The following is a 142,949-nucleotide window of genomic DNA, read 5'->3' as shown; positions in this document are numbered from 1 at the left end:
TTGATAGAATGAGTAACACACATTTGGATTTTTTTTTTCTTAGTTGAAAAAATGAAACTTATTGGCAAAATCCATAATGTAACACTGTCAGAAAATTAAGCACTTCCAGGGGCTGTTTCTGATTGTAATGATTTCAGGTTTTTCTAATTATTCTGCCCCAAACGTTCATCTTTGTCTTTTGCTCTGGTGTGAAGACGCTCTGTTTATAAAACAACATGAGGTAAAATGACTTTAGGGGCAGGTCCATCACTCCTTGGTAACTGAGACAATTAACACACATCAATATTAAACTTTTACGTGTACGAATTCTATATCATTAGCGAAACATTAGCCTGCTTGGCTGGACACAAAATCTCTTTTTCCTCCTCCCTGATGAAGGAATGTTTTTATTTGGAAAGCCTAACAGAGGCATGAAAACAAAACCACATGCAGTTTTGTGTATCACAAACTCTCTGCTGAAAGGAACAAAGTTGAGAACATCCCTGGTGCTAGGGGTTACGAAGGCTACACGCATCACGAGTGCAGAGTGGCATTTATTTTTTGAACAAACAAATGACTTTTTGTACTCTCAATCAATAAAAAAAATCTGAATATTTACTTACGCTAATCTGATGAGTTAATCCTCCACAGCTTCAAAATCCCCATTTGAATACAATAATTTGTCAAGCCCAGAGCTCCCTCCACACACTCTTTTGTTCCACAAATATTTGAATATCTACTAAATGTGTGTGTTGGTGGCTCAGAAGTGAAGAATTTGCTTGCTGACACGGTTGGATCCCTGGGTCGGGAAGATCCCCTGAAGGAGGAAATGGCAACCTACTCCAGTATTCTTGCCTGGAGAATCCTTTGGACAGAGGAGCCTGGCGGGCTATAGTCTAAGGGGTCTCAAAGAGGCGGACAAAACTTAGTAGCTAAACAACAGCCACAGTGTGTGTGTCTGGAGGTATACACAGCAGAGGAAGTCCCTGCAGTGGGCGGGAGACCTGATATTCTGGTGGAGGAGAAAGAAGAACAGAGAAGCTAACTGCATTGTTACTGAGTCCAGACAACAGGCTAATAAATTGGGGAATGAGTTGGGCAAGGAGTAATGACTTTATTAGGAAAGCCAGCAGATTGAGAAGACGGCAATCTAGTGTCTCAAAGAAACATCTTACCGCAGTCAGAACTCAGGCTTCCTTTATACTAAAAAGAGAAGGTGGGGTGTGTGTGTGTGTGTGTGTTGTGTGCGTGTGTGTGTGTGTGTGTGGTGGGGGCGGGGGGGGGGGGCGGTGGTGATTGGTGGCTGCAAACTTCTCGGAGCAGAAATCCTTCCTTTTGCAGCTGCCCACAGAGGTCAGCTTGCAGATGCTCCTGTAAACCTCCAAGGAGACAGATGTTCTTCTGTATTCTGCAACTTTCTATCTCCATATGAATGGAAGAGCCTTACACTCCTAAAGGCCGGAGCCTTGAGAATAGGCTGTCTTGTGTGATTCAGGCTGTAGCAAATTCTTCTACAGAAGAGCCAGCATGACTACCTGCTGGCAACAGAGCACAGGGTTGAAGTAAAAGGAACAGATGTAACAGAGTCGGGTTGGTTCTTCCTTATCACAGCATCAGGAAGACACTTGGTGATAGTGCGAGTTCCTCCAAGGTTAACATGCTGGCAATGGGGATGGGGGCTCCCTCCTATGGGGGTGGTGATCTCACTCACTATGGTTACACCGTGGGCTACTCCCAGGCAGCGACCGAGCAGGGGAGTCCTGACCCAGGCCCCTTCCTGCAGCGGAGGGGCGCGCTCTCCAGTGGAGACTTTGGCTCTCGGAAGTCTCGATGGCCTGGGTGAAACTTTCCTGAGGCTGCGGTGGACTCGGAGACTCTTGCATCCTCTTCTCCTTTCGCAGGTGTCAGACCGGCATCCCGCCTACAGGCTGGCCCCGCCCCCACTGCCCTTCCCCTGTCCTCCTGCACAGGGTCCCCCCGTGACTCCTGCACGTCAAATCTCTTCTTAGCCTCAGCTTCTTAATAGGACCGAACCCATGAAGCCTGTTGGAATAAAATATGAGTATTGAAAACGTGTGCTGTGGCAGGAACATAAAGACGACCCTTGGCTGGAAACATCTGGCCCTATCCGTGTCCAAGGTTGCTCAAGGCTGCTTGTGTGTTGTATCTTATTGCCAAGCTGCCGCCGTGACAGAATTTCTTTCCCTCCTTCCCTCCATCCTTCCTTTCTCCCTCCCTCTTTCTTCCTGCAGAGAACAGGGTCCTGGCCACGCTTGCCTCTCTGTGATTTCCTATTGCGCTTTCTCAGAGGGTCCCCAGGCTCTGCCCAACCCCTGAATAGCTTTGTTCCATTTCCATGGCCTCTGAAACATTGTAACAACCCAGCCTGAAGGAACATGTGTGGAAATCTTAGCTGGAGAATCAGAACTGGGTGTTGCTCAGAATGTGGAAAAAATGCAGAGTGTTTCCTCTGCTAAGCATTTGATCCACACGGTGGTCTGTCCCGCAGCACAGCTGAGGCCCTGGCCAGGGAAGGTGCTGGAAGACCCACGCAGGATCTGCCCACCCTACCTCTTGACCTCAGTTGTGGGTCACCCCACGCTTCCCTTGGAATGACACCAATGCCCCAAACCAGAGCACCCCCTTCTGGGGGGCTGCTGTGTCCAATGCCGGGTTATGGAGCCAAGAAGTCCTCCCCTCCTCGGGGTCCACAGCTTCTTCCACCAACAGCACAGACTTTTCTCGGAGAAGGAAGAAAGCCCTGGCTGAAGGTGCTGGCCTGTGATGTGCTGGGTCTGTGGGAGGGTGAACCCGATGGGCCACAGCCGAGCCTGCAATGGTGCTAGGAAACACTGCCCTCCTGAATGCAGTCATGGATCTGGTGGTGCTCCCCAAATGGCAGCTGAAGTCTCACTTCCTGTGATGGAATGAACTCTATGCTGTATAACTATGCATATAATTAAACACAAATTTCAGAATTTAGAAAAGCCCTTTCAAGCCTGGCATAAAAAGTCTGATGCTTTGAACTTCTAATGTGTGTGCACCTTACCTGCCCAGACTGACCGTGGGCCCTGTGGGGGGAGGGTCAGTGGGATGGAAGACGGTGCCAAGGGTGGGTGTCTCTGACCCCATTGGTCTGTTCTCCCAGGCTTTGCGTCCAAGTGGGTTTTGAGGCGTCTCCTGGACACTGTTCCGTCCTCCAGTGGCACAACCCCCTCTTCTGGATGCTGGTCACTTGTCTTCGCTGCACGCCTCTGGCTAGAGACCTGTAGGAGTCAGAGCAGTTCTGATGTGTCTGGCGTCCTCGAGGTGCCCCGGCCAAGCTACCTTTCCGGGACAAGTGCGATGATGCTGGCTTTTGTGTTTACACATGGTCAGTGGATGACCAGCTGCTGAGCCACGGGGTGTGGTGACCTGGCTGGAGGCAAGCCCTGAGGTGGGGATGGTCTAGAGGGAACCCACAAAGACAGGGTGTCCAGGAGACCCCAGAAAGGCCCTGCAGAGGGGTCAGGCTGAGCCACTGCTTCAGGGAGTTTCATGGAGATGTGACTTCTTCGCTGAGCAGTTTGGAGAGACATGGTGGCGACTGTCGCTGCTGCGGAGTCTCTTTGGATGGGACTGTGTGTGAAATGGGATGCATGGCCTCCCTCCCCACCAGTCTCTGCAGCTGACCTTCCCACTCCCCAAATGAGCTCTCGTCCTCACTGGGCAAGGGAGCCAGAGAGACCCCTTCCAAGGGCAGCTCCCTTTATTGATTTCCTGTGGCTGCTGCAACAAGTCATCACAAACTTGGTGGCTTCAAACAACAGAAACTGATTTCCTTGCAGTTCTAGAGGTCAGAATCTGCCTGCAATGCAGGAGACCTGGGATCGATCCCTGGGTTGGGAAGATCCCCTGGAGAAGGGAATGGCAACCCATTCCAGTATTCTGGCCTGGAGAATCCCATGAGCAGAGGAGCCTGGTGGGCTACAGTCTATGGGGTCGCAAAGAGTTGGACATGACTGAGTGACTTCCGCTTTCACTTTCCACTTTCTAGAGGCCAGAAGACCCAAATCCAGGGGTTGGCAGGGCTGCGCTCCTTCCAGAGGCTCTAGGCGGGGAGATGTCCTCCTTTCTTACAGCTTCTGGGGATCCCAGGCGATCCTTTGTTTGTGGTCATGTCACCCGTCCTCTGCACCATTCTCTCCCCCTTGGCCTCTCTCTCTTTAGTCTATTATAAGGGCGCTGCTCATGGCATTTAGGGCCCATGCAGGAAATCCAGGATGTTATCCTTGTGAAACCCTTAATTACATCTGCAAAGACCTTTTTCCAAATAAGGTCAAATTCTGAGGTCCCCGGGGGTTAGGATAGATCTTCTGGGGGAGCTGCCAGTCAATCTGGGCTTCTCTGGTGGCTCAGTGGTAAAGAATCCTCCTGCCAATCAGGAGACATAGGAGAATGTGGGTTTGCTCCCTGGGTCAGGGAGATCCCCTGAAGGAGGAAATGGCAACCCACTCCAGTATTCTCTCCTGGAAAATCCCATGGACAGAAGAGCCTGGTGGGCTACAGTCCATGGGATTACAAAGAGTTAGACATGACTGAGTAACTGAACACACACACACACACACACCATTCAAAACACAGTAACTAAACATCCAACACATCCCTTTTTCCAGGCTTCATCCCTATAAGACTCTGCAGAGTCTTACCAGAAGAAGACAAAGGACACAGCTACGTGTTGGCTCTCCAGGGGGCCTCTCTGCTATGTGGCACTAAATGGTGTGAAGGAGAGACGTCTTTTAATTCCTATTTGTTTAGTGAGTGTTTACATTCTGTGTGGTGCAGAGCAGGTAGAGGGGCAGACCAGCTTCTCCTGGATATACAGCTACTGCTCCTTTGTGTGATGCTGGTGCCTGACTCCTTCTCCAGGCTCGCAGACCCTGTCAAGGCTAGACCTTAACATTGGCCTTGCTCCCTCCTGGGCTGGCCTTCCTCTGGGGTTGACCAGTTGTTTGGCCTTGATATCCCCATGGGTCACTCCCTAAACACCCAGACCCCAGTGAGGAAGCATGGGTTCACTGCGGCTCCAAGGGGGGGCATTTCAAGAGCAGAGCCTTCCTCCAGAGAAGGGGCTCCGTTCATTCCAGTTCAGTTCAGTCGCTCAGTCGTGTCCGACTCTTTGTGACTGCATGGACTGCAGCAAGCCAGGCTTCTCTGTCCATCACCAGTTCCTGGAGTTTACTCAAACTCATGTCCATTGAGTCGGAGATGCCATCTAACCATCTCATCCTCTGAGAAGGGGCTAACATGATAATTTTAGGCTGGGTAGTATGTCACAAAGAGTCCTTTTAAGGAGGTAAGTACTCTTCAAATTATAGTAATAAATACATACCTGAACGTTTAAAAGGAATGGTAGAAATAAAAGAGCAGAAACAGGATAAAGAGAAGGAGTGGGTGAGAGTGGACCAGAAACACTGCATTATTCCTCAGAAGTGCTGACACTTTCTGTTTGGGGCCTGTTGCTTAGTGAAATTCCACAACTGGGGCGTCATTCCTACTGGATTCAGGCTTGTTCAGAAACCTCATGAGACCAACGGCTTCTACTATTTTAATATATGGGTCAGTGGAAAACGGTTGGAAATCTGGTAGCTGGTTAAAATTTTACAGGCCCGCCCTGTTTGAATAGACACATTTATACTTGAGTTGATGCTCAAATAAATTACACTGAGAAGTGGTAGAAAGTTTGTCAGAAAAAAGTTTTGGAGGGTGGGAGGAGTGGAAGTCTCAGAGACATGGAGCTGGGTGGGGGGCCGCTAGAAGACCACCAGCCCTGCGCTCCCTCCCCCGCCTCAGGTCTCAGGACCCCCGCTATCTCCCTGCTGTGACAGAGGTCATGACCTAAGCCCTGCAGCGTGTGTTTTGTTTCCAAGAAAACTTGCCCCCAGCTCGAAAAATCCAGATGGACGCAGGGTGAGATCTCCAGCTTGTCTTGAAGAGCCAGAAGTCCTGGCCACTAGGGGCTGGCGTGCTTGCAGGGCAGAGGCTCCTCTGGCCCCCGGTTCCCACCTCGCCTAAACCACACGGGACTGTAGAAATGGGTGTGAGAGGGCATTCTGGAGAAGGGCAGTGTCAGAAGGGGGGCGGCATCTAGGAATCGCAGACTGGTCTCTGAGAGGTCTGTGCATGGAGGTGGGCATTCATACGGACAGACGAGCATATGCACACACACCTGTATATGTGTTCACGTTTATGTGTGTGTGTGTGTGATTCTATCACTGGTCTGTCTATCTGTCCATCTATCCCACAGGTATAACTGATATACCTGGAGCCGGCCTGGGAGCCTGGGCTCTGGTGTGTGGCCCCCTTCAGGGAAGCAGAGCAGAGACTGATATCCTTAACCCGCTGGTGGGCCAGATGGAACCTCTGGGGAAGGGAGGACAGGGCCAGTCCCCAGCAGCTGGGCCTTGGCCTGAAATCCTTCAGGGTTCCAGAGAGCCATGGAGTCCTTCATCAGCACCTCCAGAGGGGAAACAGCCCAGTAAAGATTCTACAGAACTGGCTTCTGAGAACTATGCAGTATGTTTAATTAAACAGTAAGTTGATTAACACAATATATAATATATTTAAATATATTTAGCTGTATAGTATAATTAGGTTATATATATTCTATTGTGTGTTAATGTGTATAATACATCAGATCAGATCAGATCAGATCAGTCGCTCAGTCGTGTCCGACTGTTTTCGACCCCATGAATCGCAGCACGCCAGGCCTCCCTGTCCATCACCAACTCCCGGAGTTCACTCAGACTCACGTCCATCGAGTCAGTGATGCCATCCAGCCGTCTTATCCTCTGTCGTCCCCTTCTCCTCCTGCCCCCAATCCCTCCCAGCATCAGAGTCTTTTCCAATGAGTCAACTCTTCGCATGAGGTGACCAAAGTACTGGAGTTTCAGCTTTAGCATCATTCCTTCCAAAGAAATCCCAGGGCTGATCTCCTTCAGAATGGACTGGTTAGATCTCCTTGCAGTCCAAGGGACTCTCAAGAGTCTTCTCCAACACCATAGTTCAAAAGCATCAATTCTTCGGTGCTCAGCCTTCTTCACAGTCCAACTCTCACATCCATACATGACCACAGGAAAAACCATAGCCTTGACTAGACGAACCTTTGTTGGCAAAGTAATGTCTCTGCTTTTGAACATGCTATCTAGGTTGGTCATAACTTTCCTTCCAAGCATAATATAATCATCAATCACTTATATTCTGATTTTTCCCAAAAGATATTGAGAGGGTATTCCTTACTATGCACACACATACCCTTTTATAGAAAGTATATAAAATAAGAGAAAAGGCCAGATCAGCTGGAAAAAGGGGTTATAAGATAAATATTGGGAGAGGTAAATTTCTTTTCAAAATTAGTTATAGAAGGAAGTGACTGCATAGCTTCTGAGACAAAATTCTTGAAGTGTCAGTCTGTAGCAAAGGGTCTCAGTGATGCCTTTTTTTGTAGCTGGGCTCTGAAGATGCTGAGAACATGGTAAAGAAGGGTTTCTGTGGGGCCAGGCTGATGGAGTTCAGGAAGGTGGCTTCTGCCCCTTGGATTTGAGGTGATGGTGGGCTTCAGACTGGAGCTGCTGCTGCTGCCAAGTCGCTTCAGTCGTGTCCGACTCTGTGTGACCCTGAGGACGGCAGCCCACCAGGCTCCCCTGTCCCTGGAATTCTCCAGGCAAGAACACTGGAGTGGGTTACCATTTCCTTCTCCAATGCATGAAAGTGAAAAGTGAAAGTGAAGCTGCTCAGTTGTGTCTGACTCTAAGCGACCCCATGGACTGCAGCCTACCAGGCTCCTCTGTCCATGGGATTTTCCAGGTAAGAGTACTGGAGTGGGGTGCCATTGCCTTCTCCTCAGACTGGAGAGGGAACCACATTTCTATCACCCCTCAGAGAAAGTGAAACTGAAAGTGTTAGTTGTTCAGTCCTGTCTGACTCTTTGCGACCCCATGGACTGTAGCCCACCAGGCTCCTCTGTCCATGGGATTCTCCAGGCAAGAAAACTGATGTGGGTAGCCATGCCCTTCTCCAGGGGTTGAACGTGAGTCTCCTGCATTGCAGGCAGATTCTTTATTGTCTGAGTCACCAAGGAAGCCCACCCCTCAGAGGGGACCTCTGAAATCATCTACTCTCAGGTAGCTTGCAAAATCAAAGAGGAAATAGCTTATTCAGATCATCAGATAAGATCAGTCGCTCAGTCGTGTCCGACTGTTTTCGACCCCATGAATCGCAGCACGCCAGGCCTCCCTGTCCATCACCAACTCCCGGAGTTCACTGAGACTCATGTCCATCGAGTCAGCGATGCCATCCAGCCATCTCATCCTCTGTCGTCCCCTTCTCCTCCTGCCCCCAATCCCTCCCAGCATCAGAGTCTTTTCCAATGAGTCAACTCTTCGCATGAGGTGGCCAAAGTACTGGAGTTTCAGCTTTAGCATCATTCCTTCCAAAGAAATCCCAGGGCTGATCTCCTTCAGAATGGACTGATTGGATCTCCCTGCAGTCCAAGGGACTCTCAAGAGTCTTCTCCAACACCACAGTTCAAAAGCATCAACTCTTCGGTGCTCAGCCTTCTTCACAGTCCAACTCTCACATCCATACATGACCACAGGAAAAACCATAGCCTTGACTAGACGAACCTTTGTTGGCAAAGTAATGTCTCTGCTTTTGAACATGCTATCTAGGTTGGTCATAACTTTCCTTCCAAGGAGTAAGCGTCTTTTAATTTCATGGCTGCAACCACCATCTGTAGTGATTTTGGAGCCCAGAAAAATAAAGTCTGACACTGTGTCCACTGTTTCCCCATCTATTTTCCATGAAGTGGTGGGACCGGATGCCATGATCTTCGTTTTCTGAATGTTGAGCTTTAAGCCAACTTTTTCACTCTCCACTTTCACTTTCATCAAGAGGCTTTTGAGTTCCTCTTCACTTTCTGCCATAAGGGTGGTGTCATCTGCATATCTGAGGTTATTGATATTTCTCCCGGCAATCTTGATTCCAGTTTGTGTTTCTTCCAGTCCAGCGTTTCTCATGATGTACTCTGCATATAAGTTAAATAAACAGGGTGACAATATACAGCCTTGACGTCCTCCTTTTCCTATTTGGAACCAGTCTGTTGTTCCATGTCCAGTTCTAACTGTTGCTTCCTGACCTGCATACAAATTTCTCAAGAGGCAGGTCAGGTGGTCTGGTATTCCCATCTCTTGAAGAATTTTCCACAGTTTATTGTGATCCACACAGTCAAAGGCTTTGGCATAGTCAATAAAGCAGAAATAGCTTATTACGACACTGTAAATTCCTTTTATCAATTGGATACTGAAAGTGAGTTTTAAAGACTTGTATACATTTCATCTCATTTTGCCATAACTCACAGCAGAGTTAATGGAATAACATATGCTAAGGTTCCACCATTGACCTTGTTCAGTTTGGATCCCATAACTCTTCAGTGGACATGAGTTTGAACAAACTCTGGGAAATAGTGAAGGACGGGGAAGGCTGGTGTGCTGCAGTCCCTGGGGTCGCAGAGAGTCAGACATGACCTAGCAACTGAACAGCAGCAGCATACCTCTTTCTGATGATTTTGGCAAAACAGCTTACAGAAAAAATCTTCTCTTCCTAGTAGAACTGACAAGAAGGTGGATCATTTCATAAAGGAAGAGCTGCGAGCTTTTGAGGAGGTGAGCTCTCTGTACCACGGGGACTGTAATGAGGAGGAGGTCCTCAATCAGCAGAATGGAAGACGCCGAAAGTGATTCTTGAAGTGTGAAAGTTCTTTCTTCTGCGGGATGTCCGGCTCCTCTCTGACCAAGGGCGAGGGCAGCCCCAGGTGGGGGTGCAGAAGGGCTCTGCCTGGATGAGGGCTTCTCACCTCCTCTCTTCTTTCCTCTTCTCTCCCTTTTCTAAGGCTGCTGTGGTATTTTTATTTAAATATCACCATTACAGGTCCAAAGTGTTTCATCATGCAGATCAATTCTAATCACATCCCTAACCTAAAGCAGAAATGTGTGACAGAAATAACCCAACTTATAGATTCGTTTTTGGGGTCTCTTCCTGTGTTTTGCTGTACATTAAGTTCTGCCAGGGCTGGAGTGTGTCATCAGCTCCTAGCATCTGCTGTCAGATAGGAAATACCTGGTAAATGCTTAAGGATTAACAATGCAGCGTTCAGATGCACCCGCCTGAAATTCCTGCTTTCTGGGATTCCTTCTGTGGATGATCTCAGTGGCTCTGGTGTCTGGAGGAGGTGCCAGCTCTCCTCACTCCTTCTGAGGGTTTGGGAAGGGCAGGACACACCCACCTTGGGGTGCAAATCCAGCCTTCTTGGGAGGGAAACAGCGCCCACCTTGGTCCAGCGGATACAGCCTATCAGGGTCCTAACAGGATGAGGGAGGCTTCTAGAAGACACTCTGAGGTCATTGGAAAAGACCCTGATGCTGGGAAAGCCTGAGGGCAGGAGGGGAAGAAGGCAGCAGAGGATGAGAGGGTTGGATGGCATCACTGGCATAATGGACATGAGTGTGAGCAAGCTCCAGGAGACAGTGAAGGACAGGGTGGCCTGGTGTGCTGCAGTCCACGGGGTCGCAAAGAGTCAGACTGAACACCAGCAAGCACCGAGGTCTTTGGAGTCACTGCTGGGTTCTAGTGGCCTGGTGGAGATGACTGTTCAAGCTTGGTCCCCCTACAGGGCTTCATTCATTGCTTCCTGGGTGATGTGGGGACAGAATGCGTGAGGACAGACAGACGGGGCCTGGGAACATCCGCAGGGGCCATGAGTGTCTTCAAGTGCGGCTGTTGCAGAGACCAGTACTCGAGAACGCAAGCACAACTCTCGAGAGCTGGAGAACTCAGGTTCATGACACCAGCAGGGCCCAGAGGAGTTACCACTCCAAGCTCTGAGCCCCGAGCAAAGGGGCTAGAGTTGTTATACACGGACAGGCATGCTTAAGCCGGTTTGCGGGTTTGTAGGGGCTGGGCGATTGCAAAGAGCAGGACAAGGGTGAGTGAGATAAGCTCCAGTTCCTAGTATTGTGAGTCCTCGCTTTCTGAGACTGATGTGATCCAGATTTTGCAAGGAGCAAGCGGAGTTACAGGGGAAGAAGGAGCAGGAAGTCATGTAAAATTTTAACTTCTCCTCTTCACAGCCAGGACAGCAGCACGGCTGTCCTGGGCGCCATGAGTCACTCACCCCAGGTCCAGCTCATCCCAAGACCTGCCCCTCCCTCACGTTCCTGCCTCGCAGGAACGCTGGTAGTTCTGGGCACCCACCGCGCAGCTCCAGGGCTCCCCCTCTGCTGTCACTGTTCCTTTTCCCTGGGATGCCTTCTCCCCGCTGCCTCCACACTCAGAAAACTCCTATACATCCTTCCAGATGAGGTTTAGGCATCCTCTCCAGGAAAGCTTTCCTGACCCTGTCACCTGGGGTGCTCAAGGATGCAGGTCCTAGAAATGACTGAAGTAGGGGTGGCGAGTGGCATTGGTGGGGAGCTAGGCTTTGTAAATAAGTTCCAGATGATTCTGAGATGCAGCCCGGCTTATAATCACTGCTCTGCTCCAAGTGTTGAAAGTGAAACTCGCTCTGTTGTATCCAACTCTTTGCAATCCCATGGACTACAACCCACCAGGTTTCCTCTGTCTATGGAATTTTCCAGGCAAGAATACTGGAGTGGGTTGCCATGCCCTTCTCTAGGGGATCTTCCAGACTCAGGGTTCGAACCTGGATCTTGTGCATTGCAGGCAGGTTCTTTACCATCTGAGTCACCTGGGAAGCCCAGTTGCTCGCAAAGGCCATGCTATTTATATGCTTATTTTTGGGGGTAAGCTTCATCAGTTCTTCAAACTTTCTTCCTGGAAATGAACTTTCAACCTCAGATGGTGGATAAGACACCGCCAAATGAAAATGCCAGGAGTGAAAAATTGGTACCTGGCTGGTTTGACTGTGATGTTCTTGGGGAGGTGAATGGATGGGTGTCAGGTGCCTGCCTCGTGGCTCAGAGCAGCTGCTACATGATGCAGAGGGAGCAATGGACACCACAAGGGTTTTCTACAGGCAGGGAGTGTCCCACCCTTGGGCATGTGAATATACACACACAGTCTGCACGACACCCTTGTGGGCAAGTATTTCCCACCCCTACCTTACAGAGGAGGACCTGAGACCTGAGAAGAGCAGGGCCTGGCTCTAGGTGACTTGGTCCAGCTGGGATTTGGTGCAGACATTCTGGAACACAGCTGGCTCAGGTCTGACTTCTGGAAGCAGAGGCTGAGATGGATTCTCCCACAAGTGACTGACCCGGGGACATGGGCGGGTCTGGAGGATGGGAGCAGGGGATGGGGAGAAAGGCAAGCCGTGTGCAGCCATGCAGGCTCTCACTGCAGCTCTGGGGCACACGTGGAGCCTGTCCTGCACTATTTGCACCCCCGCCTTGGCCAGTCTTGTGCTTTGGGCCTCGCTTAGGAGCGAGGACAGTGGGGGCACAAATTCCTGGCACTTCTGGAGAGAATCCTGCAGAGAAGGCTGCAGGGGAACGAAAGCCTTTCTCAGCCACACCTGCAGCTGTTTGGGGCTGGGCTCCCCTGACATGACAAGGGGTCCCAGGGGCTGGACAGGGAGCCCCAGGTGTGGCTATAAGGGCCCTACCCCTAAATAGGGTGCAGAAGTGTCAGCCACCCCACCAGGTCCAAGCCTGGTCAGTGCAGTTCTTGAGAGCGGCATGCTTCTGGGGTTTTCCCTGGGCTCATGCATCTTGAGCATGGCAGGCATCAGTAGGTCTGATCCCTGGGCATCTCTTTACTGCTGCCGGGGGGGGGGCATCCTTCCCTGGAGAGAATAAGGAGGTGACAAGGGATGTCCTGAGGTTGTTGAAGCCCTTCCTCTGTGCTGAGGCCCACTTGGTCTGTGTTTAGTGTCTGTAGCCCTTGACAGGTCCTGGCATGAGCAAGCCCTTGGGAACAGCTTGCTTGTATGAGTGAATGAATGAATGACTAGATGAGTGAGTGAATGAATGAGTGAGTGAATGATAAGTGAATAAACGAGTGAGTGAATGAATGAATAAGTGAGTGAATGACTAGAGTGAATGATAAGTGAATGAATGAGTGAGTGAATGAATGAATGAGTGAGTGAATGAATAAATAAGTGAATGAATGAGTGAGTGAATGACTAGAGTGAATGATAAGTGAATGAATGAGTGAATGAATGAATGAGTGAGTGAATGAATGAATAAGTGAATGAATGAGTGAGTGAATGACTAGAGTGAATGATAAGTGAATGAATGAGTGAGTGAATGAATGAATGAGTGCGTGAATGAGTGAGTGAGTGAATGGATGAGTGAATGAAGCAATGGTGCCTCCAGCCTCATTGCTATCAAGTTCCAGCCAGGAGGCTGCAGGGGAGACAAGGTCTTGCTTTCCGCCCCTTCTCAGTCTCTGGGCAGGACTGCAGCCCACTCCCCACCCTCCTGCCTGCCCCCCGCCACTCTCAGAACTTGGCTGGTAGATTTCACGTGTGTCTGTGTCTTTTCAAGAGTTCCCTGTGCTTCCTCAGGATGCTCGGCTGCTGGGGGTGAGGAGTGATGGGGAGCTTTGGCATGCCCGGGGCTCAGGGCTGGAGGGGTGAGGCGAGGCGAGGGCGGGGCAGAGACCCGCGGGCACGGCCATGGTTACTGTTTACAGAAGCCAGGCTGCAGCAGCCAGTGGAAAAAGGACTTCACCATTGCCTGTAAACCGTGAATCAGGGGCTGCCCTTGCTCGCGGCTTCCTCGGTGAGTATCCCATTCATTCTGCCTCTGCAGGGAGGGCTCAGGGGCACGGAGAAGGGTGTGCCCCTGCCACCCTTCCTACGGCCGGCTGCCGGGCAGTCTGTCTGCTCCACCCGAGATGCCTCATTGAGCCCAGCCCGCCAGGCCCCTCCCGGTCCGTGGCTGCGGCAGGCGGGCCGGAGGGGAGCGGGCCCTCCTTTGCTGGCCTCCACCCTTACTCACTGCCCTGTCATCTTCCGCTGTCCGCACCCACCTGCTGATCGCCTCCCGGTCCTGGGCAGGGGCAAGGAGCCCACCCTCCTCCCTTCGGTCCTCCCATCTCCACCCACCCTCCTCTCAAAGGGTGCCTGGCTTTCCCCTCTCTCAGTGCTGGCAGCAAGGTGCTGGGTGTGGAGGGTGGACCGCTTGGGTCCAGGGCACAGAAGTGACCCCCTGGCAGCCCTGCGTCTGAAATGGCAAAGCTTCTTACTTGTTAGATCTGCTAGAACATCCCGTGGCCTTTGAAACGCTTTGACTTAACTCCTCTCAACCACGCTCCACAGCAACCCTGTCGGACCAGAAAGATGGGAGAATCCTTCTCATGTTACCAGAGAGAAAACTGGAGCTCGGCTGGAGTGACTGGTTCAAGGTCCCACAGCCAGTTGGTGCAGAGCATCTGCACTGCAAGCCCCCTGGGCCAGCCAGATGCGGCCCCGCCCTGCGCTCTGCCCCTGCTTGTCCTGCGCAGGATGTGTTGGTCTGTTCTGTTCTATTCTCCCTGCCTCCCCCCAGCCTCCAGCTCTAAGCAACCACTAATATTCTTGTTTCTGTTGATTCTCCTGTTTGGACACCACGTGTAAATGGAATTAGGCAGTATGTGGCCTGTGTGATTGGCTTCTCCCCCTTAGTGTAACAGTTTCAGGGTTAATACAGACGGTAGCATATCTCAGTATTCCATTCTTTTTTAATGCTGAATAATATTCCAGTGTATCAATATGACACATTTTATCCATGCACTCATCAGTAGGTGGACAGCTGTGTTCTTTCCACTCTCTGGATATTCTGAATAATGCTACCTGTAACACTGTGTGCACGCTGTGGGCGTGTGTGCGTGTGTTTTTCCTTCTCTGGTATATACTTAGGAGTGGACTTGCTGGCTTCTATGGTGACTCTATGTTCACCCTTTTGAGGAGCTGCCAGCTTGCCCAAGTGTTCACCAAACTGGTGGACTTTCACACTCCCACCGGTAGTGTGTGAGGGTTCCTCTTTCCTCATATTCTCACCCGTACTTACCATCTAAGCTGCCCCAGCAGATGTGAAGTGGTATCTCGCTGTGGTTTTGATTCGCATTTCCCTGAAGGCTGTGATGTTGGGTGTCTTTTTATATACTTACTGGCCCTTTGTATACCTTCTTTGGAGAAATATCTGTGGAAATACTGTTATCTATTTGAAAATACTGGATTGTCTTTTTGTTATTGAATTGTAAGAGCTCATTATACATTCTAGGTACAAATTCCTTACCAGACAAATGACTTGCAAATATTTCCTCCCATTCTGTCTTTTGACTTTCTTGAAGCTTCTGAAGCACAATAATTAAAAAATTTGATGAATTCAGCTTATCTATTTTTTTCCTTTGAACCCTTATTCTTTTGATTATATCTAAGGAACCATTACCTAATCCAAAGTCATGAAGATTTAGCCCTAGTTTTTTTTTTTTTTTTATCATTTTAGCTTTTAGATTCATTTTGAGTTAATTTTTATATATGATGTATATGATATAAGATAGGGATCAAATTTAATTCTTTTGAATGTGGACATTCAGTTGTCCTAATGCCAGTGATTGAAAAGACTATTCTTTCTCTTTGGAGTTATTTTGGTGCCTTTGTTGAAAAGCATTTGAACATGAATATAAGGGTTTATTTTTGGATCCCATTCTATTCCACTTATCTTTATGTCTACCCTTATGCAGGTCTCATGCTATCTTGATTACTGTTGCTTTGTATCAATAGTGAGCTTTAAAATCGGAAGGAGTGAATCCTCCAGCTTTATCCTCCCCTTTCAAGCTGGTTTTGGCTACTCTGGGTCCTTTGAAGATTTATATGAATTTTAGAAGCAGCTTGTTGATTTCTACAAAGAAATCAGCTGGAATTCTGGTAAGGACCGCACTAGACAGGTTTGGATGGAATTCTGGTAAGGACCGCACTAGACGGGTTTGGATGGAATTCTGGTAAGGACCGCACTAGACGGGTTTGGATGGAATTCTGGTAAGGACCGCACTAGACGGGTTTGGATGGAATTCTGATAAGGACCGCACTAGACGGGTTTGGATGGAATTCTGGTAAGGATTGCACTAGACAGGTTTGCAGAGCGGCACCACCTCAGCATATTGACTCTTCCAATCCACGAATGCAAGATGTCTTTCCCTTTATTTAATTCTGCCTTAATTTCTTTCAATAATGTATTGAAGTTTCCAGAGTATAATTTTGTACTCCTTTTGTTCGTTTTTTCTAGGTAATTTATTCTTTCTGATGCTGCTGTTAGGTTGTTTGGTATTTTCTACTTAGATGATCATGTCATCTGTGAACAACGACAGTTTTGTTTCTTCCATCTCAGTCTGTGTATTTATTTCCTTTTCTTGTCTTATTAGACTAATACAGACTTCCATTGTAATGTTATTAGGAATGGGAAGAGAAGACATCTTGATTTTAGGGGCAAATTATCCAGGTTTTCATCACTAATTATGATAGCAATAAACTTTCTGTAGCTTCCTTCTATTCCAAATTTGCCAAGAGTTTTTTCCTTCATGAATGGGTGCAGATTTTACTGAATACTTTTTCTGCATCAGTTGATATGATCATATGATTTTTCTTCTTCAGCCTATGGATTTTCAAATGTTGAACAGACTTGCATTCCTAAAATAAATCTCACTTGATTATAGAGTATAATTCTTTCTACAAATTGTTAGATTCAATTTGCTAATATTTTATTGGTGACTTTTGCATGTATATTCATGAGAGATATTGGTCTCCAGTTTCCCTTTCTTGTAATGTCTTTATCTAGTTTTGGTACTAGGGTCAAGCTGGCTTAATGGAATTAGTTCTGAAGTGTTTTCTCTGCCTCTATTTTTTGGAAGAGACTGTGGAGAATCAGCATCATTTCTCCTTAAATGTTTGGTAGAGTTGATCAGTAAAGCCATCTGGAACTACTGTTTTCCTTTCTTTTTTTGTGAAGTTGTCAGCTATTGATTCTGTTTCTTTATTAGATACAGGCTTATGCGAATGATTTGTTTCTCCTTGTGTAAACTTTTGTTCTTTGTTTTTCAAGGTTGGTCCATTTCATCTAAGTTATCAGATTTGTGGGTGGCGGAAAGAACTTGTTCAAAGTATCCTCTCATTGTCCTTCCAGTGTTAGTGGGGCCAGTGCCGATGGCGCCTCTTTCACTTCTAAGAGTGGCAGTTTCTGTATTCTCCCCTTTGCCCGATTTCCAGCTTCTAACTGGCTAGAAGTTTATTAATTTAATTTATCCTTTTAAAGAAACAGGTTTCCGTTTTGACTTACTGTATTATTTTCCTATTTTCAATTGCCTCAAATTCTGCTCTAATTTTTATTCTTTCTTTTCAACTTAAGAAGAAAATTAAATTGCTTTTCTTTCTGCAGTTTTTCAAGGTGGACATTTAGATTACCGATTTTAGATGTTTTTTCTTTTCTAATATATGCATTTAATGATACAAATCTTCCTCTAAGCATTGCTTTTCACTGCATTACACAATTTTTTAAGAATTATACTTTATTTTCATTTAGTTTAAAATGTTTTTAATTTCCTTTGATACTTCTTTGACCCATGTGTTATTTACAACAGAAATGTGTGTTATCTGTAAATATTTGGAGATTTTTCCAGCTATTTTTCTGTTACTTCAACTTCTGTTAAAGTTTACTTGTATACTTTACTTGATATGATTTCTATTCTTTTAAATCTGCTAAGGTGTGCTTTATGGCCCAAAGTGTAGTCTATCTTTGTGAATATTCCAGGTGAATACAGACATTGAGAAAAATGTCTGTTCTGTTGTTTTTTGATAGAGTATATCATAAATGTTAATTAGACCACAATTATTGATAGTGACATTCAGGTTACCTATGTCTTTAGCTATTTGATTGATTTATTAATTACTGAAAGAGGGCGATTGAAGTCTCCTAGGAGATCTGTTTATTCCTCCCTGCAGTTCTATCAGGTTTTGCCTAAGGTGTTCTGATGCGCTGTTGTTAGGCACATACATGTTAAGGACTGTTAGCTCTTCCTGGAGAAATGACTCCTTTATCATTACATAATGTCCCTCTTTATTCCTGATCATTTTACTTGCTCTGAAGTCTGCTTTGCCTGAAATTAATATAGCTACTCCAACTTTCTTTTGATAAATGTTGGCATGGTGTGTCTTTCTCCTATTATAGTCTATTTATCTCAGTCTTTAAATGTAAAGTGGGGCTCTTATAGAAAATATGCAGTTGGATTTTTTAAGAGATGCCCTCTGACAATCTCTGTCTTTACTCGGCACGTTAAGATTATTACCGGTTTAAGTGACGACTAATGTAGCTGGATTAATATCTCCTATGTTTGTTAAGTGTTTCCTACTTATTGTACTTGGTCTTTATTTCTCTTCTCCCCCCGCCCCACCTTTTTTATGCCTTCTCTGGTTTTCATTGAGAATTTTATATGATTTAATTTTCTTTCCTCCCTTGAAGTGAAGTGAAGTCGCCCAGTCATGTCCAACTCTTTGCCACCCCATGGACTGTAGCCTACCAGGCTCCTCCGTCCATGGGATTTTCCAGGCAAGGGTACTAGAGTGGGTTGCCATTTCCTTCTCCAGGGGATCTTCCCGACCCAGGGATTGAACCCAGGTCTCCCACATTGCAGGCAGAGGCTTTACTGTCTGAGCCACCAGGGATATCATTATACATTTATAAAAGTACTTAATGGCTTTTCTAGAGTTCACTATACACATTTACAAATAATCGGAGTCCACTTTCAAGCAATACTCTATCATTCCACAGACAGTGAAGATATCTTACAACAGAGTATTCCCAATTTCTCTCCTCCATCCCTTATAACATTGCTGTTATTTAATTTATATCCATAAGCTATAATCACCGAATATGTTGTTTTTATTATTACTTTGAGCAGTTAACTATTATATCAATTAAGAATGAAAAAAATCATTTTGTTTTGCTTATACATTTATTGTTTCTCTGATGATCGTCCTTTCTTTATGAATATATATGTTTTTGATATCCCTGCCTTCTTAAACCCAAGGGATGATCACTGGCTGGTACCAGAAGAGCAGTTAAGGAAGTCAGGGTACATTACCATATGTGAAACAGACAGTTAATGGGAAAGTGCTGTGTAACACAGGGAGCTCAACCTGCTGCCCTGTGATGACTTAGAGGGGTAGGGTGAGCTGGGGGGTGGGAGGGAGGTTCAAAAGGGAGGGGACATATGTGTGCTTATGGCTGGTTCATGTTGTTGTACAGCAGAAGCCAACACAACACTGTAAACAATTATCCTCCAATTAAAAAAAAAAAAGCCAGGTACCATGGAGACAGGAATGGGGAGAGCAGTCAGAGCTGATGCAGCAGAGCTTATGAGCTTCAGGGGGACCATGGGGCCAAGCTTGCCTTGTTGGGTGCTTCTGTCCTGGGACATGGGTGAATTAACGGTACTGACAACCCCCAGAGTCCACTGGAGCTATTCCGCAGTCTATGCTGAAAGTTCTTGCCAAGTTTGGGACAAACTCACAGTTATTTTGGGCTAATGGAAGAAGAGAATTTTGCCTCCAACCTTGTACTTATTCCACTTTTAATTTTTGTACATTAAACTTGGGCTACCTACACGCTCATTATCTTGAATAATTGTGACCCCAAGTAATTTTTCTTAAAAGCTGTATCAAAACTTTTAATGCCTTATTTTGGGTAGGAACCCAGGGCTAGAAAGCTAGGAAGGAAGGCAAAGGAAATTCTTTTTTCCCTGTGAGGGTTGTGACTCAGAGTCACTTAGGTGTTGTGGATGACTCAAGGGAATAACCAGGGTTGAGTTGTTTCGTGAAAGAAAAATCTCATCACAGTGTATCTTCTGACAAAGATTTAAGCAGGGAAAAGCTGTCTCCATTTGGAGGCTAAAGATAGGCAGAATAGAGAAAAACTCAGTGTTCTTTTCAGGAAGCTTGCGGTGAAGGGTGAGAGAATGTAGCAGCCCACAGGGAGACCTGCAGAAAAACGAGAAGGTCATCAAGACGGGCCCTGTGACTCACAGGGCTGGGGAACTGGGAGGCTGAGTCCCCGATCCAGCTCTGCAGCCAGGTCTTCCCGTGGCCTGACAAGCCTTTTACTGCCTCAGTTTCCTCATCAGTAAAATAATTTGTATTAGATGCTCTTTCAGGAGATCGTTCATTCTCAGCTCCACTAGTTCTATGGACTGACACATTTTCCAGAAGAATTCATTTCTTTAGGTTTGGCTGTGCTGGGTCTTCGTTGCTGTGGGGCTTTCCTCTAGCTGGGGTGAGGGGGGCTCGTCTTGGCTGTGTTGCGGTGGCTCCTCTTTCTGCAGAGCACGGGCTCCAGGGGTTCAGTAGTTACGGTGCCAGGCTTTGGTTGCTCCGTAGCTTGTGGGGCCTTCCCAGACCAGGGATCAAACATGTGTCTCCTACGTTGGCGGACAGATTCTTTGCCTCTGAGCCACCAGGAAAGCCTTTGGACTGACCCATTTTGACATGAGGTGAGGTTTTTTTCCTTTTTCTGTTGAACAGACTCTTGGGATTAGACTGAAGAGCGAGTTGAGAGCAAGGATTTGTCTCCTTTGCTGACCGACAACATCCAATTAAATTGTGAGAAGTGGTTTTGCTTGGCAATGCATTTGTTGGCATGCTAGGAATTGAGGAAGCTTGATTTTCTGCCAGCTCCGTTGCAGAACTAATCTCAGCAGACATCAAGATGTTTTAAGAGGAGGGAAAAGTAAGAAGTTTTGAGAAAAAGCTATGAACGGAGAAAGAAGCATAATAGGGGTTAGGGCTGTGGGACTCTGTCTGAGCCTATCTGACCTCCATGCACCTTTAGAACTAAACTCTGAGTCCAGGTGATGTCTTTCTTCATTTCCCTCCTTGGAGACTGCGCAGGGACCAACCGCCTGGGTTCAAATTTCTGTCTGCCATTGATTAAGAAGGGTGAACTTGGACAAATGTCTTAATGCTTCCAAGCTTCAGTTTTCTCATCTGTAGATGACAATTATGACCGTAACATCTTATGGGGTCTTGGTGAGGTTAGGGTGGCCAGAGCATGTGATGCCCTTGGCATTGGGTCTGCTTGATGCTGGTCATTATCACCCGAGGATGCAGATCTCCCTGCAAGTCACTCAGACCGTGCGGCAGATGAGGTTTCCCGACCTTGGGCTCCACTGTTCAGAGCCTGGGCCTCCCAACAGAAACCCAAGAGCTAAGCATATGGTGATGAACCAGGCCAAGGACATAAAATTGGACATATTTAAGGCAAAGAGAAGGCACAGACTGTCTTCCGCCATCTTTGCAGTGCGTAGTGGTTACAATCAGACTTCTATGCTCGTCTATTAGTCAGCTCTGCTGTGATAACAAACAGTCCCTAAATCTCACGGCTTCTAACACTGAATGCTTATCTTTTCATCATGTTGCATAAAGTGGCTATGGGTTGGCTCTAAAAGTCCCTGCGTCCTCTAGCTTGGAGAAGCAGCCCCTGTCTTGGACACGCTGGTTTTGTGCAAATGGAGACAGAGTCACAGGACTGTAGAGACTGGGAGGCATGTCTTCCATATCGTGTTCTCACACACTCCACTGCCCTGAGCAAGTCACTCGGTCTAGCTTGACAGTGGGATGAGAATTAGAATCTGCACAACCTTTTGCTTCTCCACGGGATCATCCCAACTCAGGGATCAAACCCAGGTCTCCCGTGTTGCAGGCAGATTCTTTACCAGCTGAGCCACCAGGGAAGCCCATGCACAAAGTTGGATGCTGTAAATCAATAACCACTGGAGGGAACGCATAATTTTCTGGGAGAAGAGGGTGGCTATTAGGGGAGCAACAATATACTCTACCACAACAGCACACTTTCCTCTTTTTCTTGTAAACAAGGGAAAAGCAGAGTGTACTGGGAATTTCAGATAGACTTTGCATGGTGGAGCGGGTTATTCATTAGATGGAATCCTTACATTAATGCAATGCCTGCTGCTTGCTAAGTGTTTGTTGAATTAAAGAACGACACAATGCAGACGTAGCCGAGAGGATCACATGTTGCATTCTTTAACAGCCATTTTATGTGTGTTGTTTCAAATATTTTGAAACACAGAAGCTACAGTGAATTTCACTGACAAAACAAGGTACATTTGGGGAACATCTTTAAAAATTACCCTTTGACCTTCTTTTCCAAGTGGGAAAAATTCCTTGGAACACAGAAACGGCAGTTCATTTAGAATTAATGGAAACCAGATCTTTATAGAAATGTTTAGAAGGATTCGGAACCCTTCCCTAAATACGCCTTTTGTCTTAGAGGAAAGATTAAAAGCACTTTTTGAAGGCAAAATGGTATGGCACAGCTAAAACGTCTCAGTCCATGGAAATCTAAGACACGACTTGTAAACAGCACTGTTCTTTTTGCCGTGCAACCGTGCTCCATAAGGAGTGTTCCACGCCACGCTACAACCCTCCCCTTCAGATCACCAAGGAGGAGGTTTGCTACTGGTTTGTGAAGAGATTGGACTCTGCTTGACAACACAGAGTCTGTTTTAATCATGACAGAGACTCAGTTGTAGAAAAATAGATGAGAGAAAAGCTTTAGATGAACGTTCCCCTTGCTCCTGCCTCCTACAGTGCAAATCCTTAACGCTGAGACATCAAGACACAGTGAAAACTCCTTTGCTTAAGTTCAGGTTAATACAATAACCTGCTAAGGCTGTGTTGAAGGGAGTTGAGATTTGGATTTTAAGAAAGCATGTCAGCACTTCTTTTTTTCAATGATGCAAGTGTATATATACATTTATGCCTCAAAGTTTTAAACTTTGAGCCAAAAAATTCACTTCTCCAAATCAAAAGTAGTACTTGGGGACACATAACCTTGATGCGGTTGTTAGGAACCCCTCTCAGAGTTTTCTATCCTTTAATCATCTTCAGAAATTTTGGAAACCAAGTATTAAGCCCACAGCTAAGTTATTTGATTTTCTTCCTGATTTTGTTTTTCTTTCTTTTTTTTAAAAAGGGACAATTAAAAAAATAAACTAAACCCAGAAACTCTCTGTCCTACCCTTTTTGAAACCATCTGAACCCTTTTTTCCTTTCTTTGGACGTTTGTCTCCGTCTACGTGGAATACTTACACTGTTATTCTCAGCTTTTTCAGCCACAAGTAACTTCTGACTTCTTCCTATTGATAACTTTATTATGTGTTTGGCTTAAACAGTTCTTCCGTGTTTGCATTTTTAGGAGAATTACTAATGACCTCTTCTTTGCGGTGCTAGTCTCTGTACCTATGCATATTTCTTCCCCAAGCCTCTTTCGATAGTCATCCAGCACAACATGTATCTATTATCAGCTTCCTAAGTTCCTGAGAACCCCCCTTTTGGACTCCTACCCCTCTTGTTTTGGTCCTGGCTCGTTGACTGCCAGGCTCTGCACAAGTGGATGTTTTATATCATCTACCTGCTTCCCAGGCAGCACTAGTGGTAAAGAACCTGCCTGCAGTGCAGGAGACTAAGAGACACGGAATTGACCCCTGGGCCATGAAGATCCCCTGGAGGAAGGCATGGCAGCCCACTCCAGTGTTCTTGCCCGGGGAATCCCACGGACAGAGGAGCCTGGCGGGCTATGGTCCATGGGGTCACAAAGAGTTGGAGACGACTGAACGACTAAGCACGCACACCTGGAAATGCCCTTTTCCTGCTTCTTCTGTTAGATTCCTGTCTCTCAGAGCCCTTGTTTTCCACTTTCTGGTTTTCCTTCTCATTTGGTGGAACACATCCTTTAGTAGTCTCCTGAGAAAAGGTACTGGAAAATAATTTTCTGAAATCTCACCGAACGGTGTCCTTACTCTGCCCTTCGTTACCGTTCAGCCTCTCAGTCTGACTCTTTGCGACCTCATGGACTGCAGCACGCCAGGCTTCCCCGTCCTTCACGGTCTCCTGGAGTTTGTTCAAACTCTTGTCCTTTGGGTTGATGATGCCATCCGACCACCTCATCCTCTGTGGCCCCTTTGATTAATAGGTGGTTGGATGTGGCATTCTAGGATGGAAATATTTATTTTTAACAGACTTTTGAAGGCTTGGCTCCATGGTCTCCTTGTTTCCAGTACTGCTTTTGAGAACATCTAATAGTTCTTCCTAATTCTTTGTTTAAACCTTCAATCCCCTTTTCCCCTTTTTGATTTTTGGTAAGTTTTTAGACTCTTCTCTTGGTTTGCAGTGCTTTGTGAAATGTGGCAGAGATGTGCCTTGGCAGAGATCCCTCTTCATTCTTTGTTTCATTTATTGTCCAGAAACTCAGTCCCTCCAATTCTGGGATTTATTTATTTATTTTTGTATTATTTATTTGCTAATTTCATCCCTATTGTTTTCTGTTCTTTCATTCTGTACTTCTGTTTCTCAGATTTTGGACCTCTTGGGTGAGCCTGTAATTTTCTTGTCTTTCCTGTTTTATTTTTTTTCTCTCTCTTTGATTTTTGTCACACTGGCTGAGGGATTTCCTCTAGTTAACTGTCCAAAAATTTCTATTGAATTTTTTAGTTTTCCTATAGTATTTTTTTTTTTTTGCATTTACCATGATCAAGCTAATTAACACATCCATGACCTCACACAGTTCCTTTTTCGTGTGTGTGTGTGGTGAGGACATTTAAGATCTGTTCTCTCAGCAAATTTCAAGTGTCCAAAACAGTTTTATTAACTATTATCACCAGGTTGTGCATTAGAGCCCCCAGAACATATTTAACTTGTAACTGAATTCTTGCCAACATCTCCCCATCTCTTCCAACACTCAGTCTCTGGGCTTTCTTAGAATCCACATATGAGTTACATTTGCTATGTTAGTTTTACCTACTACTGATAAATGTTTTTTTATCCACTAAATATTCTCATTTAAGAGGTAGCATCCTTTTCTTGTTTCATGGTTGCACTCTCTCTCCATGAGCTGCTATGAATATCCATCCTTACTCTGTAGAAGAGTTTTCTCTGCTTCCTACATTGTTGCTCTCTCCTGTAAGTTGAATTTAGTTCATCTGTGTTCAGGATGGGGCTTGCTGAATGATGCTTTCCACGGTGGGGTGAAGATCTACCTATTTTTCTGCAGGACCTCCTATGTATCAGCATCATCTCAGCTTTTTCTCTTTGTCCAGTGAGTTTTTCTTTCTGGTGGAAATTTCTGGTTCTCTGTGGGGAGAGTGTAATGGGTTGAACTGTCTTTCCCAAAAATGGTTCGTCCAAGTCCTAACCCCCTGGGCTTCAGAGGTGACCTTATTAGGAAACAGGGCTCAGTTCAGTTCAGTCGCTCAGTCGTGTCCGACTCTTTGTGACCCCACAGACTGCAGCACGCCAGGCCTCCCTGTCCATCACCAACTCCCGGAGCTTGCTCAAATTCATGTGCGTTGAGTCAGAGATGCTATCCAACCATCTAATCCTCTGTCGTCCCCTTCTCCTTCTGCCTTCAATCTTTCCCAGCATCAGGGTCTTTTCTAATGAGTCAGCTCTTCCCATCAGATGGCCAAACTATTGGAGTTTCAGCTTCAGCATCAGTCCTTCTAAAGAATATTCAGGACTGATCTCCTTTAGGATGGACTGGTTGGATCTCCTTGCAGGCCAAGGGACTCTCAAGAGTCTTCTCCAACACCACAGCCCAAAAGCATCAATTCTTCAGTGCTCGGCTTTGACCTCATTAGGAACCAGGCCTGTTGCAGATGTAATTGGTGAAGATGAGGTCACAGAAGAGTCGGGGGACGCTGATCCAGTCTGACAAGCGTCCTTGTAAGAAGACAGAGGCATGCGGGGAGAAGCCCTGTGACGCAGAGACAGAGGTTGGGTGAGGAGTGCCTGGGGCACCATCAGCTGAAGGAAGAAAGGGGGTCCCTCTCCCAGGGGTTTCAGAGGGTGCATGGCCCTGCTGACACCTTGATTTTGCACGTTCAGCCTCTAGAACTGAGAGACGAGGCCTCTCTGTTGTTTTAAGCCTCCTGTTTGTGGTGCTCTGTCACAGCGGTTCTAGGAAAGTATTCCAGAGGGCACGTGCCAGCTGCTGCTTGCTGTGGGGGCCGAGGGGGCAGGAGAGGGACAGGAGGGGACAGTGAGCTGGGGTGCGGGGAAGACGGGAGCTGGAGGGGGCAGGGGACTGGGAGAGGGGAGGAGGTGGGAGGGGGCAGGGGTCCAGAAGAGGACCCATCCTCTACAAAGTGGGTTCAGGAGGTGGGCTTTATTTAACCCCACATCCTTTCAGGCTAGTTGACGGTCGCAGGCATGCATGTGTGCTCAGTTTCTCAGTCTTGCCTGATCTTTGAGGCCCCATGGACTGCAGCCTGCCAGGCTCTTCTGTCCATGGAATTCTCCAGACAAGAATACTGGAGTGGGGTAGCCATTCCCTTCTCCAGGGGATCTTCCTGCACCCGGGAAACGAACCTGGATCTCCTGCATTGACAGGTGGATTCTTTACTACTGTACCGCCTGGGAAGCCCAGTTGAGGGTCTGGCCCTTGTCCTGTGCTGTGTCCGCGGGTCCCTGGGCCTGGAGTTCATCGCTCTGGGAGTGAATCTCCTGGTTCCTCTGGGGGTGAGAAAGGCATGGCCCTCATGGGGCAGGGCTGTGGAGCCTGTGTCCTCGTCGCTCGGACTCCCAACAAATCCTCGTGCTTTCAGCCTCAGCTCACTCTTGAAAAGCAACTGGAACCTCTCCATCCTGAAAGACCTGCCTCTGCACACCGGTGTCCAGGTCTCAAGGCCCGCAGCCAGAGGTCATGGCTTCCAGGAATCCCTGAGCCCTCCCGGAAGGGGGCGAGGGCGCCCTCTCCTGGCCTCCCCAAGAATTTGCGCCAGGCTCCCTGTAGGTCCCGCCTGGCCTGGAGGGACGCCTTTCTGTCTGATGCATCCTCCCCGCACAGCACTTTTCCACACAATAGTCCTCAGTGCGTGTCTGTGGGATAAATGAATGGATTGAGATGACATTGAAGCTAAAATGAGAAGACATTTGACTTTATGCCTAAGGCTAAGATTGTTAAAAAAACAAAAAAAACACAAAAAACCAATCCACCCATTCTTTACGGATGGAAATTTATATCTCAAAGCTAAAAAAAAAAAAAAAAAAAGAGTCAAAATTGGGACTCTGGGTAGTCTGATAATTATAAAACCAAACATCCATCTCCTTGCTGGAATTTTTGAATTCCAATCAACTGCAAAAAGTTTCTTGGCCACTCTCACAGTTGGGTTTGCCATCCTTAAAATGAATCGGCAGAGCATGGTTTATAGCTCACAAAATTCTAGGAAGAATGTTATAATTTTAACTGGGCTATTTACACAGATTTTCCTAGAGCCAGCTCAGTGCTGGCAGGCTACCTCTGCTCCATGCATCTTCTCATTCCCCCAAATGGAGGGGGTCTCACATGTTCTCCCAAAGTTATTTAAGCAAGATAAATAGGAAATTCCTCTCGTTAGGCAATTCTTTGCAAGAGCCTGTATTGTCACGAGGTGTTTCCTGAACCCTTACAGTTGAAGACTCGCCTTAGGAACTAAAGCCCTCCCCCATGTCTCGCTGGGTGGATGCTTTGGAGAGGTCACTGAATGTCTAATTTTCATGGCAGGCGTTTGAGTCCATGTGACACCCTGTGACAACGCCTTCCTGTCTGTTTGATTAGAAAAAATGGCTCTAAGAAAAGTCAAAGAATTCATGGAAAAGGATCTGAAATATATATATATATATAAATTTGTTCAGTATATATCTGAACTGCTTTGCAGTAAACCCGAAACTCACAAAACATTTAAATCAACGATAATTTGAAAGAGAAATCAAGGAAAATCAAGACAGGGTCCATCTGTACTACAGCAGAAGTGATCATGGAATTGCCGTGGTCATTATTGCGATGGCCGGACTGATCTGCTACCCTTGGACTTACATTAGCCCGTTGCTATGTGAAGAGTTTTTATTAATGGATCAGGCAAGACTACTTTGATCACTGATCTTGAGATCTTAATTCAAATTAGCGTTAAAAATGAGTAAGTTTCAGCTCACAAGCTCAAAGGGAGACTGCAGGTAGGTAGGATGAGACCAGCCCCGGGACAGGCTCGGGGTCTGGACTTCGGGAACCAGGAAGCAGACGGTATTCTCCTCTCCTGGCGGCTTCCTTCTCTCTCGCAGCCTTCCTCCCCACGGCGGCAAACATGGCTGCTCCTGGGATCGGGAGACGGCCGGCTCCAGGCCCGACCTGGAAACCCGGGGCCAGAAGCGCGGAGCCCTGTGTCCCGCACCCTCCCTGGATGGACCAGCCGAGGCGGGCCGGGCGGTTCTGCGTGAACATGGTGGCCCCTGTGAAGCACGTGGTGAAAGCAGGCAGGGCCTTTCCCAGAATGAGGCCAGGGCCCCCTCCAGACAAATGACCAAGTGGATGTCCTTCCACTATCTGTGTATGCTTTCCTTCATAGCTTGCTATGCCTAATTTTTTTATATTATTTTTGTATAATTCTTATGAGAGTACAGTTGATCTACAATGCTGTGTTAGTTTCAGGTGTACAGCAAAGTCAATCAGTTACGCATATACACATACTCTTCCTTAGATTCTTTTCCCATAGAGGTCATTAGAGGGTAGTGAGTAGAGTTCCCTGTGCTATACAGTAGGTCCTTACTAGTTATCTATTTTATGTATGCGCTTGTGTGTGAGTGCTCAGTCGCTCCAGTCGTGCCTGACTCTTTGTGACCCCATGGACTGTGCCCTTCCAGGCTACTCTGCCCATGGGATTCTCCAGGCAAGAATACTGGAGTGGGTCGCCATGCCCTTCTCCAGGGGCTCTTCCAGACCCAGGGATTGAACCTGGGTCTCCAGCTTTGCAGGCGGATTCTTTACCACTAAGCCACCAGGGTGTAACTGTGTGTGTATTTCAGTTCCAATCTTCCAATTTATCCATTTCCCCTTATCCCCTGGTAACCATAAGTTTGTTTTTCACATCTGTGACTCTACTGTTTTATAAATAAGTTCATTTGTATTTTTTTTTTTTAAGATTCCACACATAAGCGATATTCTATGATATTTGTCTTTCTGTGTCTGACTTACTTGACTCAGTATGACTATCCCTGGGTCCATCCATGCTGCTGCGATGGTGTTGTTTGCTCTTTTTAAATAGATGAATAATATTCCATTGTAGATATACCCCACATCTTCTTTAGGTAGCTTTGAAAAGTTGTTGTTGAATCAGGCGAATACACCGGGATTCTTGGCCCCCGGAGGAGAAGAATTTAATCCGGGGCCAGAGACGAGGCTTGATCGCTCAGAGCTTTTGTGTAATAAAGTTTTATTAAAGTGTAAAGGAGATAGAGAAAGCTTCTGACATAGGCATCAGAAGGGGGCAGAAAGAGTACCCGCTTGCTAGTGTTAACAATGAGGTTATATAATCCAAAGAATGTCTGGAGGTTGTAAAGACCTCATCAGACCTACTCCCATAATTTACATTTTAAGATAACAGAAGGTTGAATCCAAAGACTGTCCTTAGGCAGGATACATTATTGTTATATAATCCTAAGGAATGTGGAGAAAGAAAAAAGTTTGTCCTTTCTTCCTCCTTGAGAATTCTAGACCCCTCTCTCCTTGGGGAACCCTAGACTCCCTATCAACCTGCTTAGGAACTGACTCTCTCAGCTTGCTGTGCTTTAGTAACTGAAGGTGAGACGTCATTTAGCTTTAGACCCCAAAATTGCTACAACTGCATTCTTTGAACAGCAGACTGAGTCAGCGTGGAGGATTTTGCCAATGTGCGCATGCCAAGTGCCCACGGGGAGCTGGGCGAAGAGGCAGCGAGCCCACTGGGTGTTTCTAACCTTGCTCCAGAGCCTGGGATTGGGCGGGGCTGACTCGGGGTGGAGAGTCTGCGTTTGCAGCCTGGGGCAGGGGAGGAGGAAGTAAAGGCTGGTAACCAGGCTGAAGCAAGTGTGGTTGCTCCAGCCCCAAGTGGCCGGCATTGATGCTGGACCGTGCTGGACACCCCAGACACGGCTGCACTTGGTCCGCAGAGGAGAAAGCGGAGCCTCACCGCCCCAGGCCTGCGGTTATGAACCGCAGGGAAGTGGCAGGGAAGGACTAGGGCCTTGTTCCTAGCCGGGCAGCCCGCTTTCCACTATTCTGCTCACTAGTGGCAGGGAAGGACTAAGGCCTCATTCCTAGCCGGGCGGCCCACTTCCCACCAGGCTGCTCACGGAGGCTGAAAACAGGCGTCGGGATGGAACGAGGACTCCCGCCACCCTCCAGCCTCGGGGTCACAGGAAACCTCAAGTCCTCCCCCTTGGTTGGACTCACAACCCTTCTTCTCTTGAAACAGTCGAGTTGCCTCTTGGGTTCTTTAAGCCGACTTTGGAATCTCGCATCTCCCCTTTCCCATGGGATGAAACTCCAACCTCATAACAAGCAAATCTATGAACACAATCGCACAGGCAGATGCTTGCTGTGGGCTCTGAATGCGGGAACTCTGCAGGTGAGCAGAGAGCCCTCCAGAGTCTCTCCTCCCCTCCCTACCCCGGACTCTGGCTCTTCTAGGAATTTGATTTTTATCTTAAAGGCAGAAATGCCGGTTAACTTTTCTTCCCTGCTCAGTGTTTCCTACGCGTCAGCAAGTGCAGGATTTAATGCCCAGGTTTGTCTGCACACACCCAGACGAACGAAGGGCCCCTCCAGGCTGCTGTGATGGGACAGCTGCCTTGACCGTGTGCCCTGACCTGAGACCCTACCCCTCCCCACTCTCACCCAAGGAAGATGGGGCTATTTGCCTCTTTGGTGAATGCCCCAGCTGGTGACAATGTGCTTTTCCTTTTATTTTAGGATTTTTACAGTCTTTTAAGGTCAGGACGTAACTATGCAGAATTGAGATTCTTCCTTTCCCACAATGCTGTCGTCTCCATGTCTGCCAGTCATTTCCCAAATCTATGGATTCCTGTTGAGACGAGGTCTTCGGTCTTGAGCAGTGTCCTGGGGCTAAAGAGTCTGGGTGCTGGCTGCGGTCCAGAGCAGGTCTTTCCAGCGTGGAGGCCAGCGAGGTACCCCTTGACTTAAGAGACCCTGAGCTCAGAGGGCGAGGCCCTGGAGCACACATCTCGGAACTGGAGGCTCTGGTGTCCACGCAGGGGCTTCTGGCTGCCTCCCACTGCCAGCGCTACCAGTGCCTGTTGTGGGATGCTGGTTGTTATGGCAACAGGGAATGGGCGTGGTGGTAGAGAACTGATCCAAGGGGATTATTGAGGACACCAAATAGAAGAGGGCTTAACTCACATGCACTTACAGAAGCTCATTCCTGTGAGCTGGTTGTGAATCATTCGACCCCTTGCTCCCAAGGCGTCTGTCAGGGTTATTTCTTAAGATTCTCATGAGCTCCCTGGGGCTCCATGTCAACTGTGATGCAGTTACAATTTCAGGGCCCTGCTAGTGGTGTTATGTGCATTCTCCTCCCCTCAGCGTGGACTTAAATGAGAAGGAAGAGACGGCACTGGAGGAGAACGCATTTCACATTTCTTCTAAAAATGAAACTGAAACCCATTTAAGTGTAGACTTTCACATGTATGGCTGAGACAGAGCAATTCATTGGAAAAGCCTGTGTCCCTGTGGGTCGACTCTGTGTGTTCGCTAGTGCAATGAAGTCTGCAAAGGGCAGAGAGACTTTATCAGAAAGAAGCGCCAAGAGAGAAGTGCAAGACAAACAACAGAGCCCGCATTCAAGGGAAGAGACTCACAGGCTGAGAGGCCACTAGATACAGAAAAATCTGTGCGTCACTGAGCCAGAGACTGATTGCATACGTATTACATCTACAGTCCCATTTGGGCATAGCGCTATTTCCTTTTCGTTCAGTCATATAAAATATATAAGCACAGGCTGCTGGAACTGCAAGAAGCTTCAGAGCTGATGTAATACGTCTGTACCAGTCGGGGTTTCAGGCAGGAGACAGAAACCGCTCTCCTTACTGTGAGCAGAAAGGGATCCATCACGGGGAATAATCAGGAGGGCTCAGCGGCCTGAGCTGGGGGCGGGGCCTCCGGGAGTAATTCCCAGGGCCGCCCAGCGTCGTCTTCTGGTCCATTCTGGGAGGTGGGGAAGTAGGGTGCTGCACTGTGGAGCCCGAGTTTAGGGTCACAGCCTCAACCCAGGGGTAAGGGAAGGAAGACGGGGCAGGCAGTCCGCAGCCTACTCCACGCCGTGCTGGACTTTGGGGTTTGGCTGTTGCTACCTTCACAGTATGTGGGTGTGTGTCCCTAAGTTGTGTCTGACTCTGTGACCACAGGGACTACACACAGCCCTCCAGGCCCCTCTGTCCATGGGATTTTCCTGGTTGCCATTCCCTTCCCCTTCTCCAGGGGATCATCCTGACCCAGGGATTGAACCTGGGTCTCCTGCATTGCAGGCAGAATCTGTACCACCGAGCCACCAGGGAAGCCTATTGTCTTCACTACCTCCCTGTAACTCCCCCTCAGCACCCAGAAAGCTGGGGTCTCCCTTAGACCCACCACACCCATCCCAGCACCTCTGGAAGAGGCAGCTTCCAGCAGCTGGGGATAATCCTCCAAGGAGGGAGCTGTGGCTAGGGCGGCTGTCCTGGCCTCGGAAGGGGTCTGGGAGGGGCTAGAGCCCCATTCCGTACTGGCCGCCAGGGAAAAGACCAGCCTAAGTAGCAGAGAAATCACCCCCCCACCCCCACACCCGTCCCCAGCATCACTCCAGTGCATCCTCACCCGGAGCTCTAGCTACAGTGGAGCCTGGGAAACGGGGGTTGCAAGTTTCTAACTTGTGCAGAAGGAGAAGGGAGGAGGTACCAGTGTTGGTTCAACACAGCAGTTACGGGGAAACCAGACTGTGAGATTCGGTGACTTCTGAGTTCCCTTGGGGGGCTTCCAGGCCCAGACCTAGGACCGCCGATGCTGCGGTCAGTGCTGATTTCTGGGATGGTTTTGTCTTGGAACCAGGTGGCAGGAGGAACTGGTCATTTCACCGAGAATCCCAGATCCCAGTGATTCAGTGAGAAAACCATAGGAGCCACAGTGCTCTCTCTGGTGAGTGCCTGGGAGGATGTGGGAGGTTTTCCACCAAAGGCTGCCAGCTTCCAGAAGTTTCTGTGACCACGGGCTCTGTTGGCAAGGGTCTAGATTGTCAATGATTAGTTACAGTTAAATATTACGGAGATCTGGTTCTGATTAAGCAGGGGTTTTAGTTTCTTTACCCTGGAGAAGGAAATGGGAACCCACTCCAGTACTCTTGCCTTGAAAATCCCATGGACGGAGGAGCTTGGTGCAGGCTACTATCCATGGGGTCGCAAAGAGTCGGGCATGACTGAGCGACTTCACTTCACTTTAGTTTCTTTAACGCTTGTTCTCAATGATGCATTGCCATTGCAGTTTAAATAATGTTGATAGTCATTCCTAATACCAAGGAATGTATTTTCTCTGTGATTTTGAAAAGAAATAGCTGTATTGGTATTTGAAAAAAGGAACCACTGAATAGGGACACAGAGGCCACACTTGTTCTGTAAACCTCTCTGAGGGGCGCTGCTTGGGACAGAAAGTTGTGAGTGAATGTTCCCTAATTTGCAGCCCGTGATGTGCCTGGCAGCAGTGGTTCCTGCAGACCCAGCCAATGAAGTGGCAGCACGTGTCCTGGTCCACGGGTCCGAGTCCATGCCAGCACCTCGGAGTGGGGACGCTGGCGGGACATGTGCTCTCCTGTGTGGGAACCCTGTCTGCCCACACGTGACGTGGACCGTGTTGCTCCTGCTCAGAGCCCCCATTCATTTCTTCTTCCCCTGCAGGAGACAGGCAGGGAAGCACCTCAGTCCAGGTCTTCGTCCCCATCCTGACATTCTTCCAGCCAAGCCCCCAGGGTGTAGAGAAGGGGTGAGCCTTCTGATGGGTGAGTAAGGGGGCCCCTGAGCTTCAGGAAGACAGTGGGCACCGTCTCTCCTGTACCACCTTCCCTTTCTCCCTAAATTCAGGAAATCGTCTGGAAAGGAGTTAAAGATACCTTGACTCCCCAGATTTGCTCTGGAAGGATCTCCAAGTGAAAAGCATCCTTCAGATGTCTCGCTTTCTTTTTTTAAAGGATTGTTTATTGAGGTATGATTTAAAATGTGTTAGTTTCAGGTGTAGAGCAAAGTGAATCTGATATATATACATATACACATAGCCACTCCTCTTTTTTTTTTAAGGAAAACAGTTCTTTACAAATTTTTTTAAATTTTATTTTTAATTGGAGGATAATTGCTATACAATATTGTGTTGGCTTCTGCCATGCATCATCATGAATCGGCCTTAGGTATACAGATGTGCCTTCCCTCTTGACGCTGCCTCCCCATCCCGCCCCTTTAGGTTTGAGCAGCAAATTCCCTTTGGCTATCTGTTTTACATATGGTAATGTGTCTGTTTCCATGCTACTTTCTCAAATATCCCACCCTCTTCCTCCCCAACAGAGTCCAAAAGTCTGTTCTTCATGTCTGCATCTCCTTTGCTGCCCTGCAAGTACGATCATTAGTGCCTCCTTTCTAGATTCCATACATATGAATTAATATACATTATTTGCTTTTCTCTTCCTGATTTACTTCACTGTGTGTAAAAGGCTATAGGTTCATCCATCTCATTAAAACTGACTCAAATGCGTTCCTTTATATAGTCAAGTAATAATCCATTGTGTATATGTACCACATCTTCTTTATCCACTCATCTGTTGATGGACATCTAGGTTGCTTCCATGTTCTAGCTATTGTAAATAGTGCTGCGACGAACACTGGGGTAGAGGTGTCCTTTTCAATTATGCTTTTCTCAAGCTTTATGCCCGGGGGTGGGATTGCTGGGCCGTTTGGTAGTTTTATTCTTAGTTTTTAAAATGAATCTCCATACTGTTCTCCAGAGTTGTTGTACCAATTTGCATTCCCACCAACAGTGCAAGAGGGTTCCCTTCACTCTTTTTTTTTTTAGATTCTTTTCCCATATAGATCATTACAGATTATTGGGAAGAGTTCCCTCTGCTATACAGTAGGTCTTTATTAGTTCTCTATTTTGTATATAATCATGTGTATATGTCAGTCCCAGTCTCCCAACTTATCGCCTCCACCTCCACCCCCTGGTAACAATAAGTTTGTTTCTGCAGATGTCTCTTGATATTTCACATGACTTTTCAGCAGGGTTGCGTGATGGGTGGGCAGTGAGAAGTTTAGGGCGTCCACAGCCAGAATTCTGATCTGAGCTCTGCTACAAAGCCAGGTTCTTCCCATCTGTCAAATGGGACCATAATCTCACTTAAGAAAACATGACCTATATCTATTTCAAAGGTGGGAATGGTCTTGATGCAAGAGATAACGCATATCAAAGCACTGTGAACTGTACCAGCTTTGCAGAAACACAGGTTCTTTCTCGAGGGTCTTCCTGTAAATCTGAGCATGATAACCCTTCTTGTTCCCCTTGTGTGTGTCCTGGAGTTGGGACCATTAGTTTCATAATCAGAATCATTATATACAGAATGACCAAAAAAAAAAAAGGATGTAGCCTTTTTTTCTTGCCTTTTCACTGCCAAACAGAGCTTTGGTTAGCCGAATGCCAAGGCAATTTTAATGGCTGGTTTTTTAATATCTGAAAGGGGAGGTTATTAGGAGAAGTCTCAATTCAGAAACTTCAAGAAGAAGTGGGAGGGTGTGGTGAGGGTGGACGGGGGAGACTGCATTTCCTGTTTTCCTTTCAGATGGTGTTGGGAAACACTGCTGGAAAACCATGGAGACCCACGAAAAAAATTCCAGAATTCATTCTCCTTGCGGCCGCCGGGGGCCCAGCCCCAAAGGTGATGAGTAGAAGGGGTGGATTTTTTTTTTTTTTTTCAAGAGTTGGGGTTTGCAGGCATCCAGCTCCGGGCTCGTGGGGTGAAGACAGCCTTCCGAGGTGACATCAGCTCGTGGTCCAGGCCAGAAGCGACAGAGCAGGAGTCTGGTTTTCATTTACAGTGTTGGGGCAGGCCCGCTGGGGAGGGGGAGAGGAGGGGCGGAGGAGGGAGGAGGAGGAGGAGGAGCTGGAGGGAGCCTTGACTGTATCCCTGGACCCCGTCCAGTTTGCAGCTCAGTCCTCCACCAAAGGCCGCTCAGTTCTCCCGCGCGCCAGCCTCCTGTGAAGACCACGAGAGCAGCTTTCCGCCCGCCCAGGGTCCCCTCTCCCTGCCTGGGGTCCCCCCTCTCCTGCAGAAGGGAAAGGAGACGCAGCCCGTGGGGGAAAACCATGCGTCAGAATCGCACATAATTGAATATCGAAGCCCAGGGACGCAGGCTTCTCCAGGTTTGCTCAGGGTAAGTGCCCCTTCGCCCCTGTTCCCCCGGTTTGGGGTTTGCGGCCAGAGGGAAGGGCTTCAAACCCCACTGGCCGCGTCTCGATGGCTCTCAGGTTCGCGCCCTGAGAGTCCCTTTTCGGTAGGAGCTGTGGTCTCTGGAAGCCCCGGCCGACTTTTCCTTTCTCCGTGTGTGCCACCTGGGTCTCCCCTGGCGGGGCCAAGGGCTGGGGCTGCCCTGAGTCCTGCAGTGCAGTCTGTCCTGTCCATCCGTCTCTGCTTTTCGGGCTCACGGTTTATTTTATTTGACGTTGCCTCCTCCTTTGAAAGCTCAGCTGGAATCTGAGAATCGGCTTTGTTTGCAGAAGTGCCTGTGCAGGGATCCCAGAGCCACTTTGGGGAGACTCTCTCCGAGGTGGCCGGTGGCGGGGGGGGGCTGGTTGAGCGCCTCTGTCGCCCACCGGGAGACTGGGGTGACTTTGCTGTCCAGGCAAGGGGCAGGTGGAGGCTTCCTCAGCTCTCACCATCAGGGCTCCATCTTTTCAGGAATCTGAAGTCACTGCTGGTGCCTTGGTCCCCTCTGGGGTTCCCTAAAGGAGCTGCCAGGGTCAGAGGAGGAGAAGGAATTTGGTGTTTGGGCAGCAGGCCCGGTGGATAAGGCAGGGCCCCTGGGGCCACGAGCTGGCCTGCGTTGCCCAGATGTGTGGCGTGTGCCAAGCCCGGAGGCCCTGGGGCCTGTTCCCCGGCCGGGAGGGTGGGGCCCCGGTCCTCTCACCCAGGATGCAAAGTGTTCCCTGATAGTCACCAGTCTACTCTGGGGACCTGTGTCGGGGGCTACTGTGTGCGGTGGGCTCCCTGGGAGGGCCCAGCAGAGTCCTGGGGGCTGTAAACAGAGATTGGCATTTCACAGCCAGCCCAAGGAGCAAGTTGAGAGGCTGGTCTGGACCCCAAGAACAAACTGCTCTAGACCCAGGGGAGTGTCCTCCACCCAGTGGGGACTCGGAGGAGCTGGCCCTTGCCAGCCGCTTCTCTTGCTGAACACAGCTAACTCTGCACGAGAACCACTGGGTCCCATAGCTGCAAGGGTGCTTGGACCCCAAAGGGAGAGACAGTTCTCACTTGGGGATCCCCCATCTCTGTAACTTCAAAAAACTGAACAGAAATGACTTTAAAATCAGGTATTTTTTTTTGGTTCCTAAGCAAAATGTTATTGAAAACCAGCTGATTGGTGGATGCTATTGGAACTCCTGAGCTCTTTAGCTGGGCTAAAGAGAAAGGAAGAGATTCATGGTCGGGAGCGCTGAGGTGTGGTTCCCTGGCTTTAAAGACGTTCCCGGGCTCTGAGATGCTCAGTTACTTGCAGAGGCCATGGCACCAGTAGGTGGCTCAGAGGGCAGTCCAGTCTTTACCATTTCAGGAAGGCAGACAGTCTGACTGTGGAGGTCCCCGAACTAGCTTGCATCGCGATTTGAAACGTGCCATTTGATTCTGTTCTCCCAGAAGAGAATGCCCTCCTGTCATATTCTATGAAAAGTGATGGGGAAATTGGTGTATGCTCCCCAGGGTTCTCCCAGCTAACAGGGAAAAGAGTGCCAGGCGAGACAGCTGGTCCCCAGAACAGACCTGGGCTTTGCAACCAGAGCAGCTGAGCAGGCTTCCTGCATTCAGGCCACCTCTGGGGACGGGGCCCAGAGGGATGGGACCTGCATTCTGCTCCGTTCCTGCGTGGGCTTTGCTGAGGGTGAAGGCAGAGGGATGGGAAGGTGAGGGGTGTTTGTAGGAATTCAAGATCTAGGAATGATCACGTGGTCTGGAGCTCTTGGTTGAGGCAAGGGTTTTCCGTTACCATAAGGTGTACTTTTTTTTTCTGTCTCCACTCACGGCAGTGAGAAAATCATTAAGAAGATCCTGGGTGGAGAGGAGGCTTGGGGGAAGAGTCTCATCACAGGGTGGTGAGGGTGGCTCTTCTTTTTCCAGTGGGGGAAATGGAGGGTGTGGCCACCCCCAACTTCCTGGGAGGTGGCCGGGGGAAGCCTCTAGAATGTTAGCTCTTGGCCCCGGCTCTTCCAGCACTTGGGAGGGTGTGTGCCCCACCCCACCATGCTTGTGGCCCTTAGGGGGTGGGATACATGGTGAATATCCAAACTGGGGGTCTTCAGGATGCTTTCGATGCCCGATAAGCGTCTTTCTGAATAGGAATTGCTCTTATTTCTGCACTTCCCTTCATTTTCAAAGTGTTGAGGATTCACTGCTTCTCATTCTCTCATCCTAAGTGCCATCTGTGATTTTGTACCTTAGAACCTAATACATCACTGATGATAAAGTAGAAAGAAACCCCCTCTGTTCAATGGACAACTGATGATGAGTTTGTGGCTCCAAGGAGGCTCCCCATCTGACTTTGATTTTAAAGCCAGCTTGAAATCAGACCTCCTGCCTTTTGAAAGTTAGCAGAGTTTCGCCCTGGAGGCTTCATCCATGCCCTCACTCAACTGGTTAAAGTGGTCTTTGTCATTATCCAGTTTTATGTGAAATTCCACATTTAGGATTTAAAATCCACAGGGAGGTCCTGAATTCCTGGGAGGCTGTCTTGCCCGCATGCTAATCACTTTAGGCAAACGTTTCACTTGAAAAGCAGTCCCTGTCGGTTTCCTTTTTGGAAGAACCCGGGGATCTGTTATCTCTTGGGGAAGAATCTTGGGCGGGTTCCCATCTGAAGGGGACTTTCTGTCCCAGCAGCCTTTCCACCAAAACCTACGGGAGCGAACTTCTCACTGTGTCTTTGCTGTGGACAGCAGGCTGTAACACCCACACCACTGCTACGTAAATAGCTGAAGACCTGCGGAGCGACCTGGCATTTAAAAAAATCCCATTAGCAGCTCTCACTAAGGAAAGGAACGCTCAAAAATGATTCAGGTTTTCAAGAAGGGAAGCTTAAAAACATTCCTGCTTCTTCAGATAGTCTTGGGCTGTCTTCATCCACTTTTCTAGATATGGATTCTCTCTTTCCAAACATCTGGGAGATGATCCTACCCTTTTAAGAAAAAAAACACTGTCCCCTCTGAACCAGGGGTGATGACCGTCTGAAATTCAGGGAGCACCCGCAGCACCCCGATTTACAAAGAGGAGTTCTTCTGGGGAATTTGAAAACGTAATTTTCATACCTTCTGGCCTCATCTGTCTGTTTCAGGAAGGACGTGAAAAGGTGAATTAGTGTCTTCCTCCTGGGAAAGCTTTTCCTGAACGTGCATTCTGCTTTCTGTCCTCTAGAGGGCGACGCATCCCTCTGAGCCTTGCGCGGTGCAGGGAGCCTGGGGGTCACAGGCAATCTGTTGAGGTACATCTCAGCACTTTGGGACCCACCTAGAGACTGTTTCCATACCTAGTTTAAAAAAAATGTGACTAATATCTGAAGTAAATGTACGGTTAAGATTTTACTATTTTCTTTCGAGGTGAACGGCTGCTTGCGGTGAAGCAGGCTGTCATTTTAAAGTACCTTCATGCAAGGGCGTTAACCAAGTAAGAACTTTTAGAGGAAACGTGTTGCTGGTATCTACTGAGAAAGAAAGTTTAAATTAACACGACGGTGTTTTCAGAACCCAGTCTGCTGTATCCGGGTAGGATCTTTGAGTTTTAGAAATAGAAGGGATGTTAAGACGGAACTAACCCAGTAACTCCCAAACTTTGGCCCATGTGTCTCATATTCCTTTAAGCTTAATAAACCCCATTGTGCTCCAGGGCAGGGAGCTCTGGGGTGGGAGGAGGGGACAAAAATGACTAAGACTCCAGCCCTGCCCTCGCCTTAGGGCACATTATTGACTTGGCAGGCTTTGGACTTCCGTTTGGCTACTTGAAATATCCCCAAATTACTACCTTGGTGGGTGTTCTGCCCACACCCTTGACACCTCAGATGAAGAAATGGAACCCAGAGGGGTGAATGGCTTGTCTGAGGTCCCAAGAGTATTAGTTGCTCAGTTGCGTCCGACTCTTTGCGACCCCATGGGCTGCAGCCCGCCAGGCTCCTCTGTCTGTGGGATGCTCCAGGCCAGAATACTGGAGTGGGTTGCCATTCACTTCTCTAGGGCATCTTCCGGATCTGGGTCCCAAAGCAGAATCAGCATTTCCTGGACATGCCCGTGTGCTCTCACAGGTGGGTGTTGAGGACCAGGAATATAAAGAGAGAATGTATCTTCAGGAGTGCATTTTGGAGTATCACGAGAAGAAAGGTGCTTTTTTTGGCCATTGGCCAGTCTTTTATAGAGTATCATATTTTATTTAGCAGAGAGGTAATTGTTGTTTCAAAAAAAAATCTGGAAAGAAAAAAAAAAAGCAGAAAAATAGGACAAGTATGAAAAGTTCTGCCAAGCCCTCTCCCGAAGGCTGTTAGTCTTTCGTTGGGGCCTGGCTGCATTTCACATCGTGTGATCCTGCTGTTCTCCTGAATTTTAAGATGTTTCATGAAGTACAGAGAAACATCTGCAAGGTAGGTGTGGCTAGGGAAAGGTGTGAAAGAAGTGCTTCTGTCCAGTCCCCCTGGTTCGGCCCATATCTTTGGTTTTCACGGACCCAGGGCATCAAGAATTGGCCACTGGAAGGGAGAGCTTGTGCACTGATTTAATTTCAAATGCAGAGCTGAACAGCAGCTGGAGATGACTAAGGTCTCAAGAGAAGCCATTCCAGGAAACGGGTTTTCTCTTCTGCAATCCTCATCAGTTGATTCAGCAGCCCAGAGCCAGCTCAGCTAAGCCCACAGACACCCCGCAGCCAGCACTTGGTGGGCTCTCTGTTTCTCACAGAGGCAGAAGGAAACCCACCAGCGGTCAGAGCCTAGGGCGACAGATGGAAAAGCAGCTGCAGGACCACTGCTGGTTAGAGCATCGGGAGTAGACCTCATTCTGCACATAAAGCTGGGGCGGCTGGGAGAGATGAACTGACCTTTACAGACTGAGACGGGAATGCAGTAGATTTTTTCCAGGCTATTATATTAAATCCACAGTGATATTTTATCAGCTACTTAAATTTAATTAAAAAGAACTATTTAATTATCTAGACTTGAACATGAATCAAATTAGAAAACAAACAAAATTGGTTAAGATTCCCTTACCATCTGAGGACATTTTAGCCGCTTTGTTTGAACAGTTCTACAATGGAACCCCGTGCTTTGGAGAGGCCAGTGGCCCCTAGTCCCTGGCCAGGGCAGGCAGGGAGGACATACCAGCATCTGCCCTGGAGCCGACAGCACCGTGTGTCATGTGGCAGGAGTGGAACGGGACGATCATGCACTTCCTTTTGAAGCATCTTCTAAGGCATTCTCTTCTCTTATGTTAAATCTGAACTAGTCTCTGCCTAATGCTTATCACTAGCAAGAAAAACCTCACATTTAAAAGGGTAGAAAGTTATTTACGTGTGCATCGTGGTATCTAGTTTTTCCAACCACAGCAAATGTGGAACTTTCTGCTTCGTGTTTATTATCTTGGACCCTAACAATATGTCTTTAAATACATTTCTGAATATCTGGGTGGTTAATCTGGAGGTTCTTCAAGGTGCCTTTATGGGGAAAAGGAAGGTAGCCCCAGATGGTGCTTGGCAGAGCCTCATGGGACCTCGTTCTGGGAGGAGGTTACCTGTGAGGGCACAGTCCCATCTTTCCTTTCTGGATTGCTCTATTCCAATGTATGAGCTGCTGAACAGACTTTTTTTCCTTTTAACAGATAGGCACTTAAAAATTGAAGTATACTGTTGATTTACATGTTGTGTTTCAGGTATATAGCAAAGTGATTCAGTTATACATACATGTTCTTTTTCAGATTCATTTCCATTATGTTATTACAAAATACTGAATATAGTTCCCTGTGCATGCATGCTCACTCAGTCATGTCTGACTCTTAGAGCAACCCGGTAGACTGTAGTCCACCTGGTTCCACTGTCCAAGGGATTTTCCAGGCAAGAATACTGGAGTGGGTTGCCATTTTCTACTAAAATAGTTCCCTGTGCTATACAGTAAATCCTTTATCTATTTTATATGTAGTGGTGTGTATCTGTTCATCTTAAAACTCCTAATTTGTGCTTTTCTTCCTTGGTAACCATAAGTTTGTTTTCTATGTCTGTGAGTCTGTTTTGTAAATAAGTTCATTTGTATCATTTTTTAAGATTCCACATATAAGTGATATCATATGTTATTCATCTTTCTCTGCCTGACTTACTTAATATGATAATCTTCAGGTCCATTCATGTTGCTGCAGATGACACGATTTCATTCTTTTTTATGACCGAGTAATATTCCATTGGGCATAAATACCACATCTTTATCCATTTATCTGTCTATGGACACTAAAAGTCTACAGATAATAAATGCTGGAGAGGATGTGGAGAAAGGGGAAGCCTCCTACACTGTTGGGAATATAAATTGCTGCGGCCACTATGGAGAACAGCATGGAGTTTCCTTAAAAAACTAAGAATAAGTCTACCATATGATCCAGCAATTCCATTCCTGGTGTATATCTGGAAAAGACAAAAACTCTAAATTGAAAAGATGCACATACCCCAGTGTTCATGGCAGCGCTGTTTACAGTGGCTAAGACGTGAACAGACATTGTTTTACATGACATTACCAGGAAGATCCAGAGGTCTTGAATCTGATACTCAGTGTCTGACAAGGACACCAGTAAGTGGCAGTGAGCCCAGGCTGACACTCAGGATCAGAAGAGTTAAGTTTTGCTATCACAGGACACACCTTCAGAGCCTGGGTCAAGGAGATGATTGCTTACAGATGTGTATGCGTGGCTAAGATTTTCTTCTGTAGCACAATTTCATGGAATAGAAATGTGAGATTCAAATTGTAAAATAAATGGTAAAAAGAAGCTTTTGATGCATTTGTTTGGAGGGGGGTCTTCTTACAGTTGTTCTAAATTGCTTGCTTTTGAAGGTTCCCCCAAAGCTCTTTCAGTAGCAATAGTATGTTAGATTCCCATGTCCTCCCTCCCTAACTGGAGGATCTAATAAACCCTCTTTTAGCTTCCTCTCTGGGACAAGAATTTTCCCCAAGATTCAGAGAAGAAAGAGAAGAAGGACAAGAAAAAGAGAGAACTAGGGTGCTGCAAGCTGGAGACCTCTGGGGTTTAGAGAAATGTGACTTTTCATCTCACAGCAGATGGCAGGGCTCTCTGGCTGTGGTCTTCCACTATTCCTGCAGCTCCCACATAAAATGGGACAGTCAGGAGTTAACAGAGTGCTAGAACTTGATAGGAGGACCAGCCTGGTTTTAAAAAGCAGTGCTTGGAGAAGACTAAATAAATGACTTCAAATTGGGAGCTCTGGATACATTTAAGTCTTTGTTGGAAAATGATTTCCTTGTGTGCATGTGTGTGTCTCTTTCTTAAAAAAGATTTCCAGACATGGAAAATGAAAAAGCTTTTGAGTAGACTTAATGAAAATTAATTTCATGAAATTGCAAAATAGCTTGGGAATGTCATTGGAGTCTGAATGCAATTTTGAGTTGAAGGGCCATGGAGGGTAATCTTCATAATGAGAGGTGTCTTTATAAGTTTCAAGTGGACAGCTATGAAAAGGAAAAAGGCATCTCAAATTCTTTTTAGAATGAGACCAGTAAAAAAAAAAGAAAAAAAGACTTACTAATGCTCAATAGAAAGAGAAGAATTGAATGAAGTCCTATGATTGGATCTATTGCCTTTAGGACATAGAATCTATGGCACAAAGCTGCATAACACCCCATCCAACCCAAGGGTCTCAGGCAGCCAATTCTGACTTTTTCATATTTGAAAGAACAGCAGCAGACAAATGAATTCTGTTGATACAGAATCTGTGGTTTGCCACCACCAAAGAAATTAGGTCTGTTCCCACCCCCGCCAAAGACAAGACATGGGGAGTTTCCTTGAGATTGGGGCCAAGTCTGGCACAGCCTCTTGGCATTTCCTGCCTTTGGTTAGGAAACGCAAACCTTCCTTAGGATTCTGGTTCAATCTTGTTTTTAAGTGGCAGTGGACAAAACACTTAGTCTCACCTGGGTTCAGTTTCCCAGCTATAAAATGAAGGAAAACACAGCCATTGGGCTGTGGGAGGAGGGCATGGGATCCCACCTCTGAGACAGGGGCTTAGCAAATATGACTTGTGCCCTCCTGCCTCTGTTTCTTGGGCATGGGAGGGAGGGTTAAAGAAGGACAATGAAGGGCAGGGAGTGGCTGCCTTGTTCCTCCTTATTAAAATGGGCAAGCTGGGTGATCATTTGGGGAGATGATGTTTGACATGTTTTAATAATCTAAATGAAAAAAAAAAAAGTCTCCAAGATGGGTTGCCAAGAACTTCAGTTTTAAAAAGTGGGATGCCAAGACATGATAAACATTAGGAGAGATTTAACTGCAAACAAAAACATGAACAAATATTCAACAGCTGGGCTGGGCATGCTTGAGCCACATGACTGGCTCCTAAGCACTGCAGCAGGATGAGTGTGGGGGAGCTGAAGGCATTCTTCCCACCTGGGAATTCAGCTCAGCCCAACATGTGAGCTCATTAATCATCCATGGAGCCTGGAATCCTTACCGTCCAGCAGACGTATCTTCTGTCTTTTGCTGTCAGGGCTGGAAGAGCATCTGCCCCCTGCCCTCTCCTCTCCTCCCCCTCGTGTCTTCCCCTCTCTTTCCCTTTCTTCAACATCTGGGTAGATTTTAGGGAAGGCAACTGAACCACACTGTATATATTTTTCATTTCTTTGTGTCCCAATGAGAAGCACTTCATTTAGAAGTCTCCTTGACTAGAGATTAAGATCTCTGAGATAAAAATCTTTACATATATTTTTCAATCAATTTAAAGCTCATTTTCCCTAGAGAATAAAGTAAGTAGTAATTAATGCCTCAGAAGATTCCCTGGTGGCTCAGCGGTAATAATCTGCCTGCCAGTACAGGAGATGCGGATTCAATCCCTGGGAAGATTCCCTGGGGAAGAAAATGGCAACCCACTCCAGTATTCTTGCTGGGATAATCCCAGGGACAGAGGAGCCTGGCAGGCTACATATAGTCCAAGGGGTCTCAGAGAGTTGCACATGACTTAGCAACTAAACAACAATAACAAATCAGACTGGACAATTATTTTAGAACTTGTCCACAGAGACCCCACCCATTGTTTAAGATATGGCAGAATACATGGGTTCCACAAAGTTGGATCTGATCCTGCTGTAAGATATAGGTCCATGGAATTCTCCAGGCCAGAATACCAGAGTGGGTGGCCTTTCCCTTCTCCAGGGGACCTTCCCAACCCATGGATCGAACCCAGGTCTCCTGTATTGCAGACAGATTCTTTACCAGCTAAGCCACAAGGGAAGCCCAAGATATAGGTAGGGATGGTAAGAACAAGAAAAACCAGCAAAAACCACTCAATGCCCAGTTCACCCATGCTCTCTGTCGAGACTGTCTGCAGAGACGCCTGAAGCTGACCGCACCCCACACCCAGCAGTGGCTGAACAGGTCTTGTCTCATATCCTATTTTTTCTTCATGGATTACACTGTCCAGTGCTTTGCAATGAGGTCCTATACTATTTTCATGCCCTCATTCCAAAACAAAAATACTACTTAAAATCCTGCATCTTGAACTGGACCTCCCAGAAGAGTTGCATCAGATCTTTTTCTTGAAGCAGTGGTGCTTAAACTTCAGGGGGCATTAGAAGAGATGTGGCTAGAATCACAGGTGAGCACGGACCGTGCCCCCCGAGACCCCCACATACACAGAGAATCACAGGTGAGCACGGACCCTGCCCCCCGAGACCCCCACAAACACAGGTATGATGTGGTGCACATTTGCGGGAGGTTCACAAATCCTTTGAAATCTATGGATCCATAATAAAAAAAAAAGATTCTTGACCTATTAGAATATTACAAGTTGTCTTCAAAAGCACAGGCTAGCACAGGCTAGAAAGAATCCAGTAAAATGTAAATAATGTAGGTGGACAATTTTCCCATAAAATAGTTTTCTAGTAGGATAACTGTTGCTGATAAATAAACCCAATGTTCAATTTTAATGGAAAGAACCAGGAATAGCAGATGTATGGGGTACTTTTACCTTGCTCTAAAGAAAGAAAGGTATGGCCGGATGGAAAGGTCTGGAAGATTCCCAGGGTAGAGGGCACTGGGGCAGTGCTGGGACAGTGGCTTGGTGGGTCATCCACAGTGAAGAAAGCAGAGCAACCAGCCATGCGTGGGTTTCTACACCGCCTGTGGGGATTGCCCTGAGCACCGAGCAGGACTTGATTACGACTTGCGGACCCTGTGAACAAAAGCTCCGGATGCTGGGGAAATCCCTTCTTATATCATACAGATTCCTGTCTAACACGTGTCAACTGTTTGAAGCCAAGAAGACTGGGCCGTATTTCTGGAATGTTACCATTATCCCCACTGGCTGTCACTTCACTGTGGAAAGAAATATGTTCTCTTGATGACTGGCCTTTTGATCATCTTCAGAACAACTTTTTCTTCTCACTCTTAATACATTTCCAAAAAACAGTTGTATTGATGGGAGGTTTTGTATTAGCCACTGGTGGTGTGTCTTCAAGCTCCTAGAATTTGAATCACAGGGTAAATGTGTCTTATCACAGGTGATACTTTTGGTCAACTTCCCTGGGACATCCAAAGCAACTGCAGGACTTGGAATCCATTCTCTTGTTTACGGTTTTGTCTTTTTCCATTCCACCAGTTTGGCAGGCTGGACTGGCCTGGGGCCCACACTCGGCTCTTGCTATTCCTCACAGCTGGCCCTGTTCCTCCCTCTGGGCCTGACCTCAGGAAAACCACGAGGCTGAGCCCACTTCATCCACAGCCTTGGGTGACAGCCTCAGCAAGGGGCTCTTTGCTCTCCTTGGCCCTCTGTGCTGTCTTGCTATGAGGCCCATCTAGACACCAGTACCCTGCCAAGGCCACGTCTCCAGCCAGACAGACTTTCCTCTGCCGTCATTAGTTCCATTGCTCTAGAATGCAAACATGAGAACCTGAGACCATCCTTAACATTGTCTTCATCAGCAGTAAGGGACAATGGGGTTCCTGAATTATGTATACAATGGACAACCACCAATGGAATCGCCCAGTCCATGGCATGGCCATGGCAAGAGGAAAGTCAGGGTAGGAAGATCAAGCAGGTGCAAACGCTTAGGCCTTAGGTGGAGTGGATTTCATAGCTCTGATGACACTATTAACACTTGGGACAGAAATAACTTGTTCCAGGTCTCAGTGTTTATATCAGATTCTTTTTCACTTTCCTGAGATTCAAGTCCTCTTCCCCCAAACTTAACGTTTTGCTGGCAAACACTTCGTTTCTTCTTCCTTTCCAATTGTTTTCTAGTGCCAAGGAAATGTTATGTTATTTAATTATAGGGGCACATATATATGCTTTAAAAAGATGTGTAGTCATACTGTTTTCTTATTTTAGAGAAAACTTAGCTCTTAAAGATTGGTGGTGGTGGTTTGGTCGCTAAGTTGTGTCTGACTCTTGTGGTCCCGTGGACTGTAGCCCGCCAGATTCCTCTGTCCATGGGATTTTCCAGGTAAGGATACTGGAATGAGTTGCCATTTCCTTCTCCAGGGGATCCTCCCAATCCAGGGATTGCACTCGCGTCTCCTGCATTGGCAGGTGCAGTCTTCATCACTGAACCACCAGGGAAGTCCATCGTAAAGACCATCACATCCCAAAAAGGAGATACCACATTTTTACCATTCCTGTTAAATTGGTGGCTACATTATAGGCGTACAATTCTGTTCAGTCGCTCAGTCCTGTCCGACTCTTTGTGACCCCATGGTCTGCAGCATGCCAGGCTTCCCTGTCCGTCACCAACTCCCGGAGCATACTCAAACTCATGTCCATTGAGTCGGTGATGCCATCCAACCATCTCATCCTCTGTCGTCCCCTTCTCCTCCCACCTTCAATCTTTTCTAGCATCAGGGTCTTTTCAAATGAGTTGGTTCTTTGCATCAGGTGGCCAAAGTATTGGAGTCAGGTTCAGCATCAGTTCTTCCAATGAATATTCAGGACTGATTTCCTTTAGGATTGACTGGTTGGATCTCCTTGCTGTCCAAGGGACTCTCAAGAGTCTTCTCCAACACCACAGCCCCAAAGCATCAATTCTTTGGCACTCAGCCTTCTTTATGGTCCAACTCTCACATCCATACATGACTACTGGAAAAACCATAGCCTTGATTAGACAGACCTTTGTTGGCAAAGTAATGTCTTTGCTTTTTAATATGTTGTCTAAGTTGGTCATAGCTTTTCTTCCAAGGAGCAAGTGTCTTTTAATTTCATGGCTGAAGGCACCATCTGCAGTGATTTTGGAGTCCCCCGAAATAAAGTCTCTCACTGCTTCCACTATTTCCCCATCTATTTGCCATGAAATGATGGGACCGAAAACCATGATCTTAGTTTTCTGAATGTTGAGTTTTAAGCCAGCTTTTTCACTCTCCTCTTTCACTTTCATCAAGAGGCTCTTTAGTTCTTATTCACTTCCTGCCATAAGGGTGGTGTCATCTGCATATCTGAGGATATTTCTCCTGCAATCTTGAGTCCAGCTCATGTTTATTCCAGACCAGCATTTCGCATGATATATTTTGCATATAAGTTAAATAAGCAGGGTAACAATATACAGGCTTGACGTACTCCTTTTCCAGTCTGTTGTTTCACGTCCAGTTCTGTTGCTTTTTGACCTGCATACAGATTTCTCAGGAGACAGGTAAGGTAGTCTGGTATTCCCACCTCTTTAAGAATTTTCCAAAGTTTGTTGTGATCCACACAGTCAAAGGCTTTGGTGTAGTCAATCAAGCAGATGTTTTTCTGGAACTCTCTTGCTTTTTCGATGATCCAACAGATGTTGGCAACTTGATCTCTGGTTCCTCTGTCTTTTCTAAATCCAGCTTGAACATCTGGAAGTTCATGGTTCACTTATTGTTGAAGCCTGTATTGGAGAATTTTGAGCGTTACTTTGCTAGCGTGTGGGATGAGTGCAATTGTGTGGCAGTTTGAGCATTCTTTGGCATTGCCTTTCTTTGGGATTGGAATGAACACTGACCTTTTCCAGTCCTGTGGCCACTGCTGAGTTTTTCTAAATTTGCTGTCATATCGAGGGCAGCACTTTCACAGCATCCTCTTTTAAGATTTGAAATAGTTCACCTGGCATTCCATCACCTCCACTAGCTTTGTTTGCAGTGATGCTTCCTAAGGCCCACTTGACTTCACATTCCAGGATGTCTGGCTCTAGGTGAGTGATCACACCATCATGATTATCTGGGTCAGGAAGATCTTTTTTGTATAGTTCTTCTGTATATTCTTGCCACTTCTTCTTAATATCTTCTGCTTCTGTTAGGTCCATACCATTTCTGTCCTTTATTGAGCCCATCTTTGCATGAAATGGTCCCTTAGTATCTCTAATTTTCTTGAAGAGATCTCTAGTCTTTCCCATTCTGTTGTTTTCCTCTGTTTCTTTGCACTGATCACTGAGGAAGGCTTTCTTATCTCTCTTTGCTATTCTTTGGAATTCAGCATTCAAATGGGTATATCTTTCCTTTTCTCTTTTGCCTTTAGCTTCTCTTCTTTTCTCAAGCTATTTGTAAGGCCTCCTCAGACAACCAACCATTTTGCCTTTTTCATTTCTTTTCTTGGGGATGGTCTTGATCACTGCCTCCTGTACAGTGTCATAAACCTCCGCCCATAGTTCTCAGGCGCTCTCTCTATCAGATCTAATCCCTTGCATCTGTTTGTCACTTCCACTGTATAATCGTAAGGGATTTGATTTAGGTCATACCTGAATGGTCTAGTGGTTTTCCCTACTTTCTTCAATTTAAGTCTGAATTTGGCATTAAGGAGTTCATGATCTGAGCCACAGTCAGCTCCCAGTCTTTTATTTAAGGCTGAATAATATTTCTTTATATATACATGCCACATTTCTCTATTCATTCATCTACTGATGGGCATGTATTTTATTCTATTTCTACCCTGTGACTAGGTGGCACAGTGGTAAAGAATCCACCTGCCAGTGCAGGAGATGCAAGAGATATAGGTTCGATTCCTGGGTTGGGAATATCCCCTGGAGGAAATGGCAACCCATTTCCAGTATTCTTGCCTGGGAAATTCCATGGACAAAGGAGCCTGGCGGGCTACAGACCAGAGGATCTCAAAGAGTCAAATATGACTGAGTACGCACACATGGCTGTTTCCATCTGCTGGCTATTGTAAATAGCGCTGTGTTAAACTTGGGTGTGAACATATCTCTTCAAAACCTTATTTTCAGTTATTTTGGATACATATTCTGAGTACAGAAGTAGGACTTATGGGTTATATGGTAACTGTACTTTTAACTTTTTGAGGAACCTCCATATAATTTTCTATAGTGGCTGCAACATTTTGCATTCACACTGACGGTGCCTAAGAGTTCCAGTATTTCTACATTCTCATCAACACTTGTTTACTATCCTTTTTATAGTGGCCACCGCAATGGGTGTGAGATAATATCTCACTGTAGTTTTGATTTTCATTTCTCTGATGCTGAGTATTTTTTCACATTCTCATTGGCCATTTGTATGTCTTCTTTGGAGAAATGTCTATTCAAGTCCTTTATTTTTAAATCAGAGTTTGTTGTTATTATTATAAAGTTGTGGGTGCTCTTTGTGTATTCTTGATGTGAACCCCTTATCAGTTATATGGTTTGCAAACATCTTCTCCCATTCTGTAGGTTGCCTATTCACTCTGTTGATTGTTTCCTTTGCTATGTAAAAGTTTTAAAGTTTGATATAGTACCATATGGTCTTCTCTCATTTGGGCTTTCCTGGTGGCTCAGTGGTTAAGAATCACCTGCAGTGTAGGAGATGTGGGTTTGATCCCTGGGTCAGGAAGATCCCCTGGAGAAGGAAATGGCAACCCACTCCAGTACTCTTGCCTGGGAAATCCCATGGACAGAGGAGCCTGGTGGGCTACAGTCCAGGGGCTGCAAAGAGCCAGTCATGATTTGGTGACTAAACAACAATACAGAACCATTTGTCCATCCTTGCTCTTGCTGTCTGTGCTTGTGGTATCATATGGAGAAAATCATTACCAAATTCAACTGTATGAAGATTTTTCTCCTATATTTTCTTCTAAAAGTTTAATAGTCTCAGGTCTTACATTTAGATTTTTAATCCACTTTGAGTTAGTTCTTTGTAAGTGGTGTGAAGTAAGGATCCAGCTTCCTTTTTTGTTGTTGTTGCATGTGGATATACAGTTTTCCCAGCATCATGTGTTGAAGACACTGTCCCAGGCTCCTCCCCTCCCCTCCAGGCTGCTGCATGGCCTTGGGCAGGGTTCCCTGTGCTGTGCAGTGGGTCCCTGTTGGTTGTTTATTTTGAGCATAGCCATGTGCACCTGTCCATCCCCAACTCCTTTATAAGAGTTTTGGTTTGGTTGGTATTTGTTTGCAGTTTGAACATATCTACTTGGAAGAATGAAAACAACAACAACAACAACAATAATTTTGATTGGCACACCCCTCCGCTCTAATGCCACTACCCAAGCCTCTGACCAGGGAACCCCTGACAAGTCTGGGTAGGGGTAAGAAGAGTCATTGACTCACATGCACAGATGCAGCAAGGACCAGCTCCAGAATCTGTGGGCTCGGTGCAAAGTGAAGGTGAAGGGTCTTTGCCCTGAAGTTATTAAGACTTTTAAGCAACACCAAACCATTACACCGAGCATGGGTTCCTGTGAGACTGCACAGGTCAGATATCCATGACCTAAGAAAGAGTCAGGGGAAACCAGAGCCTTGGATCAAGGGGAAGAGAAAAGAGGTGACGTCTTGAAAGGGGACCTAAGTGGAGAAGACCTAGGACTGTTCTTTGAAGGGCCATAAGGAAAAGCTTGGCCCCTCGAGCTGAGCTCACTGGAGACTGGAGGGTGATGAAGCTGACTTGAAGGTGTCTTGTGGGTGGGGGTGCTGTCAGGTGTGGGGTGGGAAGAAGGTGGTGTTTGCTTGAAGGGAAAAGGGAGGGTGTCACAGGCTATACTGGGCCCAGCCAGACATGAGCCTGGCTGGCTGGATGGCAAGTTTGCAGGAAGACCACGCTATGTGGCTGTCAGTCCTCAGGACCGGCTTCAGTCTTGCTAATTCAGTATCTCTGGACATGCTCCACTCTGCGACTAGAACTGGGCACACAGCAGGTTTTTATCGGAGGAAAAGTGGTAAATAGTAATGGAGAATAAAGGCAAGATTTGAAATGGTCCCAGCTACTGTGGTTGTGTTTTTGCGCACACTGGGATTCGAACAAAGCCCATTCTCTCCATGAAGTGGAGCTTCCCGGTGGGATTCCTGTAGACGTGACTGACAGGCTGGGCATCACCAACCTCCCCTTTGTGCCTCTGGGTGCCCTTCCTCCCCACCCTTTGTCATTCTGCCATATGCTTCATGAGACGCTATGGTTACCTGCCTTAACTTGAGAGAAAAAAAGGTTGAACTGCAGAGTTTTTTAGCTATGACCAAAGTCCTACAGTCACTAGATTCAGAGACTCCATGTCTCTGTTTAGCTGAAACTATTTTTCATCCAAGGGATAAATCCTTGATTCACTCGTTAGTAACTGGAGAGTCAAAACCTGATGGCTCTCATCTCCCGTTTTCTCTCGTAGGTTCTCACGTGGTGCTTAGACACGATCAAAATGAGGAGGCATCGGCATGTGCCCTTAGTGGCCGTTCTCTGCCTCTTTTTCTCAGGCTTCTCCTTCACTCGTGGTCAACAAGAGCCAGGTAAGACCCAGAATCACCTCTTAATTTTATTAAGAAGGACAGTGTTCTCTGTTTTAGATCTTAGACATCATGAGCTGGAGAGACAGCTTAGATAGGCTTGAAAAGAGAGCCAAGCCATTGATTATAGGGTGTTCATTTATTTTACAGACTTTCTCATCTCCTCTTTATCCAAGTGCGAGAGAGAGACTTTTTTTAACTGAAACTTGGGTTTGCTGTCTTGGCAGTGGGTTGCAAGTGGTTTGTTTTTACATTGGGTGTGAGCAGAAAGTTTGTATCGAAAATACTTTACCATCGGAAGAGCTTTCCCACATTTCTGGCACTGGTTAGTGTCCCAGCACATAAATCCTGGAGAAGACAATGATTAGAGTAAAAATTAAATTCTCTGAAAAAAAAAAATACAAGAATAAATACTAGTCTTTCTCTCTCACTCTGGACACAGAAAGACATTTTTTATTTAGAATCATCAAATCTTTAAAAAATTAGTTTCCTGAAACTGTGTAAAAATAGATCCTACCTAATCTTATTAAGAACTTGCAGAGTTTTGGAAAAATGAGGAATGGTGTATTTATTATAAGCTTGGAAGGTTTGACTTGGGTCCCTCTCCTTGTCTTGATGGGGTTATTCCTCCACATCTGGTAGTTCTTAGCAGGGAGGTGAGGACCACCCCCAATGCCAGGGGAACGTGGGTTGGGGCATCAGGTCAGCCCCAGGTAAGTAGAGTCCAGGAGTCTGCTGTGCCCAGCCAGCCTGGCCCAGGACAGGAGGGTACTCCCTAGCCACTCACAGCCTGGAACCTGGAACCTCCTGCTCCTACTTTTGAGAGATCTGGATTCATCTTTGAAAGGGGTGAATACTGTTCAACATCTCAGAGGGCTTAGATGGCTCTGAAACAAGACTTCTTCACTTAAGATGTATTCATGACATTTACTTTTCTTGCAAATTACCCAAAGCATGGGAGACTAGTTCAGGTAAAAAGTAGTATGTTTCAGTATTCCATGTTGCCAAGGCCCCAGACTGAAGAATGAACTTCTAAGGTGATGTTTGGTTATCTGGAGTAGGATATCCTTCCTGTCTGATCAGGTGGGTCTTGGGGTTCAAACTGCCACAAAGAATCATCTAGAGGTAAAGGACACCCCAGGGAATGTTTGTCCCCATTCTGGAACCTGCTACTGGTTCATGTGTGGCAGTCACCATATATGGAACTTGGGCCAATGACTGGGCACCAGCAGCTGCTGAGTCCATGTGTCCAGGTCCCTGTGTCTCAGGTAAGTCAGTGTCCCCACCTGCCTCACACGTGAGGCGTAAATTATTCAGTCACAGCACCGTAGAAACTGAGTGAGCTGAGGAAGGCTTTGCACTGATGGGAGGTCATTTCTTGAACAGGAGAAACATCTAAACCAATGTCTTCTTTTAAAGATGTCAAAAATGGTGCCGCTGCCGATATAATATTTCTAGTGGATTCCTCTTGGAGCATTGGCAAGGAACATTTCCAACTTGTTCGAGAGTTTCTATATGATGTTATAGAATCTTTAGCGGTGGGAGACAATGATTTCCGTTTTGCTCTGGTCCAGTTCAACGGCAACCCACATACCGAGTTCCTGTTCAATACGTATCGTTCTAAACAAGAAGTCCTCTCCCATGTTTCCAACATGTCTTATATTGGGGGCAGCAATCAGACTGGAAAAGGATTAGCATACGTAATGCAGAACCACCTCACTGAGGCTGCCGGAAGCCGGGCCAGTGACGGAGTCCCTCAGGTTATCGTAGTGTTAACCCATGGACACTCGGAGGACGGCCTTGCTCTGCCCTCAGCGGAACTTAAGTCTGCTGATGTTAACGTGTTTGCAATTGGAGTTGAGGATGCAGATGAAGGAGCCTTAAAAGAAATAGCAAGTGAACCGCTCAATATGCATGTTTTCAACCTAGAGAATTTTACCTCACTTCATGACATAGTAGGAAACTTAGTGGCCTGTGTGCATTCATCCATGACTCCAGAAAGGGCTGGAGGCACAGAGATCCCCAAAGACATCACAGGTAATGGCAACGCCACCAACCTGCTGCCTGCCTCGCTCTTCTGGAGATAAGCTTGGCAACTGCTGGCATTAAGGCAATCCTCTCGCTAAAAGGCGGTGGGGTGGATTAGGGAAGAGATGCCTGTTCACAGGCCTAAAAACAAAGGTTTGAATATTCTCTGTCGTCCCCTTCCAAAATAGAGCATTCACTCCCTCCAAGATGAGTTTTGCCTTTGAAACAGTTAATATTCCAACTCCAAAAAATACACATCCTGATATTATGATCCCACAGGCAGTGCTTCTTGGACAAAAAGCCTCAGTGTGTCTGGGCAGGACTTTGATAAAAGTCCCTCCATTTGTTCCTGGGAAAGAGTCCATTTCCTTTAAAGAAAGCTCAGGGTCTGAAAGAGCTCAAGTGAGAGGGGAAGCGGGCATCCACTTCTGGGTCCAGTGAAGCAACACACAGAGCTCCTCTCTTTGACGCTACGGAATTTATTTCAAAGACTTGATGAACTCAGAATTGTGAGAAGCCTTAGAGATTTGTTGTTTAGTTGCTCAGTTGTGTCCGACTCTTTGCGACCCCGTGGATTGCAGCATGCCAGGCTTTCCTGTCCTTCATCACCTCCTGGTGTTTGCTCAAACTCATGTCCATTGAGTCTGTGATGCCATCCAACCATCTCATCCTCTGTTGTCCCCTTTGCCTCCTGCCCTCAATCTTTCCCAGCATCAGGGTCTTTTCCAGTGAGTTGGCTCTTGGAAGCCTTAGAGATGATCCAGTCCCAATCTATTTTGTAGGAATTGAGTCCAGGAGCTGAAGTCACTTATGTGTTGGCTCTGGATGGGGTTTTCTCACTTCTCCTCCACACTGTCACCATCGTTGTTCCCACAGAGATGCTTCTGATTCCAGTGGTTCTCGTCAGTGTCCTGATGATGCAAGGACTTTGGATGTGTGTTCGTGTCCAGTGACATGCAGAGAAATAATTGTCTGGCAAGTTACTTAACCAGTCACCCCCATTAGTTTTCTTGCCAGTGACTCATAGGGAAGGAATTCCATGTAAATTTCACATGTGTTGCACCACTGCCATTTTGACCAATACCCAAGGCTAGGTTTCCTCATCAGCAACAGGCAGGGTGGAGGTAATTCTAGGAGAATGGGCAGAAAGTTAGGCTGGAACCAAAGGTCCCTTACTGAGATGAGCTCCAGAAGGAGAGATGTGCATCCCCCAGGATGAAGGCAAAGGAGAAGAAAGGGGTTGTGTAGCTGATATTGAAGTGGAAAGGGAAGAAGCTGGGAAAGTTCAGCTTGAGCTGGCATCAGTCATTTCAATAAGAGATGACAAAGCGGGAGACACAGTGGTATTTGGGAGTGTAGAGTAAGCTGAGCTAATTTCGTCCCAGAAGTTGTGCATAAGATGGTTTCCCCAGTGGTTACCTGTGATGTCAGCTTTGACAGGGGTGGAAGGACTCATGGCACTACCAGTGGGTCTACTTCTAAGAGAGGAGTGAGGGACAGTCTGGATAATTTGCATTAAACCTGAAGATCATTCCCTACTTCAAATGATGTGTCTCACCTCTGCGTCGTTGACACTTGTGTTAATTCTGCCAGATTATAGGGAAAGGAGGTGGCACTCCGCGAGCACCCCAAACCAAACACTGCAGGTTACAAGGAGATTACAAGATGGCAAGTCTAATGACCTTCTGCATTCGCTACAATGTCCTCAGCATCAGTAATTCACTAATCATTGCATTTCTGAATACAACTCATCCACATCAAAATCAATGAAGAGGATTAGGAGCGAAATGGAACATCTTCTCTTTATTGATGTTTTGGCCAATTCAGGAAAATGGATGGATGAGTTTGCCTTTATGTTTTACCATTATATAAATGGATAAACAATTAGATTACCACATTAATGCAAAATAAGCCTATCAACATAGTCTCTTTCCACACAGATGACAAAACCTTTGTTTTTATGCCAAGAAAGCATCTCTGTCTTCTAGTGCCCAAGCCACTAGCAGCTCCAGGGTGGAATATTAATCCATTTATATTGTCTTTCTAATTAACTTCACTCTGCAATTTCTCTTCTATCATGTTCCACTGCGTGTTCCACAGCAGGAAAAAAAATTCCTTTCTTAAAGTTTCTGGAAAAGGTAGTCAGGAAGCCATTATGGAGATAGCTAATAAGTTAGGGCCATTTCTTTCCATTTTCTATCCACTAGGTAACTTTCCCCCACCAACATACATATGATCATCACTGTTCTTAATGAACTCTACTCAAGCAAGCCCTGAAAGTTGTGCCTTTAAAAATCCCTTTTATAAATGGACATAAGATAAAAAAGCTTATACTATAACAAAAGCTAAAAAGGTGACCTACATTCAGTGAGGACGAGTTTTCTTTTCTTTACAAAACAAAGATTTAAAAAACTAGCAAAACCTATCTGCGATTTTGTGTTTGCATAGGAAATACAAATATGATCTTTTATATTTTTTCTTGAAAAAAGGAGCATCCCACTAGCTAAAGAAGGCATTGTGTCCACACCAGTGTGCTCAGGAAAAGTGTTTCCAACAATGTTGAAAGCACCTTCAATTTTTCCATGGATGTTTTGAAACTTTTCCATAGAAAATGCCACTGAGGGTGTGATACTAATACATGAGCCATAAAAGCAGAAAACCAGACAGTTTCATATGTTAAATGTTAGAGAGATCTGACTCCTCTTAGAGTTAATACTGGTCCCTGGTGTGCCTTGCTGTACACAAGAACCCGTGAACGTGTGTCTGTCTGAGGCTTCAGCTCTCCTGGATAACAGCATGCCCTGTGTGTGTCCCACCGTGTGCCTAAGAGAACAACGTTGTTTTTTCAGTGATGACAAATTATCCAACATTTTTCTATGACCTGCTGCTGTTCAGCTTTTTAGAAGACAACGCTCAAGGGTTTCCCCTCAGTGTTTGTTTATCTTATTTATTCCATTGTGAACTGCAATCAAAAAGGAAGTAACAAATTAATAAGGAACGAGTCATCCTGCAATTTAGGGGTCATTTTTCTTTTATTGATCTTAGGCTTAGAGTTAGTCCTTCCTGAAAAGGTCTCGCTTTGGTCATTAAGGGGTAAATCTTGCTTTGCCCCTCAGGGTTATGGGCTTAGGTCTGGGCAGTGTTGAATTTTGTGGTCTGGTTTGCGGAGCCTGGAGCTCCTGGGACCAAGTGAGGGGTTGCTATAGCCTACAGTGTAATTCACACGCTGGAGCCACATCCGCCCAAAGGCCCCTCGGGAACCTTGTGGTTCCACCGAAGAGTAAAATGCTCTGGAATTCTTAGCAAAGGCTAAGTGAATATCTTATACGATCTTACAAGATATTTCCACACTAGTATCTTTCCCTATGCAAGGAATTCCTCTGCAAAATTGTTGTTAGGGGTTTCATGCCTGGAAGCAGAGAAAAAAGACCAGTTCTCATTCCAGTAATCCTAATGCCAGCCATTCCTGGTTCAGTTTACCCAAGCAGAAAGCTTGGACAAGAACGTCTCATGAGACAAGAGTTGCATTCTGTTTCCATTTGGAAATAAAAGGAATTTTGTTAGTACCAGGAAGAATTAATTTTACATATAAAATGTTCACTGTCATTACAAATATCAGAATGAACGAGTTTACATATAATACAATTATACTCCAAATATAGCTTCCTAAAATCCAAACTATAAATACTGTCTATGCTTACATAAAATCTCTGCCTATTCCTAACACACACTTAAGTTATTAAAAAAACACTTGCTACAATAATTTTGCTTTTCCTATGGTTTAAATCAGGCTGATTTAAACATTCCAGCTGAGGCTTTGAAATATTCCACCCAGGTTGGTAGTTTATTGATTGCAATTCCTTGCTCAGTGCTTCTGTGAAACCCCCATTCTGTCACAGAATGGACGTTTCATGTTTGCCATCGTGAGGAGAAAAGAGGTCTTGGTCAGCCTTTTTATGTCCATTTGTCCAAGCCCAGCGCTAATTCTGATTCTGGGTTGCCTAGATACCCATGGTCCTGTCAGGCACTTGGTCTAGGATGTCATAAAAATAAGGTTGGATAATTATGTCATGACTGGTTTCATATCACTCTGCTTAACATTGTTCTGCATTTTGTGATTGAATATAGAGGCAAAGGGAAAAATAAACGAAGAAAACATTCATCCCAACCCCAGGTCTGCATTTGAGTTTTACACAATGAAAACATCATTTGAGAAAAAAATTAACCCAAAACGTATCGAGTATTTTTGAATAAAAACTGGGGATGTAGTTCTTTTCATATTTCCAAAGTGGAAGGTTCATAGCCATTTTGGTTTCTAAAGAAAAGCAAAGCATAAACAATGGTTGCTCGAGGAATCAAGTATTTGACATACTGGGACAATGAGTCATCGAAGCCTAAATCTGAGATTCTGTTTTGTGCTGTGGATTTGGACAAAGAAAATTCTTGTGATCATTTGAGGATTATAACAGAAATGTCCTGAAATTCGAAATCATCTTTCAACCTTTGTTACTGTAGTCCTTTATTTTCTCCTGTAGGTCAGGTAAGACACAGTTCTGTGCATCTATGGTTCCCTCCAAGTTCAGTAGAAAATTTCAGAATATACCCAAGACTTCTCCCAGAAAAGTAAACATGATCTTTTGAAATTTAACTACAAAGATGGTGCAGAGGAAACTTTGCTATTAAATAAATGCCCCGACTGAACACCATCATTTCTGTTAAGAAGCTGCCTCTTATCCATTCAGAATGCAGAACTAAAAGATAATTTCACGTTCCTTAATCAACATGTGTTTGTTTGTCCATATTTCGTGTTTCTTATTGGTTTCTCAAGAAACATGTCAGAACACCGAACGATGCATGTGATCACTTGTTCTAATGCTTTCACATTTTTTGCATTTCTCTCTTTTAAAGCACAAGACTCTGCTGACATTATTTTCCTTATTGATGGATCAAACAACACCGGAAGTGTCAATTTCGCAGTCATTCTCGACTTCCTTGTAAATCTCCTTGAGAGACTGTCAATTGGAACTCAGCAGATCCGAGTGGGGGTGGTGCAGTATAGCGATGAGCCCAGAACCATGTTCTCCTTGAACAGCTATTCCACCAAGGCTCAGGTTCTGGATGCAGTGAAGGCCCTGGGGTTCATTGGTGGAGAGCTGGCCAATGTTGGCCTTGCCCTGGATTTTGTGGTGGAGAATCACTTCACCCGGGCGGGGGGCAGCCGAGCGGAGGAAGGGGTTCCCCAGGTGCTGGTCCTCATAAGTGCTGGGCCTTCTAGTGATGAGATCCGAGACGGGGTTGTAGCACTGAAGCAGGCTAGTGTTTTTTCGTTTGGCCTCGGAGCCCAGGCCGCCTCCAAGGCAGAGCTTCAGCACATAGCTACCAATGACAACCTGGTGTTTACCGTCCCGGAATTCCGTAGCCTTGGGGACGTCCAGGAACAATTACTGCCGTACATTGTTGGCGTGGCCCAAAGGCACATTGTCTTGCAACCGCCAACCATTGTCACCCAAGGTACGTATGCTTTTCTCACCATCTGTGTGGTAGTGGGTGTTCTGTGTGTGGTTCTGTAGGAGTCAGGCTGGCGCCTTGCAGAATGATTCGCCTCGGGAGAACCTGTAAGTACCTATGGTCCAGTCCTTCCTAGATGAGCTAGTTCTTGGATGTGGTGTCTGGGATGGTTGACGTGTTCCAAAAAACCCCCAAAGATCTGTGAGTGCATGGAAAGCTCTTGGTGGAACACGAGTTGTCAAGAAAGTGTGCTTTTATGGCTAATTCAACAAACCTGTTACTTTGAGGTTATTCAACACCATCATTCATTCATTCATTTCAGTTGCTCAGTTGTGTCCAACTCTTTGCGACCCCGTGGCAACATCATTATACCATCTCCTTATCAAGAGCTTCCCAGGTGGCTCAGTGGTAAAGAATCCATCTGTCCAGTGCAGGAGACAGGGGAAAGACAGGTTCAATCCCTGGGTCGGAAAGATCCCCAGGAGGAGGAAACGACAACCTTCTCCAGTAGTCTTGTTTATTTAAATGAAACAAGAATTCCATGGAGAATTCCATGGACAGAGGAGCCTGGTGGGCTATAGTCCATGAGGTTGCAAAGTGTCAAATATGACTGAGCGACTGAGCACACACATGCGGGGGTGATCTACTCTTGCACTCGTCTGAAAAATGGATCTCAGTGGATCACTGCGATTACGAGAAAGTTACTGCAGGATAACAGGGTTGAGCGCTGAAAGTCAGCCTGTTAGACTGTGCTGGCTTCTGAGAACTGTCTCCCCAGAGTCACTTAGTGACGGGTAGCAGCAGTGGCCCTTCTGGAAGTAAGAAATAACAAAGCTCTTGCTTGGGGGTCTTTATGGAACTTTTTTTCCCCTCCTCTTGTTGGACTGAAGAGGAATTCTGTTGATGGAGAGATTCTACACTGAGATGGCGGGCCTTTGGCAAAAATGTCCAATTGGAGTCATGTAAAGAAACATAAAACTTGTCAAGTCATATAACAAAATACATTTCACAAATGTGGGAGGGGGGAGGTATATTTCAAAATTTAAGTAAGAACCCAGTGGCTCTTGATGCAGCGGCAGGTAAAAGTCTGATGGACTCCGGTGCACCAACTCCCACCACTGGTAACCTCACTCCCAGAGACTGTATTGCCAGGGGTATTAGGCATATTGTTGGGTGGGGTAAATTAAGATTTGGTGCAAAATTACATCCTGAAAATTCTCTTGATATTTCCAGACACCTGTCTGACTGAAATACAATATGTTAAGGTTTTTCCCTCGGCTGGCATGCTTTTGGAAACAAATGAACAACTTCCATAGGTTTTGTAAATACTCAGGAAGTGCATTGCAGCAGACTGGACCTTTGGTACTGGGTCTTACGTTACCCAGCTGTGTGATCCTGGGCAGGCCACACAGCCTCTCTGGGTTCCAGTTTTTTGAACTGATGACAAAGGATGAAAGTTTGCCCAAAGTTGCCCAAGAGTAGCCTTGAGTCACCCTAGATGGTTGCAGAGGAAGACAGCAGCAAGGAAGGGCTGCGGGGACTGGACATTCGAGGTGACTTTGCTTAGGAGCAAGAGAGAGATGACCACTTCCAGGAGAAGTTTCAGGTTCGTTCTTGTTCATGGCAATCCAGGCCCTCATGTCAGCTTTCCTTAGCTAACTCACTGCTCACTTACAAAAACATCTTTAGTCTCTGCAATTCATTTGTAAATGTTCTACAAATATTCCTGGCGATCAGGTATGTGCCAAACACCATGCCAAGTGTTGGAGACCCCAGTGCTGGTGGACCAGACTGATGTGGCTGCTGGTTCGTTACAGTGAAATGGGGAGACAGATCACAAAAGATGAAAAAACTACCCCCAGAGTATGACAGAGGAGGACATTCAAGGGGGCTGTCTTGGAAAGAAGGAGGGAGAGAGCTGTAGGAGAGTGCCCAGGGAAGACTGATCAGAGAAACTGCAGAACAGAGCAGAAAAGAAGCAGAGGGAATAAGGTGCTAGGGGAGGTGGTCGGTCCTGCAACGAGAGGTAGCCTGGCCCCACCCAGAACTGTGGAGAGGAGGTGGGCTGGAGTTCCCTGATGCCTGGGCACCTGGAGAAACCTTTGGTTTAGGGAGTGAGCATCACCAGCTTGGCTGAGTCTTCCAGGGGCTTCTGTTTTCTCGCTGAAGCTCAGGGTACAGGAGCATCTGCTTTATTGGAGGTTGGGGTCCCTGAGTCACTGAAAAGAGTTGCCAAAGAGTAGCCTTGAGTCACCCTAGGTTGTTGCAGAGGAAGACAGCAGCAAGGAAGGGCTGTGGGGACTGGACATTTGAGGTGACTTTGCTTAGGAGCAAGAGAGAGATGACCACTTCCAGTCCTGGCTTGTGAGGGCAGAAGGGGACTCAACGTCCTGCTGGATGTCAGTCAAAAGGGAGCTGAGGGCTACAGCCAACTAGTTACAGGACCTTCAGGGTCACCTCGGCAAGGGGGTTGTGCACCAGCCCCAGCAGAACCTTGTGAAAGAGGGGAGACAGAGCTGCTGGGGCCCTGACTCTCACAGCAGGAAGAGGAAGTCCCTTCCTGGAGCAGGGGGGAGGGGAGGAGATGGGATATAGTCAGCCCGGTGACTGGCAGGTGAAGGGATCTGCCTTTCTCTGCATCTGTTCACATGTTCATACATCTCAGTGAGGACAGGAAGCTCTGCATTTATGGTTTCAGCACCTGCACCTACAGGTTAGACGGGGCGTGTGTGACAGTGCGTGTGTTCAGGTGTGCTTAATGTCTGCGTGTGTCTAGAGGCACACACGTGGTTACCTGCACAGCCGAAATGTGGCTTTTATGTACCTGTGGAGAGAGGGAGAGGAAGGAGGCAAGGGATGTGGCTTCACGTGTCTGCAGCCTCCATGGAGAGTTGGAGGACTCGGGATACACTGTTCACACCACAACTTAATGCCAAAGCAGTGGTCCTCACATGCCTATCCCTGGATGCTTTGTGAATATGGTACCTTACATGTTTCTTTTAAAGAAGAGACCCTGGACCAATAATGTCAATGTAGTCAAATGTTAAGTAAACTAAGATGTTACATACCATCCATCTGACTGCATGGAGCAATGAGGCCTCCTCACATTCAGATAATCATCCAGTAAGCTGCAGACACACCTGCCTCGGCTTGCACCATTTACCATCTTACAAGTCTCAGAGGCCTCCTCCGGTTTCTGGATCAGGTGCTGAGGTCCGATACGAGCCTTGGTTCCCGAGATTCAGGCGAGTTGACTGAGAGTTGATACAACAGGTGGATACAAGTTCATAGTCACTTTGAGGCAGTGATCTTGTTGAAGCATTTTTGCTTTGTGATTTGTCTTTGAGTTATCATAACCTTAACACGTAATGTGGGAACTTCACAACACAGGTCTCTTAAATAAAAATACTTCTGGGCCACTTGCTAGTTTTGACACTGATTTCCTTTTGACATTGATTATGATGCCGAATAATTAGTGTTTTTCTCCTTGACTGCAAACATCAAGGCATAGACCAGAGAAATGAAGGGAATAGGGTGTTGGTGCTCTTTCGAGTTTTGTACTTGGTGATAGGTGTTTGTGAAATCAAGGTTGTAAAACACAAGGCCCTCTGAGCAGACACGGATCACTTCTTTAATTACTTGAGCCATGGCTTCATTCTCGCCTCTAAAGCCCCAGCAATGGATTTCTGGCAGAAAAGAGCTTTCTTTTTTAGTGACAACATGCTAAATAAGTGGTGAATAAAACTACACTGATTTTTGAACAACTGTTTTGTAAAGCATACTAATATGCTTTACATATTAAAAGATTATTATTTACATAAAATTATTTACATATTAAAAGATTATTATTTACAAAAAATTATTATTTACATAATAAAGAGAAGGTAGGGGGGTTGGGGAGCCCCACCTGCCAGCAGTTGGGAAGGACACTAGCTGTTACTAATGTGTGAGTTAGGATAAATCCCTCAGGGGCTCCCATGTACTTGACATTGGCAAGAGCAACTGGAGCTCCCCTTGGGTGGAATTAGCTATGTAGAGGGTCATATTGAACGTGATGGGTCAGGCCATTCCACTTACCTTGTCACGTTGCTACCTACAGTCATTGAAGTCAACAAGAGGGACATAGTTTTCCTGGTGGATGGCTCTTCCAAACTGGGACTGACCAACTTCAATGCAATCCGCGACTTCATTGCCAAGGTCATCCAGAGGCTGGAGATCAGACAGGATCTTATCCAGGTGGCAGTGGCTCAGTATGCAGACACAGTGAGGCCAGAGTTTTATTTCAATACCTACCCCAGCAAGAGGGAGGTCATAAACGCCGTGCGGAAAATGAAGGCCTTGGATGGCTCAGCCTTGTACACGGGCTCCGCTCTGGATTTTGTTCGGAACAACCTGTTCACGGAGGCGGCCGGCTACCGGGCTGCCGAGGGGGTCCCTAAGCTTCTGGTGCTGGTTACAGGCGGTAAGTCCCTAGATGCGGTCAGCCAGCCCGCCCAGGAGCTGAAGAGGAGCGGCATCCTGGCCTTCGCCGTCGGGAACAAGGTGGCTGACCAGGCTGAACTGGAAGAGATCGCTTTTGATTCCTCCCTGGTGTTCACTGCCACCGAGTTCCGACCCGCCCCTTTGCAGGGCGTGCTGCCCGGCTTGCTCGGGCCTCTCAGGACCCTCACTGGAACCACTGAAGGTACGAGGATGGGGAACCCCACACGCGATCCGGGGGAGACACACACGTGATAGGGCGGTCTGCAGGGTGGGGGTGGGGAGTCAGACACGTGATAGGGTGGAGACAGGCACGTGATAGGGCGGAGACACACACGTGATAGGGCGGTCTGCAGGGTGGGGGTGGGGAGTCAGACACGTGATAGGGTGGAGACAGGCACGTGATAGGGCGGAGACACACACGTGATAGGGCGGTCTGCAGGGTGGGGGTGGGGAGTCAGACACGTGATAGGGTGGAGACAGGCACGTGATAGGGCGGAGACACACACGTGATAGGGTGGTCTGAAGGGGGTGGGGGTGGGGAGTCAGACCCGTGATAGGGCTGTCTCCAGGCAGAGCCTTTGGGGAATAAGCAAATGTATTTTGTGTTAGACTAAGATCAGACTCTTAAATGATGGAAACTGAAGCCACCAACTAGATCTACTTTGAGTTTCATCATACCCTGACTTGACAAAGACAGGACTTAAAATGCCGTGTGCTACAACTGTGTGTCGTAAACTGTCATAAAGTAAGAACGTGGCACTTAAACTGTAGGGCCAGGGGCCATCTGTCTTTGGCCAAGCTTTTGGCCGAGGCGCTCACTTCTCAGTCCTGACCCCTCACGAGGTCCCAGTGTTCTGTCTGCACTGGTGACTGGTCCAGCCCCCGCTCTCCCAACCACCAAGCTGTAGCCTGGCTCCTCCCTTCCCAAGCAGATGGTCCACTTCTAAATGGTCTGAAGCTGACCAGTGTAGAGCATTCACCCTTTCCTCTCTTGAGGGAGTTCCTTCAATGGGGAAGCACAGTAAGGGGATGAGTGTGCAGAGAAAAAGCAAGTGGTTCTCCAAACCCCTCCTTTATTATGGTGGTCAGTGAACAGTTTTTTTTAAAGACACAATAGTGATCTATGAGCTTACAAATTGAATGAGTGCAGTTCACCGTCCTTAATGAAGATGGATATCACGGAAACAAGCTTCCCCGGCTCACGACCTTTACCACTGGAAGAATGTTCGATGCATGACCCACGGTGCATGAATGCATGCTCACTCATCAAGCACTCTGGTCTTCCAAAAGCCTCCCTCCCTTACTCTCATTTCTTTAAGACTTCTAATCTACACTTTCATAGCTGAAGTTCAATTTGATGCAGCAAATAGGCTAAAAATAGTTGTTAGGTTCCAATTTTAGTGAAACATCAGGGAAGAGATGGGAAATAATTTTTTTTTTTTCCAGTGGCCTGTGTTGGGGAAAACACTCTGATTTGAGAAATATTTTTGATTCTTCAGGCTTCCCTGATAGCTCAGTTGGTAAAGAATCCGCCTGCAATGTGGAAGACCTAGGTTTCATCCCTGGGTTAGGAATATCCCCCAGAGAAGGGAAAGGCTACCCACTCCAGTGTCAGGAGAATTCCCTGGACTGTATAATCCATGGGGTCGCAAAGAGTCGGACCTGACTGAGCGACTTTCACTTTGATTCTTCACGAGGGCCGCCTCGGCCAAGCATAGCAAAGAGTTGCTTTGCATTTTAATGTGTTTCAGTCATCCCGTGATCTCACTCAGGAGGAATCCTCATGGGCACTTGCTGGATTATTGCCTGGCAAGGCCATGACTCCCCATAGAGGAGTCTCAGTGGAGAATGAAAAATGTACCTTCCTAGGAATGTTTCAAGATGAGAGCAACCTAATTTTGTTGCCTTTTTTTTTTTTTTTTTTTTTTTAGCCTTAGGGAACTCGTGTTCTCAGGTTAATGTGGGCTAACACTTCTAATCTGTCTGTAAGTGAAAATCTCTCTGTAGATGTGTAGAGGGAATCCCTGGGGGACCCAGTCTCTCCCAGGTAAACCTGTCTCTGTCTGTGGCTATAAACTGACTGATGCTGAAAGACACGCACCCTTGTAGCTTTCATTTCCACAGAAGGAATGCTCCGTTTCAAGGATTCTGATCACTATGGTTGGTTGCAAACATTCTAGCTTTGGCACTGTATCACTCTGTGACCCAGTTGGGTTTCGTAACCTCGGCTATCAGTACACCTCACAATCACCAGCCCCCACTGGAGGAAAATATGCAGCCTTCTGCCATATTTTATGAGATGGACGTGCTTGGCCTCACTGGTGTTCTCTGTATTCTGCGTGTTGGCATGTGTGCCCATGCGTGGGCACACATGAGGAAGCCCTCTGTGGTTGTGTGTGTCTCACTGTGTTTTCTGTGCCCCACTGCAGTTCGCGTAAACAAAAGGGATATCATCTTTCTTTTGGATGGATCGTCCAACGTTGGAGAGACCAATTTCCCTTATGTGCGGGACTTTGTCATGAACCTAGTTAACAGCCTTGATGTTGGAAGCGACCACATTCGGGTTGGTCTAGTGCAATTTAGTGACACTCCGGTGACGGAGTTCTCCCTAAACACCTACCCGACCAAGTCAGAGTTGCTAGCTCACCTGAGGCAGATGCAGCTCCAGGGGGGGTCGGTCCTGAACACGGGCGCGGCCCTGAGCTATGTGCATGCCAACCACTTCACCGAAGCTGGCGGCAGCAGGATCCAGGACCACGTGCCGCAGCTGCTACTCCTGCTCACGGCCGGGCAGTCTGAGGACTCCTATTTGCAAGCCGCCAACGCCCTGGCGCGCGCGGGCATCCTGACCTTTTGTGTGGGCACTAGCCAGGCCGATAGGGCGGAGCTTGAGGAGATTGCTTTTAACCCGGGCCTGGTGTATCTCATGGATGATTTCAGCTCCTTGCCAGCTTTGCCTCAACAGCTGATTCAGCCCCTAACCACTTATGTTAGCGGAGGTGTGGAGGAGGTGCCTCTTGCCCAGCCAGGTAAAGCTCTGCGATTGCTCGGGGCTCCCTCTCCCCTCCCCCCACCCCAGACACCTCTTTGGTGGGCAGGTGGCCCGGGCTGAACTCCAGAGGCTGGCGACGAGCTGTGCAGAGATGATGGGGTCCCTTTGGTTCATGGATTTTTGAAGGGAGGCTCAAGACACTGTACCAGCAAGCTTAGGTCGTCTGTCTAAAGGGTGTTTGTCCTTGAAAGTCTAGAAAATCCAGTTTATGTTCTACCCAGGTTATCCCACCCTGGATTCAGAAGCTTTTACTTATTTATTTATTTTTTTTGCCCCAATGTCTTTGAAGATTCTGGAGTGCAAATCCGGATGGAAATGGGAGAAAAACAGAGAAAGAGAAAGCTGGATCCTCTTTTATACATGAGTATACATTGGGAACATTTAAAAGTGGAATTGATTTTCTTGATAGGATGTTTTTATGTTCCAAATCTGCTGTATCTAGAAAAATATTTGTCATAAACCCAACAAAGGCTGTGTCTTTTTGTGATGGTAAAGTGTTTTCCAAAGGCAGCCTAGGTGATGATAATTATGGTGGCATATTAGTAAGATGATGAGTTATGGACCCTTACTTCCACCAGTTGCTGACATCATGCAGATGGGTAGCTAGATGGAGCGCGCTGAAGCCTAATCAAAATAGTTCTAAGAGTGGTTTGAACAGAAAATAATATTCACGTGACACATTGTAGCCCCCGACTGGCTGCTGCTGTGTTTTCTGTAGTCTGACCACAGCAGACTGGAAGTCACTGACAGAGATCCTTACCCACAGAGTCGTGATAGACACTATCTTGGGTTCTAACCCATAACCTCAAATTTAACGGAAAGAGAATCCAAATAGAGCATTGATGACACCTGATTACGTGTCAGTTACCCTTGGGTGGATAACCCATAGCAGCCTTTGTCACTAGAGACAGGTTGAGTTTTAAGCACAAGGATGATAAGTACCATGTTTTCAGAAGTTGGTAACAATTTGAAAACACTATCTGTTCTCCTAGAATGGTTGGCACTGATGCTAGAACAGACCCCCGAGGCTTTTCTCTGGCTCGCACCGTTGAGGAAGCAGGGCACTAGATTGGACAAACGGGTCCAGTGGTCCTAGCCCTGTGCACAGATGCACTGCTTTGAAAGGGGGCATTTGAATGACAGCTGGTGTGGGTTTTCTCTTCCCTTGCTGGTACAGTGATCATCAGGTGAATTGCCTGAATTCCCCTGATTGAAAGCTGGCAGTGCTGGGCTGAGGTTGGTTTGGAGCCTATTGTGTTTTTGTCCCTCACTGTGCCCCACGGCCCACTTTTGTTGCAGAGAGCAAGCGAGACATCCTGTTCCTTTTCGACGGCTCAGCCAACCTCATGGGCCAGTTCACTGCTGCCCGTGACTTTCTCTACAAGGTCATCGACGAGCTGGACGTGAAACCTGACGGGACCCGGGTTGCGGTGGCTCAGTACAGCGATGACGTCAAGGTGGAGTCCCGTTTTGACCAGCACCAGAATAAGCCTGAGATCCTGAATCTCGTGAAGAGGATGAAGCTCAAGACGGGCAAAGCCCTCAACCTGGGCTACGCCTTGGACTATGCACAGAGGTACATCTTTGTGAAGTCCGCTGGAAGCCGGATTGAGGATGGAGTGCTTCAGTTCCTGGTGCTGCTGGTGGCGGGAAAGTCATCGGACCGGGTGGATACGCCCGCACTCAACCTGAAGCAGAGCGGGGTGGTGCCCTTCATCCTCCAGGCGAAAAACGCGGACCCTGCTGAGTTGGAGCTGATCGTACCATCCCCAGCCTTTATTCTGGTTGCAGAGTCCCTTCCTAAGATTGGAGACCTGCAACCACAGATTGTGAACCTCTTAAAATCAGTGCAAAATGGGGCACCGGCACCAGGTAAGGCACAAGACATCTGGTTGCTTCTGCAGTCCAGCTCTCCCCAACATGAGCTGACTCTAGGCTGCTGGCTCCAGGTCCTCAGGTAGAAGCCCTCCTTGGTTTCCAAGAAAGTTAGATAACTTTTGCAGTTGTTCTTTGCTCAGTCCCTAAGTCATGTCCAACTCTTTGTGACCCCATGGGACTGCAGCACGCCAGGCTTCTCTGTCCTTCACTATCTCCTGGTATTTGCTCAGATTCATGTCCATTGGGTCAGTGAAGCCATCCAACCATCTCATCCTCTTTCACCCCCTTCTCCTTCTGCCTTCAGTCTTTCCCAGAACCAGGGTCTTTACCAATGAGTCATCTTTTCACATCAGGTGCCAAAGTATTGGAGCTTCAGCATCAGTCCTTCCAAAGGATATTCAGGGTTGATTTCCTTTAGCATTGACTGGTTTGATTTCCTCGCAATGGAATATGACTTTTCATTCCCAAGTTGGCTCTCTAACTTCTCTCTAGGGAAAAACAGAAGAATCAGGGTGATCACTTTTAAGGACATTAGACTGTTTCATCCTAATATGCATTATAAAGATTTAGACATATCAATGATGAAAAATAATTATTTTTCCAAAATCAATACTTTTATTATATGCATAATAAAAGGCATATAACATGGTTCCATTAGAACTAAGAGTCTTCTTCTTTACATATTTCCCAAGTATCTTATTTTAAGTGGAGATCACTGTGTTATAATTCATTCTGTAGTTTCATTAGAAGTACAAAGCATGAATTGAGGCAGGCGCATTCCCATTATAAATGCTATATTAAAGTTTCTGAGTACTAATCTTTGTTACCATGACTTCATGTTTAACCACTTTCCACTGGGTGATAAAAATGTAGTAACAAGCATAATTAATTTCACATATAATCCCTTTGATTGAAAATGCAGAACCTAGAGCTTCTCTTCAATGACGATTGGGCACATTTACTGTTGGTTTTGGGTTGTTAACTGGACATCTGGGTTACATTTCCCTCCATTGACCCACTGTGACTTGCAGCAACTCATTTGAAATCTCTCATCTATAACATGTGATGCTTATGCAGACTCTGCCAACCCATGTCTCTCCCCGCCCCTCAACATTTCTTCTTGAGTACAGCTTTGAATGTTAATGATACTGTTCAAACATACAAAAATTCTAAAATAATTTTTTATATTTTTATTATTAATAATTTCCTATGGCTGCTTTAAAAAATTATTGTGATTTTTGTTGTTGTTGTTAAGTTGCTCAGTCATGTCTGACTCTTTGTCACTCCATGAACGGCAGCATGCCAGGCTCCCCTGTCCTTCACCATCTCCTGGAGCTCACTCAAACTTACATTCATTGAGTCAGTGATGCCATCCAACCATCTCATCCTCTGTCGTCCCCTTCTCCTCCTGCCCTCAATCTTTCCCAGCATCAGGGTCTTTTCTAATGAGTTGGCTCTTCGCATCAGGTGGCCAAAGTATTGGAGCTTCAGCATCAGTCCTTTCAATGTTTATTGAGTTGATTTCCTTTAGAATTTAAAGCCACCAAATTTGACTTAAATGACAAATTCAATGGCTTGAAACAGAATGATTTTACTATCTTAAGTTTTAGAGGTCAGAAATCCAAAGCCCGCTTTATTGGGCTAAAATCAAGATGTCAACCTTCCTTTTGGAGGTCCCAGCTGATAACCCTTTTCTGGGGTCTAGACACCACCTGCATTCTGTGACCCACGGCCTCTTCCCCTCCATCTGCAGAGCCAGCAGGGTAGCATCCTTTCTTGTCTCTGACCTCTGCTTCCTTCCTTACATCTCTCTCTGACTCTAATCCTCTTCTCTGCCTTTTAGAGGACATGCGATTGATTACAGTGGATCCACCTGTATAATCCAGTACACATCCCCATGCCCCTGATCCTTACTTTAACCACCCTTGAACATTTTCTTCCATACAAATGCCAGGGATTCAGAGTTGGATATCTTTGGGGGCCGTTACTCAGCGCACCACGGTTGGTATGAAATTGTCCCTTTCCTGCCTTGAGTCACATAGACGGTCTTCCTTGTAGTTTCAGTTGAAAAGGATGTGGTGTTCCTGATTGATGGCTCCGAGGGTGTCGGGAGCGGCTTCCCACTGCTGAAGGAGTTCGTCCAGAGAGTGGTGGGGAGCCTGGACGTGGGGCCAGACCGGGTGCGCGTGGCTGTGGTGCAGTACAGCGACCGGACCAGACCCGAGTTCTACCTGAATTCCTACATGGACCAGCAGAGTGTGCTTGGAGCCATCCGCGGGCTGACCCTGCTGGGCGGGCCGGCCCCCAACACGGGGGCCGCCCTGGAGTTCGTCCTGAGGAACATCCTGGTGGGCTCCGCTGGGAGCCGCATAGCAGAAGGCGTCCCCCAGCTCCTGATTGTCCTCACGGCCGACAGGTCTGGGGATGACGTGAGGGGCCCCTCTGTGGTCCTGAGGAGGGGAGGGGCCGTGCCCATTGGCATCGGCATTGGGAACGCTGACATCACCGAGATGCAGACCATCTCCTTCATCCCGGACTTCGCCGTGGTCGTCCCCACCTTCCGGCAGCTGGGGACCATCCAACAGGTCATCTCGGATAGAGTGACCCAGCTCAGCCGCGAGGAGCTGAGCAGGCTGCAGGCGTCTGTCACCCCCTTGACGACTCCGGGTAAGGAGCCAATTCTCTGGCACTTCCTTCCTTAAAATATCTGGGGCTATTGGGACTGTGGGTTACAAAGGCTTCTCAGTTTTGTTTCCTCTTCCATGGGGTGTGAAAACTAGGCTTACGTGAAGAATTAGCTGCATGGCCTTGGTGGCCAGAAACGACTTGGGGAGAGGCTGAGAGTCATGTTTTTAGCCAAATTTAAGTCTCAAAAGAGAAGTGGGCTTGGTTTACAGTTCAGACCCCTCACTCTGCGTGAAGGCTTCTGTGTTGATAACTGGAGAGAGGGGCCATCTAGTTGATAAAACTCCCATTCGATGCCGGGTCCTCGTTACCCTTGTGGGTTCAGCTGGCAGCCTCCGATGGTCAGGGAAGGTGTTCGTCCCAGGTGCCTCTGTCAAGCTTGGGCACTGTTTCTGAAATGTTGGTATTCTCAGAGCCCAAGTGTGAAGATGGAGTTTGAATTTGCTCAGCGCAGAGAAGGGAGTGTCTGATCTGTCAGGAAGGCCACCTGGCTCTCCTGACCTTGGCTTATTCTACTTCTTGTTCCGCTTCCCCAGGCTTGATGCAGAAGAAAGGGGGCTCAGATAGGCCCGCCCTTCCAAGAATGCCCACAGAGGAGCTCCTCTCCCTGGGGCCTCGGGTTGGGAGGGCACAGTGGAGAACAGGCACACACAACATCACCCCTGCGTGGTTCTCATGCTACACAACAGCATCTGCATCCAGGGATGGGGAGGCTGGGGTTGACAGGTGGGGAGGGAAGCGTGAAAGCAATAGAGAGAAAAGTAGATGCAAGAAACCATTAGGGCAGGTGAGAGAGGGGGCAGCGTCCGCTTGCTGGTGTCCATGCAGAACAGAGCACTCCCTGTGAGTCTTCCTTGGAATGTTCTACAGGGCTCACCATCCAATACATTGGGGGAAACTGTGGGATGAATGCAGTGAGGGTTTTGTTGGCTGTTCCCTAGTTGAAGTGTTTTGTGTGTCCCCCATACAATACGGGAGCACTTTCCAAAACTTGTTTGGCTGCAGGAATCTCTCTCTCTCTTTTTTTAGTTTTTATTTTATATTGGAGTACCATTGATTTACAATGTTGTCTTCGCTGCAGATGTACTGCAGAGTGATTCAGTTATACATATACATATATCTGTTCTTTCTAAAATCCTTTTCCCATTTAGGTTATCACAGCCTACTGAGTAGAGTTCTGTGTGCTCTATAGTAGGTCCTTGTTGGTTATTTTTTTAAATATAGTGGTGCGTATATGTCAACTCCAAACTCCAACTTTATCCCCCACCCCACCCACCACCTTTTTTGTGGAGCATTTGAGGCACTGGCGCTCCCAGGAAGGCACTTTGGAAATGCTGGTATCGCGTGTGGCAGCTTCTTTAAACACAAGCACGTTTCTACAGCAGTGTGGCTCCTGCTCCGTTTGCTTTCCCCCTCTTCAGGATGACTATTTTCTACCTTTTCCTCATCCTGCTTCATCTACACCTTTGCCTCGTCAGTTTACTCTGAGCTGGTGATCTTGATTTCCATTTCACGAGAAAGTATAAGTAAAATCAAAGAACATCTGCTTCCCCTAACAGTCTGCCTCCTCCCTATTCAAGAGTGCCTCCTGCAACTCTCCTGTCTCCTGCATCATTGGTTCTCCGATGCACTGCATGGATCCTTTCATGATATGTACGCAGTGCCTTTCCTTCTCTCGTAAAAACCCCCTGGATGCTCTGCTCTCCCCTTCAGGAGGGTCCCGGTCTCCTTTTTTTTTTTTTTAATTAAAAAAAATTAATTTACTTCTTTTAATTAAATTGTATAATTTATACAATACTGTGTGGTTTTTGCCATACATTGACATGAATCAGCCACGGGTGTACATGAGTCCCCCGTCCTGAACCCCCCTCCCGCCTCCCATCCCATCCCACTGGGTTGTCCCCGTGCACCATCTTTGAGTGCCCTGTTTCATGCATTGAACTTGGACTGGCGATCTAGTTCACATATGGTAATATATGTGTTTCAGTATTATTCTCTTAAATCATCCCACCCCGGGCTCCTTTATAAGCATCATCTTCACTGCCTATAGTTCTCTCTGAACTCACCCTAATCTCTTGTTAGCTCTCTCTGCTCCACAGAAAGTGTGCTGGGCAAAGTCCCTCCATCTGGCAAATCCCAGTGGTCAGTGTTGGGTGCTGTTCCGCTTGACCCATGAGTGTCATCTGTCACATCGGTGACCCCCTCCCTCCTAGAATGCCATGCTCCCTCGGTCTAGATTCGGCTCTTGTGTGTCTAGGTTCTTCCTCCTGCAGAGTCATTCTTCCTTATCCTCTGCTGGTTCTTCCTCTTCTCTCTTCCTCTTCTTCTCTTCATCACTGAATTCCCCAGGATCCTCTCCTGGGACTGGTATTTTAACTTGAATAGTCTGAATTAGGATGCCTCGCCTGCCAGGTGGCAATTCTGTGACAAACTGGGAGGCAGTTCATTCAACACAAAGGCTCTGGTGCCAGTGGAGTTGAAGCCCTATGATAACATTTGATTCACAGTGGTCAGTGGCAAGAGGGACGTGGTCTTTCTCATCGATGGGTCCCAGAGTGCTGGCCCCGAGTTCCAGTACATCCGAACGCTCATCGAGAGGCTGGTCGACTACCTGGATGTGGGCTTCGACACGACCCGGGTGGCGGTCATCCAGTTCAGCGATGACCCCAGGGTGGAGTTCCTGTTGAACGTCCACTCCAGCAAGGACGAGGTGCAGAATGCCGTGCGGCGGCTGCGGCCCAAAGGCGGGAGGCAGGTCAACGTTGGGGGTGCCCTGGAGTACGTGGCAAGGAACATCTTCAAGAGGCCCCTGGGGAGCCGGATTGAGGAGGGTGTCCCTCAGTTCCTGGTCCTCATTTCCTCCGGGAAGTCGGATGATGAGGTGGAGGACTCGGCCATAGAGCTCAAGCAGTTTGGCGTGGCGCCACTCACGATCGCCAGGAACGTGGACCAGGAAGAGCTGGTGAAGATCTCGCTGAGCCCCGAGTACGTGTTCTCAGTGAACACCTTCCGGGAGCTCCCCAGCCTGGAGCAGAAACTGCTGACACCGCTCACCACCCTGACTGCTGGGCAGATACAGCAGCTCCTGGCCAGCACGCGCTACCCGCCTCCAGGTGAGACTGGGTGTTGGCTATTGTTCTTCTGTTGTATCTTCTAAAAAAAAAAAAATATATATATATATATATATATATATATATACATACACACACACATATGCTGCTGCTGCTAAGTCACTTTAGTCGTGTCCGACTCTGTGCGACCCCATAGACGGCAGTCCACTAGGCTCCCCTGTCCCTGGGATTCTCCAGGCAAGAACACTGGAGTGGGTTGCCATTTCCTTCTCCAATGCATGAAAGTGAAAAGTGAAAGGGAAGTCGCTCAGTCGTGTCTGACTCTTAGCAACCCCATGGACTGCGGCCCACCAGGCTCCTCCGTCCATGGGATTTTCCAGGCAAGAGTACTGGAGTGGAGATATAGATATAGATATATATATATATATATATATATATATATATATATATGGGCTCAAAGGCCATGGTGCTCACAAGTAAAGCTAAGATAACAGACACCTGTGATGGAACCAGTTGGGACTGTGGCTTGCTGCAGGGAAGAAGGGCATCAGGAAGGGCTGACGGCAGGATTTGAATTTGCCAAAGATGGTTTTGTGGAAGGCTTGAGGAAATGGGACTTTGCCCTGGATTGGGTGTTGTTGAGAAGGGGGAGTAGTTCTTTGACTGGGTGTCTTACTAACTCTCATGGCTAAAGTTGTAATTGGTAAAGAAACAGTGGTCACACCTGTGATCCAAGATAGGGGCGGGTATTTGGTTATTTTGTCTTCTTTTTGTCAGTGTTCAGACACAAAAAGAGCATGGCTTTCCCTGATGTTGATGTTCTGTGAAATCTTTTGTGTTCCACTGGAGAATCCAGGGCCTGGCTGTGTGTGCTGGGGCAGCTTTTCTGTTTTCAACAAAAAATGGTTCTGTTCCACGACTTGCTCAGCTTTCGCTGTGCTGTTTTTCCACTGGAAGTGGCCAGTGTGTTATGAAGCAAAAGGTTGAATTTGTTGAGAGGCAAGATGTGAGCTATTTAATAAATGACATCCAGGAAGTACCTAGAAATCCAATTAATAGGAAGGTATGGTTTATCTTTCCTGAAAAGTGAAAATATTAGGGGCTTAGTCATGTGACCGACCGCATGGACTGTAGCCCACCAAACTCCTCTGTCCATGGAATTCTCCAGGCAAGAATACTAGAGTGGGTTGCCATTTCCTTCTTCAGGGGTTCTTCCCAACCCAGGGATCAAACCTAGATCTCCTGGGGTCTTTTTTACTATCTGAGCCACCAGGGTTCCTTATCTTTCCTAGGACTTTTGATTAATTGTATAGTGAAAAAACTGATTCATGCAAAGAAGACAGGGGAATAACAGCTAAAATAAAAACTTTGTATAAATGCTAGAGATATGTGAGGAAAAAGAAATACTGTGAATCAAACACCCTGGGAGAGAGTTGGGCTTCTCCTGGCTGTCACTAGTAAGTGGTGGCCTTTGTCCTCAGCTGTGTCTCTTTTCTTGCATAATAATAAGAGATGTTGGTCTGGGTGATCTCAGTCTCTGCTGGTAGTAACAGGTCATGATTCATAGATTATGGTCACCCAGGATTTGTTTCTAAGCGCTGTTTATTTTGAAAGAAGTTGTAACCCAGACTGCAAAGCCACCATTAAACTCAGAAAGGGGAAGTTTTGGAGAACTAACAGTATTTCAAGAAGCAGAAATTGTTTTGATGCAAAAGGCCCAATATGTAATGATTGATAGAAAACCTGGGAGACAAAGACACGCACATTGGCTGGTAGTTTTCAGGTTAACTGGCATGATGGTGTGATGGAGTGCGAAGTTCAGAGATAAAGCCAGATGCGCGCCAGTCCTGTGCTGAGTTTTCCTTTTCCTCACCCGCAGCTGTGGAGAGTGATGCTGCGGACATTGTCTTCCTCATCGACAGCTCTGATGGCGTGAAGCCAGATGGCATCGCGCACATCCGGGACTTTGTTATCAGAATCGTGCGGAGACTCAATGTCGGTCCCAACAAAGTGAGAATTGGGGTCCTGCAGTTCAGCAATGACGTCTTCCCAGAATTTCAACTAAAGACCTATAAATCCCAGGCCAGCGTGCTGGATGCCATACGTCGCCTGAGGTTCAAAGGGGGGTCTCCTCTCAACACTGGCAAGGCTCTGGAATTCGTGGCAAGGAATTACTTTGTCAAGTCTGCCGGGAGCCGGATAGAAGATGGGGTGCCCCAACACCTGGTTCTATTTCTGGGTGGAAAATCCCAGGATGATATTTCCAGGTATTCCCAGGTGATAAAATCTGCAGGAATTGCGAGCTTAGGGGTTGGAGACCGAAATATTGACAGAACAGAGCTGCAGACCATCACCAGCGATCCCAGGCTCGTCTTCACGGTGCGGGAGTTCAGAGACCTCCCCAACATAGAAGAAAGGATCGTGAATTCCTTTGGGTCCTCCGGGGTCACCCCTGCACCTCCGGGAGTGGACACACCCTCTCCTTCAAGGCCAGGTATGTATTTGGGCCCTGGGACTACAAAGTGGTTATTATATTATTTTTATTCAGTTTTAATTGAAGGATAACTGCTTTATAATATTGTGTTGGTTTTTGCCATACATCAACATGAATCAGCCATAGGTATACACACAGCCCCTCCTTGAACCTCCTTCCCACCTCCCACCCCGTTCCACCCTTCTGGGGTGTCACAGAGCACTGATTTGAGCTCCCTACGTCATACAGCAAATTCCCACTGGCTATGCATTTTACATATGGTAATGTATTTGTTTGCTACTCTCTCCATTTGTCCCATCCTCTTCTTCCCCTCCTCTGCCCCATGTCCATCTGTTCTCTATGTCTGTGTCTCCATTGCTGCCCTCCAAATAGGTTCATCAGTACCATCTTTCTAGATTCCACATATATGCATTAGCATATGATATTTATTTTTTTTACTTTCTGGCTTACTTCACTGTGTAGAATAGGCTGTAGGTTCATCCATCTCATTAGAACTGGCTCACATGTGTTCCTTTTTATGGCTGCGTAATATTCCATCGTATATACATACCACAGCTTCTTTATCCATTCATCTGTCAATGAACATCTGGGTTGCTTCCGTGTCCTAGCTATTGTAAATAGTGCTGTGATGAACATTGAGGTAACATATGTCCTTTTCAATTATGGTTTTCTCAGGGTATATGCCCAGTAGTGGGATTACTGGGTCGTATGGTAGTTTTATTCCTAGTTTTGTAAGGAATCTCCATACTCTTCTCCATAGTGGGTGCATTAATTTATATTTCTACCAACCATGCAAGAGGGTTCCTTTTCCTCCACACCCTCTCTAGCATTTATTGTTTATAGATTTTTTGATGGTGGCCATTCTGAGGGAACACCAACTATTTTTTAATTGAAAAAAAGCAATCAGCATTCATTTTAATGATTTTCTTCTCTCAGATTTGTGGCTGTGATACTGTTAGAAATTAAATGTTTTTTTAGTTGCTAAATCATACTTGAGTCTTTGTGATCCCCATGGACTGTAGCCTGCCAGGGTCCTCTGTCCATGGGATTTCCCAGGCAAGAACACTGGAGTATGGTGCCATTTTCTTCTCCTGGGGATCCCCACTCAGGGATTGAACCCAAGTCTCCTGCATTGGCAAGTTTATTCTTTATCACTGAGCCATCTGTGAAGTCCCTAGAAATTAAATACAAGAAGAATAACTCAGTTGAAATTGTAGGAGGAATAGAAGGAACCATTTCAGAAAGCAAATGTCCTTGCTTCTTCCATGAGTTTCCATGAGACTAGCTGTAGCCCTATTGAGATGTTCTGTAATAGTGCATTGAGGGTTAGCCACAGACTCATTGGCTCTCAGAATAAAGTGGCACCATTGAGGTTGTCCAGTCCATGCCCCTCCAAACATGATTGAAAGGCAGCCTCTGTCCTAGGTGGGACAGAGACAACCCTCCTTCCTTGGACTGAATGCACCTCCCTGGGGGAATTGAGAGCTGTCCACCTATAGCTTTGACCTCATGCTCCTGAATCTGACCTTGAGTGCTGCCAAGAGCAAGTTGGGTTCCTCCACCAACCCATGTCTTTCTCAGCTCCTCCACAGGTGATGGCCATGCAGACATCTGGAGCAAATGATTAGGGTTGCTTTTCCATGAGGCATCGCATTCCACTTAGCTCTTTCATATCCTCCTCCTGTGCTGGTGGTGGGACATTCCACACTGTCCTGGATCTCCCTTCTCTCAACTCCATTCTCAACTCCTTGGTTAGAATTGGGAAATTCTCTCCAACAAAGCACTGGCATGCTGTCTAGCAGTCCTCCGAAGGTGCATGCGGTCTGCTTCCTGTTTCCCAGTCTTTCTCCAGCCTTCCCTCGCCTTGCCTCTAGGGCACGTCCCCCCTCCTGCCAGACACTGTCATTTGCTTTTGACCAGGGAAAAGACTCCAGTGGCATTTCCTAAAACACTTGATACCATGGACTGGTGAATCCATGGCATAACCCCATTTTGCATGGGATAACTGGGGATCTGCTGAGTTCTCACAGCTCCTTTCCTTTCATTTAGATGATTTATCATTTATCTTCTTGTTTTGGGCATGATGGTTTGAGAGCTGTGAATCTGGTACCTATAGAGTCATGGACTAGAGCCAAGGTGTTCACTGTGAATGAATGACAGAAAGGCCTTATTTTAATCATTTTCTGCTTGGTGATTTTGTTCTGGGTATGGAAACTGAATTTCCCCTTTTCTCATTGTCATCAACTTTAGAGAAGAAGAAAGCTGACATTGTGTTCCTGCTGGATGGTTCCATCAATTTCCGGAGAGACACTTTCCAGGAAGTGCTCCGTTTTGTGTCAGAAATTGTGGACACGGTTTATGAAGGGGGCGACTCCATCCAGGTGGGGCTAGTCCAATACAACTCTGACCCCACTGACGAGTTCTTCCTGAAGGACTTCCCCACCAAGCAGCAGATTATCGATGCCATAAACAAGGTGGTCTACAAAGGGGGGAGGCACGCAAACACCAAGGTGGGCCTGGAGCACTTGCGGCGGAACCACTTTGTGCCCGAGGCGGGCAGCCGCCTGGACCAGAGGGTCCCGCAGATCGCCTTTGTGATCACGGGGGGCAAGTCGGTGGAGGACGCTCAGGAGGCGAGCATGGCACTCACGCAGAGAGGCGTCAAGGTGTTTGCGGTGGGCGTAAGGAACATCGACTCGGAGGAGGTTGGGAAGATAGCGTCCAACAGCGCCACGGCCTTCCGGGTGGGGAACGTCCAGGAGCTGTCGGAACTGAGCGAGCAGGTTTTGGAAACCCTGCACGATGCGATGCATGAGACCTTATGTCCAGGCGTGACTGACGTTTCCAAAGGTAACGCCCTTTAGATGCATATGTTCAATCCTGTCTCTTCAATGCTGGCACGTTATCTGGTTGCCCAGATGCCCAGTGCTGGCCTTGGGTCTCCTGCAGCACCTGCTGCTTCTGGGACTGACTTACATCCATGTGGTTGGGTCCTGGTTGTCGCCTGCCTCTGAGATAGGATGTGTTTCCCGGATAGGAGTGGACGTCTGTCTTTTCTTGCTCTTACCAGATTTACCCGTCCTGTCTAATCCCCTAAATAATTCAGACTGATTGATGTCTATTTCAATTTGTAGGTTCCTTAGATTATTTGAGACCAGAGTGTTTGAATTCTCAAGTGTGTTTAATCTAAAGCCGACACTTGGGATGCATCTAGACACCGGCTGTATTCCGTGCTAGGGCTGATTAAGTCCCCAAAGCCAACATACTAAAATGTCAACAATTTTGGTTCCTAAGAGTCAGTATGCATTTTCCCGGTGAGAGAGGCAGATCCAATTGCTTCTCAGAGTTCGTACACAGATGATCTCATCTTGCCCTTGAGTGAATGTGTTCCCGGTCCATGTCCCTAGCTGTGCCTGTACGTTGAAAGCGTCTCAGCAGCTTGACTTTGAGCTCATGGCCTGCTTCTCCCTTTATAGCCTGTAACTTGGATGTGATTCTGGGCTTCGATGGTTCAAGAGATCAGAATGTCTTTGTGGCTCAGAAGGGCCTCGAGCCCAAGGTGGACACCATCCTGAGGAGAATCAGTCAGATGCAGAAGATCAGCTGCAGCGGCAGCCAGCTGCCCACGGTGCGGGTGTCTGTGGTGGCCCTCACGCCCTCAGGCCCCGTCGAGGCCTTTGACTTTGCTGAGTACCAGCCGGAGCTGTTTGAGAAGTTCCAGAACATGCGTGCCCAGCACCCCTACGTCCTCACCGCGGACACACTGAAGCTCTACCAGAACAAGTTCCGGCAGGCCTCAATGGACAACGTGAAGGTCAGGGCGGCCGCCGCGTTTCTACTTCCTGTGTCACCTCTCGGTTTTACTGGGCAAGGGTCATACCCTGATGCCCTGAAAGCCCCGTCTCCAAACTGTTCTTCTGTGGACGTTCTTCATGTTTGGTGGGGTTGGTGGTGCCTGCGTATAAGAGTCCTTTATCATCAACTGAGCTGAAATGAAATATCTTTGTTTTACTAAAGCTCTTTAAAAAAAACAAAACTCGAAAATCAGTAATTAAGCTTGAATGAGTTGAATTTGTGACTAATGCATGTTTAACCATAGCCCTGCCCTTTAAATATGTTATGTTCTCTATTTGTATATAATTTTATCTCTCTTTCTATGTTTGTACACACACACACACACACACACACACGTACATCAGTTCTCCAGGGCTGCCATAACAGAGCTCCGCAGGCGGGGTGGCTTACACAACAGTAATTTGCTCTCTCGCAGCCCGGGAGGCTGGAGGTCTGGGATCGGGGGGGAGGCAGGGTAGTTTTTTGGGAGGTCTCTCAGCTGGGCTTGGAGACGGCGTTGTCTCTTCTGTCTCCATGTGGTCTCCCCTCTCTGTGTCTGTATCCCATCACCTCTTCTTAGAAGGACACCGGCCACGTTGGATGAGAGCCCACTCTGATGACCTCATTTACTTCATTGCCTCTTTAAAAGTCCTGTTGCCAAATACAGTCACACTCTGAAGCACTGAGGGTTAGGACTTCAAACTGTGAATTTCAGAGGGATGCAGTCCAGCCCATGACACACATGCACACCCCTCCCCCCACACACATGTGTGAAGCTACATCCCCTAAATAAAGAGAATGAGATAAAATTTTTATTTCTATTGTTGCTTGTGCTTTTTAATAAATCAAGCCCTGCAACATACCCATTTATTTTATACCCCATCTAATGCACAGTATCAAGGAACTACGAATAGGGGGTAATTGGTTTTCAACCTTGGCCCCCTGTTTCCTCCACCGTGAGGTGAAGGATTTGAACTGGCTAATGTTCCTTGCAAGGGTCTGTGATGTTTCTTTTTAATTTCAGCTGGGTTTTCACACATCTTTTATCTTCAGGTGGTCATTCATTTTACCGATGGAGTGGATGGGGATCTGGCTGATTTACAAAGAGCATCAGAGGAGCTCCGACAAGAAGGTGGGTTCTGGGGGTTTCTAAATGGGAGGCAGGGGCACTGCTGGGCTGGAGAGAAACGAGTTCGCTAACAGACCCTGTGGGGCAGCGGCTTGTCCTGCGGGCACCTCTGTCCAGCATCTTGGTCCTCTTTCACCTGCCTGAGGCCGTGGGATGAACCAGCTAGTACCCCTCACATAGACCAAAGTCCTGACACAGACCCCATGGTGTCCTAGGCTCATTCATGTAGTACAACATCTAGAAAGCTTGATGCTTTTGCAAAATAACATGAAGTTTTGATTCATTTGGCTGTATCGTATAACTTAGGAATTACTGTGTTTTGGGTTTGCAGTTATCACAGCCAAAAATAGTATAATGTTAGGCAAAGTTAACATAAAATAATGAAAGCATACTTCCCAAATTTATTATGACTGGTTTGCAGTGGTACCTGTTACCAGATGTACTATTTGATCATTTGCTTTGGAATTTGATAGCACTGACGATCGAAAAAGTAAGTGCTAACGTCAGAGGTTTAAGAAGGATTTATGGAAGCATGACTTAGCTCAGGAATGTTCAGCTTATTAGCTTGCTTCTCCAGAGCAATGGAGAAGAAGCTCCTGTCATCTGATTTTGGAGGCGTGGGATTTCAACCTTCCCACGGCACATCTGTGTTAGGTGGGACCGGAACTTGAGCTTTATGTGTGTCATAAAGGACAGTGTCGCTTCCTATAGTCGCGTCCATCAGTGCGCTTTTTGACACCTTGGGAACAATTGCGCAGAAGGGTCCAGAGTTCTAGTATTGTAGCTCAGCAGAACAGCCAGTCATGTGATTACATGCGTGTCAGTTAAAGGTCAACTTTTATTTATTTGTTTTATTATTTTTAACTGGAGGATAATTGTTTTACAGTGTTGTATAGGTTTCTGCTGTACACCACCACGAGACCAGTCATAGTTATATACATATTCCTTCCCTCTTGAACCTCCCTTTCCCTTCGCATCCACCCCTTCAGGTCATCACAGAGCACCAGGCGGGGCTCCCTGTGTTATACAACAGCTTCCCACTAGTTATTAATATCTGTTTTACACGTGAGAGTGTGTGTATCAGTGCTACTTTCTCAGTTCGTCACACCCTCTCCTTCCCTTGCTGTGTTTGTAAGTCCATTCTCTATGTCTGTATGTCTCCATTCCTTCTCTGCAAATAGGTTCATCAGAGCCATTTTTCTAGATTCCATATATGTGTGTTAATATATGATATCAGTTTTACTCTTCGTGACTTACTTCCCTCTGTGTAACAGGCTCCAGGTTCATCCACCTCACTACAAAGCCAAATTTTTATACTGAAGTTTTCTTTAAAAAATAGAGGTGGGAGGAAAGCGCTGTGTTTCTTAAACGCCCACGTGAGCAGTCTTAAGTGGACCTGTCCCTGCAGGTGTCCGAGCTCTGATCTTGGTGGGCCTCGAACGTGTCGCCAACTTGGAGCAGCTCATGCAGCTGGAGTTCGGGCGAGGATTCACGTACAACCGGCCCCTGAGGCTGAACTTGCTGGACCTCGACTACGAACTAGCTGAGCAGCTTGTGAGTGTTTTGTGTATCTGTATACATGTTGGTCTAGATGCCACAAGTTGGGGCATCCCAGGATAATGCAGTCCGTTATCACCAGGCAAATGGAGGAGAGACTCCTGGGTGGGCAATTAACTCGTCTGATTCACTAGGGACCTGCTTTGTTGCCACTACACGAGTCCTGGGCAGGGAGCTCTCTGAGGACTGGAAAGACGGCCACCTGGGAGACAGGTGTCCAGGCAGCGTTGCCTCAGAGGGGCCTCTACTCTGTGAACGAGGCGTTTTCCCCTTTATAAGACGGCTGAGAAGACATAACGTTGAGATCGACCCTCTCCAAGCCAAAAACAGGGAAGACAAGAGTAGGCAGGAAAGAGAGATCATCTCTGGGTGGAAAGGGGCTTCTGTCGCCTTCTCTTCTAGTTTCCTTTGCTGCAAATGAGGACAGACCATGAGGCTTCCTAATCCCCCTGAGTTCAACCTCTCAGCTGGTGGGTTTAACTCCTGGGTTAGGGGTGAGCCTGGGGGCTTTGGGATGTGGGCCTGAGTGTTCAACGCAGAGGCTCTTTGGTGGAGGCAGCAGTGAACTGCAGAATTCAGTGACTCTGCCCGTTCTTTCCCTCCTGCCTTCTTCCTAGGACTGGGGTTAGGGTTTTTTTTTTTTTTTTTTTTTTTTTTTTTGAGTGGAAGGAGGTTAGTAGACAAATTTGGGACTTGGGAGAGCGTGAAAATTCTAGGAAATTCACTGCAAGCAAACGCATTGACCCTCATGAGTTCAGCAGGTGGAAATCTATCTTGGGTGTGCTTTCCCACATGAGGCCAGGGGCTGGGCTGGGAGGTCATGTCCAGGGTGTCTTATGGATATTGGAGGCCTTGGTGACCAGAGGTGGGGTGCTCATGGCTCAGGCAGGGACCCTACCCCATGGCCACTCCTAGGCCTTCTCTCAAGGCAGGTACTCTGTTCTGTGACTCTGCCCAGGGTTCAGGGAAAGACATATGGTCTGCTCTAAAACCCCCTTCCATCCTGGACGTCCGCAAGGGTTTGTTAGGCTTTGCTTTTTGCAGCTTAAAAATATCTATGTTATACTTAGCAACTGAGGCTTGACTATCTATGCTGGGAACTTTAGAAGTAAGGCCCAGCATTAGGTGAATATTTTATGAAGAGGGTGTATTATCTTTGGTGGCTCTTCAGACTCTGTCTGTGACATCCCATAGCCTGCTGATGGCTAAGTCTTTGAGGAAATGCCACGGGGAGTGATGTCATTTCTTGCTGTGAATGCCACATTCCTCAGACTTATGCTTTTTTCCTAGGCATTTACTGAGGGGTGAACTTTGCCTTTTGTCTCGGTAGGACAACATTGCTGAGAAAGCCTGCTGTGGGATTCCCTGCAAATGCTCTGGACAAAGAGGAGACCGAGGGCCCATAGGCAGCATCGGGCCAAAGGTAGGTGGCTTTACTCTCTTTTTCACCTGAGACTAGCTTCAGAACTGGCACTGCTCCGGCTGAGAGATTTCTCCACTGTCACGGCGGGGAGATGGAGAGGAAGGAGCAGGAATAGCTGTGCTGTAGGACGGGGGGTCTGAGGGGCAGACCCTCCCCCGTGTCTGCTCCTGCTTCCCTTTCCATAGGGTTCAGTTCTGCATTGTAGCTTTATTTTATAAAACCATGTTGAGACCAGGGGCATCATTGACTGGCAGCCTCACTACGATGGTCAGCACGATTCTTTGCATTTGCTTCTAAGTTACAGGACTTCACACAGTATTTCTTTGTAGATCAAGAGCCTTAAAGATCCTGATAGAATAATTGCACTGAAATAATGTGTGGAAAGCTGTCATGTTCAAGGGACACCTAACACATGGCTGTACTGCGTGAAGGAGGATCAGGGAGATGCTTAAGTAGGAAACAAAGAAAACCACAGCTCTTAACCAAGGAACTGGTGACTTTGTTCTAGGGCATTCCTGGAGAAGATGGCTACCGAGGTTATCCTGGTGACGAAGGTGGACCTGTAAGTCAACGTTGCTTTATTCCTTAAGTCTTTATTCCTTCCTTGTTCCTTACATGTTGGGACTGAATTGTGGAGTTCATCTGTTTCATTTCCAATCTTTTCCACTGGGAAAACCATGAATTCCTATCTGTCTTAACAAGTCGACTCGGAGTTCTGTGCTACAGGAACTGGTCTGATGCATGTGGGTATGAGGTGTAGGTCTTCACTTGTTTCATCTCAGAAGAGGGACAGAGTGGCTTTGGAGACAGAGGGCCACCAGGGATACCAAACCCAGCATCTACCAAATTCAGATACCCAGGCGAGAGGCGAGGGGGGTGGATTGGGGTGCAGGAGAAACCTTGGTAGGAATTAGGGGTGACACACTTTGAGAGGAGTCTCCCCGAGGGTGGTTGGGTTATCAGGAGCCAAGGCATCCAGTCGGGGTGGGTGGAATCTGCAGCAGGGCCTTTGGGAAGCAGAACCTGACCTAGAAGTGACTTGAGAGGTTTTTGAGAACCGACAAGGCCCAGCCTTGGGATGGAGATAGAGAGCTCCTGGTGGGGATAGAGAGGTCCTGGGGTGGGGATAGAGAGGTCCTGGTGGGGATAGAGAGTCCCAGTGGAAGGACTGGAAGGTCCTCCCAGGAAGGACAAAGGTCTGGAAGGACTGGAAGCCACAAAGTTCCCATCAGCAGAGCTGGGTGTCAGCGCTGGGCCTGGACCTCATTGGAGAACTGAAACCAGGGACCACACTGAGGAGCAGCCAGCCTAAGGGCCCTCCACGGGGCCCAGTCCTCACCAGATGGAGCCCCCCAGGGCCTGCTCGTCCTCTACCCGCCAGGAGGTGCCCTGTGCTGCTGACTGCCCCAGACCGTCTCCCTCCGGGGCAGGGAGCTGCAGGTTCCAGGCCCAGTGCAGCGAGGCTGGAGGCCTGCCTGGCACGTCACCCATCAGCCCCGCCTAATGCAAGCCCTCCTCAAGGATGCCCGCTTGGTGGGCACACTCAACAAGAAGTTCCAACCTGCAGAGCCCCTTTGTATCTCCCCACAGGGTGAGCGCGGTCCTCCTGGCGTGAACGGCACTCAAGGTTTCCAGGGCTGCCCCGGGCAGAGAGGAGTCAAGGTAGAGTGTGGGTGCCCCTCAGTGTGGGGAGGGGACCCCTGCAGCCCCGCACGTGTGCAGAGGGAGACAGCTCCTCCCACGCCTCCTGGGGGAGGAAGATGCCCGCCTGGCTTCTCCACTCAGCACTGGGCAGCCAGTGGCCTCGCATGGAGGTGGCCCCGGGCCTGGCGGGTTCAGGAGCACTGGCCGCGTTGGGAGGGGAACCTGAGGCTGGAGAGATAAGTTGCCTGTGGCAATGTGAAGCGACCAGCAGGTACTGACAGGACAGAGAGAACCTGGGCTGGGCAGAGAGAGGACTGGTGCCCAGAGCCTGTAGAGCCCCGGACCTGGGGGGAGTGAGGGAAATGGGGGGCGGGGCTCGGGAGATTACTCTCGTGCTGGAAGTTTCTGCGTGTGAAATACTTGGATCAAGGGTGGATGAATCTTCTCCATCTGCTGGAGTTTGGGAGCCCATGTCAAGGGACCGGCCCCCACACTGCAGTGCTACCAAGGGACCTCCTTGGAGCTCCTGCCCTTGGTCTGCAGCGCCCCCGCTCCTGGGGGGGCCAACAACACCCACGTACTCAGGTCCAGGCAGGTTAGCCTTATGATCCCCTTGTGATGGAGAGAAAGCTATCCCAACCGGTGAATCTCTAACACTGAGTTTTTAGACCCCGCCCTTCATGTTGGGGATGGGGAGGGGTTAGCCCTTAGCCTACTCTGGCCTACCCTCTCCAGCCTCCAGGAAGCAGCTCACATTCCTTCTTCCCTTCCCTTCCAGGGCTCTCGTGGATTCCCGGGAGAGAAGGTACTTCAACCTGGTTTTCTTTGTATGTTTAAAACTTTCCCAGTATTCTGCCAGATTTTGCCCTCACTCATGTGTCTTGTCCCCTGACAGGGTGAATTAGGAGAAATTGGACTGGATGGTCTTGATGGTGAAGATGTAAGTGAGTTTCCACTCTTAAGTCCAAACCGCTTGGGCCTGAAGATGCTGGTGACTGATCCATCAGTCTACGGCAGACACTGCGCCAGGAGTGACATTTTATTGTTGTCTTTGGCAGGGCGACAAAGGGCTGCCCGGTACTTCTGGAGAGAAAGGGAGTCCAGGAAGGAGGGTAAGCATATGTCTATAGTGTGGCTGTCCTGGAAAAGCGACAAACATTTCACTCAACGATGATTTCTTTTACTTGTGTATAAGACCGCTTCCCCTGGGCAGCCTTCCCTGACCTCCTGGGGTGCGTTCTTGGCATCTCCTAGGTCCCCTGTCAGTCACGACATATTTGTGTTGTCTTTTCTTGTTTGGAGAGTATGTCCCATAGGGCAAGACCTGAGTGTGTTTTGTTGAAATAAGTCCCCAGTGCCTGATGCAGCCCAGGTCCCCATAAGTACTTGGGGGTTACCTGAAATGTTTGGGGATAGTTTTACCTTTGTGGCAGATGACTAAATGGTAAATGTTGGAACACTGTTCAGTTTAAGATCTGTGATGGGACGAACGCAATTTTGAGGGCGAGATGAAAATGTAAGACTAATTCTCAGGCTCTGCTTGTGGTTTTTATTTAGGGTGACAAAGGACCCAAAGGCGACAAAGGGGAGAGAGGTGATGTCGGGATCAGAGGTGACCCGGTAAGGGGAGCTAACTCTTCATCACTGATATGAGACTCAAGCCTGGGGAAAGCGGGTGTGGGGAGAAGTGGATTGAAAGGAAGGATTTCACTATTGAAATTGCTTTAAAGCATGCTGGCGAAATATGTGGTTTGTCCTTTTCTTAGAATTTTGGGGTGGCTAGAGATGTCTCTGCTCTCTAACTGCAAGATAATTCTTTGCAAAGCCTCTCCTATTAAGACCCAAGAAGCTTCCCTAAAGTGTGGTCTCGGGACGCTTTAAGTTTGGGTTAGAGAAAGAGAAGCGTTTACAGCTTTTCCTGTTTTATGGGGCTATAAAACCTGTCAGCAAGTGACCACCACTGAGCCAGCCTCTTGGGGTCCAGACAGGATGAGGCAAGTGTGAGCCTGGCCCCCGTCCTCCCCAGGAGAAGGAACAGGGAGGAAGAGCCATCATTCCCCACCCCATTTGGGGCTCAGAACGATGGCTGACCCCACAGCAAGCTCTGTCAGGTGGGATGGGCATTACCTGAACGGGATGCGGCTGAAGCACTGAGTTGCAGACATCACTGCAATTTTCTTGGTCCCTGGCCCCCCGCAGCAGTGGCTTTCTATATATGTGACTTATTCCCCACCTGTGCTCTTTTCAGGGCAATTCAGGACAGGACAGCCAGCAGAGAGGAGCCAAAGGAGAAACCGGAGACATCGGCCCCGTGGTACAGTGCTCTGCACACCTAGACCCTCCCTGTGCTGCGGGCCTGGGGGGCTGGCCTCGCCCTGGGTCATTGCCAGCCCTGGGGGCTGTGGACGGGGGCCTTGAGGCTGTGGGTGCATAAGGTCGAGGTCGGGAGCAGAGAGCCTGGAAGCCAGCATGCGTGCTTGAGAAGGGGTCTCCGAGGGGAACCCAAACAGCCCCTCCCAAGAGGGGCTTCTTCTGGGCGGAGTTTGTGCCCCCTAGATGTTTCCAGAAAGTGTGCGTCAAGCCAAAGCCTTGGGGTGGGCAGAGGGCACCTGTGTCTGAGGCATCCCTGGCATGGGCGACCGGCCCTCTCTGTATGCACCCCGTCCCCCGGCGTCTTGGGCAGAATTTGAGTTACACAGTCTTCTTTGCGGAGAATCTTACATCAGTTTTCTTTCCCACGCCAGGGTCTCCCTGGGAGAGATGGGGTGTCTGGAGGGCCTGGAGAACCCGGGAAGAGCGTGAGTGTCTCCTGGGGCTTGGGGCGGGGGTGGGGGGACTTTGAACTATTTGCCTAACTCTGCCAGGCTTCTTACTCAGAGCTACTGAGCAACTTTTTATTGGGGGAATTAAGGGATTTTGGAAGCCACCTGTTGCTGCTTCTACATACCCTTTGTCATTATCATTTACTCTTGACCCACCCCCAGTCCGCTTCCCTCCCCTCCCGAAACAGACCAAAGGGTTAAGTCACTCAGTCCTGTCTGTCTTTTGGGACCCCACGGACTGTAGCCTGCCAGGGCCCCCTGTCCATGGGATTCTCCAGGCAAGAGAGAATCTCCCAGTGGAGTGGGTTGCCATGCCCTTCTCCAAAACAGACCAAACAGACACTTTAAAAAGTAATAACTTTGCTGCTTTTGACTATTCGGCCAGGCTTTATCCCACTGAATAATTAAAAAATCCAAACAGAAATACAGAAAGAGTGGGGGGATTAGGGGCAGGGAGGCAGACGGGGTGTATGTTTATTTTGTTTGATAATTGTTTGTTGTTCTTCCGCTGCTGTAAGTCAAGCAGTGAATCCAGAGCCAGATTTCCAGTGAAATGCTTCTCACAGCTGCTTTTCCAAGGCATTTCAGAAATGCCTGTTGCAGACCGCTCACTGCCTCGTCTTTGTCTTGTTGAAAAATTGCTGAGGTCAGAGGGGGATGGATGATCATTGAGAAGCCATTTGAATGCTTTCAGGGCCCAGGGGGTACCCGGAGCTCGGACCCCCTAGCTGGAAGAAGATGGTCCAGAAGCCTGTGAATCCTTAGTCAGTTCAGGGTGCTGGTGGGTGCCTGAGACTGGTGTTTGCTCAGCATCTTGCTGGCGATGGTGGTAGCGGGGGTTGAGACCGGGGCCCCCTCTGCTGTGTCCCCCGGGGAAGTCACATGCTGCGGGATCCACAGCTGGATCACCCAAGGGTGTCTTCTGATGGTGGCTTTTAAAAGAAACAACTTACCTGTAAGCAGATGATACGCTATGGGCATCACCTTACTTTTAACATTCAGAAGAAAACTTAAATTTTGAAAACCGCTCTCTTAAAAGTCTCGAGTATAGTTTTTGAGTGATACTGTTGATCTATACAATGAAAAGCAGTGAGGATACACTCCACTGTTGTGCTGTCCGCTTTGTGAACAGAGCCAAAACTTGTTTCCATGATGAGCACAGAATTCAGTTGTATTTCTAAGCATGGGTAGAAACTTGGGGTTTGAGTTTGGTGTGGTCAAGTTGGGACTTCTGTTAGGAGCTCCCCAAGTGAGGCTCACGCTGAGATGAAAGATGTCCTCTCCTGGGCTGCCTCCTGTCCCATGCGGCCCGAGCACAGGTGACCTCTGGTAATACTCAGGGATGACTCTGTGAGGAGGGAGCAGATTGTGCCCTGTGGAGGCGAGGTCCGGCTGCACCTCTCCCACCTGTCCACGGTTCGTCCCTAGACGGAGGCCCAGGTCTTCACTAGAGGGGCTGCCATTGCAGCGAGTCACGGCGGAGCGGTGGCCCCAGATTATCACTGGGCTGGTCCACGGCGGGCAGTGGACGTGCTTCTTGGGTTGAGGAAGCAGACGGGCCATGCCCGTCACAGGCTGGCTGATGACAGGCTCTGGAGTTCCACCTCCTAACCTCGCAAAGATGTATCCAGGATGGGTGCCCACCCCAAACCTTTCCACCAGAGAGGAAGGAATCACAAGGTGGGACTTCCTGGAGTACGCGCAAGTGCGCCCACGTTCATTTGAACTAAGGTTCGCTTCTGGAGCGTCGGGGAAGATGATGCCAAGTCTTGAGCTCAAACCGAGACAGCCGGGCTCTTAGGTCAGCGCACATGCGCTCCGGACACGTTACTTAACCAAGTGTGTGTTATAGTGGCTGGGACAGTGTGGAGAGTCTGGGGCTTCCTCCCATTATAATTGCCGTCTTACCTCTCTCTCCAGTTAGGAAAATGCAAGAAAAATAGCCAGGTCGGCATTCCTGTTTTCTTGAAACTGGCTGGGGCCACGTAGCCCGAGGACTCCTTGTTTTACTTGGCAGGTCTGAAGTCACTCTCAAATCTTCCAGTTAGATAATTGACAAGGGCAGCGTGGGAACACAGCTTTCCCTCGGGGAGGCCAGGCGGGGCTGAGAAGGTGTCACTTTGTGAGAGTTTCCTGCAGGCTGGTAGGCACAGCGTCTGGCTCCCAGCGGGTGTGGTGAAGGTGCCCAATCTCCTCCAGCCTCCCTGCCTCCCCCTCACAGTTGTGTGGTTTCTCCCCAGGGTGGCTTTGGCCGAAGGGGACCAGCAGGAGCTAAGGTAAAGCCTCTATGCCGCCGTCTCCTTGATGTCATCTCCGTATAACTCACCGGGGGCTTCCAGGGGCTGGCCCTCCCGTCCCACCCAGAAATTAAGAGGGACTCTCTCTCTCACCATCAAGGCTTGTGGCTCCAACAGCAGCTTTCCTACCATCTCCTTGAATTTAGCCTTTTCTGCAAAGGCTTGGGAAAATCTTGATGATGCAGTGAGAATGATTATCAGAATGAAAGTGGCTGTGGGAACGGGGGATGGAGGAGAGGGAATGGAAAAGAGGCAGGAGGCCGTGTCCTGGACATCTCCTGCTGGGGATGTGCCCACTTACTGGTCTTGGTGGCTCTGCCTCTCAGCTGTCTCTGCGAGACACGTGTGGGCTGAAATAGCTTCATGTCATGAAGTCATCTTGAGGAAAAAGTGAGATGAGCGGGGCAGTCAATTCTAAGGGTGCCAAGTGACAACTGGCTCCACGTGTCCAATGCCTCTCCCTGGAGCTGCAGTGTTACTTCTGACCCCCCGCAACAGCTGGGACAGTTCCCTGCACCCTCCTCCAAATGTGACCGTAGCACAGATGGCTGACCTCTCCCTGCCTCTTCTCTCCTCTCAAAGGGCAACCAGGGCGGCCCCGGCCAGCAGGGCCCTGTGGGAGAGCAGGGGACCAGAGGCGCGCAGGTCAGTACCCCGGCATGCCCGCGTGTCCTGTGATACGTTCCCAGATGTCTTGCTGTTGTTGTTTAGTAGCTAAGTCATGTCCGACTCTCTGCGACCCCATGGACTGTGGCCCACCAGGCTCCTCTGTCCGTGGGATTCTCCAGGCAAGAATACTGGAGTGGATTGCCATTTCCTCCTCCAGGGGATCTTCCCAACCCAGAGATCAAACCTGCATCTCTTGCATTTCCTGCATTGGCAGGTGGATTCTTTACCACTGAGGCACGTCTTACCGTGTATTTTTTTTTAATTGAGGTGACAATCAGTTTTGCAAAATTGAACACAAAATTTAATCTTTTGAAGGGGCACTGAGAGCATTCCCTGCATTGCCCAAGCAGCATCTCCATCAGGTTTCAAAGCATGATTATTGTCCATCAGGGAGACACTGTGCCTATTAAGCAGTCCTGCCGCACCCCGCCCTCCCAGCTCCTGGCAACCACCAATTCCCTTTCTGCCTTGGTGGACTGGCATCTTCGGACCTTTTATACAAATGGAAGCATGTACCACGTGGCTTTTTGTATCTGGCTTCCTTCACTCAACATCGCGTTTTTGAGGTTTATCCGTGCTGTGGCCTGCGCCAGGGAACGTTCCTACCTGTGTAGAGTAACCTCCTATTGTGTGGGTCCTGTGGTGGTCGTGGCGGGTCACCTCCATGCAGCACTTACATGGGCATCTTACTTCTCCAGGGTCCGCCTGGTCCCACCGGTCCTCCAGGCCTGATTGGTGAACAGGGCATTCCCGGACCTCGGGTAAGTCTGGCTTGGACCTTGAGTAAGTCCGTCTGGACCCCTCTTTCGCTAAATGGCCAGCATGGATAGCCCGTGTTTCGTGGGTGGTAGGACCCCTCAGCCCGACACTTTCATAACACAGACCTCAGTTCTCATAGCAACTGGCTCATCCGCCCTGAGGAAGTTAGATGTCGTTTTTCTTGGGGCTCCCTGGGCTAAGTCCCAGTGGACATAAGCTGGGTGGGTATCCCTCACTGCAGAAGTCTTAGGGTGGACTCAGGAAGTCAGATGAATCTACTAAGATGCTCAGATTACAACATACTGCTGGAAATTATTTCTGTGCTTTGATATTCTGTGTAAGGAAATCCCCCTACCCTTAAGTGTGATGTGGGAGGTGGTCCTTAAACTCACCACCACTGCAGACGTCAGCATCTGTCTCAGCTGTTAGCGATGATGAGCAGAAGCAAGTCGGTGTAGCTGAGGCGGGCCCGGCTGCCCTCACACCCACACTCTGGTGTCCCTGGGGTCTGCTGTGATCCTGAGGGAGCCATCCTACTGTTTGTTACAGAAAATAGTCATGACTAACAAACCGGCGAAGAACTGACCCGAGGCTAGGTAAACGCCGAAGTGTTTTACAGGGGCAGCAGGAACTTCGTGAGAACCGCTATTTGCTTGAGAAGTCTTTGCTCAATTTGAAATCTGATAGATACCTATTTTTAAAGCTTGTGTTTTTTTCTCTAACATACGTTTAAGCTCTGATTAGTCAATTCTTTTTTTGATGGTGCAGAGGTGAGGTAAAACTCTTCAAATAGCAAGCAATACAAACAGCCATCACCATCTGGATTTGCTGGGCCCGGCAGGGTCATTTCTGGGCTCTGTGGGCTGCCCTGCATTTTGAGAGTTGTGTCCCTTTGTTGATGTATTCTCACTCGACGTTTGAGTGTGTATAGGTTTCCACACCTGTAAAGTCAGGTGCTTGTGGGGAGGTGTGGAAAGCGAGGGGAGGGAATGCCATATACAGCTGCGTGTTTGTCCCTAATGGGTAACACAGGAGGTGAACGTTAGTTCCTGGGATGTGTGCACACATGTGAAAAGAGGTCATGCTCATATTTTAGGTTGGCACAGGCCCTCTCCATGCACGTTTGCACAGGGCCTCCAGGGCTGGAAGTGGCAGAGAGCTGCAGGTTCTGACCTCCATGCAGAGGCAGAGTGGGGGCCGCAGGAGGTGGGATTCGGACCCTTTGGCTTTGGAGGGGTGGGTGTCTCACTGCCTGTCTCGCCTCCTCCTGCTCCAGGGAAGCGGGGGAACCGCAGGTGCTCCTGGAGAACGCGGCAGAACGGGGCCTCTGGGAAGAAAGGTTTGTCTGGACAAGGGCAACGCGTGTTTCTGGAGGCCAAGCCGCCCCTCCCCCAAATACCCCGTCCCGACTCCCTCGTCTGTCAGTCTGTCCAGCTGCTTGGTGTGCACATCCTTCTCCTTCCCTCTGGTTTCTTCCACCCGCCACCCCTGCTGACAGCGGCTGGGCCGGGGGATCACTGTCCCCGCTTCGAGGGTGTGCATGGGCTGTGAGCTGTGGATTGGTGTGTATTCGCATAGCTAGGACACCAGCCACTGCTGGCCTGCCACATCTTTCCAAGTCCGGGCTCGTGAGGATGGTTCAGGGAGCCCAGGGCATGTTGGCAGCCCCCAGGACTGCCTCCAGACTCTCCGAGTGTTCTCCAGATGGGCCGGCAGCCTCGCTGGCCGCATGCAGCTGATCCAAGGGCCCCAGAGCCCAGCAGCTTTGGGTAACAGCAGCTTGCTAGATGCAGGCTGACGGTCCGCAAGCCCCGGGAAGAGCTGCTGTCCTTCGTCCGAGACGTAGCATTTCTCAGGGAAAGCAGTGAGTTCGGGCAACTCAGCCTCGCCTCTCTGCCCCGGGTGTGGCCTCGGGGTTTCACTGCTGACTCCATGCAGCCCTCTTTCCTGTGCCTGCCTCTCTTTGCTCCCTGGCAGCCTGTCCCCTTGCTGTGATGATGGAAAGAACAAGCATAGAAGCCTGCCTGGATTCTCTTCCAGGAGTTCATGCATGAGCCCTGCAATGTAAAAAACTCACTAACTTCAAAATCTAAAAGGTGAAGCTTGCAGCTTGTGGCAACCTGCCAGTGACATCACCCAGAGCAAGCGCAGTCCTGAAACCACAGTTTGCGTTGTCTCAGCCCTGTTTCTCATGTCTAGGGTGAGCCCGGAGATCCAGGACCTAAGGGGAGCATCGGGAACCGGGGTCCTCGTGGGGAGACGGTAAGGTCGCCACGTGCATGGGGCCCCGGCTTCTGTCGACTCTGCTGAGATGCTCGGGGAGCAGGGAGTTGGGCCTTGGGCTGGGCTGGGCTTTGTCATTGCTGCTTGGGTTGGTTCCACGCAGAGACAAGCTGCTTCTTATGTTACTGGGGATGTGATTGAAAATAGTGAAACTTGGTGCTTATGAGTTTCAAAATACTTCTTATTTCATTGGAGGGGTAGTGAGTAAAGGCAGTTTTTCTAGATTTTTTTTTTCTGAGGAGTGAATGTGGTGGTGTCTTGACCCTCGAACCACCTTCATTTCAGGACTTGCAAATGCTTTTCAAGTCCAGCTAGATGGAGCTTTTCTGTAAAGAAATAAATGTCCTTGGTTTAAAATGGAGTGAGCTTTGATAAGGTCTCAGTTCAGACTGAAACAGTTTGTTTTGAATGAGATATGAAAGTCAAAGTGTTAGTTGCTCACTCCTGTCCGACTCTGCAACCCCATGGACTGTAGCCTGCCAGGCTCCTCTTGCCATAGAATTGTCCAGGCAAGAAGACTTGAGTGGGTTGCCATTTTCATCTCCAGGGGACCTTCCTAACCCAGGGATCGAACCCGGGTCTGCTGCATTGGCAGCCAGGTTCTTTACCGTCTGAGCCACCAGGGAAGGAATGAGATATCTCAGAATGGAAATTCTTACTTTGAGAATTCATTTTAAAAATATTTAAAAATCCTCTAACTGCTCACTTACAATAATGTTGTAACATATATTTCTATCTAGGGAAAAAAAATCTCTCCAGCGCATTGGGGAGTTTCTAGCGCATTGGGGAGTTTCCTAAGATGAGCTCTGACACCTGAATACCACATACATGGGCCAGGTTGGTCTGACCCGTGACCCCGAAGCTTGAAAATATTATTCTTGTGTTTGTAATTTCTCTATAGTGAATGGCAGTTTAAAAATCCATCGCTATTACTTCATCTCAGAAGCAGAGGGGAAAAATAAGATCAAACTTTAAAAACTACTCAAATCATTGAAAGAAAATCTCTTCTTGATTCTGTTTCTGTTAATTTGGGGCAACAACTCTTTAGTTGTTTAAAACTGTAAATTAACTGAGGAGCATGTTCTGCATGTGTTTTAGAGGTATTATTGTATATTTCAAGTACATTCTTCTGATTCTTTTGGAATAATGAACATGTCCAGTTCAGAGAGCCCCCCAGGAGAGAGTGACAGGGACAAATCTCTGAGTACAGGGAGACGGGTTTTGGGAAGAAAGGAAATCTAGAGGTGTGACCTGGAAGGAAGGGAAGGGGCTCCCAGGAGAGGGGAGCAGGGGCTGAGCAGAGAAGACTCAGGAAGGTGTAGATTGAGCCCCGTGTTCTTTCTTTGAAGTAGAATCAAAGACTCATGGGGCTTCCCTGGTGGCTCAGTGGTAAAGAATTTGCTTGTCACTGCAGGGGATTAGAGTTCAGCCCCTGGGTTGGGAAGATCCCCTGGGGAGGAAATGGCAACCCACTCCAGTATTCTTGCCTGGGAAATCCCATGGACAGAGAAGCTTGGTGGGCTACAATCCATGGGGTTGAAAAAGAGTCGGACATGACTTAGCAACTAAACCAACAACATCAAAGACTCATAGATCCATAGGTCAAGGTGACCTTCAAGAGTCCTATCGACTCTAAGATTCCCTGGCTCCATGACTGTTTCTACATCCAAACAGCATCGTTACCAATAGCTTGTAGCAGTTTTTTACATTGTAGTCCACGAAGCTCACCCACCTATAGACACGGTCTAGTTCACACTGAAGGGTGGGTGGGTGTAGGAACTTTCCCCTGAACTATACCCTGATCTGACGCACTGCTCAGGGCTTTAGACAAAGAAGGTCGTGGAGCGCCTGACATGGGCCCCTGCAGCAACGCTGTCTTTCCGTTCTTTCAGGGAGATGATGGGCGAGATGGAGTTGGCAGTGAAGGACGCAGAGGCAAGAAAGTATGTATCTGCCGAGGAGTCTTGAACTCTGACATATTGTAGTTTTAAAGATTCATCTCAAAAAATTTAATTGTAACATGGTGAACTTTTTCTCTTGGTGACACTGGATCTATTTCTTTTCTGCTTGAGAATAATTTATGTTAGATGATTTTAAGTTGTGACCCAAATATTGAGTCATTTATTTATCTTTTATAGGGAGAAAGAGGATTCCCTGGATACCCAGGTCCAAAGGTAAGCATTACCCTAGTGGGTAAACATCTCCATTGTTTTGAATGAGTCTGATGGGAACACGGCTGAAGGTCACCGTATCTTGGGTCTAGTCGTGGGTCAGACACTAACTGAGTGACCCTGGGAAAGACCCAACTTCTCTAAGACCTTCCTTCATCAGTCAGATGAAGATGACAATATGCACTTGGCGTGTCCTTGTGAGGATTAAATAATGACACTGCAGTAAAATATAAACCTTAAGATGCTATAATCTATACACATGGATGCATGTATGCTAAGTCGCTTCAGTCGTGTCTGACTGTGTGTGACCCCATGGATAGCAGCCCACCAGGCTCCTCCGTCCACAGGATTCTCTAGGCAAGAACACTGGAGTGGGTTGCCATTTCCTTCTCCAATAATCTATATAATGCTGTCATTAATATGAATTCTAAGTTCAATAATGTTAGACTAAGTCTATACTGGTAACTCAGTGGAAAAGTCCATCAAAGTCCAGCCACATCCATTTAGCTGCCCTGGGAAGTGTGATTCGGAGGTCCCCAGGGACCCTCAGTTGGACTTGCCACTCCAGAGCTTAATGTGCTGCTTCCTGGCTGTCTTCTCAGGGCAATCCTGGTGAGCCAGGGACAGACGGACCACTGGGACCCAAAGGCATTAGAGGCCGAAGGGTAAGTTTGCCTGCCCCTTCGCTGAAGGTGGAGAACCAGACCCTTTGTGGCAGCAGGCCTGAACCCTGAAGACTCCATTGCTTCTTTCAGAGTTAGCCTTCTTGGCCTGTGACCCGGCTGGAGATTGTGGGGTGGGAGTAGAGGAGCCCTAACCCTGGACTGGCGTCCTCCTGACCCCCTGCAGCTCTGTCACTGCTGTCTCTCTTTGGTTATGCTCCCCTGCAGGGAGGCCTGGAGGGCCCCCTCCTCTGATACATCTCGAGGGCCACTAGTCCGTGGTCCACTCCATGCATGGCACCAGGGGACTCAGAATGAGTGATGTTGAAAGTCTGTGTGGACACAGTCATTGGTCATGCCCATTGGATGTTGCAGACACAATTTCATGAGATGCACAAAGTGCTCACCAGGGTTCCAGGCCATGTATTCCCTCGTCTCCCCATTGTGCTAAGGCTCCTCTTTCTTAAGTTACTTTTTGTTGTGTATTTTTCTCCCTAGAGGATATTTACTCATCCTCTAAAATTGCACTGAATCTTGAATTAGCAATTTGTGACCTAGAAACAGGGAAAGGCGTCTAACAGGTATTTTTAGCTTAAAATGCAGTTAAATTCATCATCATTATCCGGTTAATTTGCTCAGTGAGGACATTCAAACTAGATCATTTACTACTCACGGTGGAGTCTGAAAACACTGGATTGGTTCTCTATGTTCGAAGAGTGAGCTCATGATCTGTCAGTTCCTGATTTCTTGCACATCCATTGTGGTCTTATTAAAGGTTCCAGCATCCTCTCCCCTTGACCTGCCAGAGAACAGAGTTTGGGGAGATGCACTCTGTTTTGTTAGGGCTACTTGTCCCTACACTTAAGGTCTCTTGAAAGATTCCTCTTGGTGATGGGGAACGTCGGACAAGATCACATCTACCATCCTGTCCGACTGTAGGAACTGAGAATTCTCCCTTTTCTGTCACAACTGAGCCATGTGTATTCTGCTTCTAGGGAAACTCGGGACCTCCAGGGATAGCTGGACAGAAGGGAGACCCCGGTTACCCAGGGCCATCTGTAAGTACCTACCCATTCCCAGTCAAGCTGCCTGAGGGCTCGGAGCCGTATACATGGTCCTTGAAGACTTTCCACTATCTCCTTTCCTTACGAAAGAGTTGTCTGCATTTTTGTTGTTTATTTGCTTTTTAACCAGTTCCCTTTTTGATATCACAATGAAGAAAAGACTTTTTGAATTTTAGAGTACCAAGACAATGGTAAAGCAAATTTCATGCGAAATTCTGTAATCCAGGGTGTATTCTAAGTTGCCTTTAAAATTTCCTAGTGTAGGTTTTGAGGTTTGTGTAGAGGGCAAAGAAAAGTAAACATCTAAATACCTCTTGATTGCATCTTGAGGAAGTTTAGTATAGATCTCAGTTTGGAGGAGACTCCCTTTGGGCTATAAAGTCCCCAAGGGATTCATAGTTGAAACCCCACTAGTGACCTGCCACCTGGAACCATGAGGGCACCCTTCTCCAGCCCTTAAACATCCTTCATTACAAATGTCTTCGTTTCCTTCCTTGAATTTCTCCCGGTACTATCTCCTGACATTGAAATTGATGAAGTTCAAAGAAGAGTGGGGATGATAACGCAGGAAGGAAAATAATCCCTGAAAGAACATGTTGAAGGGTTGGGCTGGTTGAACCCAGGAGAAGAAGGCAGAGTCAGGAGTTTAACTGAGGGGAGCCTTTAATGGGCGATGGTTAGTCTAGTGACAGTGAGAGGCGAGCAGGCACAGCTGGACGGAAAGATGCTGGCTAGCCCACGAGAGGATAGCCTGACCCTCGGCAGCCACACACTGGGATGAGATGTCGAGGGCGGCCGTGGGTGTATCCTGGGGGTGGAATCCAGCCAGGATGCTTGGACCTGGAGCCTCACAGTAGCTCTGTTGGCTCCTGGGTGTCCCTCCTGCGACAGGACGTGGGAAGCTAGGGGCAGAGTGGGGGGGAAGGCAGATCTGTTCTCCTTGGGGAAGTGGCATTTAGACTCAAGCTCAAATGTGTGGTTTACCCTGATTGGTGATGAGCATCCTGGTTTCCAGGACGCAGGGCTGATAACCTCAACTGGAGATACTTCTGTCTCTCTTTTGCTCCTGGAGCAGTTAAGTCAAATTTAGAGGGAGAACCTGTGAACGATCAAGGCCAGCCAGGGACCACCTCACTTCCTCTGGTGTGCGTCCATGGTCCCGGGTTCTTCCTCTGCGGGACGCTCCATGCCTGCACGTGTGCAAGGTCTCAGCTGCCCGTCCTTGTTTTGCAGGGTTACAAAGGCAGCAGAGGCGACTCAATGGACGTAAGTTGCATGCGTGCTGCATGAGCCCTTGCCCTGTGAGCCTCCTGTCCACCTTCTTACGTCTTCTCTCCTTCCCTTTTTCAGCAATGTGCGCTGGTCCAGAGCATCAAAGATAAATGCCGTAAGTACGCTATTTTCTGCTGTCTGCACCGCGGTTTTATTCTTGTGTGTGGAACCTTGCGTGTGGAAGCCTGGTGGACATGGCTTTCATGCTCCTCTGTTCTTTTCCAGCTTGCTGTTACGGTAAGTTATCTCGATGACTGGACTTCCTCCTGAGGGAAGCAGAAGTCCCCTTTTCCGGTAAGTAGTGTGTCTGTGAACCCCCCTCCCCCACTTCCCACAGGGCCCTTGGAGTGCCCCGTCTTCCCGACGGAGCTGGCTTTTGCCTTGGACACCTCCGAGGGGGTCACCCAGGACACTTTCAGCCGGATGAGGGAGGTGGTCCTCAAGATTCTGGACGACCTGACCATCGCCGAGAGCAACTGCCCACGGGGGGCCCGCGTGGCTGTGGTCAGCTACAACAACGAGGTCACCACGGAGATCCGCTTTGCTGACTCCAAGAAGAAGTCCGTCCTCCTGGACAAGATCAAGAACCTGCAGGTGTCGCTGACCTCTAAGCAGCAGAGCCTGGAAACCGCCATGTCCTTTGTGGCCAGAAACACGTTTAAGCGGGTGCGGAGCGGGTTCCTGATGAGGAAGGTGGCGGTGTTCTTCAGCAATAAGCCCACGAGGGCGACCCCGCAGCTCCGGGAGGCTGTGCTCAAGCTCTCAGATGCTGGGATCACACCCTTGTTCCTCACGAGCCAGGAGGACCGGCAGCTGATCAATGCCCTACAGGTCTGTGTTCTGGGCATCCTGGGCTCTGAGAAGGCACTCGGGCACATCCGTGCCCAAATCTGGGACCAGTTTGCACCCTATAGCTTCTCAAAGTGTCTAGATGAGGCTGGTATGTAAGCTGGGATTTCTGGAACATCCTGATGGCTCTGGACATCCAAGTGCCTGTGACTTATTCCCACCGGGTCCCTCCTTGAATCTTGGAAGAGACGCTCCCAGGCTGACCCTGGGAGCCCTCCCTCCCCTAGGGACATCAGTGAGCCAGCCCCCAGAATGCATCCCAATTCAGGCGTTTCTCAGCCAGGTTGCCATCTAACAATTAAACAAGTCATTTAAACAAAGAACAAGGAAGCTTTAGCTTCTGCCTGTGAAACAGCTAAGTACTCCCTTGTCATTTGCTTAAATAACTTGTATAATTGTTATAATGATATATACATATATAAAATAATTATTGATCAATCAATAATGATCAATCAATATATAAAATCAGTTGATCAACTGATCAATTTAATCAATCAATCAGTCTTTGCTCAATGCCGATCCTGGTTGTGCTGTCCAGGATGGGTGGATGATGGTCAAGAAGGGAAACAGCGGGACCAGGATCTTGGCTCTAGTTTTAATTCAGTCACCTTCTGGCTTCAAGTCACTGAAAGTAACATGGCCCTCCCCCTTAGCTCTCTGTGGCTCAGGTTTCTCAGCTCCAACAGATGCAGATGGGTGAACTGGTCTCTAATATCTTCCTTTCCAAACCAAGTAGTCTATGGTTTTATCACTGCCACGTCAGCCAGGGAGAGTTGGGTCACTGGTGCCATCTCTCAGGGTTTGTTCTGCCAAACTGCAGGCCAGTTTGAGCACCAAGTATTGGGTTGGGGCTCTGCCTTTGGTTTACCAGCTGTGTTCCTATCAGGGTCTCATGAGTGTACATCTCCCCTTATGAGGGCCAAGTGATCCAGAACCTTGCATGTTCCTTTTTACCTGTTTGTTTATGGGCCTCACTGGGTCTTTGCTGCTGTGCACGGGCTCTCTCCAGTTGCAGTGCTCGGGCTCCTCATTGCAGTGGCTTCTTTTGTCGCCGAGCACGGGCTCTAGGTGCACAGGCTCAGTAGCTGCGGCACACAGGTTTCGTGGCCCTGAGGCATGTGGGGTCTTCCTGGTCCAGGGATTGAACCTGAGTCCCCCTGCACTGGCAGGTGGATTCTTAGCCGTTGGACCACTAGGGAAGTGCCACCATGCATGTTTCTCAAAAGGATAGTTTCAGGCAGTCAATTATTCATGCATTCAATTATTCACAAAATAAATCATTACTGATGGTGTGTCAGAGGCTGTGATCGGCAGGACTTTTAAAATCTTCTGGAAGTGATTGCTTGTTTTGTTGTTAAATCCCTTTCTGGACTTGGGCACATGAAAGAGGGATGGAGCCAATGTTGGCTAGTTGCTATTATTGTTGCTAGAAATAACAGTTAACATTGAGGACCCTGCTGTTTGCTGGAGACTATACCAGGCACTTTAGCTTCATTACCTAATTTAATCCTCCAAATAACTTCATGGGAATCTACCATTAGTCCCAGACTGCAGCAGAGGAAACTGAATTCCAGAGAAGTTAAATAGCTTTGCTTCAGGTCCAGCAGAGAGTGCAGGAGAGGGGTTTGAACTCCAGCTCATCTCGTTGGAAGAAAACCTGTGCTTTTCTATTATAATCAGTGCCTTCCTTCCTAACCCCACTTCCTAAGAAAGAGAAGCTATTGGGGGGTTATTTAATTGATGTGACTCTAATGTTTTCTTCAGCTGTATTCTCAAATGGTAACATCCAGTATATTCCTCCTGAACATTTCTTTTTGTTTAAACCAGATCAATAACACAGCGGTGGGACATGCCCTTGTCCTTCCTGCTGGCGGAGACCTCACAGACTTCTTGAAGAATGTCCTGACTTGTCACGTCTGCTTGGGTAAGTGCTTCTCCAAGAGGAAAGCCTGTTCAGTGGCAATTGCAAAACACCGTCCACAGGGGGACACTGAGTGAATAATCACCATCTGTACAAAAAGCCTGAGTTAAACGAAGATTCACATGGCCCTGTATTTACCAGTGTGAATGCTGCATATGTAGGTTCCATGGTTGAAGCTGACTCCCCCCAAACAGAGCCTGTCTTTGTTAGGAGAACGTTGGGTTCCGTAGGTAATAAAGGAGCAAGTGGGCTCTGCTTATGTTTTGACCTTGGAGTCCAGAAATTAATAATCTGGCTTTGTGACTTTCTGGAAAACACTCTTCAAGGAGTGGCAAAGAAGTAAGGTGTTTTTCTTTCCTTCCCCCCTTTTTTTACTCTTTCATTATGCCAAAAGTGTCTGTTGCTCAGTCGTGTCTGACTCTCTGTGACCCCATGGACTATAGCCTGCCAAGATCCTCTGTTCATGGGATTCTCCAGGCAAGAATACTGGAGTAGGTTGCTATGCCCTCCTCCAAGGGATCTTCCTGACCTGGGGATCGAACCCAAAGCCATATTAAAAAGGATTTTAGCTTGCTGATTAGTTTCCCCTGGTAAGTGTTAGGTGATGAAAAACTGAAATCTGGCCACAATAATGTCAATAAGGTACACATAGTTTCTACATTATGTGACAATTTTAATGACCCCAGACCCCCTGCAGACTGACGTGCAGTTTCTCACTCTGAGAGTGACAGAATAAACAAGCTGCCATGCTTCTTTCTAGACATCTGCAACATTGACCCATCCTGTGGATTCGGCAGCTGGAGGCCTTCCTTCAGGGACAGGAGGGCAGCAGGCAGTGACGTGGACATCGACATGGCTTTCATCTTAGATAGCTCCGAGTCCACCACCCCGTTCCAGTTCAACGAGATGAGGAAGTACATCGAGTACCTGGTCCGACAGCTGGACGTGAGCCCGGACCCCAAGGCCTCCCAGCACTTTGCCCGCGTGGCGGTGGTGCAGCACGCGCCCTACGAGGCGGTGGACAACGCCAGCGTGCCGCCCGTGAGGGTGGAGTTCTCCCTGACCAACTATGGCTCCAAAGAGAAGCTGCTGGCCTTTCTTGGCAGCAGGATGACCCAGCTGCAGGGGACCAGGGCTTTGGGCCGCGCCATCGACTACACCATTGAGAACATCTTCGAAAGTGCGCCCAACCCCCGGGACCTGAAGATCGTGGTGCTGATGCTGACGGGAGAGGTGCAGAAGCAGCAGCTGGAGGAGGCCCAGAGAGCCATCCTGCAGGCCAAGTGCAAAGGCTACTTCTTCGTGATCCTGGGCATTGGCAGGAAGGTGAACGTCAAGGAGCTGTACAGCTCCGCCAGCGAGCCCAACGACGTCTTCTTCAAGCTAGTGGACAAGTCGACCGAGCTCAACGAGGAGCCCCTAATGCGCTTCGGGAGGCTGCTGCCGTCCTTCGTCAGCAGTGAGTCCTGTGTGCCCTTGGCTCCAGGGGTGGGCCCGTGGGTTTGGGAATGATAGCTGGTGTGCCCACGTTGACCTGTCCATTCATTCAGCCGGTGTCTATTGGCATCTCCCACGTCCCAGACACACTGGTAGGAGCTGGGGTTGCAGTGGACATAGATGGGAATCCTGCCTTCTTCCACTTGTTTGTTCAACCAGACTTGACCGGGCTTCTCCCAGCCACAGGCTGGGCTCCTGGGGGCTAATGGTCGAGGAGGGCACAGGGGTCAAGTACACATTTATTAAGCCCGACACTAAGCATGCTGGTCACATTGAAGTGTGTCCCCTGGGGGACCAGGGAAGCTTCTAGAAGGAGCAGAGTTGATCTGATCTTACCCCCCAACCCCACACTTGGCTGCTTCCAAGCCTTTGCTGTTGCGGCTCTCCCTCCTTGAAATGCTCTCCACCCTGCTTTAGCAGCAAACCCACGTTCATCTTCAAAAATTCCCTCCATGTGCCCCTTCTCACTGGGGTGCTCCCCACGCCCAAGGCTTGAGCGTCGTTAATCTGGATGCTGTACTTACTGCATCTGTTACATGGCCTCTTGTCATTCATTTCTGGATCTGTGGTCCCTGTAGACCACACGTCCTGGGGGAGGTGTAGCATTCACCACTGCCTTATCCAGAGTCAGCACAGGAACGTCTTACAAACAAGGGAGCTTTATAAAGTATACTCTGCACCCCCCCCCCACCATAAAATTTTAGGGAAAAAAAAATGTAAAGCAAAGCTGGGCTGGCAAGTTCACACAGGGGTCACTATTCCTGTCTTCAGAAGTTTAAAAACAGAAGCTTCCTTAAATAGCATTGAGAAAATGTTGACAGTAAGGTCAGCATTGTAAATGTTGATTCTAATCTGACGTTCAAGAGCTTGGAGCTTACTTAGCTCTGCGCTTGATTTCTCCTCTATTCCTGTCTTCCTGCACACTGAGTAAATGTCACCTTTAACCTAATCACCCAAATATTGCCAAATAGAAGATACTGATTTAAGATGCTTTATGGACTGAGGACCATTACGCTTCATGTTTCAAGTCACTGGATTTAGATCGTCTGGAAGAATGAATTGATTCAACAAGTGTTTATGGACTACCCACTGTGTGATCCATTTAACTCCTGAGCAGAGTAACTTTAATTTGCGTGTGGTTCACATGCACTTAATTTTTTTTCCCTCTAGGTAAAGATGCTTTCTACCTGTCCCCAGATATCAGGAAACAGTGTGATTGGTTCCAAGCAGACCAACCGGCAAAGAATCTCGTGCAGTTTGGTTACAAACAAATGTAAGTGATGATAAGAAGTGTCTCAGAAGCAAGAGTGCTAGAGGGCACACACAGGTCCTTTAGCCAACACATAACTTTTTGGGGTGAGGATGCTGAAATCCAGAAAATGGGACTTCCCAGAGGTCACGTGGAGCATTTCAGGAGAAGAATCTGTCATCTCCATTGGTTTTTGCTGTGTAACAAACAACCTGAAACTTAGTGGCTGACAATAACAACTGTTTAATTTGCAATTCTGTGGGCTGGTGGGTTTTGTTTGGGCTCAGCTGGGCAGTTCTTCTGGCCTCTAAGGGGCTCACTTAACATGCTTGTGATCAGCTGCTGGTCGGCTGTGGACTGATGGTCTGGGGTGGTATGACATGGGTCACTTGTCTCTGCTCTAAGTGGCAAGCCTGGATTTGTACCCAAGGAGACTGGGCAGGGTTCCAAGAGAGAAGATGAAAGTGGGCAAGCCCCCCTGAGGTCCAGGCTGGAGCCAGCACACTGTTCCCTGTGCTCCGCTCCACTGGCCAAAGCCTGTCCAAAGCCAGCCTTGCTAGATTCAAGAGTCTGGAGCTGGACCTGTTGGGGAGACTTGCTGCATCACACTGTTACGAGCATGGGTACAGAGAAAGGTGAGCCATTGGGCCATATGTCCCAGCAATCTAACCAGTGTGCAATGATTTCCTATAGAAGGGTTAGACACTTGAAGCAAAAAATGGACTCCAGTCTTCTTAAACAATGGCACCCCACTCCAATACTCTTGCCTGGAAAATCCCATGGACGGAGGAGCCTGGTAGCCTGCAGACCGTGGGGTCACGAAGAGTTGGACACGACTGAGTGACTTCACTTTCACTTTTCCCTTTCATGCATTGGAGAAGGAAATGGCAACCCACTCCAGTGTTCTTGCCTGGAGAATCCCAGAGACGGGGGAGCCTGGTGGGCTGCCGTCTATGGGGTCGCACAGAGTTGGACACAACTGAAGCGACTTAGCAGCGGCGGCAGCAGCATAGGTGATGGTGGTGACTGAAGGCGGAGACATGTACGATCTCCTGGACAGAGCATGAGGGGGTTGGGAGGTGGGTAGGGCTGCGGCGCTCACAGTGATGCTGGCCACTTGGCACATGCTCTGTGGTCTTATGTCCAGCACTATTGTTGATGCCAAATCCAGGAACAGAGAGGAGGGCAGTGTGGCCGTGTGATGGGGGGACTGCAAAAGAGGGACATGGTGACAGGAACTGGGGCCAAGCACTGTGCCAGCAATTCATGCCCTCCAAGAGAGGATGGAGCGTCACACTCTGGGGAAAAGGCAGGTTTTGGCTGTTGAGTCCAAATGAGATGCAGATTAGAGTTAGCCTTGCAAAGTGATTTCCTGGCTTCTCCTGGCTGACCCCCAGGTGGCCTCTTCCTACCACCCTTACGTACTTCTCTCCGCACCCCTTAACTCCTTCAGCTCTTGCCTCTGTCCTCAGAGGGAGCGCTTTATGTCAGTCTCAGTTCAGTTCAATCGCTCAGTCGTGTCTGACTCTTTGCAGCCCCATGGACTGCAGCATGCCAGGCTTCCCTGTCCATCACCAACTCCCAAATCTTGCTCAAACTAATGTCCATTGAATCGGTGAGGCCATCCAACCATCTCATCCTCTGTCATCCCCTTCTTCTCCTGCCTTCAATCTTTCCCAGCATTGGGGTCTTTTCTAATGAGTCAGCTCTTCGCATCAGGTGGCCAAAGTATTGGAGTTTCAGTTTCAGCATCAGTCCTTCCAGTGAATATTCAGGACTGATCGCCTTAGGATGGACTGGTTGGATCTCCTTGCAGGCCAAGGGACTCTTAAGAGTCTTCTCCAATACCACAGTTCAAAAGCATCAATTCTACATCACTCAGTCTTCTTTATAGTCCAACTCTCGCATCCATACATGACCACTGGAAAAACCATAGCTTTGACTAGACAGACTTTGTCAGCAAAGTAATGTCTTTGCTTTTTAACATGCTGACTAGGTTTGTCATGGCTTTTCTTCCAAGGAGACGGTGTCTGCAGTGATTTTGGAGCCCCCCAAAATAAAGTCTGTCACTGTTTCCATTGTTTCCCCATCTATTTGCCATGAAGTGATGGGACCATATGCCATGATCTTGGTTTTCTGAATGTTGAGTTTTAAGCCAACTTTTTCTCTCTCCTCTTTCACTTTCATCAAGAGGCTCTTTAGTTCCTCTTCATTTTCTGCCATAAGGGTAAAAGTGTGGTAAGCCTGGTAAGTTGAAAATCATTCCTAATCCAACAGTGACCCTCCTCTGGTGCTCATCCTGCTAGATCTAGGTCCACAGGTTCTATTTTTCTAGCCTTTTAATATGATCTGTCTAATTTCCCTTGAATACTCCATCACGTTGGCTCAACTTTATCTTTAAGAAAACAGAATGAACCAAACAACGTAGGGTTTGAAGTTTTATGATATCAACTTGAACAGAATATATTGTATATGCCATATAGCATGACACTTCTATGAAACAATAACGATCGTCTCAGCATAAGAAACAAACAAAACTGGGTCTGTGCTGTCGTGTCTGCTGGTTATGCTGTTATTCTTTTTAAGGGTTCAGAATAAATTAATAAATTGTGAGAGAAACAACTACACACACAGAAATTAGTACAAACAGAAATCCACAGTGAGCACTGGGACTCAACTTGTATGTCGATGTCATAGTTTTCCAGCTCAACGCAGCGTCTTGCTGCGTGGATACCTTCTTACAATGAGAGTGGCTGTTAAATGAGCTTAGTTTTTGGGGTGTGTTTTTCAGTTGGTCAGTTTTTATAATTAGTCTGTTGCTCCGTTGCTAAGTCATGCCTAACTCTTTCTGACACCATGGATTGTAACATGCCAGGCTTCTCGGTGCTCCACTGTCTCCTGGAATTTAGAGTATTATTTAAATATTATTTTATTTTTTATTATTCATTATTGATAAGTATTATTATAATGACAACATTTATTTTTTTTTCTTTACTCTCTCCCTGGTTTTACTTTATAAATTGAAAATAAGATGACAAGTATATTTATAGTACAATTGAAGTTTCACTTCTAATAATTCTATTTTTAATATGCTGTTAAATGTCTTTTCTGTGGCACAGATCCTAGAAGGACACATTTAGTATATGTAATATTGTATGTAATATATATAAACTACTGCATGTGTTTTGCTGAGAGAGCAAATTTTACATAGCACATGGAATTATGTCTTTGTCTGTTTTAAATGGCAGGAGAAAATATGTACGAATCAAAATAATGTTTAATATATTTTAACAGAAATGTTCCTAATAACGTTACTTCAAGTCCTACATCCAAACTGGTGACCACAACGAAGCCGGTGATCACCACCACCAAACCAGTAACGGTGGTGAACCTGCCAGCCTCAAAGCCAGCTGCCACGAGACCTGTGGATGAGAGACCCGCAGCTGGGAGATCCGTGGCCACCAAGACGGACAGTGCCAGGCCCGTGGCCACCAAGACCGAGGCCACCAAGACTGAAGCTGCCAAATCTGTGGTCACCAAGGCTGAGGCTGCAAAACCCACGGCCACCAAGACTGAAGCCACTAAGACCGAGGCTGCAAAGCTCATGGCCACCAAGACTGAGGCCACCAAATCTGTGGCTTCCAGGCCCGAGGCTGTAAAGACAGACACAGCCAGACCTGCAGCAGCCGCGAAGCCTGCAGCAGCCAAACCTGCCCCTGCCAGACCCCCCACTGCTGCCAGGTCCATGGCCACGAGGTCCGAGGCCCCCAGGCCCCAGGCAGCCAAATTGGCTGCCAGCAGACCCGGCACTGCTAAGCCCGTGGGTAAGAAAGCCGCCAGCTTGTGCTGTTCTCATTTGTTGTGTCCAGGGCTTGTCCCCGGAGCCTGTTACAAAGCAAACCAGACAGTCCTTGATCTGGGATCTGAGATCCAGATGCAGTATCTTGTAAGGTGTTGATCTGAGCATAGAATTACCAGAACATTGCTTACTTTCTGTATTCAAAAGCAATCTTTCTCTCCCCTGCCGCGCACCCTGCAAGGCTGATGAGTTCCATGCAAAGAGCAAGTGAAATAAATCCCCCTGCCTTTGCTGCCTGTTCTCCCACACTCCCCACCCCAACTCCAAGCCTGCACCAGGTGAGCTCGGGAGTGACCCATTCTCTTCGGGATGTAGCATGTGGCCAGCCCCCTCCCCAGCTGGAGATGCGGTTGTCTTAGGCTAAAGGGAGAAGTTCTAAGCCGATGTAGAGTTTCAGACCCCGCTGAGGGAGTGAGAGAAGGATAAAGCCTGTTGTCAGCACTTAGGCAGTGAAAAAGATGTTTCTAGGCTTTAGTTCTGGAGCTAGACCTCCCTCCCTCAGACTGTGACCCCCAAAGTTCTGGATGGAGCTTTGCAGTTACAAGCCTTGTCCCCACTGTGAAGCTCATAGCCACAGAAAGGAAGCCCAGGCTTTGTGCTCTGCTTACCTTGGGCCATTTTGTTTAGCAAAGAGGAAAGTTAGAGCCAGACCATCCGTCTGTCCCTGCAGGCTGGACTGCATGCTGGTACTGCCTCAGGGAAGAGTACATTCCAGGCTGGATTAGATGATCAGGGGCAGGTGGGCTTCATGGGACTCAGACTGTGTTGTTTTATTTTTCCGTCAAAGAAGACACTTAGAAGTTCCTTTGGAGTCACAAACTGAGTTGAAAAGTGAAGGCAGAATGTATGTGCTCCTGAAAAAGTGGACATTGTCTTCATTTTATGAACAGAGAGAGAGCAGGGATTCCTTCAGAGAATTTCAGGTCATGCCCTGAAGTGCCATGATGTGTATTTAATAGACTGTAAATTATGGGGCTTATTCTGTCTTGAAGATTTCAGATTAAGCACACTGGACTGTGCATTTTCAAAGTATCTTCTTAATTAGATTTTCAACAGAAAAAAAAAAAAAAGGTAGTGTTATACCTGGTGGATGAATGATGAGATTTTTGATTACTGTGAATTTCATATTTCACATATGCTGGTAGTTACATCAGTCTTTCTCAGGAGCTTAAATGAGAAATTACTCCTCTGCCTCCCCTAAGCTTCAGATCAGCTGTCTACTGGTACATATCTTTCAGATTTCACCTTTGGCCTATATGTTGCAGTCATTTAGGGTTTTACTTTTTATCAATTAATGTTTTAAAGATTTTTTTTAATGAAGATCATTTTACAAACTGTGTATCTATTTAATTTTGTCTGCGCTGGGTCTGCGCTGATGCCAGGGCTCTCTAGTTGCAGTGAGCAGGGCTCCCCTTGGGTTATGGTGCACGGTTCTTGGCACCGTGGCTTCTTTTGTGCAGAGCGTGGGCTCTACGTGCACGGCCTCCAGGAGTTGTGACGCACCAGTTTAGCAGCCCCTCGGCGTGTGGGATCTTCCCGGACCAGGGATCGAACCTGTGTCTCTTGCACCAACAGGCAGATTCTTATCCACTGCGCTACCAGGGAAGCCCCTAGGGTCGTATATTGTATCTCATGCTCTCTACCCTCTGCTCTATTCCGCAGTGAAGGCACCTCGCGAGATCCACGTGTCCGAGGTCACAGAGAACAGTGCCAGGCTGCACTGGGAGAGGCCCGAGCCCCCCAGCCCTTACATATACAACCTCACCGTCACCTCGGCCCACGATCAGGCCGTGGTTCTGAAGCAGAACCTCACGGTCACGGCCCGTGTCGTCGGGGGCCTGCTGCCCGGGCAGACTTACCATGTCACGGTGACCTGCTCCCTGAGGTCTCAGGTCAGAGCCATCTACCAAGGCAGCTTCAGCACGAGTAAGTGCAAGGTCACCTTAAGGACAGTCAGTACCCCTCTCTGCACAGGATATCAAACGGGGAGGCCAAGGGAACAATTCCGATCCACTGGACCTTGTCCTGAAAAACAGCAACAAGGTTACAGTGAGATCCTGCACATCCTGGTTGTACCCAACTTGATAAATTAACAAAACGGAAACTGGGCAACTATTGTTAACTATTACCCTGCCTTTGGGGTCCTGGGATACTTGATGGAGGAAACCTGATCCATGGGGCCCAAGTGTAGCCACTTCCCAGGGAGGAAGAAATATGCCCGCAGAACCTGGCTGGGTCTCAGCCACCTGCCGTGCCTGAGTTTCCGTGTTCAGTGAACGGAAAACCCCGAGTGGCGCTCCATAGGGAGTAACCAGGGAGCCCTTGGAGTTTCGCCATCCCAGGACCGCGGGACATCTGCAGCCCTGCAGAAAGGGCACCGGCGTGCCCCTCCCCTGGGCCCACAGTGTCCTGCTCTGCCCTCTGCTGTGTGGGCCCCGTGGTGCCTGTGCTGCCCCGGGGTTTGCCCTTGCCTGTGCTGTCCCGGTCTCTGTTCAGTACTCATGCCCCACCCCCCAAGTTCTCCTGGACCCTCCCCCCTTAACCCTGACTCTTCTCCACCCCTGCTGCTCCTGGGACGTGGAGGGGGAGGCTCCTACTCTTTTCTCCTGGGCCGGTATCATTCACATCAAGGAACCATGAGTGAGGATGGGCAGTTCTCATCTGTTACCATGCAACGCAGAAAGATGTGAGTCCAAAGACCATTCAGCCCCAGGGCTCTGTTTCCTAGGACGGAAACAGCAGAAGTTATGTGGAAACGGTGAGGACCTGTTCCAAGTTCAGAGGTTTTCTCTGTTTGCTTGTTGAGATGAATCAGATGTGTAGACAATAGACAGGAGTCGTGTGTGTAGAGACTTCTTGGGGCTCTGTGTTTCAGTGGCCCACCCTTACCTAAGACATGATCCAGAAAATCAAGCCTGCCTCGGTCTCTTACTTTTCCGAGTTACTTACTAGGGGTGAATCTTTTTCTTTTTCAGAGAAAATTCAGCCTCCACCTCCACAAACAGAGCGATCAGCCTCTAGTGCAACCATCAATCTAGTGGTGAGCGCAGACCGGTTGGCTGGGAGTAAAGCAGGTGAGCCGTTGAAAATCTTAGGTGCGTTGTTGCACTAAGAAAGCATTCTTGGGACTACGCTGGCGGGTCCAGTGGTTAAGACTCCGTCTTTCCACGGGAGGGGTCATGAGTTGATCCCTGGTTGGGAAGCTAAGATCCCACGTGCTATGTGGTGAGGCCAAACGTTAAAAACAAAAGCAGAGCTAAAAGCAGAACTCCACGGCCCATTCACACTTAAAAGGAGAAAGTCCAGTAAATTATACTATTAAAAAAAAAAGAAAGAATTCTTCCAAACAGTTTAATTTGCTGGGGTTCTAATCCTCAGACCAGGAGGGACTTGTATGGGGAATGTTCTAAAGTGGCTCTCTGTGGTCCATCCTGGTCTTAACTTCCATATTCCAAGTTCCAAATGGTGACTTACCTTGCCGGTCCCGAGGTTCTTAGAAAAAGCTGACCGAGGGCAGCTTTGGGGGACTGTAGCTAGGAACTCATGAGTCCCTTAGTCATTTCCCCGGTGCCTCATCTTGGGACTTGAGTTTATTTGTGGTCTGTGATGCAGCACAGCATAGGGTTTCATCCACTCAGTGATTTAATTTAATAAGAAACGATTCAGAAGAACACGAGACAGCTCAGTTTGGAATCCATGAAATCCGGGGGTTTGGAAGTGACTCACGGAACTGATGCTCAGGTCCCAGTTCCTCAGCATATACCCTGGCTTAATCTAGCCTGCCCTTCTCTTGGGCCTGAGCTGAGCATGTGCATGTTCTATGTGAAATCTGTGACAGGTTAAGACGTGTTTCTGGAAGTGACAGCTGTTTCTTGTTTTTGTTCCTGGGCAGTGGAACTCTGGGCAACCCATAACCTCTCCTCCAGGGGAACGTGAGCTGTGATTGTTCATCTGTGGGAAACTAGTTATTGAAATGGCCAATATGCTTTGCTTAAGAGTATTCTGCCAAAGATACTGGTATTAATTCCACAGTCAAAATTCCATGGGATTTAGATATCTTTTTGGTTTATAGACCCCAAAGCAAAGGGTTTCCACTAATTATGGGGACAGTTTGCTAGTTTTGAATTAATATGTTGGCTCCAGAGGGTGAGATAGTTAGATAGCATCACTGACTCAATGGACATGAATCTGAGCAAACTCTGGGAGATGGTGAAGGACAGGGAAGCCTGGCGTGCTGCAGTCCATGGGGTCACAAAGAGTTGGACAGGATTTAGCCACTGAACAACAACAACCTATTGGCCCCAGTCAGGAGGAGGGAGGTGTATTTCTTTACAGAGTTTGTTTCTGTTATGGATTAGGGCGAAAGGCATTTCTTGGGTGCTGAGCCGCTTTTGTGGATCCTGGATGTACAAGCAGCTGTGCTTTCCCACTTTGTCCTGTATCATCAGAAGCAGCGGCACACTCATTTTTTGAGCTGTGAGGATTCCCCATTTTACTCTTTCCATTGCAAGTTTTAAAATGATCCTTGTTTCTCCACCTCACCCTTTTTGTAGCGTCTGTATCCTAGCTCTGCTGCTGCTGCTGCTGCTAAGTCGCTTCAGTTGTGTCCGACCCTGTGCGACCCCAGAGACAGCAGCCCACCAGGCTCCCCCGTCCCTGGGATTCTCCAGTCAAGAACACTGGAGTGGGTTGCCATTGCCTTCTCCAATGCATGAAAGTGAAAAGTGAAAGTGAAGTCGCTCAGTCGTGTCCGACTCTTAGTGACCCCATGGACTGCAGCCCACGAGGCTCCTCTGTCCATGGGATTTTCCAGGCAAGAGTACCGGAGTGGGGTGCCATCGCCATCCTAGCTCACCTGCCTTTAAATGAAACTGGGTGGCTTCCTCCTCCACACCTCCATCTCCTTGGGCCTGCTTGGAAATATAGGACTTGGTTCTTTTAGTTGTTTCTGGAGGAGTCTTGTCTGTTACTAGAAGAGTATTTTATTCCACTGATGGACTTTCCCCCTGTCCATGTATACATGTGTATATCTACATCTGTATTTTCACATTTATCTATCATCTCTTAATTCAGCCATAACCCATAATGACTTTTGACATAAGGAGTTATTACAGAGAAGATAATAAAGTCAATACAGGAATTATGAAACTATTACATACATAGATGTTTAATGAGGGTCAACAAACCAACTACTTATAAAGCTGCATAACGTTTCAGAATAGTTTATATTTGGAAACAAGTTTAGGAATTGGTCTGTGATAGAGGTTGTTATTCAGCTGCTAAGTTGTGTCTGACTCTTTGCAACCCCATTAACAGACACGCCAGGCTCCTCTGTCTCCCCCGGAGTTTGCTCAAACGTGTCCATCGAGTCGGTGATGCCATCCAGCCATCTCATCCTCTATTGCCCCTTCTCCTCCTGCCCTCAATCTTTCCCAGCGTCAGAGAGCCAGGTGTGTTTCAGGCTCCTCTGGCCTTTCCAAGTTCTTTCCTGACATAAATGTATGGGAATAACTCAGAAATTCATGTTACATTGGGTAATTAAGTTTCAACTTCTTAAGAGTTGTGTTAAAAAACTTTATAAAAGCTTTCAATGTTATGACTTTTAACTTAGACTAAAAGAATGGCAGTAAGGATGTGGCATGATGGTTTGAGATGTAGGAGGAAATTGAAGTCTCAATGCCTCTGTTTTTTTTTTCTTTCTTTTTTTTTTGAAATATATTATTGAAGTATATATATTTGGAGTCATTGAAGTATAGTTGAATTACAGTTTACAATGTTGGGTTGGTTTCTGATGTACAGCAAAGTGACTCAGATATACATATATATTCTTTTTCATATGGATTATTATATGATATTGAATATAGTTTCCTGTGCTAAACAGAAGGGTCTTGCTTCTATTTTATGTGTAGTAGTTTGGATCTGCTAATCTCAAACTCCTAATCTATCTCTTCTCCCTTGCCTCCTTTCCCCTTTGATGCCCATCAGGTTTGTAGGCTTCTTTTCTATGTCTGTCTGTAAGTCTCTGTTTCATAAGTTCATTTGTATCATATTTTAGATTCCACATATAAATGATATCATACGATATTTCTATTTCTCTGACTTAATTCACTTAGTAGATCATCTCTTGGAGAAGGCAATGGCACCCCACTCCAGTACTCTTGCCTGGAGAATCCCATGGACAGAGGAGCCTGGTGGGCTGCAGTCCATGGGGTCGTTAAGAGTCGGACACGACTGAGCGACTTCACTTTCATGCATTGGAGAAGGCGATGGCAACCCACTCCAGTGTTCTTGCCTGGAGAATCCCAGGGATGGGGGAGCCTGGTGGGCTGCTGTCTATGGGGTTGCACAGAGTTGGACACGACTGAAGCGACTTAGCAGCAGCAGCAGCAAGATCATCTCTAGGTCCATCCAAGCTGCTGCAAATGGCATTCTTTCATTCTTTTTTTTTTTTTTTTTGTGGCTGAGTCGTATTACATGGTGCACATACACCACATCTTCTTTATCCATTTCTCTGCTGATGGACACTTAGGTTGCTTCCACGTCCTGGCTATCGTAAATACTGCTGCCGTGAACATTGAGGGGCATGTCTCTTTTCAAATTAGAGTTTTTCCAACCCCTTTGATTTCTGCTCATAATCAAAGGGCCATGGATCAGCTTTTGTCTCTGCTCTGGGGGTTTTCTGCAGCCCGTAGCCCACCCAGCATGGTGCTTGAGTTCAGAGAAGCCATAAGGGACCCACTAGGATTTCACCAAAGATAGGGGTCAGGACTGATGACATTCTGACTTCAGAGTCCCTGAGATCTGTGCATATTGTCGCCACTCGTTGGTGACTTCATAGAGTGTGGAGAATGTGAAACTTCTAGAAAATTTGATGCTTCATTGAGAGAAAATAATTGGGAATAAATTGCACAGTGAGATTTGGGGATGTGTTTGGTCTTCTTATGTGTGGTCCAGAAGGGATAAGAATATATAAACAGTGTTGAGTTAATATAAACAACACAGTCTTTAAACAGGCATCTTGCTGGGCTGTCTTGTTTTTTAAGACTGAATCACAGATTCAGAAGTAGGAAGGTATTCTCAGTCCACACCTTCAATGCTTAGGTCTCCTCTCTTCATGTGACAGAGAGTAAAGAGATGTTAAAACCGGGGCTTGTGTGTGGTGACGACTGGTAGTTAGATTTGTATGAACCCAAAACCTTTCTCCTTCCTTCTGATCTGTACAGAACCCTCAGCCCCAGGACCTGAGTGCTGTTTCACGTGTGTGTGTGTGTGCGCAACTATGTGTATTTCCCCCCAGTGATTCAAGTCAGTCTGAAAGTATAAATTACTTGCTCTTCTTAACAAGCTTCTGCATAACTGATCTCTATCCCACAAGTAACAAAACAGTGCTGTGCCTGGAGAAATCACTTAGTAAACATTTGCTTGTGAACATATGGAGTTACACGCACACACACATACACATACCCTGTCTTGAAAGCTCTTCTTGAATTAATTGGGTATTTACTTTAGAATGTATAAATTCAAAATGCATAAACAGATCAGGAGATGAAAGCTTGCTTTCCTCCCTCCCAGTGCCTCCCTTCCCTCTCTCCCATATAATTAAGATGTTTTAGAAACTTCTCCAGGGGGTCAAACATTTTAACAATATTCATGTTTTGGCAGAAAGGAAAAAAGAATAACAACAAATCATTGTTTACAAGTAACTTTACAAGTACAGTAACTGTATTCTTCCTCTGTAGTTATATGTATATTTGACATCTAAATGCCAATTGCCACAATATGCATTCTTTCTGCAAACCTGTATTTTCTAGACAATTCAGGCAAGTATCAGTTTTAAAGCCAGCATTTTTATGTGAACATAAATACAGTTTGATTCTTTTTGTTTTTTGCAGCACCAGTTTACTAGAAACGTGGTTTGTGCTTGCAGAGATGTGGCCCTTTCTTGTATAGTAAATGCTAGACGCTTGTGTGCCTTTTTTACCTCATGAATAAAAGATTTACTAGGTTTTGATTCTGTCTTTAGGAACTGAATTTTGTCATAGTTAGCCACTCTGGGTTTGGGGAACATGGTGACCAGTGTTTGAATCTGTGCAGGAATCTGTGGGCCAAAATCCTGTGAAATGAACAAGTCTCTGATCCGTGGCATCCAGTGAGGGGGAGGAAGACCGGACAGTACTGATACCTGAGTTTTCGTTGGCGTTTGTTAATGTTCGCCACTTTGGAAATTCACATTTGATAGGTACTTCTTTACCACAAGTGTGACACAGGCCCAGAACGTGAGGACACCCTAGCGAAAGGATTCTTTGTCTCCCCTGATGAAGCCTAGCCCTGTTTTGCATGGAGTGTGAGGTGTGGCATCAGTGTGAGGTGGAATGTGAGTAAGGCAGCAGTTTGAGACGAAGGTTGACCACAGCAGCAGACCGATAGCATCATTACTGACGAGGATTCCAGGCTTTGCAGTCCTACACGATGCCATTCTATTGCACTTTGTTTAAGACGTATTTATTTATTTATTTATTTTTAGCTGTGCTGGGTCTTCGTTGCTATGCATGGGCTTTCTCTAGGTGCGGCACGTGGGGGTCTGTCCTTCCTTGCGATGTGTGGGCTGCTCATTGCGGTGGCTTCTCTTGTTGCGGAGTACAGGCTCTAGGTGTGTGGCCTTCAGGAGTTGTGGTGCATGGGTTTAGTTGCTCCGTGGTATGTGCAACTTTCACCAACTGGGGATTGAACCCAGGTCCTCTTGATTGGCAGGCAGATTCTTAACCACTGGACCACCAGGGAAGCCCCATGATTCCATTTTAAATGGTTAATCCTTTTTTTTTTTTTCTCAACAAACTATAACAAGCCCTGTGAAAAGAAAAAAAATCCCCACCCACTTTTTGCTTTTCTCAGCATCTAAAAGAAACACACCCACTTTTCTGGGATGCATTTGCTGCCTGAAAATGGCATTTAGTAGCAATTAAATGAATCTTCCAGTGATCATCACAGTCTTAAAGCACAGACTGCTAGGCATTTTTGTAGGGTGCTTCGCTCCTGCTGGTTTGGAGGACACTGCATTTGTATTACGTTTCTGTCACCATCTGTCTCCTGTTTCTCTTATTTTTGGCTGAAGAAGCCTTGGAGAGATATTTTATATGCATATGATTAGTAAAGCAAAGACTCTGAAGGTTTCAAACAGCAAAAAAAAAAAAGACCTCAGAAAATTTGCTTTTTTAGTGTTATAGAATGAATCCTAAATTATTGACCTACCTACGTATGAAGAGATGTTTCAGTGCAAAAAGGAGTCAAATGACTAACAAAATCTGTAGCATTCATTTTAGTTACTCTAGAAATTAGCAGTCTGTAGAAATGACCATGTTTTGTCTGAGCAGGCATTTCTGGGTCAGTTACACAGCTCAGAAGAAAAAAAGTTCACCAATGTTTTGCTTCCTTTATTGATTCTAAGATGCACAAATTTTCCCACTGCAGTACTTCCAAAATGGAAATGTGACTTGAAGTTGATGACACATTGTGTCTTATTGGCAGCATTTTCTCTTACTTAGCGGAATATAAAACAATCATGCATCATAAAATTAAGGTATCTTAGATTTGATGAAATCCAGTATTTGTGTGTTCTACCATGACTATATAGTGTTGGCTGCCATAAAATGATGTGATGTGGAAAATATATGACTTTATGTTGATAATAATGTAAAGAATGAACTTAACCCCACAAGCTGAGGTACGTTAAATAGCTACAAACACTTTCTCTCTTGGTTGAAGAGACGCAGCCATCTTCAAGGCAGTGTGTTTACTGCTGCGTGAGAAGGTAGCTAAGTCAGCTACCATGTTTAAATCATGAGGGGTCCCCAAGGGCATTTGGCATTTTTTTTACTGTGAAGCATAAAAGTCTTATGAAATGATACTTTATTGGTCAAGACCTGAAACTACATTTAACATACAGCTACAACTACATTTAAAATAAAGTCAAAAATGCAGAAAATATTTCCTTGGTACTTCTGAGTCAATACTCAAAATATAGACGTGGGAAAGTTTTATTCATTCCACCAGTTGTATCTGCTTCAGAGGTTTGGAAGCACTTCACATTATGTCAACAGTGTCTGGTCCAAAGGCAATTAAACCTTCTTGTTTTGAAGCCGTTAAACTAATAAGGAACATAATTGCACGTATTTATATCTGTACCATAAATACTTTCCACTCCTCTTAAGCCCCACAGTTTTGCTTAAGAAAGTACTTAAATATTGATAACTTGCTGGCTTGGAAAATGTCAAAGATGATGCCTTTAAAAATGCTACTTTTAGACACTGTAGAAATCTCAACTGATTTTTGACAAGAATTTCCACTTTAACATGTTTTCAGTTTTAGATACCTTTTTCTAGTAATAAAACAATAGATACTCATTGTTAAGAATTCAGAACATACAGAAAAATGTTAGAACATAAAACCTCCCATTTTGATGCTTGAGAACCTACTGTGGATCTCCACTCAGTGCTCTGTGGTGACCTAAATGGAAAGGAAATTAAAAAAAGAGGAGATATACATAATCTATGGCTTCCCTGGTGGCTCAGATGGTAAAGGATCCACCTGCAATGCCAGAGACTCGGGTTTGATCCCTGGGTTGGGAAGATCCCTTGGAGAAGGGAAAGGCTACCCACTCCAGTATTCTGGCCTGGAGAATCCCATGGACTGTATAGTCTATGGGGTCACAAAGAGTTGGAGACGACTGAGTGACTTTCACTTTCATACTTTTCAGGGTTTGATCTCTGGGTGGGGAAGATCTCCTAGAGAAGGAAAGGGCCACCCACTCCAGTATACTTGGCCAGAAATCCCGTGGACAGAGCACCCTGGCAAGTGACATGTCCATGGGGTTGCAAAAGAGTCAGACGCAACAAATATGTATACTATAGTGGACTCACTTTGCTGTACAGTAGAAACTAATGCAACCTTGCAGAGCAACTATACTCCAATACAACTTAATTTAAAGAAATGGAGAATCCCAGGATTTTGTCTTTGGATACTACTGAGGCCCATGTTAATTTATTTCTCTTGGTTCTTCAAGTGTCTGTGTGTCCAGAGTGGTCGTGTGCTGATAGTTCATTAGTAAACCTTTCAGGTCTTAGCAGCAACTCCTGCTGGAATAAAGGCTATAGAATGCAACAGCTGTGGTTTAGTGCTGGAGAGCAAAGGTGAAGATCAAAGGAAACTGGAAAAGCCAGTGGGTCAGGGAACAGTGTCCTACTGCAGGGCTGCCTGCAGGCTGGGCATCCTCGGGTCTGGGAAGACTTATCTGCTTCAGAAAGCACAGTGGAGTAGGACCTAAAGAGTGAAACACGGTTGGCCAGAACGGGAATGCACTTTGAATAAACAACGTGGAACCAACCTGGGCCCCTGGGGGACGCTGTAGGGAAGAAAGAGGAAGGGATGCGGTGACCATTCGGCCAGGTTCCCACACTAATGGGGACCCACTGCTAAACAAGGGATGTGTGTTTGTGGCTGAATGGTCTTACTTTGCTCAGTCCCCTCTTTCCTTAAAACCAGGCCTTCTCCCCCAGTGCTGGCACTTATAAGAGGAGGAACATTGGTTTTGTGAGTTATCATCACTTTATCCTGGCCTCCTCAGGTCTTCAAAAAGCTCTGGGTTGCATTGCTGGCCTTCTGGGCCTCTGAAAAGTCTGCAACTCAGAGATGCTGTAATTGTGGGGCCACCTTCCTCCTGCAGGGGTAATAGCCTCCCCAAAGTCACCAGGCAGGGTCTTAGACCAATTCTGAGCTTCAATCCTGTGCCTGTAAGTCTGCTCCATTATGGCTGACCCAAGCTTTGGTTTTCTATCTGAAGACCCAGGTCTTTCCTTTAACTTCTTGGCATCAACCAGCATTTGCAGAAGCTCACCACCCCTGCCACTCCTGCAGCTGGGGAGAAGGCCCCCAGAGATGTGAGCCTGGTGTGTGTGTGTGTGTGGAGAGGGGAGCAGTGGTTCACACAGGTAGTTACATAAACAAGTAGTGTTGTCCACTCCAGGGGCTTTGTTTTATGTTTTTCAAATTTTCATTTAACAGTTGATATTAATATTAATGCGTCTCTTCTCCCAGCCCCATCTAGAGTTTGCCAAAAAAACTCTGTAACCAGAAGTTTTACTGTGTGTGAACTGTAGACTTTTCTCTCCAGGCATGGTGGAAAATGTGGCTTTCACTCTGCAGCTGGGCTGTATCAGACGCATGCATTTAAAATGCATTCAAAACATAAAAGACTTCCTTAACTGGCAAAAGAATGCTTCTCTGTCTTCAAAATAGCTTTACTAGGTGACATTTTCACTGTTGTGAGTTTTACATCAGTGTTAGCACTTCTTTTGGCTTGTAAACTTTGGCTGGTCACAAAGTCAGTAGCTACACACACACTTGTGTGCATATACACACGTACTCATAAAGGGTTTTCTTTTCCACTTTGACTTTTGTTTTTCATCAACTTGGCTTGTAGTGAAATGGAGAGTCTTGTTTTTGAACAATGTTCTGACAGAATTTAATTGCTATTTTGCCAAGGAGTAGAAAACTCCAAGGTTTTAAAATTTAAGTTGCTTCTCTGGGGGTTGAGCATTGAAAGAACCGTAGACAGTGATTGGAAAGGGGAAAACAAGTTCATTTCGTCTGAAATCATCCGATAATAGTTGCCAACAGTTGAGATTCCAAGTGCAGTCTGTGAAGCCCTTTTATTGATAGGATTGTATTTATTGCTCTCGAAGCTGTAGGTGAGTATTATGTCCCCCTGACAGTATGGATATCGAGGCTCTGGGGGGTAAAGGAATTTTTCCTTCTGGAAACGCTTCTGCTTTCTTTCTCTGACAGCACTGGGATTAGACCTTCAGCTCCTCGTGCGAGGAGCAGAGTCACTGACACATCTGCATTAATCATCTTTCCCCATCTTGTTCCTCAAGATATATGTAAGTTGCCAAAGGACGGCGGAACTTGCAGAGAGTTTGTATTAAAGTGGTACTATGATTCCGTAACTGAAAACTGCGCCCGATTCTGGTATGGAGGCTGCGGTGGAAACGAAAACAGATTTAATTCGCAGGATGAATGTGAAAAGGTTTGCCCTCCTGGTAAGTGATTCTGATCTTGTGTTCGTGGTTTTTGTAGATAAAGGATCCAGGCCAAGCATTCATCTTTTAAAGATGTTTAATGATAATGATGCTGATAGTTTTGAAAAAGAAGGTAAACTGGATTTTCGGATGAGGAAGTTATACAAATAAAATACATAGTATTCATTTTCTGAGTTATTATTATCTCCTAAAAGCATTTTTGCCAATGAGGAAACATATGGCTAACCACTCGTCACCCTTTAGAAATATTCCTAAGCTGCTGGGACTTCCCTGGCAGTCCCGTGGTTAAGACTCCATGCTTCCACTGCAGAGGCTGTGGGTTCAACCCCTGGTTGGGGAACTAAGATCCCACATGCCACCCTGGTGGCTAAAAAAAAAAAGAAATATTACTAGGTTTCTGGTATTCATAAATATTGTAACAGAGATGATTATTGGGAAAATAATGTAATGAAAAATAAATAATGACCTCTATATAGTCTGTGTGCCAAGTCGCTTCAGTCGCGTCTGACTCGGTGTGACACTATGGACTGGAGCCCACCAGGCTCCTCTGTCCATGGGATTCTCCAAGCAAAAGTACTAGAGTGGGTTGCCGTGCCCTCCTCCAAGGGATTTTCCCGACCCAGGGATGGAACCCACGTCTCTTACACCCCCTGTATTGACAGGCAGGTTCTTTACCACTAGCGCCACCTGGAAGCGCCTATATGTATAGTCTGTGCTCAGTCCCTTCAGTCATGCATGACTCTCTGCGACCCCATGGACTGCAGCCCACCAGGCTCCTCTGTCCATGAGATCCTCCAGGCAAGAATACTGGAGCGGGTTGCTGTGCCCTCCTCCAGGGAATCTTCCCGACCCGGGGATCAAACCTGGGTCTCTTGTCTCTTGCACTGGCAGGCGGGTTCTTTACCACTAGCGCCACCTGGGAAGCCTCTGTATAGTCTATTCATCTTTAGATAGTCCTGCTTCCTCTAAATAATAAAGTTGACAGCAAGGCCATCTGATAGCTCTATCATGTTAGGCAAGTTGATTGATAATAAAGTCACAACAGCTACACAGGGAGTCTGGGGCCAGTGCCGAACGGGAGTGTTGGATTTGCTTAACGGCCAGGCAGGTGATACCAGGAGATAGAAAGGGCTCAGAGGACACAGAGAACCCTGAAGTCCAGGCCAGGAAACTCCAGGGGAGGTGTTGAAGGAAACGAGCTGACGAGTGAGATTGATGGTGAAAGCCAGAGGCCATGGACCATTTTCACGAGAAACGCGATATTCTTGCGGGTCAATCATGTGACTTTCCCCCCCTCTTCTGTCCTTCCATCCTCACCCCCTCCCCACCCCTCCAGTGCCCATCAAGCAGCCCAGAGTTATCGCCGCGATGGGGACCTAGGCGTGGCCGACCAGCGACACATACCTCTTGAAGAAGAAGGAGTCAGCCATCGCCGTCGTCTTTGTAGGAGCTCTGGGTGTAGATTCCCTCGCACTGTACCGTCTCATGCTTTGATTTACACCCAGACTTGGGAGGAAGCCTCTGCCGCGTAACCTATCAATATGGTGCTACATGTGTCTGTGGACCTGACCCTCTTCGTCTCCGGGCGATTCCATCATACACTCTGAACATTGTGTAACCGTTACCCACTGCTGGCGTTTATGTGAACGTTCCTATAGACTCAACTTCCCTCTGGAGTTTCACGTTATGCCTCTTTCAGGCAAGTGTAAGATCTAGAAAATAAGCCCCTGACTTCACAGCTACCCTGTATACTTCTGCTTGGTTCGTTTTCTCGCCTCTTTATTAAGCATGACTTTAGATGGAAAGCCTGTGTATGGAGAAGAAACAAGAATCCAGCTTTTTCATCCCCCCCGCCCCCAGTCTCCTGCAATAGATTTCAAGCTGATTTTCTTTTTCTAAAGCTTCTAACAAACTAGTTAGAAGAAAGCAAAATCCCTTAATCTTGGCGCACTGTTGTGGGACCAATGCCTTAATTAAAGAATGAAAAGAAAGTCACGATAGAGAAGATTTGTTGGCATTCCTCTAATGTTGTGTGTGTGTTAAAAAAAAATTTTTTTTTTTGTGCGGGGGGGTTTAATTTTAATTTTAAAATTTTTAGGAAATTTATACAAAGGAACTTTTTAATAAAGTATATTGAAAGTGTGGGTTTGGCGTTCTTGGTTGCGTTGTTTCTATATGGCATCTGTCGTCAGAATCTCCCCAGGCCGGGGGAACTGGGCCCTGTCCAGGTGCATAGTCTTGCACACCACCCTGTGATGTCCAGTGAAGGGCAAAGGTGCTCTATCAGACAGAGCGTGGGAGACCCGGGGGGTCCAGCCCACCTGCCCTCCAGCGCTCCATGACCAGGTGGATCACAGTCCTTGCTTAGGGCCCCTGGAGTCTCCCTGGTCTTAAGAAGCAGCCTGGCCTTCACGCCCACCTCTGACTTGCAGTTGTGTCCCAGAGACGTGACCTCCCCCACTGCCTCTTTAAGATAACCGTTTCATGGGGGCTCTGTTTGCTTCCATCCAGTGGCTGAGAAGTGGGAGGTCGCTGGCCCAGGACTCCCCAGCCCCTTTCAGGAGTCTCAGACAGACCATAAAGTATCTTTTTCCTTTAAAGACCCCCTTTCTCTTTTCTTTAGAAATAACACAAGAAACAAAGAAATACATATTTAGGTGTTACCTCAATTCCACTTAGGAAGGAAAGTGAATTTCTATGATGAAGCACAAGGACACAGGCAAGGACTTTTGGTAGCGTTCCTTGGGTGGGGACAGAACTGCTTTATGTAAGACGGGGGATGGTCTGTCAGTTACTCTGTTGATGGAGGTGAGAGAGGACGAGTCAGCGCTTGTCACGAGCCATGGAGATGGGTGGGGAGAGACTGGGCGGTCACAAAGACCCCTCACTTCTTGTGATTTCCACCCAGATCTTTAGGTGCAATTTCTAAATTCACCAATGCACTCAAAGCGAGCACATTTGCCTAGCACCTGGAGGAAGAACTGAGCTTTGTCTCTGAGTACATCTGCCAAAGCAGGTAGACAGAGTCAGGGATGGAGGGGAGGACTGTGTGGACAGAGGAGAGCCCTGCTGGAATCTGCAGGAATTCGGGGGAGGACTTGGCACTTCACAATCCATGACGCTGGGGATTTGAGTTCACCGGCAACTTGCTGGGGCAGAGAGCCCAGGTGACCATCAAGGCAACTTCGGGGGCGATTGCAAAGCTTTGAGGACTCCCAAGAAGCTCTCATGGTTGGGGGGGCCCTGGACCACCCTTGCCCTCTAGGGCATGCTGCCTGCCTCCCCATCTTTGAAGGGCCCTCCTTTTAGCCCAAGGCCAGACCAATGGAAGGACTAAGAGCCCCATGATAGCCATGATATCCAGAGGGATGTTCACCCAGGGTGGAAAGTGTGGGTTCTGTGCCTTTCTCAGCCAGCCTGCCCAGAGCCCTCCAGCCCCGGATCACTCCCCTCCATAGAAACTGGTCTGCCTGCCTCCCCTCAGGTGTGTAGTCAAGCCGAGTTCATTACATCTCAATGGAGCAAAGAAACATTTGCAGTGGGGGTCAGGAAAGGGGGCCTCACTGGAGTAGTGGACTGGACAGCCTGTGTGCATTTCCTGGGGCTATGTGGTACTTCCATAAGCAAGTACCACAAACCAGGTGGCTTCAAACAACAGAAATTCATCCTCTCACAGTCGTGGAGGCTGGAAGTCCAAAATCAAGGTGTCAACAGGGCCATACTGCCTCAGAAACCCATAGCGCAACCCTTCCTTGCTTTTTCCTACTTTCTGGTGACTCCTTGGCTTGTAGGCACACAAGTCCCATCTCTGCCTCTGTCCTCACATGGCCATCTTCTTATAAAGACACCAGTTACATGGGACTAACACGTGTGTGTGCTAAGTTGCTTCAGTTGTGTCTGACTCTTTGCCACCCTATGGACTGTAGCCTGCCAGGATCCTCTGTCTGTGGGATCTTCCAGGCAAGAATACTAGAGTTGGTTGCCTTTTCCTTCTGAGATCTTCCCGACCCTGGAACTGAACCTGGGTCTCCTACATCTCCTGCATTGGCAGACGGGTTTTTACCACTAGCGCCACCTGGGAAACCCACACGAGACCAGGGTGTATAGCCTCATCTCACCTAACTATATCTGCAATGGCCCTATTTCCAGATAAGTTCAGATCCTGAGGTCCTGAGGGTTAGGATCTCAGCATATCTTTTTTTGGAGGGTGGAAAGAAAGACAGTGAAGTCGCTCAGTCGTGTCCTACTTTTTGCGACCCCATGGAATGTAACCCAACTGGCTCCTCCATCCATGGAATTTTCTAGACAAAAATACTGGAGTGGGTTGCCATTTCCTTCTTCAGGGGATCTTCCCGACCCAGGGGTTGAACTTGGGTCTCCCGCGTTGCAGGTAGATGCTTTACTGTTTGGTGGGTGGGTGGGGGACACAGTTTAAGGCATCCCACGGTTTTAGGGGCTCCAATTCCAGCTCCCACCTCTGATGTAGAGGCCCTGCCAACAGGAGGGCAGCAGCTGCAGTGAAGAGTGAGTCCTGCCGGTTTCTTATCTGCCCTGGCTACTGAAACCGTGGCTGCGGGATCCTCAGGTCAGTCCTGTTCATTTCACACTCGCATCCCAGATGCTGCTCAGAGCCTTCCCCCTGTGGTCCAGCACTGGCTGGACACCCGGCCCCAATGACCAGAGTGGAGAAGCCCTCGGCTTGTCCCTGCCCCACTTCCTCTTTACTCTCCATGCTGGAGGGGTTTTCTGGGCTGGAGCTCCGTCCTGGGCTCCAGAGGTGAACTTCCCTGTTGGTCTCCATTGTTCTTTCTCACCATTCCCCCCCACCCTGGCCTCCCTTCTGCCGCGGGGTCCCCTGCTGACTCTGTCTTGGAGAATAGGTCATCGGTTCTCTGGAGGAAGCTGGGGGGCCCGCTCCTGGGCATTCTGGCTTCTGTGAACCTCCTCTTCCTCCCCACAACCCCCTCCTGGGGATCACCTTCCCCACAGACCCTCACCACTGGTGTCTTTGTGCAGGAATGCAACCTCCTGATGAGCAGTGGCAGCCAGTCGGCTTGGGTCCAGCCAGCTTTTCAGGTCACTTAATCCACAGGAGATTTGTGTAACCTTGCCCTGTTGACCGCCACACCCTTCCTTTCATTCAGCCAGGGGTCAGGGTCCTAGGGTCCAGAGGTCAGGCCCATGGTCAGTTGAGAGCTGGTCTCTGGCCCCTGACTTGGTGGTGGTGGAAAGGAATGATCAGACCCTGGTCTCCAGCCCTGGGTGTTTCTCTTAGGGCTTTTGGATGGGAGCTGGTCCCCATCAGCAGAGATGGGGCTGGTCCCCGTGGACAGGTGGATGTCCTTTCCCGATGCCACTGAAGTGGGTCCCTTCCTTCCCCCCCAGGAGGTGAGGGAAGAGCACAATGTCTTCATAAGCACGTTGTTGCCCCCGAAAGGCCCCTGACCCCTCCTCTGGTCTTCGCCTACAGCATCAGTGACTGGGGCTACCCTGCAGTCACTCTGAGAGGGGCCCCCAGCCATCAACTTTGGGAAACAGGGTCCACCGGGCACTTGACACCAGCCTCTTGCAGGAACCTGAGGAGTGGAGTGCTCTAAGCCCCAGACCCCTAGTGCATGCTGAACACTGCTCCCCCCACACCCCTGGATGTCCCAGGAGTGAGCCTCGGCACCCCAAGTCGCCCCACGAGTGTGTGAGCTGGCATCAGTACGCGTTAGTGGCAGGCTCCTTGAGGGGACGGGAGAAGGCTCATCATGTGTCCACGGTTTGACTTCACAGGCACGCTCTTGAACAAGCCGCCTTAGCCCCAGAGTTCTCCTCCCCCAGCCACCACTGCAAGTCTCCCCTCCCCTTCCCTCCTCCGGCTGCTTAAAATCCCCTCCACCCTCACAGTGGTTTTCAGATCTTCCTCTTGGTGGGAAGGAATGCTTAGACCGAGAAAACCAAAACCCGAGAGATGGCGGAGTGGTGGACCTCTTGTTTCCTGCATGGTACACATGGGGTCTGTTCACCCATCGCATTAAAAGCAATCAACTTTACATAAGGTAAAATGCATCCCCTTCTGTGTGTGGCTTGATGAGTTCTCACAAATGAGTACATGCAGGTAACCCTCACCACGTGCATGATGGTCATCATTCCCATAATCCCACCCAGCAGCATGTATGTGTAAATGAACAGCATTTAAAGTGTTCCTGACTTTTCTCCCAGTAAATTTGCAAGTAGAGATTTATCCCAAGGAAACCATCAGAGATGCACAAAAATTTATGTTCAAGGATATGGCATTAGGTGCAATGACAAAAATGTATTAGAGATCATCAAAATGGCCAACAAGAAAAGGATGCTTAATCAACAAAAGAAAAATACAGCCATTAAATATGTCGTAATGCAGGTAAATGGTCCTTGCAATTAATCAATTGATGTATATGATACAATGTTAAAAAATATACAGATCTGTGTATTTAATATGATACTTTCATATACATGTGTACATGCACACATGTGTACTTCTCTTTGGTGAGAAAAAAATAAAAAATACAACAAAATTTAAGCAGTGGTTATTTCTGGCATGGTGATTTAAATGTTTCTACACTTACATTTTTTCTAAAATAAACGTATATTACTCTTATCAAGCATTTATTTTAAAATTGAAGATATTTTTATATACAAATGACACTATTTGAAAATTTTAATTGTTTTATAATCTGTGTTGTACGGATGTACTTAACCACCCATCATTCATTCATTCTTTTGTTCCATAAGTGCTTACTGAATGTGTATCATGTGCTAGACCAGGTCTAGGCACTAGAAATGCAGTTCTGTTGGAACTGACCTAGTTGGGGGAACCAGACGATACAAATGCAGCTATAAAATGTGAGGAGGTGGGAAGAGAGGAGGAGAAAAATAGCCATGGCCACCTTTCTGATTCCCGTGGTGCCATGAGCATGTAGGGATGCCCAGGAAGAGAAAACGTGGTCTTTGGGAGAGCTTAAGTCAGGCCACACACATCACTGCAGCCACACCTCACACGCACACCAGCGACGCTCAGATGTGCAGAATCAAGCCCAGCTGGAGGGAGGGCTGCCGTCCTGGGGACCCCATTCAGCCACAAGATGTGCGCCCTACTCAGCTATGGCACTTTCCCTTCCCAACGTCCAGACCTCATCTTGAAGCTGCATTTTACCCCAACATTAGTTATAAAAAGAAGTAGAACGATCATGAATGGGTTCAGTTATCCCAGATTTTCAGTGTCACATGAAGATCCAATTTTCACATAATTCTGCCTTGTTAGTGGAGACAGTTAGCTAACTAATTCATATGACAGCTGAGCACATTGTATGTGTTCCTCTGGGCTTTTAGGGTGAAGTAGAGAACAAACCAGATAGGATCCCTCACCACAGGAGGCTTATGTCCTCCTGGCGGGAGTCACACAGAATGCAAGGACCAAGATGAAGAAGGATCAGTTCAGCTCAGTCGCTCAGTCGTGTCCGACTCTTTGCGACCCCATGGACTGCAGCACGCCAGGCCTCCCTGTCTATCACCAACTCCCAGAGCTTACTCAAACTCATGTCCATCGAGTCGGTGATGCCATCCAACCATCTCATCCTCTGTTGTCCCCTTCTCCTCCTGCCCTCAATCTTTCCCAGCATCAGGGTCTTTTCCAATGAATCAGTTCTTCATATCAGGTGGCCAAAGTATTGGAGTTTCAGCTTCAGCATCAGACCTGCCAATGAATATTCAGGACTTATTTCCTTTAGGATGTGAAATGTTGTTGCTGAACCACGAAAGATGCTGGGATTCTTGGCCTCCGGAGGAGAAGAATTCAGTCAGGGGCCAGAGATGAGGCTTGATCGCTCAGAGCTTTTGTGTAATAAAGTTTTATTAAACTATAAAAGAGATAGAGAAAGCTTCTGACATAATCAGAAGGGGGCAGAAAGAGTGCCCCCTTGCTAGTGTTAGCAGTGGAGTTATATACTTTTTAATTAGCTATTACGATGAATCTACCAGACCACCTGACCTGCCTCTTGAGAAATCTGTATGCAGGTCAGGAAGCAACAGTTAGAACTGGACATGGAACAACAGACTGGTTTCAAATAGGAAAAGGAGTACGTCAAGCCTGTATATTGTCACCCTGCTTATTTAACTTATATGCAGAGTACATCATGAGAAACGATGGACTGGAAGAAGCACAAGCTGGAATCAAGATTGCTGGGAGAAATATCAATAACCTCAGATATGCAGATGACACCACCCTTATGGCAGAAAGTGAAGAGGAACACAAAAGCCTCTTGATGAAAGTGAAAGAGGAGAGTGAAAAAGTTGGCTTAAAGCTCAACATTCAGAAAACTAAGATCATGGCATCTAGTCCCATCACTTCATGGGAAATAGTTGGGGAAACAGTGGAAACAGTGTCAGACTTTATTTTTTGGGGGGCTCCCAAATCACTGCAGATGGTGACTGCAGCCATGAAATTAAAAGACACTTACTCCTTGGAAGGAAAGTTATAACCTACCTAGATAGCATATTCAAAAGCAGAGACATTACTTTGCCGACAAAGGTCCATCTAGTCAAGGCTATGGTTTTTCCAGTGGTCATGTATGGATGTGAGAGTTGGACTGTGAAGAAAGCTGAGTGCCGAAGAATTGATGCTTTTGAACTGTGGTGTTGGAGAAGACTCTTGAGAGTCCCTTGGACTGCAAGGAGATCCAACCAGTCCATTCTAAAGGAGATCAGTCCTGGGTGTTCATTGGAAGGACTGATGCTAAAGCTGAAACTCCAATACTTTGGCCACCTCATGCGAAGAGTTGACTCATTGGAAAAGACTCTGATGCTGGGAGGGATTGTGGGCAGGAGGAGAAGGGGACGACAGGGTGAGATGGCTGGATGGCATCACCGACTCGATGGACGTGAGTCTGAGTGAACTCCGGGAGTTGGTGATGGACAGGGAGGCCTGGCGTGCTGCGATTCATGGGGTCGCAAAGAGTCAGACACGACTGAGCGACTGAACTGAACTGAACTGAATCCTTAGTAAAGAGTTTAAACTGAGTTGTTTGTTGTGTAATCATCAGTTCCAGGCTTAAAGATAAAAACGTTTTATGTGACTAAGGAATGTAGAGGGAAAAAAAAATGTTTGTCCTTTCCTCCTCCTCGAGAATTCCAGACCCCTCTCTCCTTGGGGACCCCTGGACTTCTTATCAACCTGCCTAAGAATTGACTCTCAGATGGACTGGTTAGATCTCCTTGCAGTCCAAAGGACTCTCAAGAGTTATCTCCAACGCTGCAGTTCACGGGCATAAATTTTTCAGCGCTCAGCTTTCCTTATGAAGAAGTATACATAGAATCTAAAAAAAATGATACAAGTGAACTTATCTACAAAACAGACATAAAGTCAGGTATGTAAAAACCATCTGGTTACAGAGAGTGAATGGGGGATGGGCTGGGAGACTGGTATTGACATATACATACGAATGTACATAAAATAGGTAAATTATAAGGACCTACTGTATAGCACAGGGAACTCTACTCAATGGGAAAAGAATCTAAAAAAGTGGATATATGCATATGTGTAACTGATTAACTTAGGTATTCAGCAGAAACCAGCGCAACATTTTAAATCAACTATATTCCAATGAATATTTTTTGAAAAAGAAGCAAAAGGTGGACTTGATTTTGCAGGAGGTGACCAGGCTGTGGGGCAGGAGGCAGGTAGTGCTGTGCTGGGGTGGCTGCCATGTTTCAGGAGTGGGAACACCATGGGCCTCCTTGAGAAGGAAACGGAAAAACACCTGAAGATGGTGAGGGAGACAGCCAAGGGGGTAACTGAGGAGAGTTTGGGGTAGGCAGGGCCCCAAGACCAAAGGGTGTGCATCAGATGGAGGAGAATGACATGAGCTGGGCTGTGTTGCATGAGAGCAAGGGGCTGGGGGACCCTTGGGAGCCCAAATCACCCGACTAGTGACATGGAGCCATTGTTCAGCAGCTCCATCCAGGGACTGACAGCAAGGTCCTTGACCTCTACAGGATCCACCGGTTGCTGTGTGTAGACCAGACATGAGGGCAATGAGGGGCTGACACCAGTGATGGAGTGGCGACATTGTGGTGAGGCTGCGGCAGAAATTCACATGAGAGGCAGTGGTGACAAGGACCAAGCAACAGCAGACAGAATGAAGGGGGAACTCCAGGGACACTGATCTAAAATACGCAAGAATTGATAGTAGTGTAGAACTACAACCAGCCGCCCGCTGTTAGATCATCCGTCCTAACTTTGGTTCAGCAAAGTGTGGTCCCAGCTGCGGGACTTCTGCCTGGAGACAGATGTGGACCTCTTTCTGAAAACTGTTCTTTGCCAGACTGTGCCATGGACTCCACATCCTCACTCCTGAGCTGTGCCCCTGATTTGAGTGTCCACCTAATGCTTTCTGGGGCAGCTGCAGACAACCTCCAGCCTGGCTGTGTGGATGGAGGTGGCTTGCTGTGAAAGAGCACCTGTTCAGAATTTTGTAAGCAAGAACTAAACTTCCACTGGGGTAATGTGCTGAGGTTTGGGGCTGTTCTAGAAGACAGTACAGTCTTAAAGAACACAATTTACTTCTGTCCAGTAGCAGCTACGTGTCAGGCTTCACACACATTATCCCAGGCCGTGTTGTCTGGCAGTGGTCACTATACTAGCTGTCCAGTTGATGAAACAGAGGGTCAGAGTGGTCCAGGTCACCCAGCTATGACCTAACAGGCTGCATCTGACAAAGTCTTTGTGACCCAGAAGTCCTCCCCGAGTTCCCAAAGATGTGCTGGTTCCCAGGGGACCTTCACTCTCTTTATCCAGGGGCTCTTTGGCAGGAAGTTGGTCCAAGTTCTGACTCCACGTCTTCCTCCAGCACAAAGTTTGCCCTTCTCAGCTCACTCTTCAAGACCTTCTGTAACTCTTGGTGGAAAGAAATTCTCTCTATCCTTCCCTTTTCCTTTAATGACAGTTTTCCCATCATTTTTTTCCATTATTCAGAGCTGCTCTGGCTCAAGAAGGACTCAGAGAAGCTGGATATTCTGGTCTTGTGCCTGGTTCTCTGGGGCTGGGTCATTGGGACATCTGTTTGGACGGTACTATTAGCACATTTCAATCATTTCATCAACTTGACTGCATCTGGGAACATAAGTGCCTCCCCCACCACCTTTAGAACTGTCTATATAGTTAAAAAAAATCACAAAGAGTATGACTGGGTGTCAGTCTTTCTGTAGGAAGCCAAGATCCCGAACCCTCAAGATCAATTTGAAATTCTCCCCTACAGCGAATCAGTTTCAGGGAATGGTTTAGATTTTGCTGCCAAATTTCCCTTGTTGTCAGATTTCCAGCTGGACCTGGCTGTCTGTCAGGAGTCAGGTTCTCTGAGTCCAGCCGTCCGGGCGTGGCTTCCGGAGAAGATGGATGCTGCTGATGGTGCCAAGCCACGGGGCTCTGGTCCAGGGGTGTCCAGGGGTCCACGCGTGCTCCAGTTGTGCTTCAGGCCTCTGGTCTTTGGTGCTGCCTGTGCCTTCTGCCTCCCCCTGGAGCCAAAGTGCTGTCCTTCACGCCATCAGATTCTCAGGGAGGGCTTCCTGTTTGTTTGGAATCCCAGCTTCAGATTTGGACCATCCTTCAGAGATCCTGCAGCCCAGCCTGGAGCCAGTTCAGAGATCCCTTTCCATACTATTCCTGACTCTGCAACCCCCAGGGTGGGCATGCAACTGCCCAAGAGTGAAACGCTGGAGAAAGAGTATTTAAAAATCCAGTCATGACAGCCCAAGACACTTGGTGGCTGGTGATGGGAAACAAACAAAGTAGAAAGGACCTCTGTGCATAAGGGGGACACTGTCCAAGTAAGACTCAACCTGGAAAATAGATAGGATTCTCCTGCCTGAAGTCAGAGGTGTCTGTGAAAACCTTCAGGCCGCTGGTACAAAAAGTCATCTAGTGGAAAGGATTTGGGTAGCTGCAGGGCGAACCAGCCAAGCATGTTTGAATTCCAGAGGAATTCTAAAGTTCCAGCGTCCACACGGATTTTCCAGGAGATGTTAGAAACAAGGCTGAAAAGTTGGGGAACCTCTATATACATGAGGGGGAAAAAACAACAACTCTGTTTTTAAAGATTGAAACGAGAGAAGCTGAGCTGGATGGCAGCTCTGGCTTAAGGACTTGCCAGGTCGTTTGTGCAACAGTCCTGGCGTGGGTTCTTCTAAAAGCAGACCCTAGGTTTTGGCTGCAAGTCGCTTATGTGGGAAGGTAGGTGAGAAACACAGATGTGGGCCTTGAGAAGCAAGACAGAAAAGTCTAACAAAAGTGTGTCAATCTGAGCAGGTCACTGCTGTGTTGCAGTGGGGGTGGGTGGTGGGGCTGCAGCCCGCCGGGGCCCGGGCAGGAGGTGGGGAGAAGGTGATGGAGAAGGGGAGCTGGTGCTTATCTCCTGGTGCACCTCCTTTTTCGTGGGGCTACTGTGGGGCGGGGAGGAGGGTTGTTAAGGCCCAGCTGTTCCAGGCTCCCTGCCCACACTGTTAGAAACAATTCTCAGCCCGAGAGACTGGCAGTTGTGGAAGTAGAGAGCTGTCAATGTGCCTGCAAACACCATGTTGCTGCCTGTGCACTCAGAGGTGGGCTGCGGAGTGTGGCATAAACAACACAGCTACCTGCCCGTTTGGACGTGAATCCACGGGAACGGAGGTGCAGACATAAAACCCAGCTGATGAGAGAGTGCTGTCTGGAGAGGACAAAGACACTGCACATCTGGTTACTCCAATGGGGAGAGAGAAGGAGATTCACTGACTCAGCAGATAATCTGAGCTCCTACTGTAAGCCCACTGTATGCCCAGCAGACGGGGACTGGCAACCTGCTTTGGTAAAGGACCAGCCTGTGTCCTGTGGTTCCCCCTGACCTGCCGTGGTGTGAATTTTGGCTGTGCCCCTGATTGCTTAGTTCCCAGGGTCCTGTCCTTTTCTGGAACCAGACCTGGTTTTCCAGTCTTCCCTTTGTGTCTATCAGCTACTCAGCATCCTCCCAAGAAAATAATTTTCTGCAGGTGTTAAGCAGAGAAGTTTCTATCGCCACTTAGAACCTAGACTGGTACACACTCCATCATTCAATCACATGTTTCACAAATGTTTGTTGAGCACCTAACGGGCCAGGTATTGTACGAGGCACTGGGATACGGGGTGAAAAATACACATACCCACTTGCATGGATCTGATGTGGCAGGGGAGATGGACAGATCTCACAATAAACGATGATGTACCCACAGGCAGAGGGCACCTGATGAGCTTTTGGGTGGTTAAGGCAAGTCCTTCTGAGGAGTTGATTTATAAGTTAAACTCCAAAGGCAAGAGGGAGCTAGGCACAGGGAGACCTGAAGGAGGAGGAATCCGGGTTGGGAGGAGAGCTGGGTCAAGGGCTCTGCTGAGTCTGACATGCTGAGTCTGGTGTGTTGGAGAAAGAGAGAGATCGCTGGAGGGGCTGGAGCACACAGGGAAGGGGGTGGTTAGGAAATGCAGCCCTGGAGCAGATGGAGGACGTGGAGAAAAGAGGGTGTGTTTGGACTTCTTTGAATCAAAAAGTCAATAAGCAGAGTCAGAAAGACTTGCTACGAATCAGACACAGGGCTGAGGAAAGGGAGTTAAATGGTTGATGCCTTTTACTGAGACGAGAAACAAATGAGGAATAAATGGTGTTCTTGGGGCGCCATTTGCTTCATTTTACAAACGAGTGGTGGAATCAAGGATTCCATCGTGTGTTTTGTCATGTGGGATCCTGTTGAATTTTCAAGTCAACAATATCAGAAGGGCGACTGAAGTTCAGGGCAATATCTGGGACCAGAGGCATGGATCAGGCACTTTGGGGAAATATATGATATAAAGAAAGTCACAGATTTTCTAGACAACTCTAGACACATCTAGGATTCCCTGGTGGCTCAGGGAAAGCGTCTACCTGCAATGCGGGAGACCCAGGTTCAATCCCTGGCTCGGGAAGATCCCCTGGAGAAGGAAATAGCAACCCACTCCAGTACTCTTGCCTAGAAAATTCCATGGATGGAGGAGCCTGGTGGGCTACAGTCCATTGGGTCACAAAGAGTCAGATACGACTGAACGACTTCACTTTCACTTTTCTAGACACATCAGCGGAGAAGGCAATGGCACCCCACTCCAGTACCCTTGCCTGGAAAATCCCATGGAAGGAGGAGCCTGGTGGGCTGCCGTCTATGGGGTCGCACAGAGTCGGACACGACTGACGCGACTTAGCAGCAGCAGCAGCAGACACATCAGAGTACAACTACCAAAAGTCAAAGAATAAGACATAATTTTAAAAGTAGCCAAGTAAAATGGTCCAGGCTTCCCGGATGGCTCAGCAGTAATCTGCCTACAATGCAGGAGACATAGGAGACACAGGTTTGATCCCTGAGTCAGGAAAATCCCCTGGAGGAGAGTATGGCAGCCAACTCCAGTACTCTTGCCTGAAAAATCCTGTGGACAGAAGAGCCTGGGGGACTACAGTCCATGGGGTCGCAAAGAGTCATGCATGATTGAGCGACTAAGCACATGATACTTTAAGTCACAAGTCCAGATGAGATACCCCAGTCTGTGAGTGTAGACAGGGAAGGGAAAGCAGCTTAGAATAGACTTCACAGCACACTTAGAGGTTAGGGGTTGAGCAAAGGAGAAGGACCCAGCTAAAGAGTCTGAGAAGGAGCAGCTGGAGCAGTTAGAAAACAAGCAGGAGAGAAGGCTATCTTGGAGAGAATGGAAGGAAACTCTATCAAGAAAAGAGTGTATGCGGCTGTGTTGAGTGCTGCTGAGATGAGGGCAGGGAGGTCTCGAGAAGGTTTGCACAGTTGCTGACCTATGCGTTAGGTGCCCTCTGCAGCCAGGAACGGAAACCCTGTCTCACACTGGCTTTGCCTGTAAAGATAATTTTTCATCCCCACCTCACAGGAAATCCAGAGCTTGGGCTGCGGGGTCCTTCGGTTAGATGGTTGACTGATGTCATCAAGGACCAGGTGCTTTTCATCGCTCTGTGCTATTTTCAGTGTGGGCTCTACCTTGTATCAAGATGGCCCCATTTGGACCTGGCAGTATTTAAAGGAACAGAAGGCCCGTCTCTTTCTGTGGCTCTCTCAAGAGGGATGGTGTGTTTCCTAGTAGCTTCCCAGCAGACACCCCTGGAACTCGGACGTTTAGAATGGTCTCAGGTGGCCTTTCCTGGGGGGTACTTCCCAGGTGGTAAAGAATCCACCTGCCAATGCAGGAGATGCTGGAGATGTAGATCTGATTTCTGGGTCAAGAAGGTCCCCTGGAGTAGGAAATGGCAACTCACTCCAGTATTCTTGCCTAGAGAATTTTATGGACAGAGGAGCCTGGCGGGCTACAGTCCATGGGGTCACAAAGAGTCAGACATGACTTAGCGACTGAGCATGCACGACCTTTCCTAATCTGAACATTGGCATGATAACTCTTAGACAAACGAGCCCACCTCCATTTGGGCCCAGGGCGAGAAGGTCAGTGGTTTTCTGGTCAGGGGGCTGGGGGCTGGCTGTATCCCTTGCTGTATGTGCATAGGTTTCTGTATGTGTGTGTCCGTGACATAGTGACATGTAAAAAACGGTGTGTCCTTCCCCCAGGGGTGTAAGCTTTATTCTTGTAAATCAGCTCTTGATATTTTTTCAAAGGAAAAAACCAAACAGCAGAAACAAAACTATAGTGTTTGTTAAAGAGCACTCAAACCAATGGGGCTAGTTGACATTTCTTGTCTATTGTGGTCCCTCTCTGTGGTCCAGGAAGAGCCAAGATGTCAACTCAACTGCTTCAGTGAGGCACCTGCTCTGTTGCATCTCAACCTGGATGGCGGTGGCCCTTGCCTGACACTCTTGCCCATGCCTAATTCCCCACCTTCTCAATTTTTATGGTTTCCTTCACTCGTCCCAGGGCCAGCAGTATGCTTGTAACCCATGGCAGTGCTTGGAAAACAGCAAGTGAAAAAAGACTTTGATTTGTCCACCTTTGGTTTTTTGGGGTTTTTTTGCACTTTCATGGGCAAAAGAGAGATTCAATGTTCGAGTGCTTGGGCCTTGTTTACATATAATAGCTTGTCGAATTTCCCACCCCATCAAGGGAATTTAGGCTACTCGTGATAAGACACAACTTCAGAATAATAAAAATAAGGATTAACCATTTCCACAAGCAAAAAACCTGTGCATGCTTCCTACTATTTAAAGAAAGGGTGTCAAATTAGAATACATTCTAATTCTGTTCCATTCTATTCTACTCTGTTCATTGTATTCTACGTTAAAACATATTCAGAAAACCGTTTCCTTCTGTGGGATCACCCTGGGAAAGGTTGGAGTAAGTCCTGGTCTGTTTAGCATCAAACTTGAACCAAACGGCCAAACAGCTTTGGTTTGTAAAGTAAATGTCTGAAGGGAATTTATACGAGTGGGTCTCTAGTCTTGCTGCAGATGAATCACACTGGGATAGTCTTTCCTCCGATGACCAGAATGTAATGTATATCAGCTCAAATCCTTGCCTTTATTTGAGTTTCAAAATAAAAACCCCTTTTCATTGAAAGGACGCTCACACGCAGGCTCTTGTTGGTTTCCTTGTCCCTGAAGAGCCCTCTAGGATGGAAATTCGCCGGCCGCTTGGGGTCCATGCTCCGGTCCCAGTAGCCGTCGGATTGGACATTCTCCTGCCTTTTAAGGAAACGTGCAGCCACTGGGAGCGGGCCAGCCTGCACACCCGGATCCCATTGCCTGCCGTTTCACAGCAGAGCCTTGCCAGCGTGGCAGAGAGGAGGCTAAAAATAGCAGGCAGGGTGCAGCAGTCTTCCCCACCACGGCCGCTCTGGTCTGCTGTGAAAATATAGGAACCGTCTGCTGGGTCTCTCTGGGCTTCTGTGCTTCCCTTGTTTGGCAGAAGTTGCAATGCCAACCCCAGCCCAAATTAATTTTTGCTTTCAGAGAGGAGCCCCACCAGCCCAGGGCTTTCAGGCCAGGCCCTCTTTTGATCGCCGTGACATCCAGGCTCAAGCTTTCCTGGTGGGCCCGGGGTCCCCACCCTTCAGAGTGGACAGAATGGGACGGTGCAGAGGAGAGGTGTTAGCAACCAGAGCAGCCTCCCTACTGCACCAGAGACCCGCCCCCAGTCTCAGCTCCCGAGTCTGGAGCTCATGCAGTATGTGGGGTGGGTGGCCTCTTGGACCCAAATCTTTCAAGGGCCTGGCAGCCTTCCTAGATGAGCAAGGCTGGGGAAAGGACTGCTAAGGGGTTGTGGTACAGCGTGGGGAGAGGTCCATCGGATGGGCATTCAGGTTTAGTCAATGTCCCCCAGGCACACCCGGCCCTCGGGCCACCAATTTGCAGTCTTGGGTTTAGAGGTGCTGTGCGGAAATTCACTGATGCTGTGTCTGGTCTGCAACAATGCAGAACTCTGAGCTGTGGCCTGGAAGTAAAACCCAGCTTGACCTCAGAATCACTGGATGTGACCCCCAACAGAAGATTAAAGCAAATGATAAGGTCTGCAGGTCTGATGATAAATACGTGCCTGACTGTGAGAGTTGCCAGGGTTGTCTGAAGATCCATTGTGTCCAGCAAGGCTGTTTCCAGGAAGAGTAAACAGAATCTGTGATACAACGCAGGGGTGTCCTGAATGTGCTGGGCACTCAGGGTCATGAGGAAAGAGGAGGCTGACCTGTCTTGTGAGCCAAACGCTCAAGATGTTATCATAAATGAAGTGCCTGGAGGAAGAAGCTTCTGGAAGAGAAGCTCAGACCAACTCCTTCTTCTCACTCCAGCCTCGGGGATTTGGCCCTTTCTGGGCATTGTCGTATCTGGTAATGACAAATCCAGACAATGTTAAGAACAGTCATGCTGGCGTGCCTGAGGGTGTGTGTGAGCCCGACAACTCTTTTGATGTGCGGTACCAGACACTGCGGGCCGGGGGTTGTGTGTGCCCTACCCAGACGGGCTCTGTGTTAATCACTGGGGGAACGGTGCAGCTGTCCTGTCTGCTTGAGTAGGGGAGACAGACACGCACACAACAATCACAGGGCAAATGAACTTATCCTCAAAACAGAAGCAGAATCACAGACGTAGAAATCAAATTTATGGTTCCCGGGGCAGGGAAGTGAAGGGGAGGGATACCCTGGGAGATTGGGATTGACATATGCACACTACTATATGTAAATTAGATAACTAATAAGGACCTACGGTACAATTCTACTCTACTCAACACTCTGTAATGGCTATATGGAAAAGAATCTAAAAAAGAGGGAGTATATGTATGGATTTCCCTGGTGGCTCAGTGGTAAAGAACCTGTCTGCAGTGCAGGAAACAAGGGTTCAGTCTCTGCGTTGGGAAGATTCTCTGGAGAAGGAAATGAAAATCCACTCCAGCATTCTTGCCTGAAAAGTCCCATGGACAGAGGAGCCTGGCGAGCTACAGTCCACGAAGTCATAAAAGAGTAAGATACAACTTAGCAACTAAACAACAACAGGTATGACTGATTCACTTTGCTCTACACCTGAAACTAACACAGCGTTGCAAATCAGCTGTACCCAATAACATTTGTTTCAAAGATTGCAGTGCGATACAGCAAGAGCTTTGATAGAGGGATGCCCAAGGCAGAGACACCACTACCAAATGAGCCTGTGAAAGCCTGTAGGGATGAAAAAAATGAAAACTCTCGGCCCTGCCTCTTAAATA

General features: G+C 47.6%; 1 protein-coding gene across 2 annotated transcripts; it reads left to right on the top strand.

Moving 5' to 3' along the window:
- Positions 1 to 35,703: 35,703 nt before the first annotated feature.
- On the top strand, positions 35,704 to 126,379 carry COL6A3 (collagen type VI alpha 3 chain). 2 transcript variants are annotated; one of them, XM_055586546.1, is made up of 44 exons: positions 36,001 to 36,265; positions 52,873 to 52,990; positions 54,407 to 55,024; positions 59,924 to 60,526; positions 64,623 to 65,207; positions 67,435 to 68,034; positions 69,357 to 69,929; positions 71,994 to 72,602; positions 75,128 to 75,733; positions 77,571 to 78,185; positions 80,436 to 81,035; positions 81,662 to 81,999; positions 83,073 to 83,151; positions 84,557 to 84,702; positions 86,036 to 86,128; positions 86,637 to 86,690; positions 87,719 to 87,790; positions 88,551 to 88,577; positions 88,668 to 88,712; positions 88,831 to 88,884; positions 89,330 to 89,392; positions 90,021 to 90,086; positions 90,517 to 90,570; positions 92,835 to 92,870; positions 93,474 to 93,536; positions 94,259 to 94,321; positions 95,596 to 95,658; positions 96,519 to 96,581; positions 98,495 to 98,545; positions 98,741 to 98,776; positions 99,376 to 99,438; positions 100,431 to 100,493; positions 101,733 to 101,765; positions 101,850 to 101,886; positions 101,997 to 102,008; positions 102,109 to 102,602; positions 104,448 to 104,544; positions 105,302 to 106,000; positions 107,209 to 107,311; positions 110,582 to 111,111; positions 112,809 to 113,072; positions 114,122 to 114,220; positions 124,076 to 124,240; positions 125,577 to 126,379. In XM_055586546.1, the coding sequence occupies exons 2-44, from the start codon at positions 52,903 to 52,905 to the stop codon at positions 125,618 to 125,620; spliced, it is 9,666 nt and encodes a 3,221-aa protein (XP_055442521.1). In that variant the 5' UTR covers positions 36,001 to 36,265; positions 52,873 to 52,902; the 3' UTR covers positions 125,621 to 126,379. The 2 variants fall into 2 exon arrangements, with proteins under 2 accessions (XP_055442520.1, XP_055442521.1); XM_055586545.1 differs by lacking the exons at positions 102,109 to 102,602; positions 104,448 to 104,544; positions 105,302 to 106,000; ... (4 more) ...; positions 124,076 to 124,240; positions 125,577 to 126,379 and adding an exon at positions 35,704 to 35,769 and having other exon boundaries at positions 36,034 to 36,265; positions 101,997 to 102,095.
- Positions 126,380 to 142,949: the final 16,570 nt, after the last annotated feature.

Source organism: Bubalus kerabau, chromosome 6, assembly GCF_029407905.1.
Source record: "Bubalus kerabau isolate K-KA32 ecotype Philippines breed swamp buffalo chromosome 6, PCC_UOA_SB_1v2, whole genome shotgun sequence".
NCBI lineage: Eukaryota > Metazoa > Chordata > Mammalia > Artiodactyla > Bovidae > Bubalus > Bubalus kerabau.
This window is presented reverse-complemented; position numbering and strand designations above follow the sequence as displayed.

Coding starts and splice junctions, on each gene's coding strand:
- COL6A3 (XM_055586546.1), top strand. CDS start 52,903: ATGAGGAGGCATCGGCATGTGCCCTTAGTGGCCGTTCTCTGCCTCTTT. Junction 81,036..81,661: donor CGTGACTGACGTTTCCAAAG/GTAACGCCCTTT, acceptor CTCCCTTTATAG/CCTGTAACTTGGATGTGATT. Junction 114,221..124,075: donor GTTGGCTGGGAGTAAAGCAG/GTGAGCCGTTGA, acceptor TTGTTCCTCAAG/ATATATGTAAGTTGCCAAAG.